Source organism: Eptesicus fuscus, chromosome 16 (assembly GCF_027574615.1).
Source record: "Eptesicus fuscus isolate TK198812 chromosome 16, DD_ASM_mEF_20220401, whole genome shotgun sequence".
NCBI lineage: Eukaryota > Metazoa > Chordata > Mammalia > Chiroptera > Vespertilionidae > Eptesicus > Eptesicus fuscus.
In genome coordinates this window covers 66,266,735-66,410,913 of record NC_072488.1, presented here as the reverse complement: position 1 = coordinate 66,410,913, position 144,179 = coordinate 66,266,735, and the positions used below count along the sequence as shown (strand labels likewise).

The 144,179-nt window shown below is 46.5% G+C and overlaps 2 protein-coding genes and 1 long non-coding RNA gene across 3 annotated transcripts; 2 read left to right on the top strand and 1 right to left on the bottom strand.

Moving 5' to 3' along the window:
• The first annotated feature begins 27,323 nt into the window (after nucleotides 1-27,323).
• On the top strand, nucleotides 27,324-114,423 carry RFX8 (regulatory factor X8). Its single transcript, XM_008153434.3, is given in 12 exon segments — nucleotides 27,324-27,437; nucleotides 83,082-83,121; nucleotides 83,124-83,182; nucleotides 83,809-83,862; nucleotides 87,653-87,766; nucleotides 88,606-88,756; nucleotides 90,865-90,923; nucleotides 92,172-92,310; nucleotides 94,820-94,914; nucleotides 97,722-97,836; nucleotides 109,311-109,624; nucleotides 114,101-114,423. Coding segments are annotated over 12 exon segments (1,392 nt in total). The 5' UTR covers nucleotides 27,324-27,362; the 3' UTR covers nucleotides 114,278-114,423.
• On the bottom strand, nucleotides 81,077-89,340 carry LOC129151850 (uncharacterized). Its single transcript, XR_008558544.1, has 3 exons — nucleotides 89,097-89,340; nucleotides 86,180-86,250; nucleotides 81,077-81,285 (listed from the first exon to the last, which is right to left on the bottom strand). It is a non-coding gene; the product is annotated as an uncharacterized LOC129151850 (long non-coding RNA).
• Nucleotides 114,424-123,302: 8,879 nt separating the features above from the next.
• CREG2 (cellular repressor of E1A stimulated genes 2) lies at nucleotides 123,303-126,430 on the top strand. Its single transcript, XM_028128168.2, is given in 3 exon segments — nucleotides 123,303-123,486; nucleotides 123,489-123,709; nucleotides 126,082-126,430. Coding segments are annotated over 3 exon segments (618 nt in total). The 3' UTR covers nucleotides 126,295-126,430.
• The last annotated feature ends 17,749 nt before the right edge of the window (nucleotides 126,431-144,179 follow it).

Here is a 144,179-nt window from a genome sequence, read left to right as displayed (position 1 = left end):
GCATAAGGGCTGGAAAGAAAAGAAGAATAGAGAAGATAAAGGGGAGGGAAGAGGAGGACTTCTGGATCTGGACACTCTGGGGGCTGCTGACAGGAAATCCTGCCTGAAGGAGGAGGAAGGTGCAAACAGGCCTTTGGCTGGCTGCAGAAGGCGTGGAAGGGGAAGTGCTAATTGTGTGGTGGACAGGTAAGTAAAAAGGTGAGTCTGGCCCTAGCTGGGTTGCTCAGTGGTTAGGGTGTCAGCCTGAGGACTAAAGGGTCTTGGTTTTGATTCCAGTCAAGAGCACATGCATAGGTTGCTGGCTTCATCCCTAGCCCTGGTCGGCCTGTGCAGGAGGCAACCAACCAATCAATGTGTCCTTCTCATGTTGATGTTTTTCTCCCTCTGTCTCTCCCCCTCTCTTCTACTCTCTCTAAAAAAAATCAATGGGAAAAAAATATCCTCAGGTGAGGATAAACAAAAACAAGAGAAGAAGAAGGACAATGACGACAAGGAGGAGGATGAAGAGAAAGAAGAGGAGAAGGAGAAGAAGGAAAAGGAGAAGGAAGAGGAGGAGAAGGAGAAGAAGGAAAAGGAGAAGGAAGAGGAGGAGAAGGAGAAGGAGAAGGAGAAGGAGAAGGAGGAGAAGGAGGAGAAGGAGAAAGAAAGGAAGAAAGAAAAAAGAAAGAAAGGAAGAAAGAAAGAAAGAAAGAAAGAAAGAAAGAAAGAAAGAAAATAAAAGAACAGTCTGTGGCCGTGGATGGATGGCTCAGTTGGTTGGAGCCTTGTCCTGTACACCAAACATTGATGTTTCTCTCTCTCTCTCTCAAATAATATATATATATATATATATATAAATAAAATATATATATATATATATATCTCCTTGGGTGAGAATAAAAGAAAAATTAAGTCTGTGAATTAACATTCTATGACTCTTAGCATATTTCCTTAGTAGTTATGATCACACTCATTTTGTTCTTTAAGAAAACTGCCAGAGCAAAGAAATCCTAAATTGATCAGTCTACTCAATTTTCATAGTGATTTTCTTTTTTTAATTTAATAAATTTTTATTGTTCAGATTATTACAATTGTTCCTCTTTCCGCCCCCCCCCCCCAGCTCCCCTCCACCCGGTTCCCACCCAACCCTCTGCCCTTACCCCCCTCCACTCTCCTCATCCATAGATGTACGATTTTTGTCCAGTCTCTTCCCGCACCCCCCACACCCCTTTCCCCCAGAGAATTGTCAGTCCACTCCCTTTCTATGCCCCTGATTCTATTATATTCACCAGTTTATTTTGTTCATCAGATTTTTTTATTCACTTGATTTTTAGATTCACTTATTGATAGATATGTATTTCTTGTTCATAATTTTTATCTTTACCTTTTTCTTCTTCTTCCTCTTCTTAAAGAATACCTTTCAGCATTTCATATAATACTGGTTTGGTGGTGATGAACTCCTTTAGCTTTTTCTTATCTGTGAAGCTCTTTATCTGCCCTTCAATTCTGAATGATAGCTTTGCTGGGTAGAGTAATCTTGGTTGTAGGTTCTTGCTATTCATCACTTTGAATATTTCTTGCCACTCCTGTCTGGCCTGCATAGTTTCTGTTGAGAAATCAGCTGACAGTCGTATGGGTGCTCCCTTGTAGGTAACTAACTGTTTTTCTCTTGCTGCTTTTAATATTCTCTCTTTGTCTTTTGTTCTTGGCATTTTAATTATGATGTGTCTTGGTGTGGTCCTCTTTGGATTCCTTTTGTTTGGGGTTCTCTGCACTTCTTGGACTTGTAAGTCTATTTCTTTTACCAGGTGGGGGAAGTTTTCAGTCATTATTTCTTCAAATAGGTTTTCAGTATCTTGCTCTCTCTCTTCTTCTGGCACCCCCATAATTCTGATGTCTGTATTCTTGAAGTTGTCCCAGAGGCTCCTTACACTATCTTCATATTTTTGGATTCTTTTTTCTTTATGCTTTTCCGGTTGAGTGTTTTTTTTTGCTTCTTTGTATTTCAAATCTTTGACTTGATTCTTGCGATCCTCTAGTCTGCTGTTAGATCACTGTATAATATTTTTTATTTCAGTCAGTGTATGCTTAATTTCTAGTTGGTCCTATTACATATCCTTGAGTGTCTCGCTAAATTTATCAGCCTTTTCTAGAAAATTCTTGAAAAACCTTATAACCGTGGTTTTGAACTCTATATCCAGTCATTTGCTTTCCTCCATTTCTTTCATGTGTGATCTGTTTCTTTGTCTCCGCATTTTGGCTGCTTCCCTGAGTTGATAGAGTGGCTTTGTGTGCTAGGTGTCCTATAGGGCCCAGTGGCTCAGCCTCCCCAGTTACCTGAGGTGGACACTCTTGGTGCACCCCTTTGTAGGTTGTGTGCACAGTCTTGTTGTAGTTAAGCCTTGATTGTTGTTGGTATCACTGGGAGGAATTGACCTCCAGGCCAATTGGCTGTGAGGATCAGCTGTGTCAACGCTGGGAGATCTTCTGTGCTGGAGACACCCTTATGAGACAAGACTTGCAAAAGCCTCTGTGCTCAGCTTGGATGGGACAGAGTCTCAGGGCAGAGCAGACAGCATTGGTTTCCTGTCAGCCCTGCCCTAATAGGCCCTGGGTCTCAGTGTCCCTTGGTAATCACTGCAAGCACCTCTGAGAGAAAGCCGCCCTCGAGTTCTGCCCGCTGCCAGACAGTCCAGTTTCTCTCTGAATGAGTCTGGGTCCCCAGAGTCTCACCTGGAACTGAGTTCAGTGCAGTCTGGAGCTTTTGTCTCCCTCCCACTTGAGAAAGCCAGCCACGCACTCAGTTGCCAGTCCCCTCCACGTGCGTCTCAGTACCTTTGCCTCCTACAGCTCCTCTGAGTCTCAGTGTGCTTTTCTCTTTCATTCTAGTTGTAGAATTTCCACTCAGCCAGCCTTCCTGTGATTCTGGATGATGTCCGTTTTGTTTTTTAGTTGTAGTTTTGAAATTGTTGTGCGAGGCAGCAGTTTAGGTGTTTACCTATGCCGCCATCTTGGTTTCTCCCCCATAGTGCTTTTCAATGCACAGCAAAACCATGAGTTCAAGAGAAAGATCAGAGAAGATGTATGGCATCCTATCAGAATGCTACATGTATACAACATGACTGCATGCGTCTTTTCTATTTTTTTAAAAAAATTATTTATTTTTAACCCTTTGCACTTGCTTTTTTCTAGATTCCTTTATTCTAATGCTAACCGTGTCAAGTCACACTCGACATCCGAGTGCAAAAGGTTAAATATATTATTATTGATTTTAGAAAGGAAGGGAGAGTGAGATAGAAACATCAATTATGAGAAAGAAACATTGATGGGCTGCCTCCTGCACAGCCCCGCAGAGGATCGAGTGCAACCCAGGCATGTGCCCTGACTGGGAATTGAACTGCGACCTTCTGGCTTCCAGTTCCACGCCCAACCACTGAGGTATGCTAGCTGGGCTGCATGCATTTTTAACTTCACATGCTACCACTCCTTGCAGAGAGCCAAGCACTGACAGAAATCCTGCCCCACCCGAGAAGCCCTAGCTGTGTGCAGCTGTGTGTAGGGGGCGAGCAGGAGCTTCACCCCATCTCCAAGGAACAGAAATGCTTCTGGAGCCTCCTTTCCATGCACAGTCAGGGATGCTCTCCCCTGAAGAGATGAGTGAGATGTGCTCATGAGGCCACCCCTTTCTCTTCTCCAGGATGTGACCATTGGCGGTTGGGGCCATAAGAAAGGAGGGAAGAGAGACATGAACAAAGGACATAGCTTCCTTTCAGTCAAACCCCCAGAACCATTTTGTTTAACAGCAGCTGAAAGTCCCAGGACAGCCCATGAGATCTGATTTATTCTAGGGTGTATATCCTATGCCAGTGTTTCCCAAACTGAGTTCCATGGAACCCAGTATCTTCAAGCTGTTTATCAGTGTTGAGCAATGTTGTGCAAAAATAGACAAAAAGGCAAACAAATGGGAGGGGTGAGATTCTGTAGACAATTAAACTTTGCAACACCAACTTACATGGAGTTCAACAGGCTTTTTTTTTTTTTTTTTTTTACTGCAGGCCCGCTCAGATCCTTTAATATGAGGATATACATGTGACTCATCAAGAGAAAAATCTAGTATTTGAAAGTTTCCAAAATAGAAACCTTTTCTTTTTCAGAACACATAGTTGCAACAGTGTTCTGCAGAACACAGAAACAAGAAAACTAATAATGCCATATTGATAAAACACTAGTCCTAATTACACTGTTAGTATCATACTTTGGGTATTCTACATGTTGAAGAAGGTTTTTAGGCAGATTTGAAACTAGTGTATGTCTATGCTTGTATACGTATCTTTTATGCATCACCCCCAGAATAAAGTTTCAAAAATCACAGACACACACACACACATACACACACACACACACACACACACACACACACACACAGATGCTCTTTATTATGGACAATTTCAAACACATACAAAGATGGGGAGCAGAGTATAATGATTCCGAGACAGACACCCAGCTTGGCGATCCTCAGTACCTGCCAACTTTATTTCGTCTATCCTACTCTCTCTTTCCTCTCCCCCTCCCTACCAACTTTGAAGGAAGCCTCAGACATCTTCTCATTTCATCTGTATATATCTGAGTGTGTGTCTCTAAAGTGGATAAGGATTCTCTAAAAACGTAGCCATAATATTATTATTACTCCAAAGGTTTTGAAATAACTGAAATCATTTTCACTATTTCCTTTCAAGGAAAGTTATAAAACAGACAACAGTCAGAAGCATATTGAGCACTTACTATGTGCCAGGCACTGGGCCAAGAGCTTACTGACTTTTTGTCTCACAGTCTTACTCAGCAGTAGTTGCTTTAGTGCTCCATTTCACAAGCAAGGAAACTGCCACTCAGACGTCTCTGACAGAGTGGTTAAACCTGGGCCCTCTGTGCTCTGTGACTTAACTGGCTGTCTGATTTGGGGACAAGGTCACTTCAAGTCTCTTTAGTCTCCTTTCCCTCCATGTTAATGAGGCAAACAATTCTATTAAACACAAATCCATGTATAAGACCCTGAGTGGTACTACTCTCCTCTGCATTGGCTGGGTACCAGGGAGAAACATTTGAATTTTAGTCTGATCTAGTGGAGTTAGCCCAATGTAATGGTTCAATCAGTCATCTGAGATCATGCCCAGTATTCCTAGGTAAAGGCATTTATCTCTTTCATTTTCCTCCTGTCTTCCCCAAAGACAGCCCCAGGTCATGTGGGGAAGAGGGGTGGCTTACCATGCAGAAGGCCCACAGAAGTCATGGGTTAAACCAGGGTACTCTGAAGAATGGACAGGAGAGCCAGAAACACATGCACAAGGGCAACAGGTATAAACTGGCACTGTTCCAAGCCAACCCCACCTAGATGGATATCTTCTCAGGCCTTGCCCTCTTTCCTGGCCTTGGTACTCAAAGGCAATGTCCTTGTACTCATGGTGCCATTCCTTCTGGTGGTTTAGTCACCCTCCTCGGTGGCTCTGTGGGCCCCTGAGGTCTGGCTGTGTCTCCCCCACCCCATGTTCCCTGCCAAGAGGCCCACCCTGTGGCCCAGAGCTACGTGACTGTTCTGACAAGGTCCCTAGCTAAACCTTCAATCACTATCTAATATGTTCTATTTTACAGAATCTTTTGGGGTATGCCTATTTTCATTCCTATGTCTTTGCTGTGGGTGACAGCAGGAGGGAGGGACAGGTAACATTGCAACGTGTCCTTACTGATGTTTGCCCAACCCTTTGCATGCATATGGCTCATGTAAGTGCTTCCTAAATATTTGTTGAGTGAAGGCTCAAATCCAGCCCTCTCTCTGCTTAGCCATGGATCACCAGTATACTCCTAAACAGTTACTTCTAGGTTGGTGTGGGAACAACCTGCTTCTCCCAGAATCCTCACTGAGAAGATAAATGACAAGTATTAGAAACACATTTATCATAGTAATAAAAGGCTAATACGCAAATGGTCGTCACACCATGATGCTGTAATAACCGATCTGCAGGGACCTGAGGCTGAGTGGTGCCACTGGGGGACCTGAGGCCATGCTCCCTGCCCTGGCGGGGCTTGACAGGGGACCTGAGGCTGCGCCCCCATCCCTGCAAGGCTTGACAAGGGACCTGAGGCCACACCCCTGCCCTGATGCCGGGATGGGAGACCTGAGGCCATGCCACCCACCCCCATAGGGCTTGATGAGGGACCTGAGCCTGCGCCACCTGTCCCTGTGGGGCTTGATGGGGGTGGGGCTGGCCAGGTCTGGGTCTCTCCCAATGGGGGTGATTTCGAGGCACGTGTGGGTGGGCAGGGACTTGACTCTGGGTCCAGCGGTGTGCTCCAGACTCTGACAGAGGGGAGATTTTCATATACATTTTACTAATTTTCTTTCATCTCTGACACTTCTATTATAGAGAAAGGGCAAATAGCAATATTAAAATATTTCCTATAATTAATTACCTTTTAATGTGCACCAATTTCATGCTCCTGGCCACTAGTTTGTTATAAGAAAAGAAAATCTGCTCAAACTAGCTCAAGTGGAAAGGTAGTTTGTTGGAGAACATGGAGGAATCCCACAGAACTCAACTTCTGTAAGTGTGCGGCACTTAGCACGGCCAGGGGTGAACATGATTCACCGCCCCCCTCCCGCCAGGGAGGGGGGACGGTGAAAAATTAAAGAAGACAGACAAGAGAATAAAGCTGGGGCTAGGTGGGATGCTGCTCTTGGATGGAGAGACAGTGCCACAGCCTGCAAGCCAAGTCTTTATTTTATAGCCAGATTCCACGAGACAAAGTAAGGGCGTGGTCAAGATGTTTACAATGTCCTTGTGGGTATCGAATCTACTCAATTACATGCACTTGAACTCTATAAAGCTTTTTTTGGCAGCACATGCTGTACCTCTGCAGCCTATAACACTTAGCCTCCTGGGACCACAGGTTCAGACAATAAGGTCAAGCTTATAACTATAGCCTTTGGCTATAATTGTGCTGGGAGGGCTTTGCCCTCCAAGCTAGGACTTGCACGTGGCTTTGCCATGAGAGGACTGCACCTGTCCAAACGCTGTAGCTGCTCTCCACATGGAGGGACAGCCAAGCCACTTGGGAGCTCAAAGGTGATCAGGCATCTACCCTCTCCAACTCTCCCCACCTGGGCTCCGTGGCCTCTTACCTCAGTTATCTTGGCTTTCCTGCTTCCTCTACAAGGTTCTAAAAAGTGTTGCCACATGGAGTGGTTTGGCCAGGGAACTGAGACAAGTGGAAGAAGTATGAGCTGGACTGCTTAGCTGCACGTAGGTGTGGGTGTGAGGCACTGGGAAGCACCTAGGCTATGCACAGTGATGACATATGAGAATTATATTTGAAAAAGACAACCTGGACAGCTGTTGGCCTTGGACTGGCTCTTTGGGGCTTTAAAATTAGTGGTTTTAACCTAGGAAAAGACATGATTCTTTTCATAAAACATGCTTTACTTTATCTTTAGGCACCTATTAGGATGTATCTACTTTTGTTCTGCCACAGAGCATACAGACAGATGTTCGTTATGAAGCATACAGATAGACATTCGTTGCCTCTCTCTGCCCAGAAATTCCAACTACAAATCAGCATAAAAGGACCCACAATCATCCTTTAGCTGCTGTCAGAAACTGTGTCAAACATGTATTTGGTTTGGGGATGCTTTAGTGAAAATAATTTCATGGTAGGAATGACATCATGAGATAATTTCCTCAGAACAGTGGGGAACATGCATCAGTTTGGGTATGTTTTTACCAAAGAAGAATATGAACTGCGCCAAAAGCTACTATTTAAAAACTGCTTTTGCCTGGCTGGTGTAGCTCAGTGGTTGAGCATTGATCCAGGAACCAAGAGGTCACTGGTTAGATTCCTGGTCAGGGTGCATGCCTAGGTTGCAGGCTTGATCGCCTGTGGTGGTGGTGGTGGTGGGGGGGTGGGGGGGCATGCAGGAGGCAGCCAATCAATGATGTTTCTCTCTCATCGATGTTTCTATCTCTCTATCCATCTCCTTTCCTCTTTCTATAAAAAATCAATAAAAACATTAAAAAACAAAAACCCTGCTTTTAAAAGATGCCTCCACACTCATAAAAACCTTTAAAATGGTATTTAATAAACACAAAGTGATTGCTTTAGTGTGCCTTTGCCCATTCTCCTGAAACATTATTAAATGAATCAGGGTATGATTTATGAATTTGCACACTGGTGTTATTTGGACAAGCGCCTTTAGAGGTTATGTGACAGCTCTAATAAGGTGACATTTAATTCCTACTCTTTCTTTGCAGAAAAGGAGAAATACATTTCATTTTTGTTTTGTTTAGTTTTCTATCACTTCCAGGAAAATCCCACTTTTAATGGAACAAGAGTTCAAACGTGCAACTCTACAAGTGACAATTTACAGACATCCTGAGATGAGTGAATGCTATTCCTTTCCATTCCCCACATTGTCAGAGTTCTTCTGCAGATCATACTGGTTTTTCTTTCATTTGGATTTATATGTTTTTGTGATTTTTTCTAAGTATAACTTCCATTAAAATCAAGTATAAAAGCTGAATTTAAGATCAGGTATTTGAAACATATTCAGTAACAATGTTCACATTATTAATTTTTAATGAAGTAAAAATTGATTTTGTACTGTTTTAATAAATGCTGCTTTAACGTATTTTTAAAAATACTCTTTGTTACACCACACGTGGCAGTCTTTCATGTGACCTGTGCAAAAGAGAAAAGGAAGCCTGTGGGCGTGGGAAGCAACCTCCACAGGAAGGGCATGTCTTCTGAGGCTACAAATCCTGGATTTCAGACCAAGAAATGGCAGAGATGTGCTCTGCATGGAGCCGGGTTTTCCATTCCACACACACCTGCAGATGTGGTGTTCCCACCCATTTCACCTGGAGCAGGAGCCAGACGCTCGGAGGTGAATCTAGACCCAGGAAAACCTTAACACATGACAGCCATTTGGAATCTCTCCAATGAGATTGTTTTGCTCTAGCACAGTTTGAAAGTCTCCATAGCTATTGGTTAAGAGCCCAATGATATTAGGGGCTCTTCCAGACGAAAATGGAACATACAGTTCTATTGTAATGTTTTAAATTGTAAATCTGCCCTCTGTAATGCTCTGTCCAGGCGAATGATAGCTACATTCTACATTCTCAGCTGAATGCATTACACTCATTAGCTTTATTTTAAAACTAGAGGCCCGGTGCATGAAATTTGTGCATTGGGTGGGGGGTGTCCCTCAGCCCAGCCTGCACCCTCTGCAATCTGGGACATCACCCTCACAATCCAGGACCACTGGTTTCTAAACGCTCACTTGTCTGCCTGCCTGATTGCCCCTAACCACTTCTTCCTGCCAGCCTGATTGCCCCCTAACTGCTCCCCTGCAGGCCCGATCACCCCCAAATGGCCTCCCCTGCTGACCTGATCTCCCACAACTGCCCTCCCCTGCCGTTACCCGCCTCCTCCGCTTGAGGCAACAGAGACATCGGGACCCACCTCCTCCACGCTGCATGGAGCCGCGGGACCCCCAGGCCTCACCTCATGGAGCAGCTGCCGGGCTCCACCTCTGCTGTGTGCATGGCCATCTTGTGGTGGCCATCTTGTGATAACGTTGCACGCTAGGGCCACCTAGGCTTTTATTAGTATAGACTAGGGCCGGTGCACGAAATTCGTGCACTGGGTGGGGTCCCTCAGCCCAACCTGCCCCCTCTCACATACTGGGTGCCCTCAGGGGATGTCCTACTGATGGCTTAGGCCCGCTCCCCACTCTCCTTTGTGGGAGGCAACTGGGCTGATCAGGGGAAGGCACCAGCCCCATCACCCCACTGCTGCAGCCACTACCAGTCACCACAGCCACGAAGGTGTTTTCATCAACACAGACTCCAGTCCCTTCACCAAGAAAAAATGACAACTTTCTTTAGGCATTTTCAAGATGTGTCTTTCATAGGATATGCTTTTTTTTTTTTAATCCTCACCTGAGGGTATGTTCCCATTGATTTTTAGAGTGTGGAAGAGAGAGGGAGAGACAGAGAGAAACATCAATGTGAGAGGGACACTTTGATTGGTTGCCTCCTGTATGAGCCCTGACCATGGGCACCAGGCTGGGGGGCATGCAGGGACCCCTGGGCCGCACGCAGTGGTGGCCACCAAGGGTCTCCACACACCCCAGAGGCCAGCAGCCAGCCCCTCATCATGTGCGCCAGGCTGGGGGCGTGGACCCAAACTGCCTCTTGGTGCTGGAGCATTCCCAAGTGGCTGGGGGCACAATGGTGACAGGGGATGTTTCCACCCCGCCCCGCCCCCAGCCCCTTGGCTCCTGCACCTATAGGCTCAAAGTGGCCAGGGGGTGTTCTGGGAACCCTGCCACTCAGGACCTAAGCAAGGGGCCTACAGGCTTGGACTGGCCTGGGTCCTGAGGATGTTGCGGGACCCAGCCCCTTGGCGCCTGCACCCTTAGGCTCCAAGTGGCCAGGGGGCATTCTGGACCTAAGTGGCCAGGGGGCATTCTGGACCCAAGTGGCCAGGGGGCATTCTGGGACCCTGCCGCTCAGGACCTAAGTGCGGGCCTACAGGCTCTGATTCGCCTGGGTCCGGAGGATGTTTATGGGACCCAGGCTGGTCAGGACCTAAGCGCAGGCCTACAGGATCTGAGAGGCTTGGGTCTGAAGGATATTTCCCAGACCCCAGACTGCTGCAAGTGTTTGGGGGCGGGAACATTCCCGTGTCGCTATGGCGACACGGGAATGTTCCTGCCCCGCCAAGGCTCCCAGTGGCCAGGGGGCGTTCTGGGGCCCCTGCCACTCAAGACCTAAGCGCGGGCCTACAGGCTCTGAGCGGCTTTAGGTCCCAGACCCCAGACTGCTGCACGTGTTTGGGGGCGGAAACATTCCCGCGTCGCTATGGCGACACGGGAATGTTCCCACCCACCAAGGCTCCCAGTGGCCAGGGGGAGTTCTGGGGTCCCCGCGGCTCAGGACCTAAGCGCGGGCCTACAGGCTCTGAGTGACTTAGGTCCCAGACCCCAGACTGCTGCACGTGTTTGGGGGCGGGAACATTCCCGTGTTGCTATGGCGACGTGGGAATGTTCCCGCCCACCAAGGCTCCCAGTGGCCAGGGGGCGTTCTGGGGTCCCCGTGGCTCAGGACCTAAGCGATCCCGCCTGGGTCCGGAGGATGTTTATGAGACCCAGGCTGCTCAGGACCTAAGCGCAGGCCTACAGGCTCTGAGCGGCCTGGGTCCGGAGGACGTTTACAGGACTCAGGCTGCTCAGCACCCGCATATGCAAATTAACCGCCATCTTGTTCGTTCTGATTGGCTGTGGGCATAGCGAAGGTGCGGTCAATTTGCATGTTTGGGTATTATTAGGTTAGATATGTCTATTGTCAGAAGGCACCCGGTACACCCAAGGAAAGTGGATAATGGTAAGAATTGAGTAAAATTAAGCACCCCCAACCAGAAATGGTTTTGTACAAGGATACAGCACATCGGTGCCCTTTCAGAAGGCGAAATTAGGCTAATTGAATAATCTCCAGGCCAATTAGGTTGAAGTGGGCAAAGTAAGTCACTGGTCAGTGAAAAGAGATATGTTCTCTGGCAGAGGGAGAAAAATCTTTGTGTGCATCAAATGTGACACAAGGCATTGAAACTCTACTTGGTAAACTAAGATTTCTTTCCCCTTATAATGGTGTAGTGCATCAAAGGGAAGATGCTGGGCCATGCTGGGCCTGAGCTAGGAAGACTGGACTTTTCAGATACAAGAGAGCAAATACACAAAATAATGTTTTTAAATGTCAGTTGTAAACATCCATTGAAAATAAAATGATTTTTATACCTAATTCCACTCAGCAGTCTCTGTGGCTATATGCTCATCCCAAATGAAAGCCTTAACACGTTAAGTGCCATGTCAATCACCAGTGACTGACACTATACTTTCCGTCTGGACCTCGTCAGTCACTGGTGACTGACAGTTTACTTTTCGTTCAGGCCGCGTCAGTCACTGTTGACTGATGATAAACAATTTAAAAAATTATATTCTTCTATTAATAAATTTTAAATAATTTGGAGATCATAAAAGAATGTACCTAAATATTACTTGTTACCAAAAAAAATTGATGAATATTATTAATACACGGTGTACACAAAAATGGTTGTCCTGTGCAGGTTTCACAGAATGTTATAACTTGTTTTGTCAACTTTCTGGCAATATCTCATCCAAATTGTGCTGCATTATCTTCATAGCATTTTTTTTACAATATCTTTGAACTTTAGACACTCTTACAGTTTTTTGTTGCAGTTTGTGATGAGATATTTCAGGTATATTTACAGTACTGTTACTTGGAATTTCTTCATGACAACAATTTGTTAGATGGACAGCTAATTTCTTCCAAAATTCTGTGATACTCATATTCTTCTTGCTTATATTTTTAAATAAAATATGAGCATTGAGAACAGAAGTATTTAGTAGGAGCTCAAAGGCTAGCTTTTTATACCATTTCATGGATTTTCTTAACGGATTATTATAAGCACTCATTTGATCAGATATATCAACTGCTGCTTTTCCTGCATTATAATCCACTACGATGTTTGGTTTCAAGTAGTGACCTGATCTATTTTCAACATTCACCATCTCTGACGTATGTTTTGTTGAAAGAAATAAGATGTCCCGCTTATCTTTCCATTTTAAAATGGTTATTCCTTTTTTGTTCTCTTTTGCTATAATTTCTCCCCGTTTTAATTTCTTTGACGTTACTTCATGAGGATTTTTCCCATTGTTTTGAATGTAATGTTCCTACTAAATGAGTTTTATTATCGAGTAATTTACTCATGTACCAGTTATCTGTGTACAACATGTGTCCCTTATTGAATACATTTCTACAAAGAGACATTACAACATTAGATGGTGTCGCATTTTCTTTTTCTAAACTTTTCCCTGCATGTACACGAAAAGCATATGTGTACCCAGATCTGCAGCACAACTTAAATAATTTAATATCATATTTGTGACATTTTGTTTTAAATATTGCCTAAATATTGTGCGGCCATGAAATGGTATCAAAGATTCATCGATACATATAGCTTCAGATGGATCATAATATTTTTTGAAATTTATTTCCATGTTATCTATTAGTTGTTGTATTTTGCATAAATGTTTGGAAACATCTGTCTCCCTATTGTCTGAGAAATGCAGCATTAGTAATAATATTGTAAATCTATTTCTTGACATTATTTTTTTCAGGAAAGTTTGCATATATGCAGGATCATGGGACCAATATAAGCATAAAGACGGTAGTCTAACTAGTCTCATCCATAGAATCAACCCAAAAAACCTTTTCATTTCATTTTTGTTTGTCACAGTCCACCTACACAAATGCTACGAGTTTTCAACCCCTAGTTTTTGCGACGCATGTAAGTTCATTTGTTTGGCGATATCCTCAAACAATTCATTAGGCACAAACAGTTCATAAGAATTCTCTACTGTTGCACATGACTTTACATTCAAGTCTTCAATCCTAAAGCCAGACGGATAGGTGAAAGGCATAATCCTTGGTTGATTACCTCTCGGATCATGCCATTCTTCAAAATCCTCATCCTCTGATGATGAAAAAAGAACGACTATGATGTTTTTTAGGAAAACTAATTTCCCTTGAACAGCTTTCATATGATTCTTCTACTGACATTATCACTGTTACGGGTAAAGAAAACATTTTAAACTGCACTGGAACACGAACCACAGACAATTTACTGAAGAGAAAACATTTCTAAAAGAATACAGAGTACAGATTGCAATAAGTACATACAAGAAATATACCTGAAGACATACATGCAGTCTTATCACAACCTTACACAGGTCTCCGGCTGCCAGCGTATCAGTGAAATCAGATATCGTGGGCTAAGTGGAAAGGAAGACAAAACAGGCTTGGTGCTTAATGTGTTAATTATCTATGTATATAAAAGCCTAAGCGACCATCTGACTGTTCAACTGTTTGACCGGTAGCTATGAAACACACTGACCACCAGGGAGGGGGCAGATACTCAATAAGCAGGCATGGAAACATGGAACAGACTGATGAATCTCAGAGGGAAGTGGGGAGGGGAGAAGGCGGGAAGAGATTAACCAAAGATCTTATATGCATACTAGAGGCAGTCCGACATACCCTGAGGAGTCCCGGATTGTGAGAGGGCACAGGCAAGGCCAAGGGACCCCACTGGTGCATGAATCCATGCACCAGGTCTCTAGCCTATATATGTAAAAGCCTAAGCAACCGGCTGACAGGCTGAATTGCCAGTAGCTATGATGCGCACTGACCACCAGGGGGCAGATGCTCAACGCAGGCGCTGCCAAGCTGTGGTGACTTGGCAGCTGCAGTTCTTGGGTGACGCACCTGGAACCAGAGAAGAGAGAGCCCCATTCTGGGGTATGTCACCCGAGAACCACCCTCTCACAATTCAGGACCCCTCAGGGGATGTCAGAGAGCTTGTTTCGGCCTGATCCCTGCAGGCCAGGCTGAGGGACCCTACCGGTGCATGAATCCATGCACCAGGCTTCTCGTGCTGCTATAAAAGAGTCACGTGCAGAGCACATTAGTAAGGGAAGCTGCAACGAACCCGAGAGTCACTGCTTTAGCACACACCGACTCCGAGTCTGCATCTATAAGGGGCTGATCAGACTGAGGGCACAAGCTATCACCTGTCACAGATGAAACTAACTGGGCCTTTGGGTGAAGAGTGTGAAATTGACCCCATGGCTTCATTTCCGTAGTCCTCTAGACAAATGGCCTCACCAGCTCTGAGGCCAGGGGAGGTGATGCTTGTGTTTCATAGTATCTTTAGTTCATGCAGTCGACGGCAAGGAGACCACTGGTCAACCAGCAGGCCATGGTTCCCATTGTGTATCCAAGGTTTGTCCCAGTGCCTGGTACTGATGGGCACTCAGTAAATATACAAATATTACATGATCAGCAGTGACATAATAAGATCTCAAGTCAGCTGTAAATAGAAGTAGGTTCTTCTCTTGGTTATTTCCAGTCCCTGCAGAAATGTGTGGGCATCTTGGGAAGTTTCTTGGGTGGCAGGGAGCTGCAGCAGGACCAGCATGAAGACTGAAAGGAGCTATGCTCTCAGCATCCATGAATTATGGAGAATGACCTGCCCCACTGCAGGAGACTCCCATCACGTATCCTATATAATAAAAGAGCAATATGCAAATTGACTGTCACTCCAACACACAAGATGGCTACCCCCATGTGGTCAAAGATAGCTGCCCCCATGTGGACACAATATGGCCACCACAAGATGGCCAGCAGGGAAGGGCAGTTGGGAGGGACCAGGCCTGCAAGGGAGGGCAGTTGGGGGCGATCAAGCCTGCAGGGGAGGGCAGTTAGGGGTGACCAGGCCAGCAGAGGAGGGAAGTTGGGGGCGAATGGGCTTGCAGGGAAGGGCAGTTGGGGGAGACCCAGGCCTGCAGGGGAGGGCAGTTAGGGGTGACCAGGTTTGCAGGGGAGGGAAGTTGGGGGCAACTGGGCCTGCAGGGAAGGGCAGTTGGAGGCGATCAACCCTGCAGGGGAGGGCAGTTAGGTGTGACCAGGCTGGCAGGGGAAGGAAGCTGGGGGCAAACAGGCTGGCAGGGGAACAGTTAGGCATCAATCAGGCTGGCAGGGGAGTGGTTAGGGGGTGATCAGGCTGGAAGGCAGAAGCAGTTAGGGGCAATCAGGAAGGCAGGCAGGCGAGCAGTTGGGAGGCAGCAGTCCTGGATTGTGAGAGGGATGTCCAACTGCCCATTTAGGCCTGATCCCAGTAGGATTGGGCCTAAACAGGCAGTCGGACATCCCTCGAGGGGTCCCAGATTGGAGAGGGTGCAGGCTGGGCTGAGGGACACACACACCCAGTGCACGAATTTCATGCACCGGGCCTCTAGTTCATTTTAAGTCTTTCCCACTTACCCACCCATCCCACCTACTCCACATACCCCAAACACCCTGCCCCAGCTTTAGGATCAGGCTGATCCCTGGCACAGCCCCCCAAAGAAGAGCTAGATGCTCTACAGGGTTGGCTCCCATGACCTGATCAGACTTGGACTCAGGCTCTCCAATGAATATGCTGTGATCTCCCCTCTGCACTGTTCTTGAACCTTATGCCTGCCTGATGCTCTGATGATGGTATCCCTGCTAAAGGTGACACCATTTAAATTTCCTAATTAATAATAGGAAATGAGCAAAGGGGAAGGCCAGACATTACAGGCAGGAAGCTGCAACTTCACACTAACCAGGGAACCACCACCCATTCCCCACAGATTACTGGGGAAAAGGGGTTCAACCAAGGGGAGACAGACACATGCAAAGTGATGTTGGGGTGATATAGGGAAGGTGCTTACTGTCAGTCACTCCGGGGAGCAGAGATCATTGGCCAGAATGGGAGTGGCCACTCAAGCCAGCAAAAATTGGGGAATGCATAATCCCTTAAACCAGTGGTCTGCAAACTCATTAGTCAACAGAGCCAAATATCAACAGTACAACGATTGAAATTTCTTTTGAGAGCCAAATTTTTTAAATTTAAACTTCTTCTAATGCTACTTCTTCAAAATAGACTCGCCCAGGCCGTGATATTTTGTGGAAGAGCCACACTCAAGGGGCCAAAGAGCCTCATGTGGCTCGCGAGCCGCAGTTTGCCGACCACGGCCTTAAACCAAGGAATTCTCTTCTTGCTCTTGTGACTCTTGGCTTGTTGTTCCCTCTTGCTTCCTTGCATTTACCCATATGGCCCATAGCCATGTGGACCTGCCACACAATGGACTAATGGACTGTAATTGGACATGCACACTGAGCTAGCCTGATGCTGGCCTGGGGCGTGCAAATATGGAATGGGAATTCTGGACACTGGCTGTGATGTTAGCACTGCGAAAGGCAAATCAGGACTTCTTCTTTGGCAGGACTGAGCGAAATGAAACCTTGGAAACTTAGGGGTTTGATTCTACAAAAATAAAGCTTTGTATGATATCCCATCCTCCTGTGTGAGTCTCAGAAAATTCCTTTTCTCAGGACATTGCAAGATCCCCTCCCACTACCAACAGGTGGAGATCGGACCTCTCCACACGGGCTATAGGGAGCTGGCTTGGAGACCTTGGCTGGTGCCCCTCAACTCCACTCCAGTGCTGCCCCGTGGGAGGCAGTCAGCTGTTTGCTGAATGAATCTCTGCCCTGCTTTTTATTTTTTTAAAGTGATAAAATACACATAATATAAAAGTGTACAATGCCATCAAATGGCTTTGAGTACATGTGCATTGTGATGCAGCCATCACCACTATAAATCCCCAGGGCTTTTTCATCATCTCAAACTGAGACTCTGCTGTATCCATGAAACAACAGCTCCCCATTACCTGCCCCGGCCCCCGGCAGCCCCCGTTCTTTCTGTCTCTCTGGGTTTGACTCCCCTCGGTACCTTAACTAAAGGAACTCTCCTTTTCCACCTGGCTTCTTTCACTTGGCATCATGTTTTCAAGGTCCATCAGTGTTGTAGCATATATCAGAATTTCTTTCCTTTCTAAGGCTGAACCCGATTCCATTGTCTGTAGCTCACCTTTTGTTTGCTTTTCATCCGTTGCTGGACGCTGAGCTGCCGCCACCCTTTGCTGCTCTGAGTAACTCTGCTGTGTACAAATTACAAATATCAGCTCACGTCTCTGCTTTCAGTCCTGTGAGGTCCAGGCCCCGAGTAGAATTATTGGGTCATATGGTAGTTCTATTTTTAACTTTTTGAGAAAACACTTGTTTTCCATAGCAGCTGCACCTTTTCACATTCCTACCAGCAATGAGCAGGTTCCAATTCTCCAATCCTTGCCAACACTTCTTTTCTTTCTTTTATTTATTAATTTACTTGTTTGTTTTAAAATATGTTTTTATTGATTTCAGAGAGAGGAAGGGAGAGGGAGAGAGATCTAGAAACATCGGTGAGAGAAGCATTGATTGGCTGCCTCCTGCACGGCCCTTACTGGGATTGAGCCCACAACTTGGGCATGTGCCCTGACTGGGAATTGAACCAGTGACCTCTTGGTGCATGTGTCGATGCTCAACCAACTGAGCCACACCAGCTGGTGTTTTTCTTTCTTTTTCAAAATAATAGCAATCCCAGTGAGTATGGAGTGGTATCTCACTGTGGCTTTGATTTACATCCCCCTTATGGGTAACAAGGTTGAGCAGCTTTTCATGTGCCTATTGGCCATTTGTATATGTTCTTTTGGAGAAGATACTCAAGTCTTTTGCCCATTTTTAATTGGGCTGTTTTGTTGTTGTTCAAATGTCAAATGTGTTTCTACTCCAGATGAAGCAACCCGGTTGAGGGACTTTTAAGCAGTCAGCAGTCACAGTAACTGGCCTGACTGCGCTCTTACTCCTGCACCCAGGATTCGCCCTACGGTTATTAGCTCACCTAATGCTCCCAACCACCCGGCACGTCCTGGTAAGGGAAGTGAGGTTGCGAGTGGGCGAGCAGCTCAGGGGCTCCCAACAAGGACATTGATAGGACTAGCTCTTGGGCCAAGGGCGGCCTGGGGTCACTGTGACGCAGCAGGTCCCTCCCAGCTGCCACTGGGGTTGTCCTCTCAAGAGTCCTGATACCTGCCCCGTCCCCAAACTCCCAGGACCAGCGCCAGCACCGCTAAACGCCTGGGGAGCTTGTGAAAGCCGTTTTGCCTAGGCTGCCCCCCTCAATCACATCAGAACCTTGGGGTGGCCTGTGGGCGCCAATATTTTGGAAACCTACCCAAATAATTTCAAAGTGCAGTCAGGGATGGGACCACTGCTAATTAAACACTGCGACCTGGTTTGAAAATGTATATTCATGGTATTTGTTGCTTCCTTGTTTGTTTGATTGGTTGGTAGGAGGATGGAAGGAGTGCCCCTGCATTTCTGTTTCCCAATATTTTGACCCGAGGGGAGGCGACCCTTACCCTCCCTCACCCCACACCAACACTCAACAGGCGCAGGGCTGCTTAGGCGCTCTGCTCCACGCGCAAGCCCCTCGCGCACCCCACTAGCCCGGCCCTCCCACAGCCCCCCGACTCCCCACTCTGCCCCCCGCTGCCCACTCTCCCCGCTGCCCACTCTCCCCGCGGCCCCCTACTCCCCCGCTCTCCCCCCGCTGCCCACTCTCCCCGCTGCCCACTCTCCCCGCTGCCCATTCTCCCCCCGCTGCCCACTCTACCCGCTGCCCACTCTCCCCCCGCTGCCCACTCTCCCCGCTGCCCACTCTCCCCGCTGCCCACTCTCCCCCGCTGCCCACTCTCCCCCCGCTGCCCACTCTCCCCGCTGCCCACTCCCCCCGCTGCCCACTCTCCCCGCTGCCCATTCTCCCCGCTGCCCACTCTCCCCCCGCTGCCCACTCTCCCCGCTGCCCACTCTCCCCGCTGCCCACTCCCCCCGCTGCCCACTCTCCCCGCTGCCCACTCTCCCCGCTGCCCACTCTCCCCCCGCTGCCCATTCTCCCCCCGCTGCCCACTCTCCCCCCGCTGCCCACTCTCCCCGCTGCCCACTCTCCCCCCGCTGCCCCCTCTCCCCGCTGCCCACTCTCCCCCCGCTGCCCACTCTCCCCCCGCTGCCCACTCTCCCCGCTGCCCACTCTCCCCGCTGCCCACTCTCCCCCCGCTGCCCACTCTCCCCGCTGCCCACTCTCCCCCCGCTGCCCACTCTCCCCGCTGCCCACTCTCCCCCCGCTGCCCACTCTCCGCGCTGCCCACTCTCCCCCCGCTGCCCACTCTCCCCCCGCTGCCCACTCTCCCCGCTGCCCATTCTCCCCCCGCTGCCCACTCTCCCGCTGCCCACTCTCCCCCCGCTGCCCACTCTCCGCGCTGCCCATTCTCCCCCCGCTGCCCACTCTCCCCCCGCTGCCCACTCTCCCCGCTGCCCACTCTCTCCCCGCTGCCCACTCTCCCCGCTGCCCACTCTCCCCCCGCTGCCCACTCTCCGCGCTGCCCATTCTCCCCCCGCTGCCCACTCTCCCCGCTGCCCATTCTCCCCCCGCTGCCCACTCTCCCCGCTGCCCACTCTCCCCCCGCTGCCCACTCTCCCCGCTGCCCATTCTCCCCCCGCTGCCCACTCTCCCCGCTGCCCACTCTCCCCGCTGCCCATTCTCCCCCCGCTGCCCACTCTCCCCGCTGCCCACTCTCCCCCCGCTGCCCACTCTCCCCGCTGCCCATTCTCCCCCCGCTGCCCATTCTCCCCCCGCTGCCCACTCTCCCCGCTGCCCACTCTCCCCCCGCTGCCCACTCTCCCCGCTGCCCACTCTCCCCCTCGCTGCCCACTCTCCCCGCTGCCCACTCTCCCCGCTGCCCACTCTCCCCGCTGCCCACTCTCCCCGCTGCCCACTCTCCCCGCTGCCCACTCTCCCCGCTGCCCACTCTCCCCGCTGCCCACTCTCCCCCTCGCTGCCCACTCTCCCCGCTGCCCACTCTCCCCCCGCTGCCCACTCTCCCCCTCGCTGCCCACTCTCCCCGCTGCCCACTCTCCCCGCTGCCCACTCTCCCCCCCGCTGCCCACTCTCCCCGCTGCCCACTCTCCCCGCTGCCCACTCTCCCCCCGCTGCCCACTCTCCCCCTCGCTGCCCACTCTCCCCGCTGCCCACTCTCCCCGCTGCCCACTCTCCCCCCGCTGCCCACTCTCCCCGCTGCCCACTCTCCCCGCTGCCCACTCTCCCCCTCGCTGCCCACTCTCCCCGCTGCCCATTCTCCCCCCGATGCCCACTCTCCCCGCTGCCCACTCTCCCCGCTGCCCACTCTCCCCCCGCTGCCCACTCTCCCCGCTGCCCACTCTCCCCCCGCTGCCCACTCTCCCCGCTGCCCATTCTCCCCCCGCTGCCCATTCTCCCCCCGCTGCCCACTCTCCCCGCTGCCCATTCTCCCCCCGCTGCCCACTCTCCCCGCTGCCCATTCTCCCCGCGGCCCACTCTCCCCGCTGCCCATTCTCCCCCCGCTGCCCATTCTCCCCCCGCGGCCCACTCTCCCCGCTGCCCATTCTCCCCCCGCTGCCCACTCTCCCCGCGGCCCACTCTCCCCCCGCGGCCCACTCTCCCCGCTGCCTACTCTCCCCGCTGCCCACTCTCCCCGCTGCCCATTCTCCCCCCGCTGCCCACTCTCCCCGCTGCCCACTCTCCCCGCTGCCCATTCTCCCCCCGCTGCCCACTCTCCCCGCTGCCCACTCTCCCCGCTGCCCACTCTCCCCGCTGCCCACTCTCCCCGCTGCCCACTCTCCCCGCGGCCCACTCTCCCCGCTGCCCATTCTCCCCCCGCTGCCCACTCTCCCCGCTGCCCACTCTCCCCCCGCTGCCCATTCTCCCCGCGGCCCACTCTCCCCGCTGCCCATTCTCCCCCCGCTGCCCACTCTCCCCGCTGCCCACTCTCCCCGCTGCCCATTCTCCCCCCGCTGCCCACTCTCCCCGCTGCCCACTCTCCCCGCTGCCCACTCTCCCCGCTGCCCACTCTCCCCCCGCTGCCCACTCTCCCCCTCGCTGTCCACTCTCCCCGCTGCCCACTCTCCCCGCTGCCCACTCTCCCCCCCGCCGCCCACTCTCCCCGCTGCCCATTCTCCCCCTCGCTGCCCACTCTCCCCGCTGCCCACTCTCCCCGCTGCCCACTCTCCCCCCCGCTGCCCACTCTCCCCCCGCTGCCCACTCTCCCCCTCGCTGCCCACTCTCCCCGCTGCCCACTCTACCCGCTGCCCACTCTCCCCGCTGCCCATTCTCCCCCCGCTGCCCACTCTCCCCGCGGCCCACTCTCCGCGCAACCCCGCACGCCCCACTCTAAAGTAAACACGGAGGAGCCAGGCGAGGCCTGAGCCATGGCTGAGGGCGCGCCGGCCTCCCCGCCGGGCCGGGCCGTCGTCTGGGGCAGCCACAGCCCGCTCTGGGGCGTCATCCAGTGGTGAGCGGCCAGCGCCTTCCCAACGCGCGACTGGGTTTGAGGTCGGGCTGGGGTAAGGAGCGTCGCTCTGGACCGGAGAATGGAAGAGGTGAGGGAAGAAGGGAGGTAGTGTCGCTCTCACGCTGCCCCAGGACCGCAGGCCAAAGTGTGGACCTGCTCTCTGGGTCGGAGTGAAAGCCTAAAAGGACAGCCATTCCCACACTGGACCAGTGACTTTTGATGCTGGTTCTCTGTGCCACGGACAGATCTGGACACACACACACACACACACACACACACACACACACACACTCAGGAGAGGCCTCCAGGTCGGAGTGTCTGGGGGTGCCCTGTGGGCCACACTTCCCGCAGAAAGGAGCGCAGCCTGCCCACCCGTTGCGGGCAGGTCGGACCTTGTGGGCTGAGCTGGGCTCTGAAAGTACTGCCCAGGGGAGAACAGGTTTTCTTAGTCTGAGATCCAGAATGGGATGAGTCCGAACTTAAAGCAAAGCAATTTTTAGCTTTAACAATGCATTCAACGTTGCTTGTGAAATTCAGCTCAGGCTGTCTGCATAGAGGTGAGAAATACCCGTAGCTCTCGGGACTGATGAAGCTCCTGGGTGTGTAACTCTTCATAAGCAGGAAAAGAATTTAAACCCTTTCTAAAGCCTCGGTTTTACAAGGTGAGTAACTAGTAGAACTCTGATTACTTTTTAAAAAGTGTTAAGGAATATTTCTTGGGAAAGACTTTCTGAAAAAGTTAGGTGAGTAAAATGGAAAAATGAAGGGTGAGTTTGTGATTATAATGACCAAATGGCTACTCCTTTCCTACCAAGGAACATTTTTGATATATTTTATCTTGCATAAGGGAAAACTGAAAAGAATAAATATTATAACATGCTGTTTTCAGAGTGTTACACAGCATCTCAGAGTGTTACACACACTAAAGCCCACGTTCCAGACGTCCGCTGTCCTAGTGAACACTCACCGCCTGCCACAGGCCCGTCTCTGAGATCCGCTGGGAACTCTGGCGAAAGGACCAGAGGCACCTGGTCACAAATGGGGTGAATCTCAGAGCAGCTCACTAACTCCGACCTCAGCAATGGGCACCTGCTCAGAGGGAGGACTCTAGGACGCCTCTGTAACTGTTGCAGGTCACCGTCAGTAAACCAGAGTTTCTGGGGTTTGAAGGAATGATTGAGATTCAGAAAGTACCTGCACACCCTCCTAAGGCTGTGTGTGCGGAGGCGATGCAGGTGCCCTGAGTCACCTGGATGGTGTAGAACATTTCAGCAGTGAGTTGAGCGAATAATTCAAGACCTATTCCACAGATTCCTACCCCTAAGCTCATGCTTGTCAAGAGGAGAGGGTGGGGTCCTGGCCCGCGTGGCGCATTGACTGAGTGTGTTTCCCTGCACCAAAAGGTCACTGGTTCTACTCTAGGTCAAGGCTCATGCCCAGGTTGTGGGTTCAATTGTGGTTGGGGTGCATGCTTTCTCTTCAATAAAAACATTTAAAAAGAAAAGGAAATAAAAAGAGAAGAGGGTGGGAGCAAGGGAGGTGAGGAGGGGCTTAGTTTCCCTTGGAGGACTGCTCTTCAGGCATCCAGTCTAGGAGAATGTGTGACAGATCATGGACTGGTGGCGTTAGCACTGACATTAAAACACAGACCCAACCACTTTACCCCCATTAGGATAGCCATTATTAAACAAACAGAAATAGAAAATAACAAGCATTGGTGAGGATGTGGAGAAATTGGAGCCCTTGTGCACTGTTGGTGGGAATGTAAAATGGTGCAGCCACTATGATAAACATTAAGGAGGCTCCTCAAAAAAATGAAACTAGAACTAGCGTATGACCCACCAGTTCTGCTTCTGGGTATGTGTCCCAGAGAACTGAAAGCAGACTCAAACCGGTGTTTGCATACTCATGTTCATATCATACGGCATTATTCACAACAGCCAAAGGGGAATGCACCTCAAATGCTCATCCACAGATGAGTGGACAGAGGTGACTTACTCAGCCTTAGAAAGGAAGGAACTTCTGATCCATGCGCAACGTGGCTGAGCTTGAAGACATTGTTCTACATGAAATAAGCCAGTGACAAAAGCACACACACTCTATGAATCCACTCATATGAGGTACCTAAAGTCAAATTAACTGAGGCAGAAAGTAGAAAGGAGGTTGCCGGGTCTGGGAGAAGAGGGAATGGGAAGATAGTGTTTAATGGGGACAGAGTTGTAACTGGATAACCAAGGGGTCCAGGCTGCCTGTCACTACTTGAGCCAATTCAGCAGAGACATACACTGAGTGGTCAGATTATTATGATCTCTGAATGCACAATAATCTGGCCACTCAGTGTAATTCCCAGCATTACATTTCTCTTTATGACAAAAAAGTGTACTCAGAAAATGTGAGAACGGCAGGCCTGGTGTGTGCCCTCTAACGTTGGCTATTAACAGATTGTCTGCCCCTGAAAATAAGGAGAACATCATGAATGTTCTCAAGATCTTAGCCATCAACCTCACCAGTCATGCAGCGAAGCAAGGAATTTAGTGCTCTGAGCCACTTCAGACTTGGACAGGCTTTATCATGGTATACCATGCAAAGGCATGATGGTGGCACGGTGTAGAACCCTTGGCCAATCTCACCTGCCAGGAGATCCAACAGCCCTACTGTCTGCTCGTTCCCCATTGAGTGTCTCCTTGGACCCACGTGTAGGCGCCAGGCCAGCTCCCCTGCAGGTGCTTCTGTGCTGCCTCCTGCTAACACGGACGTGTCTCTTGCTTCCATTTGGGAGTTTGGAGGTAGACCTAAAAGTGGTCACATGAGCTTCTGTGTGCCAGCCTGTGTACTAGGCACATCACATGCTTCTTTTCCTATCATAGAAACGATGAGTTGTCTCAGAGTGAGAATTGAAACCTGGGCCTGTGGGCTGCAAAGGCTGGGCAGTAGCCATCATCAGCTCCTCTGTGTGAGACAAAACGGTGAAGACATTGCTGCTCGAGCTGAGATGCTCTAACAGGACACACTAAAGCCCACGTTCCAGACGTCCGCTGTCCTAGTGAACACTCACCGCCTGCCACAGGCCCGTCTCTGAGATCCGCTGGGAACTCTGGCGAAAGGACCAGAGGCACCTGGTCACAATGGGCGAATCTCAGAGCAGCTGGGACCCACACGGCAGCGCAGGCTCCAAACCGGAGGCAGCCCTTCCCTGCTGGTGGCAGGGGCCTGTCCGAGCTTTACTGGTACTTCACCGACAGCAGGTTCACGGGGGCCTTTCGAAGGAAGAGGGTAACCGTTCACAGAGGCCTAGAGCAATAGAATGTCCGTGACAGTTCACAAAAACGTAGAGTCCACTTTAAGGAGCAAACATTTTGTACCTTTCTTTTTTAAGGAGACCATTCCATGACTAAATCAGTAGTTGCTATGAATAAACAAAAGTGAGTTTGAATTTAATGCCTGACACATTCCGCTGCAGCTGCCCAAGTTTAGCTGATGCTTTTCTGGGAAACTTTAGTTTTTCCCATATCAGCAAGTGGTGTCTTATCCAAAGAAATATAAATGTCACCTACAATTTGAATTTGCTACTCCCCACTGCAATAGACATCACCCTGTATTCCACCTTGAGCCAAGTAATTGGTGCTGTAGCAGCGATGTTAAACATTGTGGAGCACCGAGGGTCAGGTTCCCACCATGGTTTATGCAAGAATCTCAGAAAATCCTCCCCACAGGCCTGCACCGCTGGAATAGCGTCCCCCCAAGTGGCATGTCCATCTGGAATTTCAGAATGTGACCTCTTTTGGAAATAGGGTCATTGCAGATGCAACGAGTTAAGATGAAATCCCGCTAGATTAGATGGGCCCTATATCCAATGACTGGTGTCCTTGAGAAGAGGAGTGAGGACACTCAGAAGAAGGCCGGGTGAAGATACAGGCACACGGAGAACCATTCATCTACACGCCAAGGAATGCCAGGGTTTCTGGCCATCACCAGAGCTAGGAGAAAAGCATGGAACAGCTTCTCCCCCAGAGACATTTGATTTTGGACTTTCAGCTTCCACAACTGTGAAAGAACACATCTCTGCTGTTTTAAGCCACCCAGCCTGTGGTAATTTGTTGCCTGAGGAAAGCAGGACAGGGCTAAATATTTCTCCACCCCATGTGTTGTTTTCTTCCTTCGAGGAAGCTGCTGGGGCCAGCCCTTGTGACTGAGGTCTCTAGCTCTCAAGGGAAGCAGTGTAGGCCTCACTGCCTCATCCGGAAGCACAAGCTGTGTGTCCTCCGCCAGAGGGAAGGGGTGCGCTGCCGCAGGCTGCTGAACAGTTCTTCCGTTAGCAGTTATGCTGCTTGCTCTGTGCACTTCTTTAAAAGCACAGGAGAAACCGGACAGTGTGTCCTCAACCAGGAAGGCAAGGCTGTGATTGGAAGTCACTGGACCACTCGGTGACTCCAGTCACTCTTACTGCTTGCCCCCACACACTCACGTTGCTGGAACAGGCGCCACGGGCTGTCCCTGGCTGTAAGCTGCGAGTCACTAGCAAAGCCCCTCGCTCCCAGGGCACCCCCACGTACCCCAGGCCCAGGAACACTTGGGCCGCTGAACAGAGGCCCAGGGCCTGCACATCACGGCTGAGTGCCACTAGCCGTACCCAGCAGGAAACGAAGGAGAGGGACAGTGTACTGCCTCTCTGTCTCTTGGTGCCTTGCATTTTACATCTCATTCTAATTTAAAGAATCAAAATATGGTGGCCTTCCCCGAACCACTTGGGTTTGAAAAGCATGCAAACATCTGCTTCAGAGGTGGGGTTGGGGAGCTATGCTCTCCCACAGGGTACAGCGCACGGGGTCCTGTGAGCCCCACTGGCTCCTGCCGCCACCTGCAGGGATGATAGACTGCGAGGGGGGAGGGTGCTTGGTGTCTTAGAGAGGAAATAATTTTCCACTTTATAGTTACAGAGATCTGACTGCAACCTTTATAAAGGTACATGAAACTGTCTGCTGAGCCCAGTAATTTGGACTTCTTTTCGGTATGCCTACATGCCAAAAATATACAGCAACAACAGCAAAAACCTACCATGTTGATAATCTAGCTGCCCCAAATCAACATGCAGGGTGGGGAAAAAGTAGGTTTACAGTTGTTCGTATGGAAAATAATACAATAATAAATAAATAATAACAATACAAGAATAAACTCTGTTTTGGGCATACTCACAACTGGGAACCTACTTTTGCCCACCCTGTATGAACTCTGCACTGAGAACAGAAGGGTGTATAATACATTAGTGATGCTAATTGTGAGCCATTGCGTTCAATAAATAAACATATTCATTTAGTTGGATCCCACATTTGTGCTGAACGCTGATCCTTATCAAAATGTCCTGTTCTAGCAAAATGGATGCCAATTTCTCCTTCCTCGACTTCTCTCCCCCAGGTGGGCGGACAATTTCTGTATCTGCTCAGGGTGCAGTGTGCCTCACTGCCTCATGTATGAGATTTACATGGAGACCTGTGGGCAAAATGCCCAGAACCAAGTCAACCCATCACATTTCGGAAGGTAAGTTGTAAAGATAAAGAAGAGTATTCACTGAGTTTAAAAGGTACCATGTGAATTGTCAAGGCAATGTTAGAATTTGTTTGTATCTAATGGGTTCTCAGTGGGTATAATTTGGCTTTGCTTGGGGAAGCCAACCAGATGGCCCACACACTACTTTATCTCCATGGAAGAGCCATCTTTTCTTTGTCTGCACTTCATAGTGAGGGCCCAGGAAAGGTAAGGAGGGGGTGACCCCTCAGAGAGTGCAACTCTGGCAGCTCCAAATACTCAGCCAGGTTTGCTGGGCCATTATTCCCTGCATAGCAATGCCCAACCTCAGCCCCACACAAGCTCCAGGAGCCACTCTGTGGTTCCAGACAACTGATGTTTCCCACAATTCGGTTGCACTTAGAGAACTCAGTGGCTCTTCAAGCTTTCCTCTGGAAGTTAAGACCCCTACCGGGAACTTTGTTTAGACCAGTGGTCGGCAAACCGTGGCTCGTGAGCCACATGTGGCTCTTTGGCCCCTTGAGCGTGGCTCTTCCACAAAATACCACGTGCGGGCGCGCACATACAGTGCAATTGAAACTTCGTGGCCCATACGCAGAAGTCAATTTTCGGCTCTCAAAAGAAATTTCAATCGTTGTACTGTTGATATTTGGCTCTGTTGACTGAGTCTGCCGACCACTGGTTTAGACTATAAAATATACTGCAAATGTTAACACGTGGATAGTCTTCTGAGACCCTCCACATTTAACAAATATTTATTGAGCAGCCTCTATGTGCCAGGCACTGTTTTAGATGTGACAATGGAAAAAACGTATTATAGTTGGGAGCGATAGGTAAGAAGATAAAATATAAAGTATATTAGATGGCACAAACACTAAGGCACAATATAGAGCAGAAGGAGCTAGGACCTAAGGGAGAGGGATATCTCATCCAATCCAGTGGCAAGTTTAACTGGGCCTCATAGAAGCTGGTCGTGCTGGCCAACAGAAATTTATTGGGAGCCAAATTTTAAATATTTTAGTATCCTCATTTTTAAAGTTATTTTAGAGGTGAAAATAATGTTTTATAAGTATTAAATTGAATCCAAAATATTACATTTTCACCATGAAATTGATATTAAAAATCACTGAGTTATTTTTTTCATTCTTTTCACCAGCAACAGCCCCTAAATCAAGCATGTCAAACTCGTGGTCGGTGGGCCGCAAGCCTCTTTGACATGCTTGCCCTAAATCCAATGTGTTTTATATGTAAGCCCCTCTCAGTCTGGACTAGCCACATGTTAAGTGCTCATTAGCCACTTGGGGCTGGTGGTTCCCATCTAGGTCAGCAGGTGACTAGATGGTGAGTCACCTCCTCCCTCTCCCTCCAGAGTATCTTGCAGCCACTGGGACTCTGCTTCTCTCCACTGGCCTGCTCCATGCCCTGCAGCCTTCTCCTCATCTACCTGCCTGGCAGACTTGTCACATGGAAGTGGGGTGACTCTAGCTTGGCATGTTTTAGCTCTGTAAAATCCCTACTTCCTTTTCTAAGAAACTAAAGACTGATTTCCAATATCTGTTTTAGATTTTCTTAGAAGTTGTCTTAGTCCCACTGCAGAGTATTCCAAATAAAGAGTTACAAAGAGATTCTAGTGTATGACAATGGGCATTTAATTAGCATTTTCATCTTGATACTCCCTTAGAGTCCATTCACAAGACACCAACTTGCAGCTCTCATTGGGAATTTGCCTGAAGAATGGGCCAGGCCAGCGGAGCTGGATTGAGAAGGGACCCTGTGCTGCCTAATCTGTGACTAAACAGAGAAGGGAAAGGAAGGGGAAAGGATATAGTCCCAAAGCGTGTTTATAAGAGAAACAACAAAATACCCAATTCTCACTTCCTCCCCGTCCCCTGGGAATGGGGCATTCCAGATGCCACAGCAGTTCCTGTGCAGATGTTGAACTGCTGCTTCTCCTTTGGGCAGCCCTGGGCATGTGAAGGGGATCCTCATTCCTGGTACAGTGATAATCTTACATGGACGAGGGGCTTTCCATAACACTGACTTCATTTTAAAAATAACATTTACTCATGTTTTTCTGATTATAAAAGGAATATATTCCCTTTACAGAAAATGTGGGAATTAGAGAAAAGTGTGTAAAAAGAAGAAAATAGATACTGACTATGGCCTCACATCCAGAGATACAGCCCTGTGTGTGGGTCATTTGCATGCTCATGCACACATGCGCACACGTGACCAGCAGGAGCCAGGGGAGAAATCACAGTGACTTTGCATCCGTGTCCCTTTGGACCTGCTCATGGAGTGGTCCTTCCTTCGCCCTGAATAAGCATCTGAGCGAGCAGCATGACCTCTCCAGAAGCCCTTGGGTGACACAAAGCCCTGTTGTCACTCTCATTTACCAGTGTCAGTCTGATGCTTAGAATGTTGTTTCACATTCGGAACTGGGTTTAAGGTGAAACCTTTTCCCATCTCCTCCGGTATGGTTTCTTGCCAGCAGAGAACAAGTAGTGGGCTTCTTTCCCCTCCCTCGCCCTGCTCCCCACCTCCCTGTGGGTTGGTTAGACCCCAGGAGGGGAGGTAAAGTGGCTGGGAAGTTCCTACTGCACAGCTGCATGCCCTGGGTGCCAGGCAGATCTTGCTATCTGTTCCTTTGGTGGCTTCCTCCGAGTAGCCCGGGAATGAGCTCAGGTGCGTCCCTTGCTTTCGTGACTAACTCTTTCTGAAGCCTAACTGCCCATGCGGCCCTTGTTAGGCAGAGGCTGGGCTCTCCCACATGTCAGCTATTTCTCTTTTGTGGCCAACTTATGGTCAGGGAAACTCCAGCCATTCTTAACTTTAGCAGACTATGGGTTCCCTGGCTGAAATCAGGGCAGTAGACACTCTCCTCTGCTTATCCGCCACGGCCACAGCCCGTCTCTCATCGCCAGGGCTCCTGTGCCACAGCCAGACACCACCTGTAAGGCCTCACAACAGGCCTCTAGTGGACCTGTGATCCCCTGCTCTCGGCCAGCCACACCCTCCTCGAAGGGAAGAGGCTGGTCTTGCCGTAAGGAATGCCCTCACACTTCCTCTTCTCTCTTCCTACTTGGGGATGATTTGAGTTGAGGCCTTTTCAGAGTTTTAAAACCAAATATTAGCTAAATGCTTGAGGGTGGGAGCCCCCTCCCATGTGTGTCTCAGTCCACATTGCTGACTGTTGTCTTCATGCCGCGTCCTGTTGTAGGGATACTATGTAGATGAGTGGATTGCAAGGTTGATATATGGAGGGATGTACAGACAAATGGGTGTTCAGAGATAAGTGGGTTGACAGACAGACAGATAGAGTGCAATATGGCACACTTTTTGACACCACTAAGCCTAGAATCAGACTAACCCTGGGCAAGTTAATTAATCTTTTTGTGCCTCAACTTTGTCATCTGTATAATGAGAATATTCATAATGTTAACAGTACCTACATCATGAGATGCTTTTAAGAAATTAATAAGATCAGATAGGAAGATGTGGCTGGCAGGACGGAGGTGAGGGAGAGGAAGTGAGTGAGTGAGGGGATGAAAGGAGGGTGTGTGGATGTGTGTGGTGTGTGTGTGTGAGTGAGGGAGGGAGGGACAGTTAAATCCGGCAGGAGCAGCAGGGGCTGGCAGACCAAGCTCTCTTGGACAGGGAGAGACTATCACCGCTGCAGGCACTCCCCAGACTGCAGGACTCCTGACACAGAGCCCACACCATCTTGAAGGGGAGAACAGTCTTTTTTAGGAACTCATCAGCACCACCAACCAGACAGGTCTTGGAACTGCCCTGAGACCCAGCAGCCACTCCAGCCAAAATCCTGCTGCCCCACCCGCAGACCTGCAGACCCTGGGACCTCCACCTCCAAAGGTGCACTGCTTGGCAGCAGTAAGTGCAAGTTCCCTCTCCCCAGTGGCAGAACCACATTCTTGCATTTCCAGTGCACAGGCAACCAGGGCACACCACTCCATAGACAGAGCCTGGGAGCCACTAGGAGCCCCCGCGGGTGTGATTTTGTACAGACCAGGGCACGCGGCCCTGCAGTAGAAATTCTGAACTCCCTCTTCCTGAACAACTGCCCACGGACAACCCAGCTGTGCAACTTCAGTGCCAGGTCCCCTCAGAGTGCGTCAGAGCTCTACACCGGCAAAGGCACCTCCACATATACACATTTCCAACAGGCAGGCCCCCTGAGCCCATCTATCCACAGTACGCTCTGGGGAACAGTGGTGGGACTCTGCTGGGTGTGATTCTGCACAGACAAGGGTGCGCTGCCCCGCAGTAGAAATTCTGAATTCCCTCTTCCTGAATAACTGCCCACAGCCACCCCAGCTGCTCAACCTCAATGTCAGGGAACCTCAGAATGAGTCAGAGCTCTGCGCCTGCCAGCAAACACACCTCCACAGATGCACATTTCCAACAGGCAGGCACTCTGAGCCCATCTTGGGAGCCACTGTGAGCTCTCCCTGGGTGTGATCTTGGACAAACAGGGGCACACTTCCCACCAGCAGTAGAAATTCTGAATTCACTCATCCTGGATACCTGCCCACAGACACATCAGTTATGCAGCTACACTGCCAGGACCCTTCAGAGTGCTTCAGTGTGCCTCGCTTGCAAATGTACCGTGGGTGCCCTGTGAGCCGCCACTGGGAGCTAGCGCCTATCCACCACAGGTGCAGCAGCAAAAGCTGAGTCTGCCCACCCCACAACTACAGAACTTTGGATACCACAGTCACACCTTTCCAGAGCACAGGCCCCCTGAGCCCCATCACCCCAACAGATGGCTCCTAGTTGCCACTGTGAGTCCCCGTTGGGCACGTGTGATTTCAATCAAGGGTGCAAGACAGCAAAAATTGGGAAACCCCCCTCCACGGCTGCTGACCTCTAGACACCACAGTTGTTCCTCTCCAGCTCACAGGCCTACATCAAGAGAACCCAAATAGCTCAAGTAGGGAGCTACACTAGATTACCAAGCTCAGGAGACCTGAGAGATTACACCAGTAGCACCATCCCCAAAAGAACCTGGGTAGCAAAGCAATTGGATCTGCAATTAAAACATTACAGGAAGACATGGGAAGACAAAAAAGCAATCCCCAAAGGAAAGAAAAAGAGGAAACACCAGAAAGGGAGTTAAATGAAATTGAGGCTAGCAACATACCAGAGAAAGAATTCAGAGTAATGGTTCTAAGGATCCTCAAATGGCTGAATGATAAATACACACAACTCAATGAAAATTATAAGGAGCTGAATGAGAATTTCGCCAACATGAAAAGGAACCAAGAGGAGATGAAGAACGACATAGCTGCAATAAAGAACACAATGGAAAGCTTAAACAGTAGACTAGAAGAGGCTGAGGACCGCATCAGCAAATTAGAAGACAAAGTAAGAAAAAACACACAAACACAGAAGCAACTGGAAAGAACACTTAAAAAGCAAGAAGAGAGCCTAAGGTAGCTTTGGGACAACACAAAACGAAACAACATTTACATAATAGGGGTACCAGAAGGAGAGGAAGAAAAGCAAGGAATAGAAAACCTGTTTAAAGAAATAATGACAGAAAACTTCCCTGATATTGGCAAGAAAAAAACCATGCAAGTTCAAGAAGCACGTAGAGTCCCAAACAAGTTGAACCCTAAAAGACCGACACCAAGACACATCATAATTAAATTGGCAAACACGAACGACAAAGTAAGAATCTTAAAGGCTGTTAGAGAGAGGCAGAAAGTTACCAACAAGGGTTCTTCTATTAGAATATCAATGGATTTCTCAACAGAAACACTCCAGGCCAGAAGGGAATGGAATGAAATTTACAAAGTGATGCAAAGCAAGGGACTGAACCCAAGAATACTATACCCAGCAAGGCTATCATTCAAAATTGAAGGTAGAATCAGGAGCTTCACAGACAAAAAAGGGCTAAGAGAGTTTATCGCTACCAAGCCAGCAATGCAAGAAATGCTAAAGAGACTGCTATAAAAAGTAGAAAGAGAAAGGTAAGAAGAAACACAAACATTAAGGAAAAATATGACAACAAACATGTACTTATCAATAATAACATTAAACATAAGTGGATTAAATGCACCAATCAAAAGACATAGAATAGCTGAATGGATAAGAAAACATGACCCATATACTTGCTGTCTGTAAGAGACCCACCTTAGAACAAAGGATTCACACAGACTGAGAGTGAAGGGATGAAAAAACATTTTTCAGGCAAATGGAAATGAGAAAAAAGCTGGGGTTATGATACTTATATCTGATAAAATAGACCTCAAAGTAAAAGCCATAGCAAGAGATAAAGAAGGCCACTACATAATACTAAAGGGAGAAATTCAACAAGAAGATATAACTCTGGTAAACATATATGCACCCAATACAGGAGCACCCAAATACATAAAACAACTTCTGGAAGATATCAAGGGAGAAATTGATAGCAATACAGTCATACTAGGGGATTTTAATACTCCACTGACACCACTGGATAAATCAACTAAACAAAAAATCAGCAAAGAAACAGCAATCCTAAATGACACACTAGATCAGATGGACTCAATTGACATCTTCAGAAAATTTCACCCCAAAGCTACAGAATATACATTCTTCTCCAGTGCACATGGAACATATTCAAGGATAGACCACATATTAGGACACAGGCAAAGTCTCTTCAAATTCAAGAAGATAGAAATCATATCAAGCATTTTCTCAGATGACAATGGCATAAAACTGGGAATCAACTACATTAAAAACAATCCAAAAAAATCAAACACCTGGAGACTAAATAGCATGCTACTAAGCCATGACTGGGTTACCAGAGAGATCAAAGAAGAAAAAAAAAACCACCATGGCAACAAATGACAATGAAAACACAACAATCCAAAATCTATGGGACACAGCGAAAGCAGTCTTGAGAGGAAAGTTCATAACTCTACAAGCCTACTGCAAAAGACAAGAAACAATGGTAATAAATTACCTCACCCTTCAACTCAAAGACTTAGAAAGAGAAAAACAAGAAAAGCCCAGCATAAGCAGAAAGAAGGAAATAATAAAGATCAGAGCAGAGATAAATGACATAGAGACTAAAAAAACAGTACAAAAGATCAACAAAAACAAGAGCTAGTTTTTTGAAAGGATAAACAAGATTGATGAACCTCTAGCCAGGCCCACCAAGAAGCAAAGAGAGAGGACCCAAATAAAAATCAGAAATGAAAGAGGTGAAGTAACAACCAACCCCACAGACATACAAAGGATTGTCATTCTTCATCTCCTCTATTCCAACAAACTGGACAACCTGGAGAAAATGGGCATATTCCTAGAAAAATACAACCTTCCAAACTGGACAATCTGGAGGAAATGGACATATTCCTAGAAAAATACAACCTTCCAAAACTCAATCAGGAAGAATCTAAAAATCTCAATAGGCCAATAATTATGAAAGAAATTGAAGAAGTCATGAAAAAGCTTCCAGCAAACAAAAGCCCAGGGCCAGACGGCTTCACAGGGAAGTTTTATCAAACATTCAAGAAAGAACTAAAACCTATCCTCCTCAGACTATTCCAAAAAATTCAAGAGGCAGGAACACTTCCAAGCTCCTTCTATGAAGCCAGCATTACCCTAATACCAAAACCAGATAAAGACAACACAATGAAAGAGAATTACAGACCAATATCCCTCATGAACATAGATGCTAAAATCCTCAACAAAATTCTAGTAAATCAGATCATACACCATGACCAAGTAGGATTTATCCCAGGGATGCAAGGATGGTACAATATCCTCAAATCAATAAACGTGATACATCACATAAACAAATTAAGAGACAAAAACCTCATAGTCATATCAATTGATGCAGAAAAAGCATTTGATAAAATCCAACACCCATTTTTGATAAAAACTCTCAGCAAGGTAGGAATAGAAGGATCATACCTCAATATAATAAAAGCTACATATGATAAACCCACAGCTAACATCATACTCAATGGGCAAAAACTAAAACCAATTCCCCTAAGAACAGGAACAAGACAGGGATGCCCACTCTCACCACTCCTGTTTGACATAGTACTGGAAGTATTAGCCATTGCAATTAGACAATAAGAAGAAATAAAAAGCATCCAAATTGGAAAAGAAGAAGTAAAGCTGTCCTTATTTGCAGATGACATGATATTGTACATAAAAAACCCGAAAGACTCCATCAAAAAACTAATAGATTTAATAAATGAATTTGGCAATGTAGCAGGATACAAAATTAATGCCAAGAAATCTATGGCATTTCTATACACCAATAGTGAACTTACAGAAAGAGAGACTAAAAAAGCAATCCCATTTACCATCGCACCAAAAAAATTAAAATACCTAGGAATAAACTTAACTAAGGAGGTAAAAGACCATAGATGGAAAACTACAGGACACTGAAAAAAGAGATAGAGGAAGACATAAACAGATGGAAGAACATACCGTGTTTATGGATTGGTAGAATCAACATCACTAAAATGTCCATACTATCCAAAGCAATCTATAGATTCAATGCACTCCCCATCAAAATACCAATGGCATATTTCACAGACCTTGAAAGAACTCTCCAAAAATGCATCTGGAATTAAAAAAGACCCCGAATAGCAACAGCAATCCTGAGAAAGAAGAACAAAGTAGGTGGGATCTCAATACCAGATTTCAAGCTGTATTACAAAGCCACTGTTCTCAAAACAGCCTGGTACTGGCACAAGAACAGGCATACAGACCAATGGAATAGAATAGAGAACCCAGATATCGACCCAAACCACTATGCTCAATTAATATTTGAAAAAGGAAGCAAGAGCATACAATGGAGTCAAGACAGTCTCTTCAATAAATGGTGTTGGGAAAATTGGACAGATACATGCAAAAAAATGAAACTAGACCACCAACTTACACCATACACAAAAATAAACTCAAAATGGATACAGGACTTAAACATAAGACGGGAAACCATAAAAATACTAGAGAAATCCACAGGCAGCGAAATATGCTGAAGCAATTTCTTCACTGATACCTCTCCTAGGGCAATGGAAACTAAAGAGAAAATAAACAAATGGGACTATATAAAAATAAAAAGCTTTTTCACAGCAAAAGAAACCATCAACAAAACAAGAAATACCACTGTATGGGAGAACATATTTGCAAATGTTATCACTGGTAAAGGTTTACTCTCCAACATTTACAGGGAACTCATACAACTCAACAAAAGGAAGATAAACGACCCAATAAATAAATAGGCAACGGACCTAAATAGATACTTTTCGAAAGAAGACAGAAGGAAGGCCAAGGGACATATGAGAACATGCGCAGTCACTGATTATCTGAGAGATGCAAATCAAAACGACAATGAGGTACCATCTCACACCTGTCAGAATGGCTATCATCAACAAATCAACAAAGGACAAGTGTTGGCCAGGATGCGGAGAAAAAGGAACCCTCGTGCACTGCTGGTGGGAATGCAGACTGGTGCAGCCACTGTGGAGAACAGTATGGAGTTTCCTCAAAAAACTGAAAATGGAACTCCTATTTGACCCAGTAATCCCACTTCTAGGAATATATCCCAAGAAACTGGAAACTCCAATCAGAAAGGATATATGCACCCCTATGTTCATAGCAGCACAATTTACAACAGCTAAGATTTGGAAAGAGCCTAGGTGCCCATCAGCAGATGACTGGATCAGAAAACTGTGGTACATCTACACAATGGAATACTATGCTGCCATAAAAAAGAAGGAATTCTTACCATTTGCAGCAACCTGGATGGAATTGGAGAACATTATGTTAAGTGAAATAAGCCAGTCAGTGAAAGAAAAATACCACATGATCTCACTCATTTATGGGTAATACAGAACATTATAACCTGATGAACAAAGGACAGATACAGAGGCAATAAAGCATCAAACAGACTGTCAAATTACAGCGGGAAGGTTGGGGAGGGAGGGGGGGAGATAAGAGATCAATCAAAGGACTTGTATGCATGCATATAAGCACAACCAATGAACACAAGAACACTGGGGGGTTAGGGCATGTATGGGAGTGAGGTGCGGGGCAATGGGAAGATATGTACACATGTAATACCTTAATCAATAAAAAAGAAAAAAATAGTATAAAAAAAGAAATTAATAAGAAAGCATATTTAAAAATAAAATTGAATAATCTTGGTGCATCCAAGAAATGTTAACTCTTCTAGTTATACTAGAGGCCCAATACACGAAATTCGTGCAAAGGGCTCGACCCCCACAGCCATGGCAGCTACTCTGCCTTGATCCTCTTCCCCCTCCACACCCCTCTTTCCCCCCACCTCCCCCACCCCCACCACTGAGGCTTCTTCTGGAAGGTTGTCTGGTCTAATTAGCATATTACACTTTTATTATTGTAGATGCCCATTTATACCTAGAATATCATAACACTTTCACATTAAAATATTTTTCAATGCATATTGTATAATGGCTAAAAATATTATTTGAATGTTCATCTAGCTATTGCCTTTATTGGAAATTTAGGTTGTTTATAATTATTTCTATTATAAGTAACGTTAATTTCATCTGCATCTGGTCATTGCTCTAGGAGAGACTCTAGACAATTGTAACCAATTCACACCCCTCATAATAGTTCTTGATATTCTTACCCAAATCCATAATATTCTTAACCTAGAACACTTGTTGGTTAAGAACTGTATTTAGCTGTCTCAACTTGCACTTACTGGGTGATTAGGGAAGTTAAGCACTTTCGAGTGTGTTTTGGTCACATGTATATTGTGTGTATACAAACTATCACCAGACCACTTTCTATTGGTGGTTTTCCTATGGATTTATGTGAGTTCTCTCTCTCTAGGTATGTACATTTTTTACTTATTACATTTTTGGAAAATAATCATCTCAGAAGGTTTTAAATTTTTAACTGTGATGTACCTGATCATAAAATGGAATCATAGGGTACTCTGGGGTTGGAATTATTCAATAAAATAAACTGTGCAGGTTATCACACTGCCAGACAACTAGGCAATTTACTTCTGCTTGTCCCTCCAAAAACACCAGATTATTCCCCAGGGCCTTGAATCTAAGCCTGCTACATACTTTATAATAATTCCATTAGATACCTACTATATTAAAACTAGAAATATAGGGAAGGTTTAAGTGATTTTCTTAAGAGGAGATGAAATTTTCAGCATCTGTTGTTGAAAGGAGGAATTTCTGGCATCTAATTCTCCATTTAGACTTCACTGACTTTTTCTTTTCTCTCTTACCATTTATTTTTCTTCGGTACATTTTGGTTCTCCGTCCCTGAAGGAACCTGTCAATTTGGCTCATGACCTTGATGTTTAATTGTGGGAGACTTGCCTTCCCCGTTCCTGCATTTGCCGCCCCTGGCTGGCTCCCTGTGGGAGACGTGGGACCTGAAACAGGCAGGAGGGGTGTTTCATGGCACTGTCAAATCCTGCTGCTCAGAAGCTAAGAAAAACAGGATGCAACGGAAACCAAGCGGAGTGGGGCTGAGTGATTATGGAGGGGACTGTGGGAAAATGGCAGAAACCAGTACTTGACTGTGGGACACTGTGCCTCCCTCCTCTGTATGTTTGCAGTGTCACACGCGCCAGGATTTTCCCTTTCAACAGTCATGCACTTGGACAGCATGCATGCCCTGACCTCTCATCAGTAGGAAAATGGAGCAGACTTCTATTTTTTTAATGTTTATTGACCCTGAACATAATATCAATACTATTTAACAATGTGCATTAAAATGATAACAGGAGATGAGAAGTTGAGTCAGAAGCAGCTACGCTATTCAGCATTATAATAGCCTTTGCTAACAAAACATGTACAAGGAACATATTAGGTAAACAAATGAATAATAAAATGTGAAAATGATGATCACGTTGGAAAAAGAGGAAAACAGTAAAATTATGGGACACTCACATGATGGACTATAATGCAGCTGTTAAATTCCTGTTTTCAGAGAATTCATAATGATGGAGGCAGATGCTTATGGCTCAACGTGCAGGGAAGACAGTGGAAAGCAAGACCGCAGACATGCTAGTTGTATGATGTGAGCTACTCCATGTTCCCCCATAGAAAACGTGCATGGATCGAGACTTTGGTGAAAGACTGGAAGGGACGGCCTTGAAGTTTAAATGGTCGTTTCCTCCAAGTGTTAGTTTTCTTCTTTATAGTTCTCACCTTTATTCAAATTTTATTTACACATATTTTCTTTATCACCGGAAAAGAGAAAATATAATTTAAACAGCGTGAGAGGAGACAGCGGAAGTTTTATTTCTAAGTTTTCAAATTAAGACTTTAATCTGCCTTGTTCTTTCAGATGGTGTGCTTGGTTTTCCTGGTCTTGGCTCCCAGGGGCTGGCACGAGAGGCAGTGCCAGGGAGGGTTACCCATTTTTGTTTTATTTTAAATGTTGAAAACAAACATTTTTTTTGGGGGGAATCACAAAATAAGTTGGCCAAAATAATGTAAAACTAAACAAACTATAAATATCAACTCTTATCAGAGAGTTCCCATAATTCAAATGGAAACCCTAGTGCCTAAAATAACTCAGGTAATGCTAGAACCAAGTATCAATGTCAATTTTTCAGGAATTTTGTTCAGACACAAAAATCACAATATATCTTTGTGTCTTAAACCTTAAATATTTGGATATGTGAATGTCCAATTGTTGAAATATTTAAATAATTACACACATAGAATAACAGAACTGTTTTCATTACTGTTTGAGCTAAATTAGCATATTTGAATTATATTTAGGAAACTAGGTATCCACGCTATATTTTTAACACCACAAGAAATTACAGTGTTACATGGTACATGTTGTTATGATTGTCACTCAATTATTATTATTTTACAGGTTTTTTTATTTAAGAAAAATCAGTAGAGATCAGGAAATCAGTGGGAAGAAATGGAAGCCAAGTTAGGAGAGGAGTGGGAGACAGTGGAAGAGTTTGCCAAACAACACTGAGCAATAGTTCATTTGGAAAACTGCTCCGCTGCTAGGGGCCTGGACGCGCTGCTGCAGGCTCGGGCTCCGCAGAGCAGCCTGGGCTGCAGAGAGAGGCAGCTTCCTCCCGGGCTTGCTGAGAACCCAAGCCCAGCCCCAGAGAGGTGCCTTGTGGGGCTTCATGCACTTTACAGAGGTTAAGGGCCCGCAGCAGCAGGAGGCTTTCCCTGTTGTATCCCTAAGATCAGAGGGCCCTAATCTGGAAAAGCAGAGCAGAACATTCACAAGCCCGCTTCACAGCTCATGGGCTTGAAATGGTATGAAATTGTCTACCTACCAGAGCTCAACAGGCTGAGTGTCTATTAGCTTTCCCTCATAAACCGAGTCAATGATCAAGCATGTCAGTGGTTTGACATAATCTTTAAAGACAACCTTTATTTTTTAGGTATAATTATGATGGAATCTGTATTAAGAAAAGTTCTTTCTTTTATGCCCAGTATTGCTACCTTCTGTATGAAAAAAGGTATCACATGTTAATTTCTATCCTTTAAGTATTTTGTTCATCAGTCACAGCTTTATTAATATTAGAACCATTCATATTTTTGTGGAATCTAACTGGCTTTTTGGTTTTTCTGCCATTCATCCTCTTTCAGGATGGAAAGAAACATATCACATCAACATGCCTTTGACATGGGCAGAAAATCAGTGTCTAGTAATATAATAGGCCAGAGAAATTCATTTCCTTAGATATTTTTCATCTTAATCCTTATCTCAATCACCAAATCCTGGTCTCTTGTCCCTTTCTTCTGGGTCTCCTTGTCTCTCTCTTTCCCATTTAGTGCAGGTGTTTTCCCCAGATCCAACCCTTGACAATCAATGGCTTTTCCTCCTGATTGGCCACAAGACATCTCATCCTTTGTTATCGCTCACCTATTGCTCGCTCCCATGGATGGCTCCTCCTCGAAATGATTCTCCCTGGTCCTGGCCCTCCTGCCCCCTGGGCATTCCTCTCTCGCTATCTATTGGACACTTCCATTCAGATGGCACACCGGCGCCTCGTACTTAGTGTGGAAAAATCTAAATTTATCAGCTCTGCCCAAATCATCTCTGCCTCTTGCTTCCTTATCTCAGCCTATGGTACAGAGTGTTACTCCAAAACTAGGCCAGCTCCCTTGGGTCACAAAGTGCTGTCAATTCTACCTATTCAGTTCTGACTTATTCATTTTGGTTACCAATATTTCCTTTAAATTCCTGAAATCTTTCATTGATATTATTTCCATGGATCCCATGTGGCCTCCCTCTCCTCGGCCTCACCTCTCTCTAAACATAACCATGAGAATAATCACCCTAAAATGCTACATTTTCTTTCTCTTTTCTGCTCAGAAATGCACAGGTGCTAGCCGCTCTGACCTCCTGCTGTAAAGACCACACCCCTCTATACACACAGCTGGTGCTAGTGCTGTTTCTTCCCTCTCCGCTCCCCAGCATGCTGCCTATTTCTTATCAATAGAAGCCATCAGTTTCAGCCCTAAAATCTTTCTCTGACTAGACCAAATGTGGTGCTGTCTGCTTCCATCATCCTATCCTTCCATGATGTCATTCCTTCTTCCCTCTGTCTAATTGGACCTTCCTGAATCCTGTTCCTTCCCTTCAGACATACTTCAGGGACCCCCTGCTCAGTGGAACCACCCCAGCAATTCCAGCTCTAGGAAAGGTGCCCTCCTTCACCCTTTCACGTGTCCATTGGCTGACTCCACTGTAAGCATGGTCACTTAATTCAGAAACCACTCCCTGAACCTTCGTTTGGCACAAATAGACCACACGTGACCCAGCAGACAGGGACATGTTTAGCTTTACTTGCCGCCCAACATAATTATTAAGAGTGCCCCCTTCACTCTCAGAAGGGCTCTAGTTTGGACAATAAATTATAACAAACTACATGGTCACCTTTTGTAGAAGGTGCCTATGTGTGCACAGCTGCTGAGGTGGAACCACCAACATAGATAAGACATGGGCCCTTCTCTCTGGTCGCTTAATAGCAGAGATGGACACACATTGAACTTGATACCAAGTGCAACGTGATGGGTATAGAAGTATACAAAAGGTCCCATGAGAACTCACAGAGCAGCTGTCCTGGGCAGGGGGTCATGAAGGGCCTACGCGAGTCATGCTTTGAGCTAAGCTGTAAAGGGCAGTTTAGAATGTTGACAGGTGGGAGGGTGGAGGGGAGAGAGGGCAGGAATGCAAAGGATGTCCAGGCATAGGGAAGAGTGTGAGCAGGACGAAGGACTGAGGAGGCAGAGGTGTCCTGCCGTGTGGGAATGTGTGGAGGGAGCTGCAGCACAGGCTAAACCTGGAAGGTGAGTTGAGAGGGCCTTGAACACCAGGCGAGGGGCTAGGGGTCTGGAAGCCTTTGAGACTTCCTTTGAGAAATGGGGTGGTATCATCACGGGAACCTCCACAAGGGCAGGAACCACAGAGTTTTACTTGTTCCTATCCCCGATGCTGCCTGGAAGTACAGCATGGGCACTGAAATAGTTGGTGAAGAACTGAGAAGTCTGAGTTCAGGTGTAAGAAGAAGACCAGAGTGAGAAGGAGAAAGTGAGGGCCGGAGAGGCTACCCGGTTATTCAGATGAGCACTGGAACCAAAAGGACGCAGGTCGGAAAGAGCTCTTGACGCAAGGTCTTCAGTTGGTTGAATCTGTGTCAATAGAAGGAAACAGATGACTCAGCCCAGCCTGTCCCACAAACACCTCAACCTCAACCCAAATAGTCACTGTGTTCTGCTTCCAGCCAGTTCTTCCTCTTCCATCTCTTATTCATCCCTCAGTCACAAAGATGGGAAAATTACATAAACCAAAATAGAGAAGTTAGGGAAGTGAGAGATTTATTTCAGTGGCAACTTGTATAATGTATTCTCTTCCTGGTTGACCCATACAGTCCTGGAAGGCTAGGCTAGAAGCAGCTCTTCTGGTTTGTCTCCGAGTACCCATCGGTCAGTGGGCCAGCAGACGGTATAGATAGCCCTGAGTAAAACAATTGACAAGGCTGCTACTCAGCAAGGGGGACAGGCCATTAGCATCCTGAGGCCTCTGGGTTGATGTCACAGAAACGGGCTGGAACTGGCCTTTGTGGGGGCTGGGGTGGGGGGCAATAGTCTTTATCCTTAGAGAGAAAGAGGAGGGCTGACAAAGATAAGGACAAAGGTGACATTGGCTATTTGTGAGATAAGCTCAGCAGCAAACACAAGTACTCTGTGCTCAACATGTATTTGATCATTGATAAAGTCTAAAGTCTTGGCCCATTAAGAAAAAATTTTAAAGTAATAAGATTTAAGGGCAACTTCCTTACCAATTACACATTTTAAGAAATACTAAATATCTATTTTAGAAGGCAGAAACATAATAAGTGGTATTCTATTGTTAATCTATGAACTATACTAATGAAAATGTCTTCTATTTTATTATATACTAGAGGCCCAGTGCATGGATTCATGCAGTGGTGGGATCCCTCGACCTGGCCTGCAGGGATCTGGCTGAAACCGGCTCTCTGACATCCCCCAAGGGGCCCCGGATTGCGAGAGAGTGCAGGCCAGGCTGAGGGACCCCACTGGTGCACAATCGGGGCCAGGGAGGAACTGTAGGAGGGCTCCAGGGTGTGTCTGACCCATCACACCCAGTCCTGATATGCCAGACCCCAGCAGCAAGCTAACCTACCAGTTGGAGCGTCTGCCCCATGGTGGCCAGTGCACATAATAGCCTCTGGTTGAATGGTCAGACACTTAGCATACTAGGCTTTTATTATATAGGACTAGAGGCCCAGTGCATGAAATTCATGCATGTGGGGGGGGGGGTCCCCTCAGCTCAGCCTGCACCCTCTCCAATCCAAGACCCCTTGGAAGATGTCTGACTGCTGGTTTAGGCCTGATCCTGAAGATCGGGCCTAAATCGGCAGTCGGACATCCCTGTCACAATTCTGGACTGCTGATTCCTAATTGCTCACCTGCCTGCCTGCCTGGTCACTCCTTATTGCCCTCCCCCACCAGTCTGGTCACCCCCCACTGTCCCCTTCTGCTGGCCTGGTCACCCCCAACTGCCCCCCTGCTGGCCTAGTTGCCCCTCACTACCCCCCCCACCAGCCTAATCACCCCCAACTGCCCTCCCCTGCCAGCCTGGTTGCCCCCAACTGCCCTTCCTCCCCGCCGGCCTGGTTGCCCCTAACTGCCCCCCTCCACTGGCCTGGTCGTCTCTTACTCCACCCCCCCCCCCCCTGCTGGCCTGTTCACCCCCAACTGCCCCCCCTGATGGCCTAGTTGCCCCTCACTGTCCCCCCTGCCAGCCTAATCGCCCCCAACTGCCCCCCCTGCCAGCCTGGTCACCCCTAACTGCCCCCCCCACCAGCCTGGTTGCCTCTTACTGCCCCCACCTGCCAGCCTGGTCGCCCCACGCAGCCTGCTTGTTCAGTCTTTGGTCATCCCTCACTAACCCCCCTGCCAGCCTGGTCATAGGCAGCCATCTTGTGAGGGTGTGAAGGTCAATTTGCATATCACCTCTTTATTATATAGGATTTTATACAAGGACTTGTGTGACAAATTCCTCTGAAAAATTAGATCTCAAAATACAAACTTTATCTCTAGTTTTCAGATAATGAAAACTATATAACTCATCTACTTATTTATTGGTTCATTCAACAAATATTTGAACTCCTATAATAAATTAGGCCCTGTTCTGGCTACTGGTGATGAAGCAGTAAACCAGATCAACAGGGCCACTCCTCTTGTCAGTTTTAGTGAAGGAAAAGACAATAAAAAAGAAGTGATATGGAGATTGGTCTGAACAAATTAATTGGAGTCCTGGGAAGGCTTCCCTGAGAAGATGCCTTTTGAGCAGAAAAAGTGAAACAAGGAGCTAGTCAAGTGAAGATCTGGGGGAAAAGCATTATAGGCAAAGGAGAGAGCAAGTGCAAGAGCCTGAGGCAGGGGTAAGTTCAAAGAGCAGCAGGCCTGCTGAGGTGGGTGGTGAATGAGTAGGAGGAAAGGAATTTGAAAACACAGGCAGGGAACCTGTAAGTCTGAGGAAGGAGAAGGGATGCCATTCGGAGTGTGATGGGAGCCTTGGAGACGCATGCTGGGGAGTGAGGCCATCTGACTAGCGTCTGAGATGGAGGTCTCCAGGCCAGTCTGCTGGGACAGGGCTGGGAGAGGAGGCAGGCGACCAGCCAGGAGGCTGTGCAACAGCCCTGGCAAAGAGAGCCCATTGAGATTTCTTACTGACAAATATAATTCTCTCAAAAAGGCAGACAAAGTATGAGATACTACACATTAATAAGAACAGAGACTCTGAAACAAACTGCCTGCCTCTACTATCCGGAAGTGGTCTGACTTATTTCACTTAGCATGATGCCTTCAAGGTCCATCCATGTTGTTGCAAATGACAATATCTCATTCTTTTTAATGGCTAAATAATATTTCATGGACTATATGTGTAACCGGACAATCAATGGGTCTGTGTTGCCTGTTACTACTTGAACCAATTCAGCAGAGACAGGGTTGAATCATATATGAGAGTTTATTCCAATCCTGCTGGCAGGATGAGAGAGCAGCAGGTCATCCACCAAAATCTGCTCTGACTTCCCCGTGCCCCCCCCTACCCCATAAGCCAGCTGCTTATACTGGGTAGAAGGACAAAGATGACATGGGGAAGTAGGCAAAAGGGCAAATGTGCAGTCTACAGATATGCAAAAGGGCTATGGTCTTCAAAGGGCTGGCGGCTCTGGTTTTTGGCTCAACAGGTTGCTAATCTTTCCATGATAATAGGCAGCTCCAAATGGGGAGGAAGGGCTGCATCTCCAGCCGAGCTCCCAGGTCCTGTGTATAACTGCCAGCCAGCTCAGAATGTGCCTTCTTTAATCAGAACAAAACAACCACGGTTAACAGAGCATGTTAATATTTCTTACAATTCCAGCTGGGTCCCCAACATTCTATTTCTGCCCCTATCATATGTGCCACAATTTCTTTATCCATTCATCTGCTGCTATACACTTAGGTTACTAGAATGGCTACTGTAAATATTGCTGCAATGAACACAGAGTGCATATACTTTTTAAGTTAGTTTTTTCATTCCTTTTGTGTAAATACCCAGCAGTGGAATTGTTGGATCCTATGGTAGTTCTATTTTTAATTTTTGAGGAAGTTCCAGGCTGTTTTCCATGGTGGCTGCACAAGTTCATATTCCCACCAGCAGTGCAGGAGGGTTCCATTTTCTCCACATCGTTGCCAGCATTTGTTCACTCTTACTGTGTTTTAATAGCCACTCTAACAGGTGTGAAGTGATATCTCACTGTGGTTTAGATTTGCACTTTCCAGATGATGAGTGATGTCGAACATCCTTTCATGTGCTTGTTGCTTATCCATATGTCTTCTTTGAAAAAATCTATTGAGATGTTCTGCCCATTTTATTTATTTATTTTATTATTATTTATTTATTTAGCTATTGAGTTGTATAAGTTCTTTATATATTTTGGGTATTAATCTCTTACATATGAATTGCAACTGTTTTCTCTCATTCAGTAGTTTGCTTTTTTATTATATTGACTAGAGGCCCGGTACACGAAATTCGTGCACGGGGGGGGGGGGGGTGTCCCTTAGCCCAGCCTGCACCCTCTCCAATCTGGGACCCCTCAAAAGATGTCCGACTGCTGGTGGATCAGGCCTAAATGGGCAGTCGGACATCCCTCTCACAATGCTGGCTCCCAACTGCTCGCCTGCCTGCCTTCCTGATTGCCCCTAACCGCTTCTGCCTGCCAGCCTGATCACCCCCTAACCACTCCCCTGCCAGCCTGATTGATGCCTAACTGCTCCCCTGCCAGCCTGTTTGCCCCCAACTTCCCTCCTCTGCCGGCCTGGTCACCCCTAACTGCCCTCCCCTGCAGGGTTGATCGTCTTGAACTGCCCTCCCTTGCAGGCCTGGTGCCTACCAACTTCCCTCCCCTGCTGGCCATCTTGTGGTGGCCATCTTGTGTCCACATGGGGGCAGGATCTTTGACCACATGGGGGCAGCCATATTGTTTGTTGGAGTGATGGTCAATCTGCATATTACTCTTTTATTAGATAGGATAGAGGCCTGGTGCACGGGTGGGGGCCAGCTGGTTTGCCCTGAAGGGTGTCCCGGATCAGGGTGGGGGATCCCTTGGGGCATGGGGTGGCCTGGGAGAGGGACCTGTGGTGGTTTGCAGGCCAGCCACGCCCCCTGGCAACCCAAGCAGATGCCCTGGTATCTGGGATTTATTTACCTTCTACAATCGAAACTTTGTAGCCTGGAGTGGAGCCAAGCCTTCTGCTCGCTCCACAGCAGCAGCCATTTCTGTTTAGGGTTTATTTACCTTCTATAATTGAAACTTTGTAGCCTTGAGTGGAGGCTTAGGCCTGGCAAGGGCAGGCGGAAAACTTGGCTTCCTCTGTTGCCTGGGAAACCGAAGCCTCCCTCCTGCTCTCTGTGGCTGTAGCCATCTTGGTTGGTTTTATTTGTATACTCGCTCTGATTGGCTGGTGGGCGTGGCTGGTGGGCATGGCTGGTGGGTGTAGCGAAGGTAGGTCAATTTGCATATTACTCTTTTATTAGGTAAGATGGTTTCCTTTGCTATGCAGAAACTTTTTAGTTTGATCTTGTTCCACTTATTTATTTTTTATTTTGTTGCCTATGCTTTTGGTGTTAAATCCAAAAAATCATTGTCAAGACCAATATCAAGGAGCTTACTGCCTATGTTTTCTTCTAGCACTTTTATGTTTTCAGGTCTTACATTCAAGTCTTAAAACATGTCGAATTAATTTATGTGGCTGGTGTAAGATAGTGATCCCGTTTCCTCCTTTTGTATGAGGCTATCCAGTTTTTCCTGCAGCACTTACTGAAGAGACTGCCCTTTCCTCGTTGTATATTCTGGGCTCTTTTTGTCATAAATTAATTAAACATGTATACATGGGTTCCAACTGGGTCAAATGGGAGTTCCATTTTTAATTTTCTGAGGAAACCCCATACTGTTTTCCACAGTTGCTGCACCACTCTGCGTTCCCACCAACAGTGTATGAGAGTTCCCTTTTCTCCACATCCTCACCAGCACTTGTTGTTTGTTGATTTACTGATGATAGCCATTCTGACAAGTGTGAGGTGATATTGTAACTGGACAATCAATGGGTGTTGGCTGCCTGTCACTACTTGAGCCAATTAAGTAGAGATAGAGTTGAATCATATATGAACATTTATTCCAATAATGCTGGCAGTATGGGAGAGCAGCAGGTAATCCACAAAAATCTCCCCCCCCCACCATATGCCAGCTGCTTATATTGGGTAGAAGGACAAAGATTATATGGGGAAGTAAGCAAAAGGGATAAGAATGGGTATGCAAAGTGGGAAGTTTACAGGCAATTCGGGCTGGCAGTTTGCAAAGATCTGGGGGTATGCAAAGGGCTGGGGGTATACAAAGGCCTGGGGGTATGCAAAGGCCTGGGGATATGCAAAGGGCTGGCACCTCTGGCTTCTGCAACAAAGTTGTTAATCTTTCCATGATAATAGGCAGCTCATGGGCTGAATTTCCATGTGAAGTCCAGGTCGCATGCAACTCCCAGACAGGTTAGAATGTGCTTTCTTTAATCATAGCAAAACAATCATAATTAACAGAGCATGATTAATATTTCTTATAATTATATCTGGTCACCAATATTCTATTTCTGCCCCTAACAATATCTCATTGTGGTTTTAATTTGGATCTCTCTGATGACTAGCGATGTTGAGCATCTTTTCCTTTATCTATTGGCCATCTGTATGTCCTCTTTGGAGAAGTGTCTGTTCAGGTATTTTTCCCATTTTTAAATTTGATTGTCTTTTGGTATTGAGTTTTATAAGTTCTTTATAAATTTTGTATATTAACCCCTTATCAGATGTATCATTGGTGAATATGTTTTCGCATTCAGTGGGTTGTTTTTTAATTTTGTTGATGGTTTCCTTTGCTGAACAAAAACTTTTTAGTTTGATGTAGTCCCATCTGTTTATTTTTTCTTTTGTTTCCTTTGACATAAGAGATATATCAGGAAAAAAATATGTCTACGAGAAATGTCCGAGATTTTACTGCCTATGTTTTCTTCTAGAATTTTTATGGTTCTGAGTCTAACATTTACTAGTAAGTCTTTAATCCATTTTGAGCTTATTCTTGTGTATGGTATAAGTTGATGGTCTAGTTTCTTTCTTTTTTGCATGTATCTCTCCATTTTTCCTAACACCATTTATTGAATACTGGAGGCCCGGTGCACAAAATTCGTGCATGGGGGTCCCTCAGCCCAACCTGCACCCTCTACAATCCAGGAGCTCTCAGAGGATATCCTACTGATGGCTTAGGCCCACTCCCATGGTTCTCTGTTCTCTGCGGGGCCTGGAGGTTTCCCTGCAGCCATGGAGATGAAACCCCCATGCCCTGCTGTCGCTCTCTGCCTGCTGCCGCCATGTGCCATGTGAAGGAAGCCCCAATGCCCTGCAGTGTGCTCTGTCTTCCCAGCCTAGGGGCTTCCCAGACATGGACACACTAAGGAAGCCCCCATGCCCTGTTGTCCAGGCTCTGTCTGCGGGGTCTGGGGGTGTTCCCACTGCCACTGCGCTAAGGAAGCCCCCAAGCCCTGCTGTCTGGGATCTGTCTGCCATGTCTGGGGACTTCCCTGCCACTGCCCCACTAAGGAAGCTGCCATGCCTGGCTTTGCAGGGCCTGGCGGCTTCCCAGCTGCTGAGATCAGGAAGCCGCCATGCCCTGCTCTGCTGGCACTGGAGTCTTCCCGATCGCCTCAGTGACCATCGGGAAGACTCCATGCCCTGCTCCTCCACCAGCTCCGTGTGCGCAGGGCCTGGCAGCTTCCCGATCGTTGTGGTGACAGGCCCTGCTCCTCCGCTGGCTCCATGGGCACAGGGCCTGGCGGCTTCCCCATCACCGTGGCGACAGGCCCTGCTCCTCCGCCGGCTCCTGGGCTTCCTGATCGCCACGCGACAGGCCCTGCTCCTCCGCAGGCTCCTGGCGGCTTCCCGATCGCCGCAGCGACAGGCCCTGCTCCTCCACTGGCTCCATGTGTGCAGGGCCTGGCGGTTTCCCGCTGCCGCAGCACTAAGGAAGCAACCATGCCCTGCTCTCAGTGCTCTGTTTGCTGGTGGGACAGGCCAGACACTCCAGCAGCGGGGCTGAGGGGACTAGGCGCCGCCATCTTGTGGGTATGGGGGCCGCCATTTTTGTCACGGAGTGACGCCTAATTTGCATATTACTCTATTATTAGATAGGATACTATCTTTAGTCCATTGTATGTTTGTGCCTCTTTTGTCAAATATTAATGACTATAAAGGTGTAGGTTTATTTCTGGGCTCTCTACACTCTTCTATTAATCTATACGTCTGTTTTGGTGGGATTTTTTGGTTAATCCTCACCCGAGGATAATTTTCCATTGATTTTTAGAGATAGTGAAAGGGATGGGGAGAGCAGAGAGACAGAAACATCAATGTAAGAGAGATACATGGATTGGTTGGTTGTCTCCTGCATGGGCCCTGACTGAGACCAGGGATTGAGCCTACAACTGAGGTACATGCCCCTGAACAGAATTGAACCTAAGACCATCAGTCCTTGGGCCGATGCTCTAACCATTGAGCAGAACAGGCCAGGGCTATATGTCTGCTTTTATGCCAGTACCATACTGTTATTATTACTATGGCCTTATAGTATAATCTGATATCAGGTAGTGTGATTTCTCCAATTTTGTTCTTCTTTTTCAAGATCACTATTGCTATTTGGGGTCTTTTGTGGTTTCAATACATTTTTGAAACATTTGTTCTAGTTCTGTGAAATACACCATTGGTATCTTCATAGGAATTTCATTGAATCTGTAGATTGCTTTGGTTAGTATGGATATTTTAATTATGTAAACTCTTCCTATTCATGAACATGGTATTTGTATCTTCCTCAATTTCTTTCTTCAGTATCTTATAATTTTCTGAATACAGATCTCTTATATCTTTGGTTAAATTTATTCCTAGATATTTTATCCTTTATGAAGCAATTGTGAAATATATATATGTTTTCTTTCCTGATAGTTCATTATTGGTGTCTAAAAGTGCAACTGATTTCTAGATATTTATCTTGTATCTTGCTACTTTACTGAATTCATTTATCAGGTCTAGTAGTTTTTTTGGTGGAATCATTAGGGTTCTCTCTATACAATATCATGTCATCTGCAAATAATGACAATTTTCCTTCTTCCTTTCCAATTTGGATGCCTTTTATTTCTTCTTGTTGTCTGATTGCTGTGACTAGGACTTTCAGTACTATGTTGAAATAAGAGTGGTGAAAGCAGACATCCCTGTCTTGCGTCCAGTCTTCAGGGGAACTCTTGTAGTTTTTGACCATTGAGTATGATGTTGGCTGTGGGTTTGTCATACATAGCCTTTAATACATTAAGATATGTTTCCTCTATCGCACTTTGCTGAGAGTTTTTATCATGAATGGGAGCTGGATTTTTTCAAATGCTTTTTCTGCACCTATTGATATTATCATGTGGTTTTTATCCTTCAATTTGTTTATGCGGTGCAACATGTTTATTGTTTTATTGATATTGTACCAACATTGAAGCCTGGAATAATCCCTCCTGATCATGGTGTATGATCTTTTTAATGCATTGCTGAATTTGGATTGCTAATATTTTGTTGAAGATTTTAGTATCTGGGAACCAAGATAGCAGCGTAGACAAATTCTGGTAAATGCCACCGCCCATAACCACATCAAAATTACAACCAAAATATAGAACAACCATCATTCTGAAGCGCCTGAAAGCCAGCTGAATGAAAGACCTACAACTCAAAAAGTAAAGAAGAAAGCACATTGAGACTGGTAGGAGGGGAGGAGGCGTGGACCAGGCTGGTCTGACACCCACATGTGCCCTTTTTTAAATCGGGGAGGGGGTGTGGCGGGGGGAGATCGTCTCTGCGGAGGCTGCCAGTGAGAAGCAGGGAGTCCCAGCCCCACACCAAACTCCCAGCCCAGGGTTCCAGAGCTGGGAAGAGAAGTCCCTATAACTTTGGGCTATAAAAACCAGCGGGGATTGTGGCTGAGTGACACAGAGGCTGCTGGAGAACCAGGGTTCCTTTTTAAAGGGCCAGTGCACGAAATTATTCAGGCTCAATCCCTCTGAGATCTAGCACCAGGCAGACTTGGGAGACCCAGACACATATGGGGAGGAACTGGATTGTCTGGCATTGGGGCAGGAACTAGGGGCTGCTTTCTCCCAGTGGAGGTGCTCACAGGGGTCATTATTCCTGTGCTAGAAACCCCCTGTCACAGGGCTGACTGGCAGCCATTTTTTAGTCCCATCAGCCTGGATCACACTGTTTGCTCCACTCTGGTGATTTCCTGAGATCCACACCCCATACAATTTGAAGACCCACAGAAGCTATTTGTAGCTGCTTTTACATATGAATGGTTCAGGCTTTAGACTTTGCTAAAATATCTCAAACAAGCTGCAGCTAGAGTGAACATACCTATCAATAAGAGGCCCAATACCAGGCACCAGCATCAGCCTGTCTTGTTTAATAGCTGGGTCTCACCTGGGCACTTCCTTGCTCAGTATAAATAGCAACCATCCATGGATCTCTCTGTAGCTCCTGTCAGGTAGCCCTAGGCAGTGGCTGACTTTGCACCTCCTTGGAGGCCCTAGAGCCAGTGCACCAGGTGGGCAGCTTCATATCCTAGCAGATTACAACTCTACACATCCACAAGGGGCAGACTCAATGAGCGCCAAAGCCCCAATGAAACAAGTCTACTCCATAGGGTGTCTCCTGCACAGCAGCTCTCCCACTGTAGTTGCAGCTGGTCTTCACAGCCATTTGGCCTGAAGGTCAACTCCTTCCAGCGATGCAAACAGCAATCAAGGCTCAACTGCATAAGACTGTGCACACAGGCCACACTGGGGCGCACCTAGAGTGCCCAGCTCAGGTGACAGGGGAGACTGAGCCACTGGGAACTACAGGAAACCTATTACACAAGGCCACTCTGCCAATTCCAGAGACATAGCAGCTCTACATAATACATAGAAACAAACACAGGGAAGCAACCAAAATGTGGAAACAAGCAAACATGTTACAAATGAAAGAAATGGAAGCAAGCAAACTACTGGATACAGAGTTCAAAACAATGGTTATAAGGTTACTCAAGGATTTTAAAAGAAATCTTTATTGTTGAAAGTATTACATATGTCCCCTTTTTACTAATAGGATCTTAATGAGAGCTTCAAGGGACTTAGTGAGACTTTCAAGGATCTTAGTAAGAATGTCAAAGACATAAAAAAATATCAATCAGAAATTAAGCATACAATAATTGAAATAAAGAATAATTTACAGGGATTCAACAATAGGGGAAGGGATTCTGATAATCAAATCAATAATTTGGAATATGAGGAAGCAAAAACACCCAATTAGAAGAGCAAAAAGAATCCCAAAATATGAAGAAAGTGTAAGAAGCCTCTGGGACAACTTCAAGTGTACCAACATTCACATTATGGGGGTGCCAGAAGGAGAAGAGAGAGACCAAGATATTGAAAACCTATTTGAAGTAATAATGACAGAAAACTTCCCCTACCTGATGAAAGAAATAGACTTACAAGTCCAGGAAGTGCAGAGAGTCTCAAACAAGATGAATCCAAAGAAGCCCACACCAAGACACATTATAATTAAAATGCCAAGGGTTGAAGACAAAGAGAGAATCTTAAAAGCAGCAAGAGAAAAGCAGTCAGTTATCTATAAGGGAGCACCCCATGATTTTCTCAACAGAAACTATGCAGGCCATAGAAGGGAGTGGCAAGAAATATTCAAGGTGATGAAAGTCAAGGATCTACAACTAAGATTACTCTACCCAGCAAAGCTATCATTTAGAATTGAAGGTCAGATAAAGAGCTTCACAGGCAAGAAAAAGCTAAAGGAGTTCACCACCACCAAACCAGTATTCCATGAAATGTTGAAAGGTATTCTTTAATAAGAGGAAGAAGAAGAAGGAGAAGGAGAAGGAGAAGGAGAAGGAGAAGGGAAGGAGAAGGAGAAGGAGAAGGAGGAGATATGAACAATAAAATGGTAATAAATACATATCTATCAACAATTGAATCTAAAAATCAAAATAAATGAACAAGAAATCTAATGAAGAAAATAAACTGGTGAATAAAATAGAATCTGAGGCATGGAAATGGAACATACTGACAAGTCATAGAGGGAAGGGGGTAGAGGGTGTGGGAAGAGTTTAACCAAAGATCTTACCTATGGACACAGACAAAATGGTGGTGAAGGCCTGGGGTGGGCAGGTTGGGAACCAGGTGTGGGGTGGGCTACGGGGGAGGAAAAAGGGGACATCTGTAATACTCTCAACAACAAAGATTTTTAAAACCAGAGAATAAATCTCATTTTGGTACATGAGCATACAGCTGATGAATAAAAAGAAAGATTTTAGCATTTATGTTCATCAGGGATATTGGCCTATATTTTTCTTTCTTTGTCATGTCTTTATCTGGTTTGGGAATTAGGATAATGCTGGACTCATAAAATGAGCTTGGGAGTTTCCCTTCCTCTTGAAATTTTTAGAATAGTTAGAGAAGGATAGGTGTTATTTCTTCTTGAATATATGGTAAAATTTACCTATAAAGCCATTCAGTCCAGAGCTTTGGTTTGTTGGGAGTTTTGTTTTATTTTTCTTCTACTTCAATTTCACTAGTTGTAATCAGTCTATTCAGATTCTCTCAGTCTTCCTGATTTAGTTTTGGGAGATGTATGTTTCTAGGAATTTATCCATTTTTTCCAGATTGCCCAATTTGTTGCTATATAGTTGTTCATAATATTTTCTTTTAATCCTTTGTATTTTTTTTTTGGTGTCTTTCATATCTGATTTTATTTATTTGGGTCCTCTCTTTTTTTCTTCATGAGTCTGGTTAAAAGTTTGTCAATCTTGTTTATCTTTTCAAAGAACCAGCTCTTGGTGTCATTAATTTGTTGTACTATTAATTAATTAATTAATTAATTAATTAATTTCTATTTCAGAGAGGAAGGGAGAGAGAGAAAGATAGAAACATCAATGATGAGAGAGAATCATTGATCAGCTGCTTCCTACATGCCCCCTACTGAGGACTGAGCCCACAACCAAGGCATGTGCCCTTGACTAGAAACTAACCCAGGACCCTTCAGTCCACAGGCTATTGCTCTATCCACTGAGGTGAACCAGCCAGGGCATTTTTTTTTCATTTTTTAATCTTTATTGTTGAGAGTATTATAATTGTCCCTCTTTTTCCCCCAAGAACCCCCCTACAGCCAATTCCCACCCCACCCCAGGCCTTGGCCACCCTGTTGTCTGTGTCCATAGGTAATGCATTTATGCACATAAGATCTTTCTTTAACCTCTTCTCGTCCCCCCTCCACCCTCCTTCCTTCTGAGAATTGTCAGTCTGTTCCATTTCCATGCCTCCCATTCTATTTTATTCACCAGTTTATTCTGCTCATTAGATTTATTATTAATTTTGATTTTTTAAATTCAATTGTTGATAGATATGTATTTATTGCCTTTTTATTGTTTACTGGAGACCCAATGCACAAAATTTATGCAAGGGGACTTGATCCCCTCCGTGGTGATGGCTGCCTCGGCCCCCGCTGCCATAGTGGCAGCCTCTGCCTTGTCTCCCACCCGCTGTGGCAGCTGGGGGCTTCTGCTGCCTCTGCCTTGGCCCCTGCCACTGCGGCTTTGTTTGGAAGGTCATCCGGAAGGACGTCTGGTCTAATTATCACATTATGCTTTTATTATTATAGATAATTTTTTATCTTTTTCTTCTTCTTCTTCCTCTTCTCAAAGAATACCCTTCAACATTTCATGGAATACTGGTTTGGTGGTGATGAACTCCTTCAAATAGGTTATTGATCCCTTGCTCTCTCTCTTTTCTTTCTGGTACCCCTATGACACGGATGTTGCTATGCTTCATGTTCCAGAGTTCCCTTAAACTAGACTCATTTTTTTGTCTTTCTTTATTTTGTTGCTCTAATTGGGTGTTTTTTTCCATGTTGTCTTCCAAATCACTGATTTGATACTCTACTTCATAGAGCCTGTTGTTTGTTCCTTCTAGTGTATCATTTTAAAAATTCTTTATTGTTTAAAGTATTACATATGTCTCCTTTTCCCCCACTGACATCTCCTCACACACTCCCACTCCCCAGCATAGGCCCTCACCCCCTACTTTCTGTGTCCATTGGTCATGCTTATATGCATACATACAAATCCTTCAGTTGATCTCTTACCACCCCTCTCCCATCCTTTCCTGCTATCCCTCTAAGGTTTGACGGTCTGTTCGATGCTTCTATGTCACTGGACCTATTTTTGTTCATCAGTTTATGCTGTTCATTATATTCCACAAATGAGTGAGATCATGTGATATTTATCTTTCACTGACTGGCTTATTTCACTTAGCATAATGCTTTCCAGTTCCATCCATGCTGTTGCAGATGGTAAGAGTTCCTTCTTTTTTACAACAGCGTAGTATTCCATTGTGTAGATATACCATAGTTTTTTAATATACTCAACTGCTGATGGGCACCTAGGCGCTTTCCACATTTTAGTTTTTGTAAATTGTGCTGCTATGAACATAGGGGTGCATATATCCTTTCTGATTGGTGTTTCTGATTTCTTGGGATATATTCCTAGAAGTGAGATTACTGAGTCAAATGGGAGCTCCATTTTTAATTTTTTGAGGAAATTCCATACTGTTCTCCACAGTGGCTGCACCAGTCTGCATTCCCATCAGCAGTACACAAGCACAGACATACGTGGGAGAGAAGAAGAAAACCCAGGAACTCACCACATTGTCACTCTAGTTCTGTGTTCTCTGATCAGTTCCCTTCTTGTTTCCAGCATTCAGAGCCCTTTTATCATGGTCTCCTGAGGCACTTATTTGTATTAGAGGGCAGGAGCAAGGAAAAGTGCGTCTACACCATTTGTTCCCTGTACTTAATTCAAACTACCTCAGAAACTTTTGAAATCAGATCATACATATATTATAAATCAGTGTTACCAGTGAGTGGAATGCTTCATTATATGATGGTGTCTAATAAATTTAAATATGATGAATTAAACTAAGATGGTGGTGACTTTTGTTTGTGACATGATGACATAGACCCACTTCTTTCTGCTCCTCCTTGCTACGCGCAACTGTAAACCCTGAAAATAATACAAAAGACAACCAAAGGAAAACTCTGAAAGGTTGTACAAGGAAACGGAGCTGTTTGGCACAGGATGGCACAACCAACACTGGCATCCTGCAGCCACCCACCTGCCCAGACCCAGTGTCTCCCATCCCTGACGCAGCAGGAGAAGGCATCGCAGGTAGATTCATTCTTCCTTCAGCATGCTCAGCGACGGAATCAGTGGGGACTTGGTCAAAAATAAACATCAGGAGAAGCACTCTTCTTCCTTGCTGGGTCTGAGATACTCCTTTTCCCCAGAGATCCTGAGTGTCAGCTATCAGTCAAGTGAGACCCAGCTACAGTGAGTAACCTGGTCCAAGGAGCTTCGTTGTGTCCCCACCCCAGCCAAAGGCAGCAGAGGGGCACCAGCAGAGGGGCCCTCCCTGACAGAGTGCACAGTCCTCTAGTCCTCGAGGCAGCATCAGGAAGGAGCACCAGATAAACCAGGCAGACCAAAATAATAGCTGCAGACCCACGACTAACATTTCCCAACGAGATGTGTAAGGGGACACGATTGGATCATAAGGGGAGAAAACACAGAGCCTAGAAGAATCTGCGTGCAGGCTTCCCATGCCCTCCACCTTCATCGAGGGCCACACAGCACCACCAGCCCCGGCAGCAGCAGTGCAGCAGCAGGAGTGTGAGGTCTCTGCCCAGGGAAGCCCATTAGAGACTCCACTTTCACATAAACCCTAGCATGCGCCAAAACTATAGATTCCCCCAAGAAAGCAGGCTATTCAGCACCAACGACTACACTGTTTGCACAAACACTCTAACAGGGGTCCTCAAACTTTTTAAACAGGGGGCCAGTTCACTGTCCCTCAGACCGTTGGAGGGCCAGACTATAGTTTAAAAAAAAAAACTATGAACAAATTCCTATGCACACTGCACATATCTTATTTTGAAGTAAAAAAACAAAATGGCAAAAACACCCGCATGTGGCCCGTGGGCTGTAGTTTGAGGACGCCTGCTGTAGGAGCAGTGAACCTCTCTTACTAGGGAACATTGTGGGAACTGAGTTCCCAGAGGCCAGCCAAGGCCTGTCTGCTCACAGCCATCTCAGCACTGCTCCGTCATCTCTTCTCTGCATAGTTGCACAAACCCTGCGAATACACTAAGAAAACATTGAATTGCACTCTTTAAATGGGTGAATTGTGTGGTATGTGAATTGTCTTCCAATTATGTTTAAAAAAAATCTCAACAAGGTGTTGTTTTTTGTTGTTTTTTTAGACATAGGTAAGTTTATTATAAAAGTTACGTGGAAAGGCAAGGCCCTAAATAGCTCAAACAATCTTGACAAAGAGGAATTAAGTGGGAAGAAACTCTATCTGACAGGAAGTCTCACTATGTAGCTACAGTAATCGAGGCAATGTGGTTTTGTGGAGGATAGACACATACATTAATGGAGCAGAGTAGAGAATCCAGGAATATACCCACTCAAATATGCTCAACTGATTTTTCACAAAGATTCCAAAGTAGTTCAATGAAAGGAGACTAGCTTTTCAACAAAATGGTGCTGGAACAACTAGTTATCCTCAAGTAAAAAAATTTAACCTCACAATTGAACTTAAATTTAGAAAACAAACATATGGGGAAATCTTTGGTACACAGGGAAAGACACAAAGTTCTGAGACTTGATACCAAAATTACAATTCATAAAAGGAAAAACTAATAAGCTAGGCCTGTTAATGTAAAAATATATTCAAACCTGTAAGTAATTTTTGGGAGTTTATTTGAGCCAACAATTGCCGGGAAGCAAAATCTCCATGTATTGGGGTAATGCTCCCAAGAATGGCAGTTTTTCACTTTGTTTTATACATCGCAATCACAGAAGGAGCCGTAAGGCGGTTCCATGAAATCCATTGGTGATAAATTAAGGAGGCGGGAGAAAGCTCTGGGACCTATACAAAGTAAGATGATAGACACATGCTTCCTTTACGTAGGTGGGTGCAGGATAGTAACAGTCAGCAGTTAACAGGATGACAAGGCAATGAAGGAACTTGTGGTTTGCTCCCTGGCTCCATTTGCTGTACCCTGAGGGGTCCTGAAAAAGGGAAGTTACAAGTTGCCCTGACCTTCCACAGGTATGTTATCTAGATGTAGAAAGGCAATAAGCTCAATAAAGATCGAAGCTGATCTTTGTCAAGGAAGATACTGGGCTAGGACATGACTACCCACCATAACTGCTCTTTAACTAAATTTAAAGGATGGTTTAATTTCAGAACATCCTTTGGGGTCACTTTAGGTCTCTTGAGTTTGCAAGACCGCTATGCAGGCCTTCCCTGAGTTAGTCAGGTTAGCATGTGGCCCCTTTTGTCCACAGACCTCATCAAAATTAAACCTTGTGTTCTGTGAAAGAGGGGCTACAGATTGGGAGAAAGTGTTTGCAAGCCACATATATGACAAAAAAACTAGTATCTAGAATATATGAAGAACTCTCAAAACTCAACAGTAAAAAAAATCCAATTAGAAAATAGGCAAAAGACAAAACATAACCTCACTGAAGAGGATACACAGATGACAAATAAGCTCATGAAATGATGTTCCGAATCATTCATCATTATGGAGATGAAATTAACACCACAATGAGATACAACTACACATCTATCAGACTGACTAAATAAAAAAGTCACCAAGAAACTGGATCACTTATCCATTGCTGGTGGGAATACAAAATGGTCCAACCGCTCTGGAAGATAGTTTAGCAGCTTCTTACAAAACCAAACATACATTGCCATCTAAATCAGCAGCTGCACTCTTGGACATTTATCCAAGAGAAATGACCTTATGTCCATACAAAAACCTGTTCACACATGTTCTTCCAGCTTTCTTTGTAAGAGCCACAAAGTGGAGTCAGCCCTGATTCATTGGGTGAAATGTTAAACAAACTGTTGTACATACATGCCATGGCTACTACACAGCATTAAAGAGGAACACATTATTTGTTCAACAGCTTGGATGAATCTCCAAGGAATTAAATTGAGTGAAAACAGTTCTAGCCCAGCTGGAATGGCTCAGTGGTTGAGTGTTGACCTATGAACCAGGAGGTCACAGTTCAATTCCTGGTCAGGGCATATGCCCAGATTGTGGGCTCGATCCATAGTGTGAGCATACAGGAGGCAGCCAATCAATGATTCTCTCTCATCATTGATGTTTCTATCTCTCTATCCCTCTCCCTTCCTCTCTGAAATCAATAAAAATATATTTTTTAAAAAGTTTTATCTCACAAGGTTTCATGCTGAATGATTCCACTTATAAAACATTTCGAAATGACAAAGTTTTTAAATGGATGACAGGCTAGTGGTTGCCAGGGATTTTGAGAGGGGAGCAAGGGATGGGGGTGGTTATAGAGGGACAACAAGGAGGGATCCTTGTGATAATGAAATGTTCTGTATCTTGTCTGTGCTGGTGGATATACAAATCTCTATCTCTATATATAAAAAGCCAGTGACTGTAATGGCCATAATGACCTTAAAGACCAGTTGCTATGATGCCAACTGTGGCCAGTCAACTGGCCCAATCAGGGGGTGGGGCTGGCTGGCCAATCTTGTGGCCCCTCTCCCCTGCCTGCCTGCCCCTGATAAGACTATCCCACCCTGATCAAGAGCAGGCCTACTATGGCCAAATGCCCCCTCCCTTCCCCTGGGCCAGCCCCATCCCCTATCAGCCTGCCCCATCATAATAGGCCTGCAGCCAATCCCCCTGGCTGTCCCACCCCTGATCGCACCCCCCACCCCAAAAAGGGGCGGGGCTGGCTGGCCAACCTCCTGCAGCCCCTCCCCTCGGCTGGACACACCCCCAGTGGGTCACTACCACCCTGATCGGCCCACAGCCCCTCCCCGAAGCCAGCCCCCTATGGTCACCCCCCCAATAGGGGGTGGGACCGGCCCACCAAATTCCTGCAACCCCTCCCCCTGCCTGGCTCCACCCCATATTGGCCTCCCTACCCCATCAGGGGCAGGGCCAGCCAACCAACCACTCATGGCCTCTCCCCCAGGCTGCTGGCCCCCTGATTGGCAGCCCTTACCCCGTTCGGGGGCAGGGCCAACTGACCCACCACCCACAGCCCCTCCTCATAGCTGGCCCCACCCCCAGTCAGCCCCCCAACCCCAATTGGGGGCGGGGCCTGCCAGCCAATTGCTCATGGCCCCTTCCCCCAGCCGGCCCAGCCCTGATTGGGCCCCTATCAAGGTGAGCCGGCTGGACCCCACCCGTGCACGAATTCGTGCACTGGGACTCTAGTAGGTGATAAAATTATATAGAACTGCCGAAACCGGTTTGGCTCAGTGGATAGAGCATCGGCCTGGGGACTGAAAGGTCCCAGGTTCGATTCCAGTCAAGGGCATGTACATTGGTTGCAGGTACATCCCCGGTGGGGGGTGTGCAGGAGGCAGCTGGTCGATGTTTCTCTCTCATCGATGTTTATAGCTCTCTATCCCTCTCCCTTCCTCTCTGTAAAAAATCAATAAAATATATTTAAAAAAAATTATATAGAACTAAACACACACACACACACACACACACACACACACACAGGTGAGTTTAAGTAACACTTGGGCAATTTGAGTAAGATCAGTGAATTGTGTCATGTCAATATCCAGGTTGTGATATTGTACTATAGTGCTGCAACAATGTTACCATTGGGGGAAATTGGGCAGAGTATGTAAAAGGGAGCTCTCTGAATTATTTCTTACAACTGCATGTAAATAAAAATTATTCAATAAAAATTCCAATTAGAACAAATTACAACAAGGCTAATCCAGGAAAACCACAGTGACAGGTCCCGTGACCCACCTCCCCACCTCCCCACCTCCCCACCTCCTTACCTCCCCACCTTCCCACTCCCCAACTCTCCACCTCCCCACCTCCCCACTCCCTACCTCCCCACCTCCCCACCGTGACTCAGGGCTGCGTCTCCAGAGCCTTGTTCCTTCTGCTCAGACCCATTCCCTTTGCTCACAGTCAGAGTTCTCTCCTTTAGTTCTGAGCACTGTCCTCCACTCTTAACTGTCCGAAATGGAAATGGCAGCACATTGTTCTTTCTTTGGAAACGCATGCATTGTCCACACTGCCCTGACCCAGCCAAGCTCCTCAGTGCCAAGAGGGCCCGCTGCCCCACGTCCCGGCCAGACTGTGGGCAGCTGTGTCTGCTGAGGGAACATTCTCACCATTGCCTAAGAACACATCTCTCCAGTGTCAAACACCCAGAGGGGAGCCCCTCGCAAAGCACAGATGAGTCTTTCCGTGGTTTCCCGAAGTTGAATGGCCCAGGGAAGGAGGAATTTCTCTGCCTATGCAGCAATGGAGGCCTAATTTACAAAAAAGTGTTTCTACTGATACTTGCCTAAGGGAAGAATAGGAATCAGAGCTTTCTGTGGTTGGTGGTGTGGTTTTTTGTTTTTAATAGTGTGCCTTGTTAGGGGCATCCTGAAGTGGACTATACACACTTGCCAACAGCAGCCCCAGTCACCGAGCCGTGCTCAGCTGTTCAAGGACGTCTTGTTTGTCCTTTTGTTTCTTTGAAATTACAGTTTACATTTGACATTTGTATTAGTTTCAGGTGTACTGCACGGTGGTTAGACAATCATATACTTCAAAAGTGCTCTTAATGCTAGTTCTGGACCCAGCAGGCACCATACATAGTTATTACAATGTTGTTAACTGCATCCCCTGTGCTGTACTTTACATCCCCATGACTGTTTTGTAACTACCAGTTTGTACTTCTCAATCCCTTCACCTGTTTCAACAAGACCCCCAGCCCCCTTCCCTCTGGCAACCATTAGTCTGTTCTCTGTATCTATAAGTTGGTTTTGTTTCTTTTTTTATATTGTTCTTTACATTCCATATAAGTGAAATCATGTGATATTTGTCTTTCTCTAAATGATTTATTTCACTTAGAATAATACCCTTTAGGTGCATCCATGCTGTTGCAAAATGTTAGATTTTGTTCTTTTCTTATGGGCGAGTAGTATCCCATTGTGTAAATGTCGCACCACTTTTCTATCCACTCATCTATTGGTGCTTTCCACAGGGGCTGCACTAGTCTCCGTTCCAACAGCAGTGCACAAGGGTTCCGTTTTCTCTACAACCTCCCATGATTTATTGATGATAGCCATTCTGGCAGGTGTGAAGTAGCATTTCATTGTAGTTTTAATTTGTGTCTCTGATGATTAGTGATGTTGAAGATCTTTTCCTATATCTATTGGCCATCTGTATGTCCTCCTTGGAGAAGTGTATGTTCAGGTCCTTTGCCCATTTTTAAATTGAATTGTTTGTTCTTTAGTGTTGAGTTGCAGGAGTTCTTTATAAATTTTGCCTTATCAGATATATCATTGGTGAATATGTTCTCTCATTCAAGGTTGTTTTTTTCATTTTGCTGATGGTTTTCTTTGCTTCACAAAAACTTTTTAGGTTAATGTAGTCCCATTTGTTTATTTCGACTTTTGTTTCCATTGCCCAAGGAGATATATTAGAAAATATATTGCAATAAGAAATGTGTGAGATTTTACTGCCTATCTTTTCTTCTAGGATTTTTATGGTATCAAGTCTTACATTTAAGTCTATAATCCATTTTAAATTTATTCTTCTTCATGGTATAAGAAGGTGTTTCATTTTCTTTTTATATTTTTTGCATGTATCTGTCCAATTTTCCCAACACCACTGATTGAATAGACTGTCTTACCACATTGTATGTTCTTGACTCCTTTATCAGATGTTAATTGGCCATATAGATGTAGGTTTATTTCTAGGCTCTCTATTCTGTTTCATACTCTATATGTCTGTTTTTATGCCAGTACCATGCTGTTTTGATTACTATGGCTTTGTAGTATACTTTGATATCAGGTAGCATGATTCCTCCAAATTTGTTCTTCTTTCTCAAGATTGCTTTGGATATTTGGGGTCTTTTTGGTTTCATATAAATTTTTGGATTATGTGTTCTAGTTTGTGAAATATGCCACTGGTATTTTGACAGGAATTGTGTTGAATCTATAGATTGCTTTGTGTAGTATGGACATTTTAACAATGTTAATTCATTTTATCCATGAGCATGGTATATGGTTCTACTTATTTGTATCTTCTTGTTTCTTTTTTTTAGTATCTTATAATTTTCTGAGCACAGGTCTTTTACATCCTTGGTTAAATTTATTCTTAGGTGTGTTTTTTTAATGCAATAGTAAATAAGATTGTTTTTTAGTTTCCCTTTCTGATGGTTCATTATTGGTGCATAAAAATGCAAATGATTTTGGGATATTTATTTTGTATCCTGCTACTTTACTGAAATTACTTATTGGTTCTAGTTATTTTTTGGTGGAATCCTTAGGGTTCTCTATATACAGTATCATGCCATCTGCAAATAATGACAATTTTACTTCCTCCTTTCCAATGTGGATGCCTTTTATTTCTTTTTCTTGTCTGATTGCTGTGGCTAGGACTTCCAGTGCTATGTTGAATGAGAGTGGTGAAAGTGGACATCCCTATCTTGATCCTGATGTTAAGGGAAATGTTTTTACTTTTTCCCATTGAGTATGATGTTAGCTTGGGTTTGTCATATATGGCCTTCATTATGTTCCCTATGAAAATTTTTATCATAAATGAGTGCTGGATTTTGTCAAAAGCTTTTTCTGCATCTATTGATACGATCATATCATTTTTATTCTTCATTTTATTTATGCAGTGTACCACATTAATTGATTTCCAAGTAGTGTACCAACCATGCACCCCAGGAATAAATCCCACTTAATCATGGTATGTGATATTTTTAATGTATTGCTGAATTCAGTTTGCTAATATTTTTGTTGTTATTGTTAATCCTCACCTGAGGATATTTTTTTTCCATTAATTTTTAGAGAGAGTGGAAGTGAAGGGGAGATGGACGGAGAGAGAGAAACATCAATGTGAGAGAGACACAGTGATTGGTTGCTTCTCTGACCAGGGCCAGGGATCTAGCCTGCAATTAAGGTATGTGCCCTTAACCGGAATCGAACCTGTGATCCTTCAGTCTGCAGGCCAACACTCTAACCACTGAGTCAAAACAGCTAGGACCAGTTTGCTAATATTTTGTTGATAATTTCTGCATCTATATTCATCGGGGATATATAATTGGCCTATATATTTTTTTCTTTCTAGTGTCTTTATCTGATTTTGAAATCAGGATAATGTTGGCCTCATAAAATGAGCTTGGAAATCTTCCCTCCTCTTGAATTTCTTGGAATAGTTTGAGAAGGATAGTTGTTATTTCTCCTTTGAATGTTTGGTAAAATTCATCTGTGAAGCCATCCTGTCCAGGACTTTGGTTTGTTGGAAGTTTTTAAATTACTGCTTCAATTTTATTAGTTGTAATTTGTCTGCTTAGATTTTCTGCTTTTTCTTGATTCAGTTTTGGAAGATTGTATATTTCTAGGAATTAATAAATTTATTCCATAGTGTCCAATTTGTTGGCATACAGATGTTCATAATATTTTCTTATAATCCGTTGTATTTCTGCAGTATCAGTTGTTACTTCCCTCTTGTAACTGAGTCCTGATTGCTATTGGCCCATTCGTGTATGGGGTCAACCCTCAGGCTGGCTGACTGTGAAGCTCAACCCTGACCACAGTGTATTAGCTGCTGTGCAAGTGCTGAACACAAAGTGGAATTTGCCTCCTCAGGGTTTGGAACCTGCTAAGATCTCCCTTTGTATGTGCCACTTGTGGAGCTAATTGGATCTTGCTCTGATGTCTGAAGCTCACCACTGGGAGTGTCTGTTGCAGGGCCTAGCGAGAGACTCTGGTGCAAGTCAATGTCAAATGCTGCCTGTGACCGGCCTGTTTGGAGCTACCAAGCGAACCACAGTTTGTGTCTGCCTCTGCTGGGCCTGGGTGTGCCTGGGTAGGACCTAACTGTGCGGCAAGGCTGGCTCCCACCAGCACAGCCCAGGGGGCAGGTCAGCACAGGCCAAGGCACCCTGATCAGCCTTCACCTGCTGGCTGATGTTTGTTTAAGTCACTGGAAGAGCCTCTGGCAGTACTGGAGTGGTAAGAGGCAGGTTCCAGTGAGTCACCAGGTGGGGGTGGATGGTGCTTACCTAACTAATACAGGTTCAAACTCCGTGACAGTGCTGGGTCTGAAGCCACTCAGCAAAAGTTCCAGGATACACCAAGCCTAGCTGCCACCCACCAGGTATCCGCAGACCCTGGTGGTGGTGGTGGTGGGAGAAGGGGGTGTCAGAGAATTGTCAGGGTGAGGCCAACAGAGGTTATCAGGCCCAAACAGGCCAAGATGGGGCCCTGTGAAAGGAGGGCTCCACACCAGTTGGGATGCGAGGAAACGGCTGCTCTCCTAGGGCCACACCACTGAATCTACCTGGATTCTGCTGGGCCTCCTAGAGAGCCTGAGCTCGGCAGGGCGAGGCCACCGAGAATCTGGAGGCTGGGGCTGGTGGGTCTCCCCTAATGGGGAGGTGCCCGTCAGGCTCAGCCACACAACTTACTCTGTCCCCGATTCTGCCTGGCACTCCTGGAGAACCTGAGCTTGGCAGGGGGGCTGCCAAGAGTCAGGAGGGTGGGGCTGCTGGGAGCTGGAGGGTAGGGATAGTTGATCTCCCAGGAAGGGGAGGCACCGGTCAGGCTCATGGGAAGGTGGAGGGAATGGCTTCCACCCCCAAGTCACACAACTCGGTCAACTGGCACCCCCTGAGTCTTCCCAGATCTCTACACCCCAGGCCCAGGCAGCTGACTCCTTCACGAGGCATGAGTGCCCAAGTGGGGAACAGGGAGTCCATTGGGTGGGGCTGTTGCAGTAGCCCAGGCTGTGCTCCATACAAGAAAGGTGGCATCTGCAGGGTGGGAGAGGGACTCAGCACAGGGATCCTAGAGACTATCCCTTCAGCTCTCTCTCAGGAGCCACAAACCCCAGGCGCTTTTCACATGACTTTAGTCAGCTCCCTTCTCCCTCCACCAGAGCTCAAGCGAGTGGCTACAAATGAATTCTTGTGTGCTTTGCTGTGTCCCTAGGAGTCTGCTAGAAGACAGAAACCCCACTGATTTTCATAGCCAGATGTTATATGGGCACCTTTTCCCAGCTCAGGTGCTCTGGGCTGGGGAGCCCGGTGTGGGGTTCAGACCCCACAGACCTTTGCAGTTAAGACATCTCTCTGGATTCTCAAGCACAACACACAGGGGTGGGGCAGCCCATTTGGCCTCTCTGCCCTTCCTACCTGTCTCCATGTGGCTTCTTCTGTAAATCCTGGGTTATAAGACTTCTGTTCAGCTGGTCTCCAGTTGGTTATTCAGGTTGATTGTTCTATATTTTAGTTGTAATTCCAGTTTGGTCCTGGGAGGAGGTGAGTATAACTTCCACCTATTCTGCTGCCATCTTGTTTGTGTGTTTTTTCCCCCCTCTGGACTTTGTGTTAAGGAAAGAAATGGAAACACCACTAAGAACATAGAGAGACCTGGTCTGGAACCAGGGTTGGTAGCAAAGGGGTGAATTTGGAGGATATTTGGAGGCTTTGCTTCCTTACATCCACTAGCTTATATTCTAACTAAAATAAATTTAGTCTCAAGCTAAGCCCCTACCTCTCCCTTACCTCCCCCATATTGCCCCTCCTCTGCCCCATTAGTATAGAATTTCTGTGCCTAGGTCTCTAACACCATCTACACCACCACCCTATCTCATGCCAGCAACAGCAGCAGGAACCAAGGTACTAATGATCTCCTTAAACTGGACACCTGCATAGGTGGCCATGGAGACGATTGGGAGTCCTGCTGTCGACCGCTTCACTTTCACTGGGATGGGGTGGAGCTTGTGGTGAATCTCACTAAAAAGTGCTGAGGCAGTACCTGTCCTAAACCAAGGAGAAACCAAGGCTTGATTTTTAAAACAAATGTAAAGCTCAAGGTGTAAAAAAAAAAAAAAAGAAAAGAACTCTATGCAGTGTGCTCCAAATGAAAAGGGCTCCTTCACGAAATCTAGAACATTCTGCCTCCCTGCTCCCCTCTCCAGGTAACATCGCTTCACGGAAACAAACCTCCCCAGATTCCAGTCTTGCTTAACCGGCAGCCAGATTGAGGTTTGGACCCTGGTATAACTGCTGACCTAGAAACTTACTGAGGAATTGAGGCCAAAGTAGAGAGTGCTTTATTATTGTCTGGGGAGAAGGGGAAATGGAGTGCGTGTGTGTGTGTGTGTGTGTGTGTATGTGGCGGGGGGGGGGGGGGTGTCACATCTAGAGTAGTTCTGCTCACTTTCATTTTCTACCTTTTAGGCAAAATCCCTGGTTAATATGTTTCAAAGAAAACTAGTTTATCATTTTCCAAATAGATGAATCCCCAGTATATCTAATGTAAATTTTTATATCAATTGTACAGTCTCATTTTTCTCTCAGAATACAAGGAAAGTTAACCCTTGCCTTCATTCCTACCCCCCTCAACCCACACACACACACACACACACACACACACACACACACACACACACACACACACACGCGCGCACACACACAGCTTTATCAACTTAGCATATTAAAGGCCTTCAAAAGCTTCTAAAATTGTGCCTTGAACATTCCATGCTTTGTTCTTCTGCTCCTTTGCTCTTTTGCCAGCTCATGAGCTCAGGGGGATTCCTGGGCCCCTGGGGTGTGGGGATCTGGGGCTGCAAGTCCAGCTGGCTGGTTGTGCCAACAGAAAGGCACAGGGTTCACCTGCTGGCCGCCCCGGGGGTGAGAGGGAGGCCACAGGGAGTGTCAGCTGGCCGTGTGGCCACCCAGGTCTCCTGATGTCAGGAGAGCACCAGCGGTTCCTTCAGAGGCGCTTTCCCACCCCAGGGTGAGTGGCTACAAACGAGTTCCCGGCGGGGGAAGTTAGGAAAGAACTGCTTTTTCTTCTGTTTGTGCAGCCACGGCACCTGCTCCTTCTTGGGTCTCAGACCCCTGCCAAGGCCCAGATGAACCCCAGGGGTCTAACTCTCAGGTATTAGTCAGATGTTCAAGTTGCAACCCACTTTTTGGATGTCCACCCTATGGTTCTCAAGGCTTGTTAAAACTTGTTTAGGTTAAAAAATATGCATTACTTGGTTGTTTTCTAGCAGCTCAAAAAGCATGTGTGGAGAATTACCCCCTGCACTGCTCCCTTGCTTGGGAAAGGTTTAAAAAGCTGGTAACGCGCCTAAGCTCCCTAACACAGGTGACCACTGCATTTGTTTAAGGCATCCCTCCCTTGCCCGTCACCCGCCCAGAGACGTCCACTGCGATGCACGTGCTGTTTGCGGTCTGCTGGTGAGCCCTGACTCCCAGCTGCTGAGTTTTGCCTCAAGAAGGTGAATGTGAATGAGTTTGAATTTCAACATTGCCAAAGGTGTCCCCGTAGTTGTCATTTTGCAGTTAAGTTGTTCATAAAATTGAAAGGGTTAGGATAGAATTAAACAGTATGAAAGCACCCACCACAATGCAGAAAATGACTAATCCTCAATTCCTACAAACCAGATTTAAAAATAAATTTGCTTTTTTCTATTTTAAGATTAAAAACTGTCTTCCTTTGCCCTTCTTGTATACATTACCTTTTATCACATGCGTGTATTTCACAGGACAAATTAGAGCGGATACTAGTGATCCAGCCATGGAGTCAGGACTGGGTTTCCAGATCCACAGATTCTGGTGTTCTTTCCTTATAGTGAAACTAGTGGTCTGGTTCACGGATTAATGCACATTGAAAGGAAATTAACTAGAAGGAATATTTTAATATTGCTACTCCCCCTTTCTCTATAATAGAAGTGTCAGAGATGAAAGAAAATTAGTAAAATGTATATGAAAATAATATATAAATTGATTAATAAATAAACAATAACAACATGATAGAACAACAACAAAGACATGATATAAAAACAACATTGTTAAAGACAATGACTGATAAATTGATTAAACTTATTCTAATATCTCCCTGTATAGCACAATGACAGATCGAAACACACACGTGCAATTGGTGCCATCAAGAGCTTTACATGTATTGCGCATGGGCAAGTCAACATTTATTTTTAAATCGCCAGTGCACGTCGGATGTACTGCTGGTCACTTAGTCTTTTATATATATGGATAGACTAGTGGCCCGGTACATGAAACTCGTGCCCAGCTTGGACCCTTTCCAATCGGGGACCCCTTGGGGGATGTCTGACTGTCCAATTGGGCCTAAACCGTCAGTCGGACATCCCTCTTGCAATCTGGGACTGCTGGCTCCTAACTGCTCACTTGCCTGCCTGCCTGATCGCCCCTAACTGTCTCTGCCTGCCTGTCTGATTGCCCCTAACCCCTCTGACTGACTGCCTGATAGCCTCTAACCTCTCTGCCTGCCTGATCGCCCCTAACTGCCTCTGCCTGCCTGTCTGATTGCCCCTAACCCCTCTGACTGACTGCTTGATACCCTCTAACCTCTCTGCCTGCCTGATCGCCCCTAACTGCCTCTGCCTGCTTGCCTGATCACCCCTAACTGCCCTCCTCTGCGGCCTGATCTCACCCCCAACTGCCCTCCCCTGCCAGCCTGATCTCGCCCCCAACTGCCTTTCCTGATGACCTGGTTGCCCCCAACTGACCTCCCCTGCCAGCCTGATCTCTCTCCCAACTGCCCTCCCCTGCTGGCCAATTTGGTTCTGATTGGTCAGTTTCTATGCCAGTCAGCATCAAAAGCTCTGCCTCCTAGGCAGCCATTTGCTCCTATGATTGGTTGGTTTCTATGCCAGTTAGCATCTCTGGGCCTATCTCTGGGCCTGATCAGAGAGGCAGGGCTGATCTGCAGCCCCTGTGGAGGCCTGGAGAGAAACAGGCGTGGCTGCTGGTGAAGCCTAGAGAGAAAGATAGAGGCAATGGCTGATCAACAGCTGCCACAGAGGCTGCGGATCAGACCCTGCCTCTATCTTCGGGCCTCTCTCTGGGCCTGATCCACAGCCCCCTTGGCAGTCAGTGCTGGGTCACTGTGCCAACACCGGTGGCAGTCAGTGCTGGGTCACCTCGGCAACCCAGCACTGACTGCAAGACTGACTTCCGGTGTTAGGTCAAGCCTTTGGTCAGTCGTTATGGACCCGGGGTTTTTATATATTAGGATAGGGGTCCCGGAGTGCAAGAGGGCACTCTGCAAAATTGCTGTTGTACAGGGTGTGGAATGCAAACACAAGTGTGCAGTAAACCAGATTCAGGGCTGACAGTGCCCCAGAAACAACATAACCCACAGCTGAAGGTGGAATCGTGCAGCCCTGAGAGGAATCAGGCTCCTGCCTCTCTGATCTGGGGTGTGTCACTTGAGAACCACTGTTGCCAAGTCACCACAGCTCAGCAGCTCCAGTGTTGAGTGTCTTCCCCCTGGTGGTCAGTGTGTGTCATATGTACCGGATGGTTGGATGGTTGGATGGTCACTTAGCCTTTTATATATATACTAGAGGCCTGGTGCACGAAATTCATGCACAGCAGGGGGGATGTCCCTCAGCCCAGCCCGCACCCTCTCCAATCTAGGACCCCTCGAGGGATGTCCAACTGCCCATTTAGACCGATCCTTTCACAATCCAGGGCTGCAGGCTCCCAACTGCTCGGCTGCCTGCCTTCCTGATTCCCCCTAACCACTCCTGCCTGCCAGCCTGATCACCCCCTAACCACTCCCCTGCCAGCTTGATTGATGCCTAACTGCTCCCCTGCCAGCCCGATTGCCCCAAACTGCTCTCCCCTGCAGGCCTGGTCATCCCTTACTGCCCTCCCCTGCCAGCCTGGTCACCCCAAACTGCCCTCCCTGCCAGCCTGGTCCCTCCCAACAGCCCTCCCCTGCCAGCCTCATCGCCCCTAACTGCTCTCCCCTGCTGATCTGCCCCCCACCAACTGCCCTCCCCTGCAGGCCTGGTCCCTCCCAACTGCCCTCCTCTGTAGGCCTGGTACCCCCCAACTGCTCTCCCCTGCAGGCCTGGGTCCCCCCCAACTGCCCTCCCCTGCTGGCCATCTTGTGGCAGCCATCTTGTGTCCACATGGGGGCAGCCATCTTTGACCACATGGAGGCAGCCATCTTTGACCACATGGAGGCAGCCATCTTGTGTGTTGGAGTGACAGTCAATTTGCATATTACTCTTTTATTAGATAGGACTAGAGGCCCAATGCACGAAATTCATGCAAGAGTAGGCCTTCCTTCCCCCAGCTTCCCTCTGGCACCCAGGATCCGGGCTTCCCTCCGGCCACTGGCAGGTACCCAAAACCCGAGCTTCCCTCAGGCCCCGGCTTCATCTGGAAGGATGTCTGGTCTAATTAGCATATTACCCTTTTATTATTATAGATAGATGGGGATAATAGCGAATTACTACCTACCTACTTAATGGGTTATTGTGAGAACTAAGGTAATGCAAGTAAAACACAGCAATGAGTTAGTGTTCAATATATTTTAGTGATTAGTACTAGTAAAATCAAGATGATATTAAATACAGTGTTTTGCAATCACAACAACACGGGTCCTTATATGAATACATACGTATATTTACTATTTTAACTTCAGTTATAAAAATATTCATTAAATTAAGGATATCTTCTCCTATTCAAAACCAAAATAATTAGTGTGGTTTGAGTAAATATTAAAATGAGATTCTTTAATGATTAGAAGATGAAGCACCTTTGTCCTGCAGTCTGACACTTTAAACAAGCCTGGTCCATGAACTAGGTTTTATTACATTTTTATCCTCTTACCTTTATAATTGCTTCAAGTTGTTTCACTGTTGTTAGATTTGAGAGGGCAAGTTGCAATGCCAAAATGATGTAAATGAAAGTCTGGATTAATGACAAATGATGTCAAAACCTGAGAATGTGAATGCAAATTGTAGTTAGACTAAAACAAAGTTAAATGCCAAAAAGCATATCAAGCTAACACTACATTTAAAAGATTTTATGGGGCCTGGCTGGCGTGGCTCAGTGGTTGAGCGTCAAACTATGAACCAGAAGGTCAGGGTGGATTCCCGGTCAGGGCACATGCCCCGGTTGCAAGCTTGATCCCGATCATGGGGTGTGCAGGAGGCAGCCGATCAATTATTCTCTCTCATCATTGATGTTTCTAGCTCTTCTCCCTCAGCATTCCTCTCTGAAATCAATAAAAAAATAAAATAAAAAAGATTTTATTGGGTGAAAAGATGAGTTGTGTGCCATAAAGTCATTTCTCAATTCTCTTTACACTGCATCTTTTTAGCCCAATTGATCATAACACTAATTAAAGTGAGATGTGGCTGTCAGGCTGTCAGGCTGTCAGCACTGCGCAGAGTGAAGGACCATTTGCAAGACTCCAGTAGGAAGGTCTCTGCACCCGCCCTGTGCAAAGCCGAGAAAGCATCTTTCAACCATCATTTAAGCCCTGCAGGGCACTGGAGGCCACCTGTTCTCAGGTGACAGGCTCTGCAAGTTAGAAAGGGTCTCAGGAGTCCTTAAATTCCATTCCCTCCCTTTAGAGCAGTGGTTCTCAACCTTCCTAATGCCGCGACCCTTTAATACAGTTCCTCATGTTGTGGTGACCCCCAACCATAAAATTATTTTTGTTGCTATTTCATAACTGTAATTTTGCTCCTGTTAATGAATCGTAGTGTAAATATCTGTGTTTTCCGATGGTCTTAGGCTCTACAGCAGCGGTTCTCAACCTGTAGCAGGGTCACCTAAGACCATCGGAAAACACAGATATTTACTTTACGATTCATAACAGTAGCAAAATTACAGTTATGAAGTAGCAACAAAAATAATTTTATGGTTGGGGGTCACCACAACATGAGGAACTGTATTAAAGAGTCGAGGCATTAGGAAGGTTGAGAACCACTGCTTTAGAGGGATGGAAAACTGGGGTTCTCAAAGCCCAGGCAATGCGTGTAAGGCTACATAGCAAGGTAGTGGGATAGCTGGACAAGGAAGCCTGCTCTATGCTGGGCCTTCCTTCTCCCCTGGGGCTACTCTGTCTCTGCCTTCTCCCCCTCCATTCCCCTGGCCCTCTCTGGAACCTCTGAGCCCTTTCCCTTCCTCCCGTAGTTGAATCTTAACATCCTGCGCCTGCCTGGCTTGGGCTCTGTGCAGATGCTGAGGGGACAGCTCACAAGACACCCAAGGGACCTTCCGTGCTGATCTGCCTCAGATTGCTCACCCCCTGCCCTGGGCCTTTTCTCTGTCATTATGATTCGGCACCTTAAAGCATCCCAGGCCCTCAGAGGACCATGGAGGAAGACTGCTCTTTGGACTGCAAGTCCTTTGTTCATAGCAAGGCCAACTCTGGATGTTTGCTGTGGTTTTATTAAAGCCATATTTTAGTAATGACTGTTTTTGATCGTAACTGAATAAATGTTCCATAGGACTGAATCAGAACCACATACGGAAATGACACAGAGGCAGTGACCCCAGAACATGAGGCCACCCTGGCTGGTACCCTGAGAGCTGAAACTGTCATCTCCAATACTGCTTTGGCCTCCTCACTCTCATTGACCCTCCTCTTGGGGGGTAGTCCCCAGCATGCAGAAGGGGGCACACTGTCTGCATAGTCTCACTTTCTCACCCAGCCACGCCTTGCCTGCAAGATTAAAGCACAGCTGTTGCCTGAAGTATTCATTCGAACCAGTTGGCCAGAACCTCTAAGAGCTGATGCCTTTAACTTGGCCTTTCACGATCACCCTCTGGCCGGAGCTGGTCTCCAGCACTGAGTCACTGATTCTCTGCTCATCTGCTTTGTAGCTATTCTCTAATATTGCCTCTCACTCACCTTTTAATCATGCGTATCTTCATGGATCTTTGCTTGCATATGTTCTGTAAGACCAGATAATTTTTAAAATAAATAAATAGGCTATCACCAAACCTATATGTTGACCCATGTGATAATCCATTCATTTTAATTAGGGCATTCCAGATGTCATGGCCGGGGCAAGTAGTGATGGGGACCATTTTACAGGTCTCAACTCTCCATGGGGTTGATAACTATTCTTTTTCCCATTATAGTTGTTTCAATGCATAAAATCCCTATGTAGCATTGAAACAACAATTATTGAAACTACAAAAATGACATAGCTCCCCAGTGACTATATTAGGATGGTGCCCCCTTGTCTGCCACACATAGGCCTAATTGCTCTCTCAGTTTTCCTTATAACAGTGAAAGGTTGACACCACTCTCCTTTCAATGGCTATTGAGTTACACTCATTCTGCATTGAACACATGACAGAAAAGTGGGAGTTTCATTTAAAAACTCAAAATACATGATAGCATCATTCATGCGATTGGCCTCCAAAGCTACCAGGGTCAGGGTAGGGAGGGAGAGGGAAGTGATAGGTAAGGTCTTCCCATGTCATTTATTTAATAAAAAACTAGACCTTCTAGCTTTCAGATTCCTGTTTCTGGGTACAAAGGCATGTCTCATGAAGATTATTGTCATTAGGGAAAGAGTTTAATAAGTGCTGCCCAAAGATGGTGTTGTATAATGTGCCAACCAAAGCACACTAATTAATCACAAGTGAAGCTCTCTTGAGCTTATCTAGCTGCTAGTTTACAGGGATGTAAACTGTCGAACTAACAAGAGAATAGGATGGTCCCTGAACATGTGTTGCCCAAAAACCTATATTTCATCTGTCAAAACCTTCCCTCAATCTCTTTGAAATTATTTGTGTAACATCTTCCCTCCTCTTAGGCTATAACTTCTGTGAGAACAGACCTTATCTGCCACAGCTATATCCACTAGGGCCTAGATTCTAGGCCCTAGAACAATGCCTACCACAGAGTAGGCATGCAATAACCATTTGATGAATGAATAAGAAATGGACAGTTGGATGGACAGTTAGATGGATGGGTGGGTGGATGGATGCAATAGAATATATTCATTTTCCAAAGAAAACATATTAGATATAACATGTTGACATGTGGAATGATAGAGAAACTGCCCTACCTCCAATTTAGTTGAAGAAAATCTCAAGTGATTTTTAAGACGTCTCTTAAAGGTTGATGACTGCCCTTTATTCAGTGAACTTACATTTCTGACATTTCTTCTGTCTTCTTTCATTCCAGAGTTTATTAATTGTTTTATTGTTTGCTGTTCTTGTTGATATAATGTCCTAGAATCTGTGTGGCAATGGGCTGTTTATAAATTTTACCTAGAGAAACTCCACCATTGTCCATACTTACCCAAGAGGATACCATTGAGACACGACAAGTAGAATTCTAAAACATTTTAAATTTTTAACCTTTGGCTCTCCTTGCATCATCCTATGTGTAGATATATAATTGATTCAAGATACATGGGTTTCAACTGTGTGGATTCATTTATATGTAGATTTTTCAATTGACCTGCTCAGTTCAATTGACCCACTCAATTAAATTTAAACAGTTCAATTGACCTGAGCAATTCAAGCCCAGTTGTTTAAGAGCCAACTGGTGGTTTGGAAAGTCATGTATTCAAAGGGCCAGCTTAAGTTATATACAGATTTTCAAATTCACAGGTGTTGGACAATCAACCCCCACCCCACCCCAAATATATATTCCTTCCAGTTTGAACAATGTCCTGAAACTTTCTTGCCATTGAGCAGTCCAAAGATCAATTCCTGTTGTGATAACAACTCTTATTAACTGATAAAAAGGGAGTGACTTTTTAGTGGATTTGCTTCCAGAACCTGAATCTATCTGCCCTATTTTAAATAGAGTGTTACATGGCAACATTGACCAGATGGGTGTCAAGTATTCAGCCCAGTTTTCCATGAGTTGAGTTGGAGAATGAGCTAACACAAATCTTCAGGAGAGAGCTCCTGGGGCTTTGGAGAGACTGGGAGGGTATGTAGGACTTTTATATGTGAGATAAAAGCTGTTTCCTTTCACCTCCTCTCTGATTCCCACACCCCTCCCAGGCCATCTCTACCTTGAAGACATTGCTTCCAAAAGTAGTGTTAGTCTGGTGGCTTCCTCTTCTCTTTGTGTGTTTAGGTAAAGTCAGAACAATCAAGTGGGAGGAAATGTGCTGGAGTGGACAGAGCTGCCACAGCTCTGAAGATAGTGAGGAAACTATCTTCTGGCATCTGAAGAATGCACATTCCCTGTGAAAAGTTGGGGTTCCTGTGTTCCCAGTTTCTCAAATGCCCACTATTAAAGGGAAAATGTACCACACCACATGGGTAAAACTGAGTTTGTTCTCCATGACATATACATGTCTCCAGTATAATATATGAATCCAAGAGGCATGGTGAAATGGAACTTACAGTCTCATTTTCCTTGTTCTGTGAAGGCATTCTGCTATATCCATCAATTCAGAGGATATCATTGTTTCCGAATTGATCATTTTAAACACCATGTCAGAAAGAATAAGACTTCATGTCTGTAATAATTTTTCTTTTCTCACAGGAGCAAGCTCTACCCATAATGACATATTATCCTCCTTCTGTAGTGAATAAACCTTTAATATTAATATGTAGTTGTCCCAGTTATAGAAATGGATTATTTTTTTATAACTGCAATCAGGAGATAATCACCAGTTTTGGATATAAACTTCAAGAATGGTTTTGAAATAAAAGTTATTCCCCATACAAATTACCTCACTGCAAAAGAAACTTTATTCCTATGCTCAGAAATAAGTGTCTTACTAAAATTATTACTCTGTTATCTGTTCTGTCACAGTGGAGACGTCATTGCCTTTGAAAAATCTACTAATTATGGCAGCATTATCCAACAAGACGGAACAGTGAGTGCTGAATTTACTATAATAGATCCAGAAATATTCAGTAATATCTTAATTAGATACAACTATTTTCCCGTGTGTAATGTTCTTATGTGTAGTCCTAACCACTCAGCAATTCGATCGGATTGTTGAGTGTCCACTGTGTGGCACACATTATATGGGGACAGATTAGGTCCTGTCTTCAAGGGCCATACTGTGTGGCTGCCCATCAGCTGTTTAATATGTTTCTTTCACTATAATTAAAAAGGTGGTAATTTTGTGAATGATAAATCTGTATTGAAGTGTTTCTATATTACAATGATAGCTCTTTAAATTGGGACACCAGAGCTATTAATAGCTATGACATCACGAGTTGAATTTTACTTTAGTTGTCCAAAACAACATGATAGCTCTCTGATGCTATCTTGTTGACAATTGTCATTGAATGGACAACCTTTTGAAAACATATTCTGTGACTAGCACTCTTGAAGGCTGATTGAGATATGAAAGAAAACAAAAAAACACAAATAAAAAAAACTATACCTTCTATATTTGAATAAAATACAGTTTTGGATACTTCTGGTCAAGATGGCAGCATAGGTAAATGTGGTACTCAAATTCTCCCACAGCCATATCAAAATTACAACTAATTTATAAAACAAACACCATTCAGAACCACCTGAAATCTAGCTGAATGGAAGTTCTACAACTTGGGATTTAAAGAAGAAGCCACATTGAGACTGCATTGACTTCTACATGGAAGCTCCTCTGCTGTAGTCTCAGCCAGTCCTCACAGCCAATTGGCCTGAGAGTCAATCCCTTTCAGTGACACCAACAGCAATCAACTACAATAAGACAGTGCATACAGTCCACACAGGAGCACACCTTCAGTGCCCAGCTCCCGTGACTGGGGAGGCTGTAGCACTGGGCCCTACAGGACACCGGTTACACAAGAAGTCAGGGAGATGTAGCAGCTTTACCTACACAGGGAAGAAATAAACACAGGGAAGCAGCCAAAGTGCAGAGACAAAGAAACTAGTTCCAAAGGAAAGAACAGGAGAAATCTTCAGAAAAAGAACTAAATGAAATGGAGGCAAGCAAACTACGAGATAGAGTTCACAAGAATAGTTATAAGGATGTTCAAAGAACTTAGTGAGAAATTCAACAGCATGAAAAAGAACATAGAAACCATAAAAAAGAACCAGTCAGAAAAGAAGGATAACTAACAGAAATGAAGAATAATTTATAGGGAATCAAAAGCAGATTCAAATCAAATCAGTGATTTGGAATATAAAAAAACAAAGAAGAACCAAGATGGCGGCATAGGTAAACGCCTGTACTCACTGCCTCCCCGAAGCAAATAAAAATTACAACTATAATACAGAACAACCAGCATTAAGAACTGCCTGAAACCTGGCTGAATGGAATTCTACAACTAAAGAAGTAAAGAAGAAAGCACATTGAGACTGGTAGAAGGGAAGGAGTCACTGAACAGGCTGGTCTAGCACCCACATGCATTGTTGGTTTTAATCGGGAAGGATATCTCCAAGGCCTCCCATGAGAAGCAGAGAGTCCCAGCCTCACACCAGACCCTCAGCTCAGGGTTCCAGAGCTGAGAAGTCCCCACAATTTTTGAGCTGTCAAAACCAGCAAGGATTGTGGCTGAGTGATGCAGAGACTGCTGGAGTCCCAGATGTTCCTCTTAAAGAGCCCACACATGAACTTACACAGTCTTGCTTCCTCTGAGCTCCAGTGCTGGGCAGTGGCTTTGGGGGAATCCATGGACATTTGAGGAGGAGCTGTACTCCCTGGAACTGGGGCAGAAATTCAGGGGCAGCTTTGTCCCAGACAGGGTTGCTCTGGGGGTCATTGTTCCTGTACTGGGACCACCTCCACTGTAGAGCTGACTGGCAGCCATATCTGAGTTTCCATCAGAGTGGCCCACACTGTTCACTCCACCCTGTTAATTTCCTGAGATCTTGCCCCATCCAATTTGCAGCCCCACCCAAGCTGTTGGCAGCTGCTTTTTCATATGAATGGCATGTCCTGGCTCAGGCTTCATAGTTTGCTAAAATCTCTCAAACAAGCTGCAGCTGGTGACAGCATGCCCCAAACCAATCAATAAAAGGCCCAAGATCCAGCACTAGCACCAGCCTGCCTTGCTTCACAGCTGGGCCTGACCTTGGTGCTTCCTAGCCCAATAGAAGTATCAACTATTTACAGATTTCTCTGTAGCTTCTGCCAGGTGGCCCCAGTTAGTGGCTGACTTTGTACCTCCTGGGAGGAGGCCCTAGAGCTAGTGCACCCAGTGAACAGCTTCAGACCATATTGGTTTAAAACTCTATGCATCCACAAATGACACTCTAGGGGAAGACTCAGTGAGCACCAAAGCCCTACTGAAGCAAGTCCTTCTCCATAGGGGTGTCTCCTGCATAGCAGCTCTCCCACTATAGTCGCAGCTGGTCCTCACAGCCAGTTGGCCTGGAGGTCAATTCCTCCCAGATACGCCATTAGCAATCAAGGCTCAACAAAAGACTGCACACAGCCCACACAGATTTATAGTTGGAGAGCTGAGATAGACATGAAACAACTGTGTTCAATAGGCAGTGCAAGCCATCAGTGGGGTGGGAACTCCAAAGTGGGAGGGAGGAAAAAAGATTATGGTGAGCTTTCCTGTAAAAGGTAGCCTGTGTTCATTTCCTATTGTTGCTGTAATAAATTAGCACAAATTTGGTGGCTTAAAACAACACAAATTTATTATCTTGCAGTTCTACAGGTCACAAGTCCAACACAGTTTCTCCTCTTGTTTAAGCTAAGATCAAAGGGTTCACAGGGCTGTGTTCATTCTGGGGGACTTAGGAGAGAACCCATTTCTTGACTTTTCCAGCTTCTAGAGGCTGTTCTATTCCTTGGCTTGTGGCTCTTCTTAAGTCTTGAAAGCCAGCAAAGGCAGGCTGAGTCCTCCATGCTGCCCTCTCTATGATTCTCTGCACCTGGGAAAGGTTATTTGCTTTTAAGGACCCTTTTGATTATATTAGGAGTCATCTGGATGATCCAGGATAAGCTCCCTATCTCAAGGTCCTTGCCTTAATCACAATTACAAATTCCCTTTTGCCAGGTAGGGTTCCAGGGATTAGGATATAGACATCTTTTGGGGGCTATTCTGCTTGCCACACTGCCCTAGAGCTGGTTCTGGAAGGGTCACAAGGATCCTTCTTTAGGAGACAGTTATCTTGAGGGTATAACTTGCATTTGTGCTGAGATATATGTGGGCAGTGAAGAGCCAGAGGTGAGAATGTTGGGGAGCAGGAGACTCTGGGTGAGGTCCAGATGGTGGACGGCTTGTCAATGCCAGGCTGAGGAATTTGGATTTCGCCCAAGAGACTGTAAGAAACCAGTGAGGCATCTTCAGAAGGTGAGTGACAGGATGCATTTACTTTGGGAGTGATAATTCTGTAAGTAGTGTCTTCAAGGATGCCAGAAGAATAAAGTCATTGAGGAGAATCAATGGAGTAACTCAGGGGAGGCAGATGGTGCCGAGAGGAATGGGCCATGACAGGAAGGAAGGCTCCCCCATTGTATCTCTAAGGGTTGCCACATGGTATGTGTGCACTGAAGGCTGGTGGAATAAGTGAATGACTAATTCTAATAATATTTCTTGGATCTGTTGAAAATCTCAAATTGCATTTAATATACCTATGAAATCTAAATAGAATTTCTCACTTTTTTCTTTGTTTTTATGTTGAATGACCTCCAGAATGAGAATCCCTCTGGTTCTTTCCTGAATGCCTTCTCCTGCAGAATTCAAAATTGAGTTCTGTACCATACCTTTTTAGATTTCTGATTGTTTATATTGTGAAGAATAGCTTTCAGCTCATGATTTAAACATTTTTTTCCTGTAATATCAGTTCTTTTCACAGGAAAAGGACTGAGGGAATTGACTTCAGAAACACATAAATTTACTTTTATTATTTTATTTTGTAATAGCTTACTCTTATATTATCCTTGTAATAATTTCTTAAATTACTACAATACTGTATTTTCAAATAAGTTCTTCTGACCAGGTGAAACTATGATGCATTTTCCATGTTCCAATGTAGAGATTTATGCAGAGTTGGAAAAAGAACAGTCTGCCTAGAGCTGATATTCTCAACTTGAGTGTACATGTGGCTCACTGGGAAATCTAGTTACAATGACAGATTTCTGGCCTCAGCCAAAGTCTCCCAGGGCTTCTTATTGGTCTCAGGATCACACTCAAGAAATATTGGCTTTGATCATTAATGGTTACCTTTTTTTCTTCTTGATAGAAAATTTACCTTTCTGTAAATTGCTCTTCTAAAGAAAAGTCCACAACCCTCCTTTTCCTTGTTATTTAGGGCCCAAGATTTCTGATACAACTAGCCATTTTTATAATACATATACGGTGACTCAAGGAGAAACAATTAGGTGGACAAGGGTTGTAAAAATGTATTTGTGGCATTAAATTATGTATAGATAATATTTTTATTGTACATTACTATATAGCACTTGTAATACATGTCCACATGAGTGATACATTTGGGTAATATATTAAGTTCTAACTCTTTCTTGATGACCATAATTCATAGAATTATAAAGTAAGGTTAGTATCTTTTGAAATGAAATGAGGGGTAAAGTTGCTGGGGTCAGTAATGTGTGGAGAGGTATGGATAAAAGATTACATAGAAGCGATGTGATTATTATATGGCTTATATGCAAGAAAACGCATTTTATTTTAAAGAAATAATACAGTGTGTAAATGGTATTCTAGTGTGAAAACCATTCACTAATAACAGACCCAATTGGATCACCTTTGAGTTCAGGAGATTTCCATTCTGGGAGCAAGAACTGGCAAGGAAGTACTTGCATGCCGTGGGGAGACTAACTTTTTACACCTTTGATACCTCAGGCAGTGCATGTCTTATTTGCCTGTTAATATTGTTGTACCGGATGTAGTAATATTTGCCTTCTCCCAGACCCATGAGGACCAACATTTCCTCCTGTACTTGGGTGATCAGAATATTTAGGTCTTCCTCTCTTGCCCTATAAAAAGGCTGCACCTGGGACCACTCTGTCATCTTTTAACCTTTTGCACTCGGATGTCGAGTGTGACTCGACACGGTTAGCATTGGAATAAAGGAATCGAGAAAAAAGCAAGCGAGTGCAAAGGGCTAGAGTGAGGGCCTCCTATGACTAAGAAGGGAACAGATATGTGGATTTTCTAGAACCTGGGACTAGGCAATATGGAGGGGGAAAATTGAGGTTTAGGGAGAAAGATGTCAATGGTCGATGACCTTTATAAAGGTTGGTAGAGACATCAAAATTGAAGCTATATTAATTTTAGGCCAATAAAGTATGCATTACTCCACAGAAGGAAGCACTCAGCTTCTGTCAGATCAGAAGTGTAACTGCCTCCAAGGACCTCAGAAAGGCCTTTGAGGAGAAGTTAATTCTTAAAGTAGCCTGCAAAATGAAATAATTTTCCATCTCCTTCCTAGATGGCCTTTCTTGCTGATGAATACTACAACTATTGTCAAGACATTCTACAAAGTGTGAGGAACCAAGAACTTGAGCGGGTAGGATTTTATCTATAAAACTAGTGGCCTGGTGCATGAAATTGGTGCACATTAAAAGGGAATTAATTAGAGGAAATATTTTAATATTGCTATTTGCCCTTTCTCTATAGTAGAAGTGTCAGAGATGAAAAAAAATTAGTAAAATGTATATGAAAATCTCCCTCCTGTCAGAGTCTGGGGCATGCCCTAGGACCTAGATTCAAGTCCCTGCCCACCACCCTCACATGCTTCAAAAACATAGGAGACCCAGACCCGGCTGGCTCCACCCCCATTGGGTGAGACCCAGACCTTGCCGGCCCCACCTCTGTCAAGTCCCTCTGAGTGGGGGGTGCAGCCTCAGGTCCCCCGGCCCAGCACCAGGGCAGGGGGTGTGGCCTGAGGTCCCCTGTCAAGCCCTGCTGGGTGGTGGGTGCAGCCTGAGGTCCCCCATCAAGCCCTGTGGGGCGGAGGGCATGGCCTGAGGTCCCCTGTCAAGCCCTGCCAGGCAGGGGCATGGCCTGAGGTACCCGGCCTGACGCTGGGGTGGGGGCATGGCCTGAGGTCCCCAGTCAAGCTCTGCCAGGGTGGAAGGAGCGGCCTGAGGTGTCCCAGCCCCACGCTGGGGCAGGGGGCACAGCCTGAGGTCCCCCATCAAGCCCCACTGGGGGGGCACAGCCTGAGGTCCCCTGTCAAGCCCTGTGGGATGGGGGATGTGGCCTGAAGTTCCTAGCCCCGGCCAGGCACCATGCAGCCTCAGGTTCCTGCTGTCTGGTCGTGACAGTATGGCATCTGGGCTAATTTGCATATTCCTCTATTATATCGATAGATACAAGAATTTATGACTTGCTGTTCAACATTTTACTTGAAAAGACCCCTTAAGGGACATCTAGTGGTAATTCACTGCACTAAAGGGTTTAGAATTCAGCTATTTTATAATGAGTGAGTTATTGAGGGTGATATTTTTATTGTTTAATCATCTGAGGATTTTCCACAGTGCTAATATAATTATCTTTATGCTTTATATATAATTCATTGCCTGGCCAGGTAGTTCAGCTGGTTAGAGTGTCATTCTGATACACCAAGATTGTGGTTTCAATACTTGGTCAGGGGCACATACAAGAAGCAACCAATCAATGCATGGATAAGTAGAACAGCAAATCAATGTTTCTCTCACTCACCCCTACCCTCCCTCCCTCTCACTCTAAAATCAATTTAAAAAGATATAAGTAAATAAATAAATAAATAAATAAATAAATATACTTCAGCTATGTTTAGACTCTAATTTCAGCTGATTTTGAATAAAGTGTTGATAATATTATTCATCTTGAAGTTTTAATAATGCTAAAGAATCATTTTATTGATACATGCCAACTGAAAAAGAAGCAAGACTTTGAAGCAGGGTGATTTGACATGGATATTGTAATGACTGGATTGTGGAAAACATGAATAAATCTTTTAACCGTTCTGAGTTTTATCTTTTGCAATGGAAAAATGGAAATCTAGGGAAACAAGTACACATTTAAATAAAAGCTTTTCTGATGCTTTAGTGTTCTAAGTACTTCAACTTTAGGTGATAATATTCATTCAGCATAAGTACATTTAGTACTTAGTATAAAGCATGATAGCAGGATAGAGACCATGATATCTTCAGAATGGCCCCTGTTTTATCAATGTAATGTTTATTAATAGACTAGAGGCCTGGTGCATGAATTTGTGCATGGGTGGGGTCCCTCTGGGTGCCCTATTGGGATCGGGCCAAAACCCACAGTCCAACGCCACCTGCAGCTCCTACCTGCTGCTCAATCAGTCCTGATCTGGAGAGGCTCGCACCTCTGCATCAGCACTCACCAGCTGCCGTGAGCCCTGTGTCTGGCGCCCTCCTGAGGGGAGTGGCTTGTGGGATCAGGCTGAAACCAGCTCTCTGACATCCCCCGAGGGGTCCTGGATTGTGAGAGGGTGCAGGCCAGGCTGAGGGATCCCACAAGTGCATGATCTGGGTTGGGGAGGGACCTTGGGAGGGCTCCAGGACATGTCTGGCCCATCTTGCTCAGTCCTGATTAGCCAGACCCCAGCAGCAAGCTAACCTACTGGTCGGAGTGTCTGTCTGCCCTCTGGTGGTCAGTACATGTCATAGCAAGCAGTTGAGTGGCCTTAGCATATCATTAGTATATTACACTTTGATTGGTTGAACAGTTGAGTGGTCTCTGGACGACCAGACACTTAGCATAGTAGGCTTTTATTATATAGGATATCCACATTAGATGTCTATTTCTCCTTTTCTTTATTCACTCATTAATATTAACTTAATTCTTACCTTGTGACCAGTATCATTTCTGGAACTAGGAAGGTATTCTCTATAAGACTTGATAGGCTGATATTCTGGTACTGAAAGGAGCAATATAAGCCAATAAATATGATATAATATGGCAAGTCCTAGACTAGCAGTATGATTAGACTGTTGTGGGTGCCCAGAGGAAGAGTTAACAAAGATAACTAGAGAGTGCTCCCAAGAGGAGGCCATGTAGCTGGACTCTAGTGGAAAAGCAGAGGTTCAACAGACAAAATGGAGTAGGAAAGGTATTCCAGGTAGAACAGTGGGTGCAGGCAAAGGCAGCAGGATGTTCACAAGGCATGTGACAAAAGGTCGCTCTGGCTAGATTTCATTGTCATTAAAGGAGAGAAGCCAGAGGGGAGGTGGGAACACAGGCTGGTGTGAGAGAGGGCCTTGCATGCCCTGTGACGAATTCTGACTCATGGAGAAGGCTGTGGGAGCAGTGACACAGACTGCCCTAGTGGAGTAGAGAGGGTGGTGAGGAGGTTTTGTCCTAGTCAGGTAAGAAGTGAGGAAGGTGATCAGATCTGGAGCAGTGACAATGACGTCAGAGAGAGATGTGTCTGAAGCCGTGCAGCAGTTCTTGATGACTTTGGACATGGGTGGTAAGAGAATTAGCAGAGATGAGACCATGGCTGTTGTCTCATTCAAACCCACTAACTCCGAAAGGTCATGCTTCAAACTTACCCACCTGAGAAGAAAAGGATTAATATATCCCGCTCATCCCATTACTGTATTTTTTGTTGACTGTCTATGAGTCTCTATGGAGATGTCTTCTCTAGAATTCATGCACCCTACAGCAGGGGTTCCTGATCAGGCGGCTCAGAAGTTGGCCCTAACTTCCTTGACTGAGGCCACGGGTAGGTCTGTGTCAGGGCTGGGGTGCCCTAGCACACTTGAGCCTGCAGAAATCACTAGTAGTCAAGAGTATTAACTGGCAGCTCAGACTGGCCAATCATGGGATCTGAAAAGTCAACATGGGGGAAACTAAAGAAAAGGGAGAAAGCGGCCATTTCCTCCGTAAAGAAGGCTCCTGTGTAGACAGACTCTGCCTCTTTTGCCTGGACAATCCTTAGATGAATTGTAACTCGGTGTCAAGGAGGACGCCTCTCTGGTTACGTACTATCACCCTCTTTCAGAGCTGAGACACAACTGAGGGCCGATCATCAATGAACATTTATTCTAAACTCTGGTTTGTGCCCTCTGGCCATTCCCTCATCCTATTGTAATCAACAGGGGCCCCCTGGTGGTTAAAACATCTTTCCTTCCAGAAAACTTCCATGAAAGTATGTTCCACGTTACTCCATCCACCTAGAAAAGCTGATGGGTTAAGCTTTACATTAGTTGGAATGAAATTCATCCCGGTATCACTTGGGGCTGGTTAAGTATATATGGGGGTTAGTCTCGCCAGGCACAAAGTGAGATTTTGGAGATCTGTTCCATTCCTTACTTCAGGTGGAGGACTTGCTCACTTCCTTCTGGAAAGCTCTGCCACAGGATACAGTCGTGCTTATGGCATTGCCGGAAGTGTGCCAGCTCTTTAAATGCTACGACGTACAGATGTACAAGGTAGGAAGACGCTGGGCTCGTGGCTGTCCAGAGCCTGCGGTAGAGCCACAGCCTCCTCTCTGCAGGTCCCTGGCTTCAGGCCTCTGAGGAGCGAACAGTGGGGCGGATGGATCACAAGCTGTAATCTTTCCCTGAAACTCAGCTTTTCTTTTGAATTCAGTGAGAGTCTGAGTTACCTCATGTAAAGAAAAAGCCAGTGTACATGGTAACCTATGGTTTCAGTGACCAGGGAGCTCCAAACTGAGTCAAAGTGTTTTTTATCTCTGGACTGATTATTGTAATTTGGAGGTCAGTTATATTTTCACTAGTTTCTGTGGTGAAAATATGTTGTTGTTTTTTAATCTTCACCTGAGATATGTTTTTATTAATTTTTAGAGAGAGAGAGAACATCAATGTGAGAGAGAAACATTGATCGGTTGCCTCCCCAGCTGGGGATCGAACCCACAACCTTTTGGTGTATGGGACAATGCTCCAACCAACTGAACCACCTGGCTGGGGCTATTTTTATTTTCTGGGAAACAGTTTTGTGCTTCTAAGTTTTTTACACAAAGGATGGAAGCCAGCACCTGGATTCAGCCATGAAAATACTTCGGTCTGACCCACCTAGTATGGCCTGTGTAGTGTTTCTTAAAATTTTGGTTCAATTATCGGTATTTTAAGCTCTTTGAAAAAATTCAAATTCTGCTCCTGCACAGTGAGCTGTGGCAAGGGCTGCCTGGTGGCGGCCCCTCGGATCAGGGGGGTCTCCTCTCTGAGTCTGTGGCCTAGGCGGCCTCGGCCCACTTGTGACTAGAGGACACCTGCACTGGCCGCACGCTGTCTCCACACTTCTGTTGCAGGGAATCGAGGATGTCCTCCTTAATGATTTTCTGGAAGATGTTTCTATTCAGCACCTGAAATCTGTCCGGCTATTTAGTAAGAAATTTAAGCTGTGGCTACTTAATGCTTTGGACGGTTTTCCAGCCCTCTTACAGATCTCCAAACTCAAAGGTAGGTTTCAGTGGAAAAAGTAAATTCTGTGAGAGTAGATTCAGAGTCTTTGAGATGGGGCAGGACTCTCAGCTGTGTAATGCTCCTCCCCCTCCACCCCCCCGGCCCCCCCCCCCCCCCCGCCATCATGCAGGCATACAACCCTGTTCAGACCTTCCGGCTTGCATTTAGTGCCAGTGGTGTATTCCTGTGCTGATCCACCCACACCCTTTTACCAGTTCCCTAATGAATAATACCTTGGAATTTGGACAGGTCAAGGGGCTAGAGGTGTGGAAAAGCTGCCTGACTGTCACAAAGGTGGGGAGAACCTGGCTGCTGCCTCCAGGCAGCCGCTGCTCACCTTTCCTGTGCCAGCACCTTGGGGCAGCCCGCAGTCCTCACTGCTGGTCCCTTGAGCAGGGCTGGCTGGGGCTCAGGCCCCAACATCCTCCCACCTCTTTGTGTGCTCTGTGGCCTCTCGGAGAGGCTTCTAAGAGCATAGATTCTCCTTAGAGCACCCCCATATCCCTAAGTTTCTCACACGGTGGGCCACCAAGGCATTCACAGCTTTGTAGTCTCCTCTCCCTGCTGACTTTCTAGAATACTTTTTCTTTCTGTCTGGCTGCCAGGTTATGGTCTCTGATACACCTGTCACCAGGCTACCTGTCTGTTCAAGGCCAGCCACAGCTTCCTGTAAACACTAGCACACGCCTGCTGTGTGGGTGCCATGTTTATGGTCCTGGAAACAGCCATGTCCCCCTCCTGCCTTTGTGACGTTTTTCCATCGTTGCCTAGAGTTCTCTCCAGTGGCCCGCCCCACCCAGTCCTATTGTTCCTGGGCCACCTCGGGCCACGCCATCACCATGCCCTCCCAGTTATCGCACTCCTCTTTTCTAACTCTTTGCACGTTGTTTGCTGGCTTCTCAGAGGGCCACAGAATAGGACCATGTCTAATTGTTACCCACCACCCCTGCACCTGGCTGTGTTCAGTACTCATACTGGCAATCTTAATCCCAGTTTGACCCACTTGGAAACTTTCAGCTGGCCAAGCTGGTGCCAGCCAAAAAGGCAGCAGGGTGGGGCACTGCGGAGAGAAAGTGCAGTCTTGCTGTGAAAGGCAGAAGAAGCCTGCTCCTTTCCCTGGGGCCACGTGACCAATGCCTAACTCCCCTCAGAGCCGCTCCTTCCTCCTCTCGCCTACTCAGAGCTTCCCAGTGAATTCACCATCCTGCCTCCAACCTCAGTCACCTCCCCTCTAGACCCAATGATTGTTCTAAAACAGTGATTTGATCAATGAAATGCCTTTCATAGGCCCCACCCCCTGAAGGGTCCATTCTTCTGTATTCACTGTGCAAAGTCATTCACTGCTTGGCCTCTGGTCCCCATTCCCAGAGTGCTCTCCAGCAACACAAGACTGGCCATCCCCAGCAAGGCCTTTCCTGCCACTCTTCCTGCCAAGACTGCCTCTCGTACCCCCATTCCCAGGGTAGCTCCACCTTACCTGTTCAAGCCCTCCTTGAGTGTCACCTTCTAAGTGAATTAGTCTCTGATACCATCCTCAGACAAGGCCATCCCTCCACTGAGCCCCTCACCATCTTCCTCTCTGCCCACAGAGTGCCAGGGAGCAAGTCATTGCATATCTGGGAACCCATTTTCAGAGGCTGAGCCCCTTGAAGGTGGAAGCTGCCCTCCTCTCATCCAACAATTCAGCTAACAGCTGGCCAACATCTCGGGGCAAACACTGAATACGTTCAAGAGGGGAGCATGCTCCTCTCTGTGTGTTTCTCTTTTTATCCTTTGCTTTCCTTTGGCTGTTTTCTGAGGTGGGCCCTGTAGAAATGAGAAAGTTTGGGGACTCGGGGTTTCCAGGCAAAAATCCTAAACTCCTTTAAGCAGGCGTGACCGATGCTTGGGATTACATAATTTTTCTGGGATGGATGGGGAGCATTTTAGTCAAGTCGCCCCTGCCAAGACCTCCCAGCCATTTGGGAAAGAGCCCAGGCGCAGTGGAAAGGCCAGGCTGTGTGGAGGCCTCTCTGGGTGGGAGGCAGGCCCTGTATTCCCCGCCATCCTATGTAAGGACATGGCGCTACAGTATCAGTAATGGTCGTGTGTATTGTTCTTAACAGAAGTTACTGTGTTTGTCAAAAGACTAAGAAGAAAGACATACCTTTCCAACATGGCAAAGGTAGGTTCCTGCCAACCAGACAGGAGGGCACAAAGCAGTTTTCTGCAGTGAAAGCTGCAAGTCTGTCCTCAGAGCAAGGTGGGTGCTCCCTCCGCCCAGAGGGCAGACAGGAGGGCCTTTCTGGCCACTGACTGGCAGGCCTGCTGGGCCACAGAAGCCCAGCCTCGCCTCGCCTCCTCAGAAGGGCCCCAGTCACCAGCTCTCTGCTCGGACAGAAGCAGGGGGCACAGGCCACCATTCTCAAGTTTCCCAGGGAGACCTGGGGAGGGGTCAGCCAGGCAGCGGTCTGGGAGTGATGGGCCCTGTAGCAGAGCCTGGGACAGGCGGACGCAGCCCTTCCTCCTGCACGTGGCCCTGTGGGCATGGTGTGTCCTGGCTGCCAGGCGCCTCGACTCCAACCTTCTCTCCTTGATTGATTATCCCACTTGGTGTTAGAGGGATGAGAGAAGAAGGGTATAGATGCTGGAAGTGGGCCACTCAGGAATCTGCTTGGAAATCCTGTGGGTGCCATCAGGACAGAGTCAAGGATTGTCACTTGGTCCCAATCAGTCTCAGCTCAGGGGTGCTCAACTGGGCCTCCGGATTACTGTCTCCATTCCTGACTCGGGTCCGTCTTTATACTGCCTGTCACTTGGGGAGATTTACTTCATGCCCGCAAGCACCCTTGCTTTTCTCCTCTGCAAGATGAGGGGACTCTAGGGATGTGAGGACAACCTACAGACACTAAAATATAGGGGACTGGATTGTTCCCATTGGACAGCTGAGGAAACCAGCTCCCAGGATCTAAATGCATTGAGAGTGGAGAGGAGAGCAGGGAGAGGAGAGGAGAGCAGGGAGAGGAGAGGAGAACAGGGAGAGGAGAGGAGAGCAGGGAGAGGAGAGGAGAGCAGCGAGAGGAGAGGAGAGCAGGGAGAGGAGAGGAGAGCAGCGAGAGGAGAGGAGAACAGGGAGAGGAGAGGAGAGTAGGAAGAGTAGAGGAGAGCAGGGAGAGTAAGAGCTTCAGAGTCCTCAGAGCCTTAATCATGTCTGCTATGAGGGGAAGCATTCTAAGTGCTGTTTTTCAGAAAAGCGGCTCTAGGTTGTGTGAATTGGAACCTTTTTGCTGTCACTGAGGATTTTATTTTAGTGGTTAATACCCAAATCCACCTTTTTTTTCTTCTCAATAACAATACATCTTGCTAATTTGGATGGGGGATTAGGGAAGTAAAATGACAAGATTCAATGAAGTGTGCTTCCCGTTCTGCTTAGACAATGAGAATGGTATTGGAGAATAACAGGCGAGTCAGCCTCCTGAAGTCGGACCTGCAGGGCATCATGGAGGTTTCTACAAAAGCCCTGGCAAGTCACCGGAGCAGCACAGATGGCCTGGAGAGCATGGAGGTGAAATGTGAGCGTCCTTCTTCCTCTTTATGGACTGTGTGGCATATGGGGGCCGCAGAGCCTGCACTAATTTAGGAGTTTCTTAGGAGAGGTAGAACACAGGTCACTCATTGCTGTTGTAATTTATCTCCCCTGCAGGGGGCAAGGAATGCCCCGAGAATGCTCTTCCAGGGGGTCCCCAGTGTCCATCAGCAGTCAGTGCTGGCACGTGTTTGTTGAGTGAATAAATGAGCAGATGAGTGGTGCTGCTTGACAATGATTGTTTCTGGAAATCACCCTGGAGCGTCACTTTGGGGGAAAGGTCGCATCAGGCTGGTACCGCTCAGCACCTCTGCTCTCCTGTCTGAATGGGATTGCATCAGCTCTGCCCAGCGGATTCTGCTGGCACAACTGTTAGGATCACTTAACAATGTGAACCATGTGCTTTTACTGTATTTCACTACTTTGCAAACCAGTGATATGACGCAGGTGGATATTCTTGCCCCTTTAATATCTGATAATTGTAATTATTTTTCAACAAAAAATATTTCTTCCACAAAGAGCTCTGCGAGCTGCTGACAGTCCTCCTGGGAGGAGCCTGGACCAGAGAAGGTGCTCTCCCCACTGCCACCCGGGGAGCTGAGGGGGGCGGGGGGGCTCTGAGAGCTGCTTCAGGAGGGAGCTGCAGAGCACTGGCGCCCCTCCCCCAGCCTCCAGGCCCGTCTCTAGGCCTTTGTCAGAGGGTGCTGCCTGGTGGCTGTGGGGACTACGCTCCCTTTTCTGCCCTTTGCAGATATGCCTGCCCGATGCCCCGGAAGGTCTAGCAGCTTCTTCCTAGTGGGCGGAACCTCACCCCGGTGCACTCAGCCCTGCATAAGCTGCCTCCCTGTACCGTACCTGCGCGCTCCTTCAGGGGTCAGTGCTGTCTTTCATCTTTGTCCACCCAACACATGGGAGCTCTTCAGTATTTCATGAGCTGATGGACACGGATTCAGCAAGGCATGCAAAGCACAGCTTATCCTGTCCTCTTTCTTTGACCTTGAAATAGGGCTGACTTTGGTAGGTTGTACCAGTTAGTGAAATACTGAAATAGATCCATCCCTGTTGGTAAGCAGCCTCTGCTCATGCGCCCCAGCCTCCGCTCCCTTGATGATCTCCCCTGCTCTGTCACTATCCCAAATCCTAGCTCCTCCCCTAGGTATTCCCCTATGGACCAAACCAGTAACTAAATGGTGAACACCTGCCATAGCCTGTTTCACTCAGTGGTTAGAGCATCAGCCCATGGACTGAGGGGTCACAGGTTCGATTCTGGTCAAGGGCACGTGCCTTGGTTGTAGGTTTGATCCCAAGCCCTGGTTAAGGCGTGTGTGGGAGGTAACCAATAGATGTGTCTTTCTCACATTGATGTTTTTCTCTGTCTCTCCCTTTCCCATTCACTCTCTCTCTCTAAAAAAAAGTGAACACCTAAGCCAGCAAGTTGTAAAGCTGTGGAGAGCAATGCTGATTATAGGAACTCAAAGGGTCCCCTCCTGGGCTACTGGCTCCCCCAGAAATCTCAGGTGGTTGCTCAAACCCTGTTCTTGCCCCCAGGGAGGCCCAGGAAGACATGAGGCCTCTCTCCTCGGTGTCTGCCGAGATGCCTTCGGCCTCCCCAGGGCTCCTGTACGCCTGTTGGCATCCTTGGGGGTCCTTCCACGAGGACACAGAGCCAGCAGGGAGCCTGGCATGCTGGGAGCCACTGGCAGGCAAATGCTCGAGATATGCCTGGAAGATCTGTCAGGTGAATCCTGACCAAGCCTCAGCCAGGGCCAAGGCAACCGAGTGGGTTTTCTATACTCTGCTTGGCACCCAACAGCACCCAGGAGGCGGGAGAGCAAAGGCTGGCTCATCGCACTCAGTGCTGCCCATGCAGCTGATGGACTCCAGTCCCCACGTCACACATGCTCAGGCTCCACCCCTCATGTCCGCACTGAGCCTGCAGCCCAGCAAGGCACTGAACATCCCTCAGTGAAGGACATGAGTAGACTACTACTTTAATGAAAATGACATGGATAGGCGAGGTCATGTCTGCATCATGCAATGAGCTCATCTGGAGCCAGGTCTGTGGAATTAATTACAAGGTGTAGTTATTATTTCGAAATATTTATTTCCAATTCAACAAGTGGCAGCGGCTTCCTAGGAGGCAAGACCATAGAACTCTGAACTGTATGACCACAGATGTGACAAATCTGGACTTAGAATGTATCCTTTGTGTTCAAATTGGGTGCGAAGCCGCAGGGGGTGCTTTTGAACTATTGCTCAGATGGTGTCCCATTTGTTACCCAGCCTACAAATACCTACAGCAAAATTCTGTTGCGTTGCTAGCAATCTTTTTTATTTTTTTAAATTTTACAACAGTATGAACGGCCTTTATTGGTGGCAATGGGAAGTGAAAAAGGAGGGGATGCAATAGCTGGGGCTCCTGGGGTGGCGTCACAGACTCTGTGGCTGCCCTTCGGAAGGCTAGCAATCTTTCTGTTTGTTCTGTGTCTTTACAGGTTTAAGCAGTTTAATTTCTTTGCTGGGAACATCGACAGACCTCCATGTATTCCTGAATTGTCTGTCTTCAAATCTCCAAACATTTGTCTTCCAGGTACAAAACCATATTTTTTTAGGGGAAGAAGTATGTGTTGATCATTCTAGTTACATAATAGCACCAAGTGCCCATGACCCAGTGGAATGAAAAAGATGTTTCTCTGGCCATAGTGTGTCAAGGCTGGTGTGGGTGCCGAGGACAGAAAAGCAGTGTCTCACTCCTGCGGCAGGCAGGGATTAGAAGCTGGTATGTCAGGCAGGTGTGTGTGCAGGTGCGCACATGTGCTGGCTCAGGTGTGTACTGTATGTGTGCAATGGGCCTGTATGTGCAGGTGAGGTAAATGAGCGTGTGTGCAGTGGCCATGGGTGAGTGTGAGTGCACCAAGCGAGAGTGTATAGGAGGCGTGCTTTTCTCTGTTAGGGGAGAACAGTACTTGTCTGTGTATTTTGCAGAAATATCCCAGTAAAGCATCAGGCTTGATTTTACAGGATCAGAGAAGAATTGGTGTTGAATGTGGGTGAATTGGGTCCTTCTGGATGACCAAATTGAGAGTTACTTCAACAGGGTCCTTGTTGGGCTCAATCATCAGCACCAGCTGCATCAGCAATCACACTTGCAGAGTTGAAAGTGCATTAGAGAAAGCCACAGCACCCTTGGCCCAGTGGGCGCATGGGGGAGGGGGGGGGGGCGGGCCTGGGGCTGTGCATTAGATTGGAGACCAAAACAAGGTAGCCAGGGCCTCCCACCTGAGGCATTGCCCTCTGCAGGCTGAGCAGTTATGAAGGGCCTTGATGAAGGAGGTGGTTTAAATTGGGACAAGAAGGACAGATGGGGTGAAAATAACATAACAAGACGCCATTCCCTAGAGAAGGCCATGCGCCTGGGCACAGTGAGCGTGCGGAGCGTGGAGGGCCTATGTAGGGAAGAAGAGGACATCCGGGAGCAGACCAACACTGGAGGCGAGGCCCTGGGAGCTGGGCTTGCGGAGCTCCCTCTTTTAAGCCTCAGTCACATTTCTTTCTCTCCTCTTCCCTCCCCACCTGGCCTTGCCCGTATCCCTGTCCTCCTAGTCCATGAGAAAGGGCAGAGGTAATAACTGGGCTCATTCATAAAGACTGCAGGGGGCACTGGGGTTGAAAACCTCATTGAGATGAACCAGAATGCTCTACGGGAAAGCTGGCTCCCACTCTGGGCAGGTGTCTGTGTCTACTTTGCTTCTTGGAAACCATCATGCAGATTCTGAGTGGTATGCATGGTCCTTGGTGATCTCTGGCAGAGCTTCTTGGTAGCAGTGGAAATGTGTCTGGAGCTGCATTGCCACCAAGACGTTCACTCATTGGCTAGGTTGTCACTGGTCAAACCTTCCATTCCTCTTGCTCAGCCTCTAACTCACTGAGCTGAGCCCCTGAGCCCCTTAAGAGCAACCCTACCTCCAAGCAACCCCGGGCTCGGGCTCCATCTAAACCATGTAACACCGCGTGTCTCCCAAGTCATCATCACGTATTCAGCTTCACAAATGAGGCATGTTAGCAAGATGGTATTTTGTACCTGCTTGCCTTTGAATAGCTTGTTCTTGTAAAACAGCTTGGCTGATAAAACAAAGCAAAACACTACTGCCAATAAAATACTCAAACGGCTGAAATGTAAATCTTTGGGCTTGGCAGAGGTGACTAATGGCTCCAGCCCTTCCCATCTGGCAGCCTGCTAGAGGGGAGTTCAATTGTGTCACGTGTTCCATCCTCCTGGATCTCACACGGTCGGGCCCAAGAGAATTTCTAAATGTAGGACCCTGAGGTGCCACACTGGTGTGGGCAGAGGAGTGCTCAATGCAGAGCGTGCCAACCACCAGAGCTCCTTCTCGCGGTGCTTTTTAAAGTGTCCTTGTGTTTGCTGAACCCACGGTTCCTTCCAGGAGCCCTGTACCAGGTGATCAGAAACTCCAGCCCAGGTGGTCAGAGTCATGTGGGGAGGATGCTGCTACCCAAAGCCCAGGAAACCCTTCATTCAGTACATGGTGGGGGGTTCCGTGGGGGCTGATGGGAAGATGAGAAAGGGGGTGTCCTCATGTCTAACCAGCCTCTCTATTCCTTCTTCAGAGACTTGGGTTGAGCCAGTGGGTGGTTCACATTCATATGATGAGACTCAGGGGGCCTTCAGGGCCATTCATCCCAACACGTGCCTGTGAGATTAATATGACTCCATTGCTTGTAATGCATTTAAAGTGTGGCCCAAGGCGACTCTCCATCTACATGAAGAGTCTCTTTGTCTGCATGCAGAAGCATCTCACTGTTGCCAGTTTAGTGCCACTCGAGCTGTCAGATGCCCTCGGCTCCACCAGACACACCGGTGGGACCTGCCAGTCCTCAGATAATTCACATAGTGCAGTGGTCAGTTCTGCGCTTCCCAATGTCAGCACCACTGCTGCTCATTGTTATGGGCCTCGGCCACTTTTTCACAATAGCAGACTTGGCAAGGACAAAATGTCCACCGACCCTCTGGATAGCAACTAACTGCCAAGTGGATTTGGTGAGGCTGTCCCTGAAGGATTTCTTTGACACGATTCACAAGTGAACTCATTTTAAAACTTGTGTATAATTTTTTAAGAAAGAAAAAGAAGCCAGTTTTCCACCTCCTTTCTTCTCTCCACCAGCATCAGGGGTTCTGCCCTGGAACCATTTCTGAGGAGATGGATCAAAATAAGAAAAAGGTTGGTGGGTCACTGCTCCCTTCTTGCCTTATTTCTTCTTTCTCTTCTCATCGGACCACATGAACGTCAGTACCTGGCAAATGTGTGCATTTCAAAATGTGTTCTCCTTCATTTTGTCATAAAATCTTGATTTTTTTTTCTTGCAAAAATGTAATAGCCAAGCAGAAGCAAAGAGGAGTTCATCAGATTGGCTGCCAGCTTCCAGCTGCGCTGGAATTTCGTTCTCACCACGGTGAGCAAAGCCATGACTCTCCGCCACAGAGACAGTTTCGGTGAGTCAGAGAATGCAAAACATTGTTCTACCTTGCGGGGGCCTGATGTGGCGGGGGCCAGACATGGCGGGGATCTCCCTTTTCTGCGACCCACGCAGAAAGAGAGATGAACGAACCGGTTCTAAGTGGAGGCGGCCAGGGATTGAGAAATATTAGAAATAAAGAGAGGAGAGATAGATTTGAAAGCTGGGGCTGGGTGGATCTTTCTGTGCCTGACTGAGGCCACAGAACAGATCCAGACTGCAAAGCTGAGGCTTTATTTATCATCAGGGACAAACAAGGCAATTAACAATGTTCTTGTAAGTTTCACTTGTTTTGGCAGCACTTGCTGCCCCTCCCACAGTCCACAAGCTACCCAGGAAGGATCTAGGGATCAGTTACAGGATCAGGCTTAATTATGCTGGGAGGGTTCTGCCCTCCAAACGAACTTGTTTGTGACCCTGCCACAGGTCAGTCCGAGGCTGAACCCTATAACCGCTTCCTACACTACCTTTAAGAATGTTTCATATTGCCATGTACAATTTATGTAAAATACAACATAGACACAGAAAACTGTACAAAACTATAGCAGCTTTTGAAAATAGCAACATGAGAATAGTTCCCACCAAACAGCCTGGCCACACTTTGCTTCCCATTCCTCGTTGTTGGACGGTAGGAAGCACCCCCTTGCTTTTGAGTAGTGTGCTTTGGGACATTTTGAGAAAAGCACCAAGGCAGGTAAGTAGGATGGAGAAAAAATTAGTGATTGGGGCACCCATGTTTAACTTTAAGGAGTAACAATTGGTAAAGTCACTGATGTTTGCAGATGGCAGAAAGAGTGAAGTAGTATCTATTTTGCAAACTTTCTGGTCAAATAGATGACCGTTCTTTTTCGGAGCTCACATCTGTCACCTCAATGGCTCGGATGCAGAGCAGCAGAGTTGTAGGAAGAAAACCTCACCACAGAGCCCTCCAGCCCCATGGAAAGTGTTAACGTAAAAGCATTCAAAGCTGTAAAGAATTTTTGTGAGTTTATTTGAGCCAAACTGTCAACAACTGCCCAGAAGCAGAATCTCAATGGATTGGATTGGGATAATGCTCAGGAGAATGGTGGTTGTTCACCTTATTTTATACTTTACATCAAGGGAGGAGACGTAAGTGGGTTACATGAAATCCACTGGTGGTAGATTAGGGAGGCGGGAGAAAGCAAAGTGGTGGTGGTGGGGGGTGCGCTCTGGGATTGGGTAAGAAGTAAAATGATAGACACATTACTTAAGTGGATACAGGATAGTTAACAGTCAACAATTAACATGATAACAATAACAATGAAGAAATTTATGATCTCCCTTCTGGTGCCCAGGCTCATTTGGTTGTGCCCCAGGGGTTGGGGCGGGGGAAGGGAAATTACAAGTTACTCTGACATTTCATAGGTATGTTATCATACATGCAAAAAAACAATAGGCTCAGGTAAGGTAAAAATTAACCTTGTCAGGCAAAAACCGGCCTAGGATATGACTACCTACCTTTAATGTTTAATTTCAGACCATCCTTTGTGGTTACTGTAGGTCTTCAAGTTTGTGAGACTGCCATGCAGGCCTCCCCTGAGCTTGTCAGGGTAGCATGTGGCCTTTGGTCCACAAAAGGATCATTCATCTCAATAGATACTTATTGTGTCCCCAACAAGTCCCAGGCACCTTGCTGGGCACTGGGCAGAGAGCAGTGGAAGACAGGTGGTCTTCGCCCTGTGAGCTCGCACACTCATCAGGGAGGAGCCTGCTCCACAGGCTGCCCATGCCCTCCCAGTGGCAGGAAGACCAGACCAGCACCACTTTGGGTCAGTCTTGCAAACATTCTGGAGCTCTGTCCAGGGTGGCGCTGTAAGCTGCCATGTAGGTGACAACCGTTTGCGTGAGGCCCTTCCTTTCAATGGTGCCCAACAGGACTCTGCTTTATGCCAATGCTCCTCAGCACTAAAATGACAGCGATTCCTGTGCAGTCATGGGAAGAAACCCAGTGTGTGTTTGTTGCTTTGCCCTCACTACCTTCTCTGGACCTCCTCATGAAGTAAAGTATTAGCACCAGCGGCTTTTCCTCATCACATGGACCGTGGTTCCAAGTTAAACAGGTTAGTCAGGTTCATTCCAGACCAGGTCATGCCATCCCACCAAGCCAGTATCTTCACGACAGGGCCATCCAGGAGTAATATGCAGTAAAGCAGCGGTCGCCAACCTTTCAGACCTCACGGACCACCAGTGATCCTCGGACCACCGGTTGGCAACCACTGCAGTAAAGGGCTTTGAAATGAGCAAAAAGGTTTAGCACCCCTTCTGAGTGTCCCCACCTTTCATTGTCTTAATTATTTTACAACCCTGTATCAACTGATAACATTAGAAAGCTCATCAGCAGTGTCACAGGAATGAGACAAACACTCAAAACTGGGTCAGCAAGGCAAATTTACTTCTGGAGAAGGGTGCAGTTGCCGGCTGAAAATCATGGGCAAAGCACACCAAACGGGAAGTCCATGCAGGTTTTATTCCCTGACGTGGTCTGCCCTGCCCCTCATTCTGACCCTGATTTGATTGGTCAGAGCTCAGAGCTCTGATTCACATTATTGTTCGATTGGCTAATTCAGAGGAAGGGGAAGGTAGTTCCCTGAGAGTCTGAAGGTCATAATCAAAATGGCAGAACCTAAGATGGTAGCCTCCTGAGAGTCTGAAGGTCATATCAAAATGGCGGGACCTGAGATGGCGGTGGGCTCCTTTCTTTGACAGAAAAGATCACTGGTTCACTCTCAAAATCCCCTGCCCCTTTTTGTTATTTGACTCCTTTCTTCAAATTCGGCTAGCAGTCTTGACCTTCATGTTCTGCAGGATCTAGAAGAAGGAGATTATTCTGCTGGTTTGTGACTGGGGTTTGTTTGGTTACTGCAGTCTCAATTAACCTTTGGATAAGGCCTCTCATACATGGAGTAATGCAACATCCTATTACTGCCATGACCCCAATGACACAATAAGAGAGGTCAAGACTAAAGCCATTGTTCCTTTCCATTTCCCAACCCACTGCTCCATTAGACTAGCAAAGGGGCCTCTCTCCCCGAGTTCTCTGCTAATTCATGGGCAAGGTTTGTTAAACTTGGAGGGTTTTGGTTATGGTGCCATCAGACCCCGTATTACTAAGGATACAGCACCGACCTCCTATTGTGACACATACTCCGCCCTTTTCTGCTAAAATCATATCCAAGGCAGATTGGTTTTTCCCAGGTCATTCTGCTGATTGCATCTAATTGCTCAGCTGTTCCCTTGATAGCATTTCTAGTGTAATTGACAAACTCTGCTGATTATAATAAACTAGAGGCCCAGTGCATGAAATTCGTGCACTGAGGGGGGTGTCCCTCAGCCCAGCCTGCACCCTTTCCAATCTGGGACCCCTCGAGGGATGTCCAACTGCCGGTGGATCAGGCCTAAATGGGCAGTCGGACATCCCTCTCACAATCCAGGACTGCTGCCTCCCAACTGCTCGCCTGCTGGCCTTCCTGATTGCCCCTAACTGCTTCTGCCTGCCATCCTGATAACCCCCTAACCACTCCCCTGCCAGCCTGATTGATGCCTAACTGCTCTCCTGCCAGCCTGTTTGCCCCTAACTGCCCTCCCCTGCAGGCCTGGTCACCCCTAACTGCCCTCCCCTGCAGGCCTGGTCCCCCCCAATTGCTCTCCCCTGCAGGCCTGGGTCCTCCTCAACTTCCCTACTCTGCAGGCCCGGTCACCCCCAACTTTCCTCCTCTGCCAGCCTTGTCACCCCTAACTGCCCTCCCCTGCAGGCTTGATCGCCTCCAACTGCCCTCCCTTTCAGGCCTGGTCCCTTCCAACTGCCCTCCCCTGCTGGCCATTTTGTGGTGGCCATCTTGTGTCCACATGGGGGGCAGGATCTTTGACCACATGGGGGCAGCCATCTTGTGTGTTGGAGTGATGGTCAATCTACATATTACTCTTTTATTAGATAGGATAGAGGCCTGGTGCATGGGTGGAGGCCAGCTGGTTTGCCCTTAAGGGTGTCCCGGATCAGGGTGGGGGTTCCCTTGGGGTGTGGGGCGGCCTGGGCGAGGGGCCTGTGGTGGTTTTCAGGCTGGCCATGCCCCCCGGCGACCCAAGCCGAGGCCCTGGTATCTGGGATTTATTTATCTTCTACAATTGAAACTTTGTAGCCTGGAGCAGAGCCAAGCCTTCTGCTCTCTCCGTGGTGGCAGCCATTTCTGTTGGGATTTATTTATCTTCTATAATTGAAACTTTGTACCCTGGAGTGGAGGCCTAGGCTGGCCAGGGCTGCAGAAGCTTGGCTTCCTCCATTGCCGGGGGCAACCCTAGCCTCCTGCTCTCTCCAACTCTGTGGCTGCCGACATTTTTGTTAGGATTTATTTATCTTCTATCATTGAAACTTTGTAGCATTGAGTGGAGGCCTAGGCCAGCAAGGGCAGGCAGAAAGCTTGGCTTCCTCCATTGCCAGGGAAACCCAAGCCTCTCTCCTGTTCTCCATGGCTGCAGCCATCTTGGTTGAGTTTATTTTCATATTCACTCCTGATTGGCTGGTGGGCGTGGCTTGTGGGTGTAGCAGAGGTATGGTCAATTTGCATATTACTCTTTTATTAGATAGGATACTAGTGGCCCTGTGCACAAAATTTGTGCACATTAAAAAGGAATTAGAGGAAATATTTTAATATTGCTATTTGCCCTTTCTCTATAATAGAAATGTCAGAGATGAAAGAAAATTAGTAAAATATATATGAAAATCTCCCTCCTGTCAGAGTCTGGGGCATGCTGTGGAACCCAGAGTCAAGTTCCCGCTCATCCATGTGCACCTCAAAATCACACGAGACCCAGACCTGGCCTGCTCCACCCCTGTCAAGCCCCTCTGGGTGGAGGGCGCAGCCTCAGGTCTCCCGTCAAGCCCTGCTGGGTGCGAGGCACAGCCTCAGGTCCTCCATCAAGCCCCACTGGATGAGGGGCTCTACCTCAGGTCCCCTGGCCCTAGGGCTAGGGCTTGATGACCATTTGCATATTAGCTCTTTATTATATAGGACTAGTGGCCTGGTGCATGAAATTCATGCATCGGGGGGGGGGCCTTCCCTCAGCCCAGCCTGCACCCCCTCCAATCAGGGACATCCCTCTCGCAATCTGGGACCACTGGCTCCTAACTGCTCACCTACCTGCTCTGCCAGCCTGGCTGATTGCCCCTAACCTCTCTGCCTACCTGCCTGATCCCCCCTAACTGCCTCTTCCTGCCTTCCTGATCACCCCCAACTGCCCTTCCCTGCCAGCCTGATCTCACCCCCAACTGCCCTCCCCTGCTGGCCTGATCGCCCCTAACCTCCTCTGCCTCGCCCCCCACCACCATGGCTTTGTCCAGAAGGAAGTCGGACATCCAAAAGATGGCCAGTCAACCCGGTCTAATTAGCATATCACCCTTTTATTAGTATAGATAGTTTATCCAATCTACATTCTTATTAATAGTTGGCCACCAGAAAAATACAGACTCAAATCCTGCTTCTATCTGATTCCTAGCTTTAAATTCTTTAAGGACGACTCTTGGAACCCCAATGGGATCCATATAAATCTGGGGATCAAAGGAGCCCCCTGGACTCTCTCTCCTCTTCCTAGTCTGTCTGTCCATTGAAAAAGGTTTACGATATGCCAAAGTGAAAGGGATAGCTGATTGTATCAGCGGGCAAGTTCTACTCCATTTGCTGGGCAAGGCCAGAAGTCAGGGTTCCCATAACACCACCAGACATCAGCACAGGGTATCGGCAGTACAGCATGATGGGCTTCTGAGGATACTCGGCCATTTACACATCCAGATAAATTTCTCATAAACTCTGAGTACTGTTCCCCCTCTACCTTGAGAGGCAGGAGGTATAGTTTACTAGTACATTGGAGGATGGGGGCTGGATAGTTTTGGGGGGGTCCTAGCTCTTTACCTCTGTAGTATGGGAACAACAGGGCAAGAGTTTTACCGGAAGCATTTCCCCAGGCGGTTTTCTCCAGGTACAGGACAAGCACACATTCCATCCTGTTACTGTCAGAGGTCCATTTGACAGTATGGATCTCTAGCCTTCCTGCCGCACAAGCATAACAGTCACTTTTATTTAAGGTGTATACAGAATACCTAATCCATTCCACCAGGCATTCGCATGGTGGGGGCAGTGGCCTAGGGGATCTTGTCCTGTGACATCTACTCCTAAATCTAGTCCTAGCCAATCTTTTGGCCTAAAGGCTGAAATATCCAAGTCATTCAAGTTATCTATAATCAATAACTTATCTGGGTAAGCATGATCCAGATTGTACACATTTCTCCAGCCCATATTGTAAGTCCCTGCAATTTGCCAGATCCCTAAAGCAAATAGAGCCCAGTACATAATGGTTATTAAGACAGCTCAGTTTTTAGCATCAATTTCAAGGGGATATGTCCTGGTATGGCTGTCCAAGTTGAGGCATGTCCACCCTTAACCCGTGTGTGATGGGTCCAACCTCACTCTGCAGTACGAACAGCAGTCTCTGTGGTAAGCAAGACAGGTAGGGTCCTTCCCAGGAGGGTTCTAACTTGCTTCCCTCCCAAGTCTTTATTAGAATAGACATAGTCTACTGGTTGATGGCGATGAACCAGAACCTCAACAGGAGGGCTTTGAGCCAGGAGGCCTTCTAACCTGAGAGAGATTAAAGTAGAAGAGATACCCAGTACATAGTTCTTAAGTAATTGTCCTCTAGTTTCCATTGTAGGGAGGTCTGGGGGCATTCCAGGGCCTATTGGAATCATTGAAAGCTGATTTTAGGTCAAGAAAAAAAATTTAACTCCATTTATCCTTGGGTGTGGTCAGCAAATGACACTAATTGGATATTTCTAAAATTTTTATGGGCAAAGGACCTAAATAGATTCTTTTCAAAAGAGGAGATACAGAACGCCAAGAGACATATGAAAACATGCTCCATTTAGTTCATTTCCTTTTCTGGTGATTCTGCCTTTTCTTTCATATGGGGTTCTTTGTCTCCCCATTTTTTCTGTTCCTTTGTGATTGTTTCTATGTATTAGATCAAACTGCAATGCCACCCAGATTTTTTGAGTTATCTTATATAGATGTGTTTTGGGACCAAGTGGTGCAATCTCTCTGGTCTTCTGGTCTGGGTATTCGTGATATTCCCTATTTCTTGGTATGGTTAGGTCTTGACTGTTATTGTCCCATTTGTAGATGGAGTCTCCTATCAGGGTGTCTAGTTATGTGGCTCACTCTCTACCACATTGACTGAACAGCACAAAATACAACTTGACAAGACACGACACAAAGGGAACAAAACACGAATGTACTCATGACACTGATCACCCCAATAAAAGTGTCCACCAGAGAAAGGAGTAGTAGAGATAAAAGAGGGAAAAATGATATCAAGAAAAGAAAAATGGTGAGAGAGAAAAGAAAAAGAATAAAAAATATAAATGGGAAGAAAATACCACAAAACAAACAGATAAACCAAAAGATGCAAAAAACAAACACCCAAAAAATGGGGGCAGGACATGAAGAGGCAGAGCTTATATACAGAAAGTAAGGTTAAGGAATTGAACGAATAGGGGAAGGACCATGGTTCACTATAGAGGAGGTAGAAAGAGAATGAGTGGGTAAGAAGAAAATAAAAATAAATAAATAAAACAAAAAAATAAGATTTTAAAATTTATTCATCCATTTTTTGAAAAGGTGAATAGAGGAGAGAGCAGGTAGGCTTGAGTTTGTGAGTGAAACTAATTAAGCAATTAGGAGAAGAGAGGAAGAGAGGAGAGGAAAAACAAGCATCAAAAAATTTATTAGCAAAGAAAGAGAAAGGAGAAGGTGCATAGACTTGGAGCAGGGGAGAGGAAATTAGATATATGAGTAAGCCAATAGAGACTACAATAATAACATCAATAAAACAGATAAAAACATCAATTTTTTAAAAAATATATATTTTTATTGATTTCAGAGAGGAAGGAAGAGGGAGAGAGAGATAGAAACATTAATGATGACAGTGAATCATTGATCGGCTGCATCCTGCAGGCCCCCCACTGGGGATCAAGCCTGCTACCCAGGGATGTACCCTTGACTGGACTCAAACCTGAGACCCTTCAGTCCTCAGGCCAATGCTCTATCCACCGAGCCAAACCAGCTAGGGCAAAACATCAATTTTTAACAAGGGTTAAAAAGAAAGGAAAGAGAAATATTAAAGTGGGGATAGGAGAAGAGAAAAACAGGATGAAAGAGGGAGAAGAGAGGAAGAAAGGGGTGGGGGAAAAAGAAAAAAAGATAAAATAAAATAATAAAAAAACAAAATAGAATATAGAAAAATAATACAAAAAATTAAAAAAGAAAATGAAGAAAATTTTTTTGTTTTAATATAAAAGATAAAAATATTAAAAAGTGAAGTGTTGTTTGCTTCAGCTGTTTTAATGTTCCATGGGAGCTGGTTTAAGACCCCATTCTTGTGTTCTGTCTGCCACTTCTCAGTTTCCTGTTAGGTAGTCAGCACTGTGTTGAAGTTCCAAACAATTCACTGCTCCTCTGTTTGTGTCTGTCTCCACAGCCTTGGCTGAACCCAGGTGGGACCAACCTGCCTCCTTTGCCTATCTGCCTGCTGTCAATCTTAATCTCTCAAGTGTCTGTTTCTGACAGGGCTTTAGGTGGGGGTGGTGCTGTATCACTTTCTGGGACTGAATGACCTCTCTTCAACCCAGTCCCTGAGGGCTCTTCGAGGCTATTCAGAATTTTTGTGTCCTTTGTACCACTCAGGGTGTAGGCTAGTTGTGGCTGTATTTGCTGCCTTGAGGCTGCTGGGAGGGGCTGGCTCTTCAGGAGAAAAATGTCTGCTTAGGTCTGGAGGGTCAGGAATGTCTCAGTGCCAGATTTCTGGTAATTTCTCCCCAACCTGCTCTCCTCTATAGCCTCTCCCCAAACTCCAGAAGTCTGCACCTCCACCTGCACCTCAGTTATGGGTCAGTGTTTGTATTTGAAGGGTCCTATGAACTGGGTTTAGTGAGTAAAAGCAAACACCAAACAGAGGCAAAACAACCACTCGACTGTGAGTTTCTCTCCCCCTGGCACTGTGCGGCTCAGGCAGTTCTTCAGGCCACTTTTCTGGGCGCAGCCTCTCACAGCTGTGGACTTAGATCTAGAATCCCCAGCCGCCAGCAGCCCTGTGGATTTCCTTTCCACAGTCGGGTATTATACCTGTCCCCAAGGGATGTGGACTTGGTGCCGTGCAGCTTCCTTCTGACCTTTTTGGCTTAGTGGTCATGCTTCTCTTTCCAGCCCAGATCCCCAATCCTACCATTCTCTGGGCATCCCCTGCCCTTACTGGCTGTGAATTGTCTCACCAGCTGTGTCTACTTTGCCAATTTTGGGTAGATGTCATACCATTTAGTTCCTCCTTCTATCTATTCTGGGATAAGGCTCAGGACACGTCTGCCTATTTGGCTGCCATTTTTCTCTCCTCCCTCAGCAGAAACACTCTCATATACAATATTTACAGGCACACAGACACCACAGAATGCCCTGCATTAACAAAACCACCAAAGCAGAGTAATGTCTTCTGTCCCTGGTTTGGGGACTGCCCCTTCCCAGAACCTCAGCATTTTCCCAATGGACTATTTTGGGGGAATGTATTCCCTAGGCCTAAAATTTTGTTTCCCATCCCCAGAAAGTTCCTTGTGTCTGTTCATGCTCAACTCCCATATTGGAGATTTCTTGCACCCTCCGAGATCCACTTCCTCCCTCTCTTGCCACTTCCCTTGAGGGAGAATGGAACTAGGGCATTGGAACAGATCAGAGCTCCACACTTGCTTCCCATCTGGGATGCATCTCATTCACACACACAACCTCAGGGATGTCCCGACCACCAAGTTCCTACTTACTTCCTTCCAAAGATTTTCTGTACTTTGGTCTATGCGTAGAGTCTCCTGGTCTCCCAGTTTCCTTTCTTGTGCCCTTCCCCCCTGCATTGCCAACTGAACTTCCCTCCAGAGTCTGTCACCATTTTGGAGTATTGTAGGTTTCCCTCTCCCAGAGGCCACCATGATGAGATGGTGGGGTGCACCCCTCCTAGGGAGGGGATCCAAACCAATCTCTCAAGTGGCAAAATCTCAGACCAGTCCCCAAATGGTTAGCAATGCTTGTCAACGGTGTTACAAGAATGAGACAAACACTCAAAACTGGATCGGCAAGGCAAATTTACTTCTGAAGAAAGGTGCAGTTGCCCGCTGAAAATCATGGGCAAAGCACACCAAACGGGAAGTCTGATCGGGTGTTACTCCATGACACGGTCTACCCTGCCCCTCACTCTGACTCTGACTTGATTGGTCAGAGCTCAGAGCTCTGATTCACATTATTGTGCGATTGGCTAATTCAGAGGAAGGGGAGGAGCAAGGCAGAGCCTAAGATGGTAGCCCCCTAAGAATCTGAAGGTCATATCAAAATGGCAGAAGCTAAGATGGCAGCAAGCTCCTTTCTTTGACAGAAAAGATTGCTGGTTCACTCTCAAAATTATAATGCAAATACTGGTGGTAGTCTGCCCCAGAATTGCAAGCTGGTGCCAGTGGCTGCCACTAATGGCCACCCCGGGGACAGAACCCTTTGCGTGTCTCTGTAACTCTCTGCTGTCCACCTCTGCTTGGTACTTTGACTTCTCCTTTGAACCAGTTGCAACAACTTATCAGTTCCTTCATCCACTCATGAGTTACATAAAATATTTGACACAAGTTCACTTCATATCTGTATAAGATTTGTGCTTTTACATGAATTAAAAAATTAACTTTAAGAAATTTCAATAGGCCAGATCTCCCCTCTGCTTCTCAGCTGGACATTACTTACTCTTGTCTCCTGGATGACCAAATGCCTTCGGGTTGAGAGCAGTCGGCGGAGTCAGTGCACCTGTCTCTCTGGCCAGTCTCCATGACAGTCCCTACAGGCCTCCGAGGGAGAATGTCTCTCCATGCGGAGCACCTGCCGCCATCCCTCACCCACAGCCTGGCAGGAGATGCAGCCATGCAGACTGCAATGGGCATGGGCTGCATGTTGATCCCCACAGATGGCAGCAGGGCCCCTCTGCACGCTGCCCGCACCTTCCCTTCCACCCTCTCCCTTGCTTCCCTCTGTGCGAACTACAGGAAGCTGAGGGGCGCTTCCTCCTGCTCTGAGAATGGCACCCCTTTCTCTATAGGAATTGCTTTCCCCCTTTCATAGCAGATGGGGCTTAACTTCCCTTTCATGGCTCAGGCTAGTGAACTCTCTGTGCTTCTTGTCAGAGGTCACCTTGCTGGGGTTCTCTTGACCTGGAAGGCCACATGGGTGGTAGGCCCACCCAGGACCCTCAGGATCAGTGGTAGGGGAGGCTCCAGGGCACATGAGTGAAAAGCCCCAGAAAAGTTGTTAGTTTCACAGCGAATGTCATTTGTCTATTGAGTTATTCACTTTGGTTGTTATTTATATGTAGGATCCTGGCACCTGTTTCACTTGCTGCTTTTGGAATATGTGACTCATATCCTGCAGTCATGCTTAGAAGAGGAAGTGGACGACGATGGGGGAAATCTCAAGGAGATGCCACCAGATGACCAGTCTCTTATCCAGCCAGACCAGGCACCTTGCCAGCCTCCAGATTCTCCACTATCTCAGGAGGATGAAAGCCCCCATGGGGCTCCCCGCTGGGTGATGCTGAAACACGTGAGCCAGAGCCAGTGTCCCGTGGGAGTGAGCAGCGTGGTTCTCAGGGTCCTGGGCTTCCTGGTGGACACTGCCACAGGCAATAAGGTACCGAGGCCGGGCACCAACTCCTGGTCAGTTTTTTCAAGGGCAGTAAGAACCACCAGGTGGTTAGGAAACCCATAAAGACCCCATTGCCCATCAAACAATGACATAGACTCTAGAGTGATCTTTGCTTTGGGTTACTTTGCCAGGAGTGATTATAATAGCTTATCTGTTGGTCACTGTTTGGCTCAGTTTGGGGTGCATTAATATGAGCCTGGCACGATTATGGTGCAGAATATGTGGATGGCCTGGGTCTTGCCTTCCAGGAGTTTCCCTGACATGGTCAGGCTAACTGAAAAATAGATCACCACTGGCCGCTGCACTGAGTGGTATGCACTGAAAATGCCTCTGGCGTTAAGGAAGGAAAAACTGGGTGGTCTAAACAGAAAGGATTTGAAAAGATGGAATTGAAAGACATAAAATTAAGGATTGCTATTTATCCAACACTTACTGTACATCCTTTATATACATTATCTTGAAGCCATACAATACTACAGAGTGTCTATTCTGATCACTTCCATGTCATGGATGAGAAAACTGAGGCTCAGAGAAGCTAGGTAGGTGACTTGCACAAAGTCATACAGTAAGCAAATTGAGACACAGAGTTTGGAGTCCTGGCCTGCCTGATCTCAAGTCCATTCTTCTCCCACAACACTAGGAGCATGATTCATGCCCTGAGAAGTGTAGAACACAGGTTACCGAGGTCAGAGATCTGGCCTGGAAACCAAAATGAGGAGCCTTACTGATGTAGGAAGCCATTGAAACACTTCCGCTGATTGAGGGGAGTGGCTAGTTTACAAAATCTTGACAACAATTGTCTTGGTACTAATTTCTAAAACTTCTATCTATACCTATGTTTGGAAACTTAGCCAGTTTACATAGTATCTCTTCTGCACCCATGAGTTCCTCTTTTGAGTAGATGAGAGGGCTTAGTAGGAGACCATTAAAGGCAGGGCATTGTCCTTGACCTGGGTTAACTGTGGTCCTGGCTAAGGGATGAGTCACAGCCTGAAAGTGTTCATGCCCTACAGTCCTCAAAATAACTGGAGCCTTCCAGAGCCTTCTCCTTCCAGCACAAAGCCTCTTCACAAGTTCTCCAGAGTGCAAATAACCTGTACAAGCTGCTATGGAGCGCTGCTCGAAAAGGACTCTGTGCTGGACAAAAACACTATGACTGGAGAGAAGAAAATGCATCTCTCGGTTTTATTAATTCTCTGTCTGTATTTGGTCTTCTTTCCCAATGGCTAATTCATGTATCCAGCTCTCTGCAATGACCTTGGTACAGTAGATTCAGACATGTGTCTGTAAATAAGAAACTCACCTCTTTTGTGAGTGTGTGTGTAAAGCAGACATACTAATGAGGCTTGACATAGTGAAATACTGGTCATGGAACCAGTGGCAAAAGGATGGGGATGGGAGTAACTGGGCCTCCTTAGAAGAGGAACAGCTGGAGCAGGCAGGTAAGGCACCACTCATCAGTTGGTGTTTCAGGGCTCTTGGCAGAGAAAAGGCCCAGTCAAATCTTAAGAAGGGACTAGTTGGCTGTACTGTGCCCAGGAGAATGTCTTTCCCTGCTCCCTGACCCTATGGAGAATGTATCCCATCCTGGCAAAGGGCCCTGCAAGGCTGGCCAGTGGGAAGCTCAACTAAATACACTGAAACATTCTGTACAGCCCTAACAAGACAAGCATTGTGCTGGGCATTCAGCTCCAACAGCGCTGATCTCTCTCATCACTGGCTGAAGCAAGAGCTCGGATGGTAGACAATTTAGTCACTAAGGTAACTGGGAATAAACTTTCACCTCTGGGGCATAGTTGGAAGTGGCTGGAGAGCAGAAACTGCCGGGCTCCCTGTATTGGGCATTTCAATGCAACCCAACAAGATGTTGTTATCATTGCTTCCATTTCTCAGATAGCAAAACTGAAGCCCCTAAGGGGATGAGTAATGCTCTCAAGGTTACTTCGCCAATAGGCAGAGCAGGGATTCAAACCCCCATAAAAGACTATCCTTTTCTAGCAACTTCTCTCTCTTAAAGGGTATGACCATGTGCTTTCATTCCAAAATCAGTGAGTTGGGAGTAAATGAAAAATATCTTCAAGTCTGATGACTTGGGGAAATAAGTAGGCATTTCTGGTACATAACTTGCTGTGTTTAAACTCTACATCCTCCACTGAGAATCTTGGAAAAGTCGCCTCATCTATCTGAGCCTCAGTCTCCTCACCTACAAAACAGTAATAATAATTTCTAAGTCCATGGGGCCAGTATGAGGTTTAAATAAGTTAATCATCATTCTTAGAACATGAAACTCCTAGATCATAGTAAGTAATCATGGTTATTATTTCTCCAACAAAACCTCCTAACACTCTCTACCCAACCCAATAGCAATTCTGAAATTCATTGTATTGGGGTTTGACCTACAGTCATGTGCCACATAACATTTTGGTCAACAATGTACCATATGTACAATAGTGGTCCTATAAGATTAGAATGGAGTGGAAAAACTACTATCACCTAGTAACATCATAGCACAACATATGCATTACTCACGTGTTTGTGGTGATGCTGATGTAAACAAACCTACTGCACCTCCAGTTGTAGAAAAGCATAGCATATGCATTATGTATAGTATATTGCTATTGGTTTATGTATTTACCATACTATATCTTTTATCATTACTTTAGAGTGTATTCTTTCTACTTATAAAAGAACATTTGCTATAAAACAGCATGCCATGTCACGCTGGCTACAGTCTCAGACAGAGTCTCCATTGCATCATTTTCTCTTGTATTTGATTTAATCTCATGTTGTTTTGTACATTAACATGTTGTACAGCTCTGTAGCCTAGGAGCAACAGGCTAACCCATACAACCTAGTTGGGTAGTAGGCTATACCATCTAGGTGCACTTTATGAAGTTCACACAATGATGAAATTGCCCAATGACAAATTTCTCAGAATGTATCCCTATAGTTAAGAGGTGCATGACTATATATTTAATTGGCGGAAACAATAGAGAAGGTATTAAAGCATTAAAAGCAGATGAATGTCACATAATCCAAGGTAATATGCATTAGAAATTAATTAAACCTGCTTCTCTTGGTGAATGCTCACTGAATTAGCGATAGTGACTTAAGTTAATGCCAAAAAGTTATGCTCATTTAATTTTCATTGCATTTATTATTCAGCATTGCACTCATCATCAACAAAGTGCCCCATTTGCACTCATCTGCCATGACTAACACCCAATTCAGTTGCACATCTGTGTCAGCTGCATCCATTGAACAATTAGCATTGCCCTGCACCTGCGGTGAGAATCCAGGTCAGCACTCAGATTGCCATCGCCATCTGTCACTCTTCTACCTTCTAGCGATGTTCAAAACAATAAGACACCAAGGTGTTTTAAGAATACTGTAAAAAATTACACTGATATTAGGTGGTATTCAGAATATCCTTTTGAAAGTTCTTACAGTTTTTACTGTAGGTCGTGTGACTCAAGGATTAAAGCATAGCAAAAGTATTAAAAATAATAAATGACACTTCAGCTATAGGGTAAAGGTGAAGACAATGTTTTTTTAGAAAAAGAAAACATCTTTGCATTGGGTGATGATGGTTATTATCAAATTTACAGAGGAAGGGTGAGAAATATACTTTCATGAACCTTGCATTTGAAGTTATCTTGTACACATCTTTCTCAAAATATAGTAACTTGTTGGGGGCTTATTAATGGAATCAAACCAAGAAAATATATCACTGTAGGTTTCTAAAGTAATCATGTGCAGGATTTGTCTGTCCTCCCTCTGAGCTAAGGGAAGGATGGCATTTTATCCTTGTCCTTCTGATGGGAAGACCCGCTCAGGCAAGTCAGATGGCTTATGTGAGAGCTGGCACTTCAGTTCATATCAGAGTCTATGAACTTCTCAAATCTATTACTGCACCATTGAGTGCCAGTTTACTCAATGGTTGTTTTCACAGATCTTTTCCTCCTTATCTACTGGTATATTTGATGGGTGGTGGAGGGAGAGTCTATGTGAGAACTTGACCCAACTATGTTAGCCCAGAACTGACAAGAATGCAGGATTGGTACCCATCTGGAAGGCAGGCAAAATGATGTGTGCTACAGCCACAGGGAAGCCCATGGGTATTTCACAGCTTCCTCTTGAGTCTCCCTCTCCCACATCTTTAATGGGAGGGTGTTGTTTTTTAACCAGTGTCTCACAAACAATGGCAGGCAGCCCCGTTCCTTTTCCTAAAGAGAGCTCACCTGCTCCCACTCCCCTGGCCTCTCTGGCAGCATCCGGGGTGGAGATTCCTTCCATGCAGTCCTCACCAGACCCTGAGCATTCCCCTGGGAAATTAGGATCTCCTGTAGCAGAAATAAATCCACAAGCTTCCCAACATGGGGGCGAGGGTGTGGTAGAAGAATTCAAATGGTGGGCCCTGCATTGTTTTATCTTTTGCTTTTAAACACTTCCCTCTTGCAGCTCGTCCAGGTATTGTTGGAAGACACAGCCACCAAAAGCACCGTCAAACTCAGCCTCCCTGTGGGACAAGAGGCCCTCATCACCCTAAACGATGGACAAAAGTTTATGATTCACATATCAGATGTACCCCAAAGCTCTGAAAATATTCATTTCAGGGAAAGCAGTGCTAATAAGTAAGATTATTTATTTGAATAGGAAAGGAAAAAAACATAGATTTTCATTCTTAAAAATATATGAAATGCTAAAACCTTTGTATTGATAAGAAAAAAGATTTTATGTACATAATAGAGTGTAGTATTGTCTATTTTATGTTTATGTGTATTTCAAGGAGTTGGTTTTGATGAAACGTATAAACTGATTTGGAGAATAATATTGGTAGCTGTTTGCTTCTCCTTCGGGCTTTCCAAGCATTTCTATTTGGGAACTTCACAGAAGAGAAATCTTGTTGGGAGTACAGAAATTGATATATTGTGGGCCATTGGAAGGGCACCAGGTGTTAGATTGATGGGGTCAGACTGGACCTGGGTTCAGCAACCTCGGTATTTAGGTTCTGTCTAGGAAAGAATTCAGAGCCAAGACTCAAACTATAAGAGAACTTTTATTTAGAAAATCACAGAGGTGGAAGAAACAATTCTTAGAAAAAATGGGCTGAAGAAACAAGCCATAGAGGCAAAGGAAGGGCCCTAGAAGCTTGGGAGTGAACTCACCTATGGAGAGAGGGGAGGGGAAGGTGCCAGTGTGCTCCTGGGAGGGAGGGGAAAAGGCAGGGTCCTGTTCCCTGGAGGGAGGCGCTGGGTCCTCCGTCCTAAGCGCTCTAAGGGTGCAGACTTCAGGGGAGTCCCAGGGAAGATCTCAGTAGGACAGTCAGCAGCTTTCCTGGTGTGTCCTTTCAGGGTCATGGTCTCCACCACGGTCAGCCCCAGGGCAGGGGTCAGCACCAGTGCAGCTGGGCCTGACGGCAGCCGTGGGGTCACTTGTCTGGTTTTGCTGCTCTTCTGGGCCTGGAGCTGAACTACAACTGAGGCCCAGATGTTACCTCTGGGGAGGAAAGGTCAGGGGTCCAAACTGTAAGACCAGCGACCTGCTGGGGAGGAAAGCCCACCCTGGGGATGAGGTCCCACCCTACAGTTGTCTGCTAGGCACCCGGGGCTGTCCACCTGGTGACCTTCTGTACCTGGCCCAGCATCCTTGCTCTGCTCATGTCTGTCTAATGCCCACCACAGATACATTTCCAGAGAAAGGTCAAGTTTGAAGAATGCAAACTGGTACAAGCAGTAATTGGCCAATGGTAATATTATTTTCCTTCACCTTGGTAGTGCCCCAATTGAAACAGAATTTGTAGAAAGAACTCCTCAGGCAGTGAAGAATAAAACAAAATTTGATAGCACTGTTAGACTTACTCTCTGGTCCATTAACCCATCCCAACTTTCTTTGGTTCACCATCACAGCTTCCTTAAAGAGATACAATTTTGAATCTAATAACATCTGCAACAAATGAGGATGTCCTGCTTTGAATCACTTTTTATTCCTCTCTTTGTAACAAAATCCTAAAAATGTTGATACTAAGAACAGACCATTATTAAACCAGATCCATTTTTATGTAACTGGTTATAATATTTAAAAGAAATTTAACAATTCATTCTAAACATGATTATTGGTATAATAAAAATAAGGAGAAAATATTTTACTGATCTCATATTCCATAACAAATTAAATTTCCCTAAATGCCTAGAAATTCTAAAGAAATATAAGAACTATATGTCACTAGATTCATTAAGAATAATTTGTCTTTATGGTTTAAAAAGTAGTATTTTAGGCCTTTCACCACTACATTTAATATGCTATTTCATTTCTTAAGCTCTCTGGGAGTAGTTATTTGTCAAAGAATAACTCAGAGTTATTCCTTTGCTCACTGTTCTGTGTCTTTGCATTATCCCTGGTTGCTCACATGTAAGTAGACAGGTGGTAGACTGAGGCAAAGAACAAAGACAACAACAAGAACTATCAATCTGGGAACAGTGAAATATTTTTTGGCATATTTTGGGGTGAACTGATTACCTGAGAGCTAGCAGAGGGCACTCTACCCTTGAAAGGCCAACCAGGTTTATCAAAGAAAATTTAATAGTTTATCTGTGGGGTTAGAAGTTAGGAGAGGAGATGAGGCTGCATAGTAACAGGAGAAGGTGGGCTTCTGGGACCCTCACGGTGTTCCAGCTCTTATCTGGGGGTGGTCAGACAGTGTGTTTGTCTTGTGAAAATGTGTCACAAAGCTTACAATATAATTTGATTGCCTTTCTGCATATGTTATGTATTTAAGATGTATTTTTTAAAGTAAAAAGCATTGCACACATCATGGGGGTTGTATTGGAGGCTGCTGGTGGGAGAAGGGCTAGAAAGCACACAGATTCCAAGAGAAAGTGAGCTGGGTTGATAGGCTGCCAGGGCCAACAAGCATTGGTGTGAGACTGGCACTGCCACCTGTGTTTTGTTTTCCCTCCTACCTCATGATTGGAGGCAGGAGGCCTAGCAAACACAGGTCTCAAGCCCTGGCACACTTTCCACCCAGGAGAAGAGAGAAGAATTCATCTTTAATAAAGTTTGACATTTTTATTATTACACTGGGCTGGAGATTCTAATTACTAACAGAGACAGCTTTTATGATTGAAAGTAGCTGGTAGTCTTCTATTATTTAAAAGTGAACATTAATGTGAATAGGAACTTCCTCTAGCCCCTCCCCCAAATTTGGATTTTTAGCCAAGAGCCATAAATAACACACAGAGCAGGTGCAAGGATTGTGTTCTGTTTGTACCATCTATCAGTTCACGGCTGTGGCATTACAAATTCATCTTTAATGACTTAAAACAGCCACAATTTACTTATTATTTCTTACCAGCCCACAGGTTGCTTGGACAGTTCTGGTGATCTGGACTGGACTTGGTTAACCTCGTCTGGGTTTGCTCAACCATCTGCTGCTCCTGACAAGCTTGGGCCTCCAGTAAAATGACCTGGCTCTTCCCTGTGTGACCCCACATCCCTCCAGCAGGCTAGTCCGTGCATGTTCCCATGGCAGAGGTGGGACCCAAGAGAGTGAAAGTGGAAACACACAGCACGTTTTCATGCTTCTGCTTGTGACAGTGTGTTCCTGTCCCATTGGCCAAAGCAAAGCAGAGAGGGTGTGGACATAGTAAATGGCGTGGCCACAAGGAGGTGTCAAACAACTGCAGTCACTGATTTCAATCCAACTAATCAAGTTTAACTCAATATAACGTTCCAAAATTATTTGTCATGTATTTATTCATTTATTGAATAGTCTTAAAGCACTAAGGATCACCAATGAACGATTGGGCAAATCCATGCCCTTTGGCAGTTTATATTCCAAGTGGAAGGCTGACACTGAACCAATTGACAAATAAAAGCCTAATATCTTAGGTGGTAATTACTGTAATAGTAAAAAAATAATAATAATAACACTATGAGGGAGATAGAAAGTGAGGGTGATGCTGGCTTTAAAGCAAGGTGTCTCTCACAAGGCACAATTTGAAAAGAGATCTGAAAAAAATGAGAAGGTTGGAGAACAAATTAGAGAAGTGAGCAGCACTACCCGGCAGCCCCATGACCACTTGACGTTAATAGCCATGACTTTTAAATGATTAAGGGACTTAAAATCCCTGGTTTTCAGGAATGTGGCAAGCTCATTTATTTGAACCAATTCATCAGGTGAAAACAATTATACATCTTGAAAAAATATATATAAAATGTCTTATTAAAAGCTGAAAAGATAGAAAAATCTCCAGGTCAAAATCTAATATAGCCAGCTAAACTAAGCACCAAGGCTACCTTTTTGATCCACACAATTTTGAGCTTTGAGCTTGATGACTTTTCTTAATGTTAGGGCAAAAGTCAAATATTGGACCCATCTAGGGTGGGGTGTCTAATGGCAGACTTCATAAATTGGAACACCCAAAGGGCTGAACATTTCAGGTAAGGGTGAGTCAGAAGTAAGGTGTTCCTGCCCTCCTCACCCCCCAGGAATAACGAAGTTGCTGAGCACATCGGAGTAGGAGAACTGTCACTGTCTCAGCTCCTTTTCTCCCAGCCCCTGGCATCCACTTCTGTTACTGACAAATGATATTCTATTTTATGGGTATACCACTTTTTATTTATTCATTCATCATTTGATGGGCCATTAGGTTGTTTTCACATAATGGGGAAAATGACTATTGTCATTTCCACTTGAGTGTTGTCTATATAAACATTTGTGACAAGGTTTTGTGTGGATGTATGTTTTCAGTTCTCTAGGATATATACACCTAGGAGTGAAGTTGACGGTTCATATGGTAACTCTATGTTTAACCTTTACAAAAATTGCCAAACTGTTTTCCAAAGTGGCTGCACCATTTTATATTTCCATCAGGGAAAAAACCTCTTGATGGACTTTAAGGGAGAGACTGACAGCAATACAGTCATAGTAGGAGACTTTAACACCCCACTGACATCACTGGATAGATCTTCCAGACAAAAGATTAACAAGGAAACAGCAGCCTTAAATACACTACATCAGATGGATCTAACCTATATTTATAGAACATTTCACCCCAAAGCAACAAAATATACATTTCTCTCAACTGCACATGGAACATTCTCAAAGATAGACTACATGTTAGGGCACAAAACACGTCTATATAAATTCAAGAAGAGTGATATAATACCAAGCATCTTCTCAGATCACAATAGCATGAAGTTAGAAATAAACTACAATAAAAAACTCAAAAACACTCAAATACATGGAGGCTAAATAGCATGTTATTAAACAATGAATGGGTTACCAATGAGATCAAACAAGAAATTAAAAACTTCCTGGAAACAAATGAAAATGAACACACAACTACACAAAACCTATGGGATACCATGAAAGCAGTCCTGAGAGGGAAGTTCATAGCACTACAGGCCTACATCAAGAAACAAGAAAAAGGGCTAATCAACCATCTAACCCCAACACTAAATGAACTAGAAAGAGAACAGCAAAATCCCAGAGGAAGTAGAAGGAAGGAAATAATAATGATCAGAGTTGAAATAAATGACGCAAAGACTAAAAAACAGTACAAAAATCAATAAATCCAAGAGCTGGTTCTTTGAAAAGATAAGTAAGATCGATGAACCCCTAGCCAGACTCATCAAGAAACAAACAGAGGGGACCCAAATAAATAAAATTAGAAATGAAAGATGCGATATATCAATGGACACCACAGAAATACAAATGATTGTAAGCAAATACTATGAAAAACTGTATGCCAACAAACTGGACAACCTGGATGAAATGGACAAATTCCTAGAAACATACAATCTTCCAAAATTCAATCAGGAAGAATCAGAAAACCTGAGTAGGCCAATAACAACTGATGAAATTGAAGTAGTAATTTAAAAACTTCCAGCAAACAAAAGATTTATAGGTAAATTTTACCAAACATTCAAAGAGGAACTAACACATATCCTCAACAAACTATTCCAAAAAATTCAAGAGGATGGAACACTTCCGAGTTCTTTTTATGAACTCAGATTATCCTAATTACAAAACCAGATACAGATACTACAAAGAAAGAAAATTACAGGCCAACAACCCTGATGAACACAGATGCTAAAATCCTCAACAAAATATTAGCAAATCAGATCCAGCAATATATTTAAAAGATAATAAACCATGATCAAGTGGAATTTATGCCAGGGATACAAGGCTGGTACAAGATTTGCAAATCAATAAATGTGATCTATCACATAAGTAATTTGAAAGATAAAAACCACACAATCATATCAATATATACAGAAATAGTATTTGACAAAATCAGGCATCCTTTTTTGATAAAAACTCTCAGTAAAGTGGGACTAGAGGGATCATATATCAACATAATAAAGGCCATATATGACAAAAATACAGCCAATATAGTAGTCAATGGACAAAAACTATAAGCGTTTCTTTTAAGAACAGGAACAAGACAATGATGTCCGCTTTCACCACTCTTATTCAACATAGTACTGGAAGTCCTATCCACATCAATCAGACAAGAAGAAGAGATAAAAGGCATCCAAATTGGAAAGAAAGAAGTAAAACTGTCATTATTTGCAGATGACATGATATTGTACATAGAAATCCCTAAAGACTACACCAGGAAACCACTAGACTTAATAAATGAATTCAGCAAGGTAGCAGGTTACAAAATCAACATCCGTAAATTGAGGGCATTTTTATATACCAATAATTGACTCTCAGAAAGAGAAACTAAAAAAGCAATCCCATTTATTGTTGCAACAAAAAGGTAAGATACTAAGGAATAAACTTAACCAAGGAGGTAAAAGACCTGTACTTGGAAAACTATAGGACATTTAAAAAAAAAAAAAGAAAGAAAGAAAGAGAGGAAGACACAAATAAATGGAAGTGTATACCATGTTCATGGATTGGAAGAATTAACCTCATTAAAATGTCTTTTCTACCCAAAGCAATCTACAAATTCAATGCAATCCCTATTAAAATACCAGTGGCATACTTCACAGAGCTAGAACAAATACTCCAAAATTTATATGGAACTATAAAAGACCCCGAATAACTGCAGCAATCTTGAGAAAGAAGAATTAAGTAGGAGGGATCACAATACCAAATATCAATCTATACTACAAAGCCATTGTAACCAAAACAGCCTGGTACTGGCACAAGAACAGGCATATAGACCAATGGATCAGAACAGAGAACCCAGATATTAATCCACACCATTATGGTCAATTAATATTTGACATGGGAGGCAAGAACATACAATGGAGTAAAGATGGTCTCTTCAACAAATGGTGCTTGGAAAGCTGTCAGGCGCATGAAAAAGATTAAATGAGACCACCACCTTACACTATATACAAGGATAAACTCAAGGTGGCTAAAAGACTTAAATGTGAGGCATGAAATCATAAAAATCTTAGAGGAGAACATGGGCAGTAAAATCTCAGACATTTCACATAACAATATGTTTACATATACATCTCCTAGGGCAAAGAAACTAAGGAGAAAATAAACAAATGGAACTACATAAAAATAAAAAGCTTCTGCACAGCAGAAGAAACCACCATCAAAATGAAAAGGGAACCCACTGAGTAGGAGAACATACTTGCTAATGATACATCTGATAAGGGGTTAATATCCAAAATATATAAAGTACTCATACAACTCAACAAAAGAAAGACAATCCAATTAAAAATGAGCAGAAGGCCTGAATGGTCATTTCTCCAAAAAGGACATACAGATGCCCAAGAGACACATGAAAAAATGCTCAAAGTCACCAATCATCATAGAGATGCAAATGAAAACCACAATGAGATAACACCTCACACCTGTTAGAATGTATATCATTTTAAAAAATCCACAAATAAGTGCTGGTGAGGATGTGGAGATAAGGGAACACTAGTTCACTGCTGGTGGGAATGCAGACTGGTGCAGCCACTGTGGGAAACAGTATGGAGTTTCCTCAAAAAATTAAAAATGGAACTCCCATTTGACCCAGCGATCCCACTTCTGGGAATATATCCCAAAAAAACAGAAACACCAATCAGAAAGGATATATGCATCCCTATTTTCCTAGCAGCACAATTTACAAAGGCTAAGATTTAGAAACAGCCCAAGTGCCCATCAGTAGATGAGTGGATAAAAAAGCTGTGGGACATTTACACCATGGAATACTATCTAGCTGTAAAAAAAGAGGGATCTATTACCCTTTGGGACAGCATGGATGGACCTGGAGACTATTATGCTAAGTGAAATAAGCCAAACTGAGAAAGACAAATATCATGTGATCTCACTTATTTGTGGAACCTAATGAACAAAATGAATTGACCAACAAAATAAGACCTGAAGCAGGGAGGTATGGAACAGACTGACCTACCTCGATGTGTGGTTGGGAGGACAAGAAGAGAGCAATAAAAAAACTTGTACATTTATTAGAGGCCTGGTGCATGAAATTTGTGCAGGGGGGGCGGTGGTCCCTCAGCCCGGCCTGCACCCTCTCCAATCCGGGACCCCTTGGGGGATGTCTGACTGCCTCTCACAATCCAGGACCACTGGCTCCTAACCGCTTGCCTGTCTGCCTGCCTGATTGCCCCTAACCACCTCTGCCTGCCTGCCTGATCGCCCCTAACTGCTCTCCTGCCTTCGGGGGCTGAAGGCACTGGCTCCTGTGACCGCCAGGCGGGCGGCTTGTCCCCATCCCGGGCTGCAGCCTGCCTGGTCCCCATTCCTCTCTCCCCAGTGTTGAGTGTCTGAGCCGTTTTGGCTGAAGGTGTGAGGGCATGAGGACCATTTGCATATTAGCTCTTTATTATATAGGACAAGCAGAGGTTTAAAGCATAAATAATTTAAAATTATTTTGATATCTATAAAACTTTACTATTGGAAACAGCCTCAATTTTCATCAATAGGAGACTTTTAAAATTGTGGTGCATTTTCACAGTTCTCTGCCCACTTGGTCCCAGTCACATTCTCTCTGGCTCTGGGTTGCCTTTATTTCAGTTTGCATGCGAAAAAAGTGGTTTTGCTTTTAGACGACCTCGCGGCAATGCGTCTGTCCTAGCAAAGTGTGAGCTGGTCCTTGTCCTTACCGAGCAAGAGAATGAGCTTTGGCACCAGACGGACTTGGTGCTAATTTATAGTCACCATGTACTCAGTTTCCTCCTCTATAAAATAATAATAATCTCTACCTTTGTCCTGTCAAAATACAATGCTCGCACCATGCCACCGCTGGTGTAAGCCTCTCCAAATATTAACTCCTTTAACCCTCTGAGTTAAATTCTGTATTTCTCCGAGTCCCAGTGACGTTAGGTGACTCGGCAGGGTCACACAGCTGGAAGGAGAGTGGAGGGGTGAGTGAGTCGGGACTTGTCTGGCTGCCGACCCTGAGCCCCACAGCGGGACCTGAACCCATTCCAGACCTGGCGCGCAATGCGGCTCTGCCCGCGGCCAGGGCAGTGCCTGCAGCTTTGGGGCGCAATCCAGTCTTCCAGGATCCTCGACTTCTCCAGGTGGCTGTGGCTTCTAGGGAGGCGTCCCCGCGGCGGAGCGACTCCTGCGGGGAGGCTACGCGAGCTCCAGCTCCCGCATCCGCCACCCGGGGCGCCGCAGCCCTGGCCAGCGCTGGAGCGCGGCTCGGTCCGCGGTTGGGGCCCCGCCTGCGAGATGTCGGTGCGCCCAGGCCAGCGGTCCGCGCGGCCCGGGCCCAGCCTCGCCTGGTTGCTGTGCCGCGGCGCCCTGCTGGCGCCGGCCGCGGGCGACGTGATCGTGAGCTCCGTGTCCAGGGCCACCGCCAACTAGATGGGTGAGGAGCTGGACCGCGCCTTCACCGAGGAGGCGACGCCCGCGCTGTGGAGGACTCGGGCAATTTCTGGCAGCGGAGTTTCCCGACCTCGGCGCACAAGGAAGACCCGCACCTGCCGCTCCCCGTGGGCACCGCCGCCTCCGCCGCCTTCCACGCCCCTAGGATGCTCTCCTACAAGAGCGGCTCTCGGCTGTGCCCGGGCACCGCCCGCTTCCTGGCCCACGCCAGCGCCTGGGGCTGTCTGGCCTCCGTGCAGGCGCAGGAGAAGGTAAGCCGCCTCTCCGGAAGCCGGTGGCGGGTGCCTGCCTCTCAGTGGCCTGGCACGCCGGCGACGCACCCAGGGGACAGGGAGACGCTAGCAACCACTCAGTCCTGGGATCCAGGTTTAACAGATGTGCCCAGTGGGCGGGATTGGCCTGTAGGAACCGAATTTGCTTCCGTTCGCCTGGCAAAGGGGCAGGCGGGAAGGGGGCGGACAGCCTGGCTTCCTGCCGGGCGGATGAGGATTGAAGCGCAGCCGTGAGATGCGCATAGAGAGGGACAGTTAACCAGCGCCTGACCAGAGACCTGAAACCACGGGATGGTCTGTGGCCTCACAGAGTAGTGGCGGTCAGCCCCGGCCAGCTCATTGCGCCGGCCAATACGCCTGACCTTCCCTGGCACTTACTAACACAGAACCCAATTGGGGGCTGGGACAAAGACATCTCCTGGGCCTTGGCGGCAATTTACATTAAAAAAGAAAAGAAAAGAAAAAACAAACAAAGGAAAATGGGACTCAAGAATTTTTCCTGAAAGGAGGCTTAATGTGCAAAATGTGTAGATGCTGGAATGAGCTGTTATCCACTGCAGATTTTATTGTTCAGTTCACAAATGTTTTACTCACCTGTTGGGCCCGATTCCACCTGAAGCTGAAATGCCATGGATAACTGATGAGGTTCTGACCATCCACAGGAGGGCTGACCATCCACAGGGATACATCCTCCAGAAATGGCTGTTATGGCTGTTAAGATAGATGGAAGGGGTTTTCTACAGGATAGTAATGTGAACTATTACTTCATGACAAAACAATTATTGTGTGAATGTCCAGGTCCTTGTCCAGGGAGCAGGTTCTTGCCCCAGGCATGGGTCTCACCTCCTTGTCTAGGAATTCACATGGCTGACTGGGTAGCTTGAAGGCCCTGTTTAGCTTAAAAATGTTAGCTCATGGCAGCCTCGTTCTGATTATGGCAATGATCCCACCCTCTCTCCCAGCACCCAGGCCGTGTTTGACTGGTGCCCGGCTCCGAAGACACACCTTAAGAAGAAGACAGGAGGCTTCAATATGAAGCTGATCTTGCTTTGAAACACAGATGGTTTCAAGCAGTTGAGTCTGGTATTAATGTACTAAAGATATTTTGACTTTTGACATCCCTTTTCTTAGCTCCCTTAGTAGTTCCCCTTCCCATATTGACATTTAATCCAAACTCAGTGAATTAAGAGAACACTTACCGAGTGTCTGCCATATGTGCGAGCACACTCCAGGCAGTTTGTAACTAGCTGAAAAACAGAATCTGTGAATGAACTGACATTGCTGTTTTGAAGGACTCTAACATTTTGTTTTCTTAAAGATTCAAGCCATCCCTTATCACAATCCTGCACAATGTTGTCATGCAGCACTTCAGAGGCAAAGTCGGCCCCTGAGTTCTGAGCTCAGTTACACTGAGGAACACTGTGCAGGGAGAAGCTCCGGGGATGCTGGGTCCAGCGGGGCTTGAGAGGACCTGAGGAATGCTGATGTGTGTCTGAGCTTTCACCCTCTCTCCTAGATGATCGTGAACAACAGCTGGCACATTTTGGTCCAGCATCTACACATTTTGCACATTAAGCCTCCTTTAAGCTAAAAGGATGAAAAACCAATTTCCCATAAGTTGTTGAATTGTATAATGACATTTTAAAACTTGATTTGAGAGAGAGAGAAACATCTATTTGTTGTTTGACTTATTCATGCATTCATTGGTTGCTTCTTGTATGTGCCCTGACTGGGGATTGAACCTGAAACCTTGGCGTATCAGGACGATGTTTAACCAACTGAGCAACCTGACAAGGGCAATGAAATGTTATTCATTAAAATTAAAATATGACTAATCCAAGAGAAAGTGGTGTGGCCCTTAAAAGAAAGAATAATAGAAAGTGCCTGGAGTCCAAAGACTAGGTAAGATGGCAAAGTTAAAACTTAAATCCTATCCCCAAAGTTGCTTAAAACTTGGGGACGCAATGAAGCCAGTGGGATTCCAGGGGGGCTGTGGGAGAGGTGTTAATAGCCCTCCATAAATTTCATTTCCCTCCCCAAATACTAGTAACTTCAGATTTGATAAAGTGAGTGCATTTGCTATGTACTTACAGCTTTAAGACTAAGTTCCTAACCATCTCTCCCAAACAAATGGTCACTGCTAAGGTCCTCTATGGAAATGTGGAGGCATCACTGAGTAAATGGGCAGAATGGGGACCACTGTGCCTTAATTACCCCCTGTCAGAGCCTGGTGACGCCATGGTCTTCATATTCCCAGCACTGCAGTTCCTGGTCAGAGACGTGAGCTAAGCTCCCAGCTCAGGGCAGTCCACAAGCCTGCATTGACAAAGCCTTTTTTCTGCGTTTGTTAGGTGCCAGGACTGCCGTGTGGGAACTGCTTGCCCTTCAGTGGCGGCCCCTTGAACAGCAGCACTGGGATTCCCTTCTTCTACATGACACCTAAGGACGCCGCAGTGGCCGATCTGATGGAGAACCCCATGCCGTCGCTCCTGCTGCAGGAATCCGAGGGAGAGTTCTGTAGGCAGACAGGGGTTTGGCCTCCCCCACACAGGTCCTCTGCATAAAGCAGAGAGGCTGGGCGGGGAAGTGTGTGTGTGGGGGGGTGTTCTCTGGGTGGAGTGACTTGAGATCCTGAGATGCAAAGTGGTGTCTTCACCAACGCGAAGTGGGAAGCACAGGTGCCCTTGGAGTCAAATCAGTAAATCCACCGGTCCCTGTGACTTGTTTTTCTTTGTTTTCTTACCTGGAAAATGAGAATAGTTTCTACCTCATAGGGTTATTGGGAGTTTTAACCTAAAAATAAAAAGGACTTTCAAAGTGAGAGGCAAAAAGCACTTATTGAGATTAAGAAGAGCCGTTCAGATGCGCTGATTCATTCCAAATAGTGTGCTGATGAAGAGACAAGGCGTGCATTCCCGAGAAGTGGAGGGGCGGAGCTGCATCAGTAGAGGGAAGACACTCCTATTGGTGCAGGTAACGAGTGATACTGATTCTCAGCAGTGTCTGCAACTGTCAGTCCCGGTCACCGTGCCGCAGGCGCACTGTCTGCCTTCTTGTTACCTTCGCACACAGTTCTCTGGGACGCAGTGTGCTTTACACGGGTCCACCAAAGGTGTGCTTCCTCTGGTTAACATCCCAAAGACTGGAGACGGAGACGTTCAAGCCATTTCCTCTGGAATGGCAGCTCCATCTCCATGTTAAAGAGGCTTGTTTATTATTATCATTGTTCTAATGAGAGTTGGAAATATTTACAGAGTGTCTGGGACAATACCAGGGGGATAATTGGCAGCTCTTATTAGAAAAGGGGGGCTGGGATGCGGGGAGGTTGGGGAAGGGAGAGTCATGGTAGTTTTCCCAAGGCACATGTAGCATAGAGTCTATTTATTGTTTTTTGAATTAATGTCTACCCCCCCCCCTCTCCAAGAGAGCCGTGTGCAATAAAGACCTGGACTCCTTTAATACACTTTCTCAAAAACTGTCTAAAAGAAAAGACACTTAAGCTCAAATGGAACATTGATCCAACACCTTCATCTGAATTTAAAATATAGAGCTTGAAATTAAATCCTGCCAGGGAGGCGTCTACTCCAAGCTGGTTTGGCGGCTGCAAATGTCTCCCCCTCCCTCCCCCCACTCCCCTTCCTTCCCGTTTCCCCCCCCCCCCCACACACACACACAGGAGCAGCAAATGCAGCAGGTAGCCTCAGGTGAGTCCCTTGATCCGAAGGCCTCAGTTGCCTCACCTATAAAAGGATGTGATGCTTTAGAAAATTGGATAATATTTATCCCAGCTTCAAAATTCTGCTATTTTTTAAGCAAAGCATGAAAACCATGTTAAGCAAACACACCTATTAGTTCTCTGAGAAGGAAGAGGTAGTAATCAAAGCGACAATGCGCTGTGGGACGCAGTGTGGGTCAGAGGCTGTCACTTACCCTTGGGACACTGACAATGAGACTCCATTGGGCTGGAGATAGTTCAACTGACCCCGCTCCCTATGGGAATGGTAAGAAGTGGAGAAAAGGAATGTTTCATGTTTCATGGGCTGTTTTCCCTGTTCTTGGCCAGTCGAACTTGCCGTGACTAGAAGGATATTCCCAGGACACCTCCCTAAACATCTGAGGTATTCGTACCCCAGGCATCCTGGAAGCAGCCGTCATGCTGGGCCTGTGCATCCAGAGCCCAGAGCGCACCTGCTCGTGGAGCCGTGAAGCCATGTGTGCAGACTGTCTTTGTGGCCACACACAGAAACAACAGACATCTGTGCTGCATGCAGGGCAGCCGGATGAGGCAGCTCCTGCCCCACGTGACCTGCATGGGCGGGGCAGCAGTGTCTCAGAACACTTGTCACTCGGGCCTGGAAGAGGAGGGATGAGCCACCACCCACTGGTACCCCAATGTGTAGCTCCTCCTGTGAAACTCTACTTCTCAGAACTGCCAAGCCCTTGCACTGTTTAAGCTTCTGAAGCGTTAAAACATAACTTAAATATCTACGCAATTAAGTGTAACCTCAGTAAGCATCAAAGCACAGGTTCCCAGGCCATGGGGCTTGTGATCACCCCACAGCCCACCAGTTTCCACGAGCTGCTGAAGCCCGTGTGGATTCACCTGTGTGAGGTTCACATCCCAAGTTCATCATTACATGTAGTGTTTCATCTCCAGAATCCTGAGAATGTTGAGCACAGAGACTTAACCAGTCAAAGATGGGCCAACGCCAGTGCCCTGAACAAACAAGCCAAGCAGGAGCTGCTCTGGCCGGAGCGTGAAGGCATCAGGGAGAACGCCATGGCTGGGCCTGCACTGACCAGCACCTGCATGAGGACACAGTCCAGGAGAAGGAAGCCCTCCCACAAACCACGGCCAAGCACCATCCAGGCCCAAGGGGCGAGGAATGCAAGTCCGAGTCGACTGCAAGAGTGGATGGACTGGCCTCTGCATTTTCCGAGCTTCATTTGGCATTCAAGACAGTTACATATGTAATGTATATTGTTTAATAAGCAGGCAGGTAGATGAATAGATAGATAGATAGATAGATAATAGATAGATAGATAGATGGAAAATAGATGATAAATAGATAGATGTGTGTATGTGTTTTTACATATTCAACTATTATTTATCTGAGAACACACACTACAGTTGCCCCAACTGATCTTCATAATCTATTTATCACCTTGAATTTATCCTCAATCCAGTAGCTGAAGTAATCTTTCAAAACCCAAATCAGATCCTGGGATTCACTGACTTAAACTTTTTCATTAGGAAAAATAAAAGCTTTAATATGGCCTAGGAGGGCCTGCACTACAGGGTGCCTGTCTCCCTCTCAAAATAGAAAATAGTGTTTGGTCCTTTGCTGATTGACTTAATATTTTATTTGTACCCTGGTTTTATTAAATTGAGAGCTTTAACTGGAAAACTTGTTGTAGTCAAAGCTGATGTATGTGCTTTGCATGTAGCTAAGATATGTTTTTTTTACTGTGACCTAATTATTTATTGACATAGAACTATATGTAAATTTAAGGTGTTGATTTGATTCATTTATATAATGCATTAATATGGCTACCACTGTGGCATCAGCTAACACCTCTATCGTGTCACATGATCATACTTAATTTTTTTTTTGTTGAGAACATTTCAGATTGAGTCTCTTAGTGCAAGGGCGACTTCTTCCCCGGGGTTCCTGTCCAGACGGATTCGAAGAATGAAGCCGTGGACAAAAGGTGGTAGGTGAGAAGTACAGAAGCTTTATTGCAAGCAGATACTGCCTCTGAAACTTCTAATTAAGTTTCTAATCCTAAGACTCTTTCTCTCCTGGCACGGAGAGACAGAGGGGCTGCCTAAGGAAGGTGGCCACTGCTCGCTTTGTCTGAGGTATTACACATCCTGGAAACTACCCTTTGCCTTATTGTGTCTTTCCCACTGTGGGACCTTAGCCTTGTAATCAGTTCCTATCTCCCCCACATTCGAACTTCTCCTGCTTTTGATCATCTTATCTGTTCAGATTGGCATTGCTTTTGATGGCTTGCTCCTATTTGTCCTGGCCGAAGATGTTTCATTATCCCATATGGCTATCTCCCAGCTGCGCATGTCAGGGCCGCTTTTGATCTAACTTATGGTCACTGTAATTGCTCAGGCCAAAGATACCTCAGTCCTTGGTTTATGGCTGTTTTAATTGCTCAGGCCAGAGATGTCTCTACCCTCTCTGGACCCGCCGCCCGTTCCTGTCTGCCTAATTAAAGTAGCTAACTAGTCCTTATGAGTCCCCACTCTGATTAGGAAACCCCTCTGCCATTAGGGACAGGGGGCATCGATCATCTGGCTACGTCCTGCTGGACAGGGACAGTGATTGGGGCAGCAGCCAGGGTTCCATTGGAGATGGGCGATCTAGGGGTCCACAGAAGAAAGAATCCATGGCCTCCATCTGCGGTTCCATTTGCAGGACCATTTGTAGCTTCAGGGTTTCTAAGTTGGAGGATAGGAAACATACCAAAAGGTCAGACAGGCAAGGGCCAACAATGGGTAATAAGAATAGTATACACAGAGGGCCAAGGAAAGGGGCCAACCAGCTTCTTAGGGATGGCATCATTCCCCTAATCTGCTCCCAACCCCCTGGGGAGAGATGGTGAGGCCCTTTCTTTTAGCCAGGCTGCCTGTTGGAGGAATCAAGCAGTTTGCTCCTCTACCTCCTTAGAAGTGTTTCTATACATGGATCATGGCACAGACTCCTCCTTGTTCAGCTAACAGATGATCTGGGGCCTCTCTGTGAGTAAGGACCATATGAGCTAGGGAACCTATAGACTTTTAAATGTCCCTAAAGTTTTGGCCAGAGTCCTCAAGACGTGAGAAACAGCTCTGGTCAGGTTGGTGGTAGTGATAGCATTATAGGTGACTCCTACAGTTAACTCTGCAATACCCATAACTAAGAAGATAAGAGTAATTGGCTCCCGTTTGTATCAAGTAAGGGCCTTTGGGCTGTGGAGAGAGAAATTCACTACAAGATTTCCACCACAGTCCTCTGTTGTACAGGGGATACAGAAAAGGGTTATAAGCAGGAGCATTTTAAGGTGTTTCTGTGTCCCAATAAGGGAAGAAAAGGTCTCCTCCAGGTACTAGCCTAGAGTTTTGCTGATACTCATAAAAAAATACAGAATAAGTACTATTAGGAAGATGAAAACAATGAGTATCCAGAAATACCAGAGCATGTTACTTATCTGGCACTTGTCGACTCTCCAGGATCCTTTCGAAAGAGAAGTTTCAGGTCCTCGAAAGGTTCACACGAGTAGGAGTCCAGTGAGTCAGATGGTGGCAACATTCTCCTCCTGTGCTGGCATCCAGGGCTTTCGTCGGGACAGATGGATCCAGGCGTCGACTCCACTGATTTGATCGCAGTGGGGGTGGATAAAATTATGGGATAGGAACCCTCCCATCGTGGTCTCATAGTGGCAGAGAGGGTAGGTAGAGCCTTAATGAGTATTAGATTCCCAGGTGTTAGAGACGGAACCTGGGGATCCCTGGGCTTGGCTTCAGAGAGTTGTTGTAAAGTTTGCTGAAATTGGGCCAGTGCTGTAATATCTTGTACTAATGAGTGGTTTCCTTGTCTACGAGGAAGTCATTGGTAAGGAAAGGATGGCCATATAACATTTCACAGGGGCTAAGCCTGAATTTTGGGGAGAATTTCTAATTCTTAGCGGGGCTATAGGCAACACTATAGGTGAGCCTCCTGGACAAGCTCGTGAAGGTCTTTTTAGGCTGTCATTTTTCTACTTTCCGGAGGACTGAGGTCTCCAGGCACAATGGAGGCGGTATTTTATTCCTAGGGCCCTGAGACCCCTTGAGTGACCTAGGCCCGGAATGAGGGGCCCTTATCGCTCTGAAGAGAGTGTGGCAATCCAAAGTGGGGAATAAGTTCTGAATTTAGAGCTCTGACTATGTCTTGTGCCTTCTCAGCCTTACAGGGGAAGGCCTCCACCCAGTTAGTGAAGGTGTCTACCCACAGGAGGAGGCATAGAAATCCTTTAGCTTTAGAATGAGGGTAAAGTCTATCTGCCAGTCTTCCCCTGGCTACCCTCCGGTTCTTTGAAGACCGGGTAATACCGATTCCTGGCTGCTGGGACCGTTCCTTTGGCAGACCTCACAAGATCTGACTACTTGTTGGGTGGTCTTCATGAGACCCTTTCCTGTAAATAATTGCTGGATCATTCAATAGGTCTTTTCTCCCCTAGATGAAATGCGTGGTGCAGCGCCCTAATAACCTTCCACTGATTGGCTTTAGGAAGGGGGGTATACCCTCGGGAGTCAGCCCATTCCTTTTCCTTCTGGGCGTAGTAGGGCTTAATATCCCACAGGGAGTCTTCCCAGACGAGAGGGGCTTCTATTGTTTTCCAGGCTCTCGGCCAGCAGCCTTGGCTGCCACATCTGCTGGATGATTTCCTGCTGTTATTTCATCTGTTCCTTTTTGATGCCCCTTGAATGTATGACTGCGACCTCCGCTGGCTGAAAAATAGCCGATAGGAGGCGGTTAATTTCCTTACCCATTAGCAGTTCCTCCTTCCAGATGGCTAATAACTCCTCTCCTTCCAGATGGCTGCATGGGCATGGAGCACAAGGCAGGCATATTTGGAATCAGTAGAGATGGTAACTCGTTTTCCCTGGCTTAACTCTAGGGCTCTGGTGAGAGCAACTGATTCTACCAGTTGTGCCTAGTCCCTGGGGGAAGCGGCTGGCTCTCAACAGTGTCATTTAAAGAAACGACTGCATATCCAGCTTTTCTGACTCCTTGCTCAACAGAAGAGCTGCCCTCAGTGCACAGAACCAGGTCAGGATCATTTAGAGGCGCCTCCTGCAAGTCTTCCCTGGCCGCAAAGTTTGTGAAATAATCTGTTCACAATCATGCAGAGGCTCCCCACTCTCCTCAGCGAGAAACGAGGCAGGGTTCAAGGCAGGGCAAGTCCTGATCTGAACAGCCAGGCCCTCAAGCAGGAGGGCCTGGTATCTTCACAGTCGGTTACCTAAAAGCCATAGGCTTCCCCTGGTGTTCAAAAGAGGGGAGTATATACTGCTAAGTCGTGTTCCAAAGTTAGCTAACTGCCTCGGGGATCAGGAGAGCAACAGCTGCCAATGCTCACGGGCCAGCCCTTAGCCACAACATCAGCTTCCTTACTCAGATATCCTACTGGCTGTGGGGTCTGTCCTCTAGGTTGGGTCAGGACTCCCAAGGCTACCCCCTTTCTATTACATATAGCTTGAATTCCTGGCCTGTTGGGAGGCTTAAAGCCGGTGCCTGTAAAAGGGCCTTTCTGAGTTGTTTAAAGGCCTGCTCGGCCTCAGGCTCCCAGACTAATATGGAGAGGCCGTCCTTCTGTGCTTCTTTACCTAGCTGGTAAAGTGGGTGTGCCGATTCTCCATAGCCGGGATCCAGAGCCTGCGGGATCCAGTGATGCCCAAGGAGCCTCTCAGTTGCTTTGGGGTCCAGGGCTGAGGGAAGCTGGGAATAGGGCCTATCTAGTGAAAGATGAGACAGAGGGCCGAAAACCAGGACTACAAGCTTTATTAGAGGAGAAGGACCCCTGCCGGCCTGCTCCGCAAGGGGGAGTAGCACACGTGCAGGGATGAACACACTTTTTGAGGGGAGGAATGGGAAGGGATGGGGCTTAGGGTACTCGGCACATGCTGATTGGTGGTTTCATATAAGGCACATGATTAGGTACTTAGGAATTGGGGGCTTAGGGTATTTGGTAGGTGCTGATTGGTGGTTCAATGTATAGTCCATAGAAGGTGCCTGGTTAGGTGCTCAGGAATGTCCAGGCCACAGGTGCAGATTACATCATACTCCATCCATCAGTTGGGGGAAGGGAGGATCTATCATTCCAGGCTTTTGGTAATATTAAAAAAAACTGAGAGTCCGGGCAAAGTCAGGGGGTGAAGGTCCGTCTTCCATAGCTACTTCCTGCTTAGAGTGGGTGTCATTAGGGGCGTCTACCCGGAGTCTCAAGGATTCTGGTGACATAGGTGTCTCTAGGTTCTGAATTCAAGGCCAGATAGATCTCTCCCACCTACTGGTTGGTGAATGCCTGCATTCTGTTCTGCAAGGAACTAGTGAAACAGTGCATGAGACAGGGGCCAAAGAGGAGTGGGAGGAGCCATGGGGTAAGTGAGCAAAAAACAGGTAGTGTTTTCTGTGCTGGACAAGGGGTGCAGCAGCATGATTTCCCCAAGAGACTGGTTGGTGAAGTCTCGAGAGCGATCCTGTTGAGTCACTTGGGAGGTAAAAGCTGGTCCTGAGGCTGCCACAGCGTCACTTGTCTGGTTTTGCTGCTTTTCTGGGCCTGGAACTGAAATACAACTGAGACCTAGATGTTATTTTTAGGGGGGAAAAGAGTAGGGGTCTCAGTTGCCTGACTAGTGATACGAAAGGGGAGAATATGTTACCCTGGGGGTGAGGTTCTTGTTTTCCCAGTTTTGCTCCTTGCTGGGCATCCACATGTTTCTTGTAGGTCCTGAGACAGGGTTTCAAAGTATGGGTAGAGCAGTGGTTAAGCTCCCTGTGGCAGTTCCAACTCCTGCTGTGATGCCGAGGGTTAGGAGGAGAGGGATTATCTGGACTCCTCTTTTGTGTCAGATATGATGGGTTACGGGGACAGGTAAAGACTGATCATTGGGGGCTACATCTACATTGGGTGAGAGATAGATGAGAGTACAGTTTCCTGTCCAGCTGATGGGGAGACAGATGTGTTTTCCCCAGAGGAAGAAAAATCCCTGATCATGGAGACAAGCTGAAAAGTGTAAGTAGAAGAGGTGGACTAAAGGGTATGAGATTCCTTTTTCTAGTTCCAAGCTGAGAGGGTAGTAACCATGGTGCTACCAATAAGGGGTGACAGATGAGTGATTGAGATTGTATTGCAGTGAAAGTGGGAGGGAATGGGAAGGAAAGGAGTAGTGGAAGATGAGGCTGGAGAAAAGGCAGGGGGAGGAGAGGTCCGGAAGCCTGTTTCCAGGCCTGTTTCCAGGCCTCTAGCTGCTTGAATCCCAAACCACCGCATTTTTCCTAGAGATAATGATCATGGAGGTGATAAGGAGATAAGCATTTACAGTCCCAGGAATGGCTCAACCTTGTGGGTCAAGAGAGTGAAACTGAGGTAGGTGACTGTGGTTTGGGACAACTGGGCTTTATGAGGGGATGCATGGTAGCCCTGGCCGGGCACCAAGGTAGAATGAGAAAAGAGTGAATGGGGGAATTTAGTAAGATGCAGTGTAGATGTGAGGTGGCTAATGGCTGTGAGACTGATCTGTCAACCCCCATAATAGAGACTGAGGAGGGGACAAGGGTCCCAGCGAATTCGGAGAGGGCAGAATAAGTGGCCCCAGTGTCAGTTAAAAAGGAGATCGGCTTACCTGCCACCACAGTCATTACCCGAGGCTCTGTCCTGGTGATGTAAGTCTGTGGGGCCCTGTCGGGGCCTGGGCAGCTTCTTCGGTGGCCAGTCCCAGGAGGTCTGGGAGCTTCAAACTGGATCCAGAGGGCGGCCATGCTGGACTGACTGAGGCCCTACTGGGAAGGGTCAGACTACAGTCTGATTTCCAGTGGCCTTCCCTTCTGCACCTTGGGCAGGTGGGGGTCTCGGGTTTGAGCAGGACTTGGCTCAGTGTCCTTCCTTGCTGCATTTGAAGCATGGGCCCGGAGGAGGCTTGGCCCCTGACTTACCCACGGTTGGAGGACTGGCACTTCGTTTGGGGTTTGAAAGCGGTGGCTAGGAGCTGGAAGGCCTACTACTGGGCCTCAGCCTTGGCCTGATCTCGCCTTTGATTTTGGATTTGGGTCTCCTTGTCTCTATTATTAAAGACCTTAAAGGTTAGATTAATGAGGTCTTTTGAGGGGTTTGTGGACCTGAAGTTGCGGCATATGTCGGGGAGTAATGGTGGTCAGGTCAGTGGAAAAAGAAACCTGAGATGCCTCTCAATCTGTGAGGCTGGGCATAGATAATGGGACGTGGAATCAGACTATGCCCTCAGTTCCTGCTGCCTCCCTCAGGGGTAGAGTGGACCCAGGAATAGAAGCTGTTGCGAAGGCAGTCTTTGGGTGGCCTGAGAATGAGTGTTAGATGGGAAAGGCTGTCCTGGAGCTCACGTTCTCAGGATTGGGGCTCTCAGGAAGATCAGAAAGTGAGAAGGGAATGGGCAGCCACCTGTGAATTCGGTTGCTGGCAGTCACGGGGCAGAGATTAGGCGGAGAGCACAGGGGAAGGCGGGCGGTTAAAATTCTCAGAGGTAGAGCGTGGGGTGCGGATTTTGCAGCAGGGTTGTAAGGGGGTGGCGGGAGTGAGACACGTGGAGAGGAATGATCTACTGGGTCAAAAGAGCAGTCAGAAGACAAGAGAAAGGGGCAAAGAGGACTTCGTGAGGAGGATCTGATGGGTGGAACATGAGGAGTAAAGCAAGGGGTGAGAGTGGGAAGCGGGGGAAGCCTGTTTGTAGGGATCTCAAATGCTTTCCCTGTCCGGTGGCAAAAATTATCTAGGTCTTGCAGGATATTGGAATTGAAAGTGCCGTTTTCAGACCACAGAGAGACATTGTCAAGTTTATATTGTGGCCAGGTAGAGCTTCTTTGGTTTGATGTAGCCAGAAAGACCAAGGGTCAAGAGATTGGCGAGGAGACACCCTAGGGTGTGTAGAGGGGGTTTGGATGGAGAGGTCCCCATGACTGGAGGGAAGGGCCACCGAGAAGTTGGGGAGGAAAGAAGGAGCGTCCTCCTTTTCCCTCAGCCAACCTGTAGAGAGAGACAGACGAGAGAAGGTTCCAAAGTCGTCACCCTGAGACCTTTCCCGTGGAGTAGAGCAGTGTTTCCCCAGCTTTCATAGAACGTAGAACGTGTAGCTGAGTAGACAGGAAAACTCTGAACTCTGAGGCCCTTCCAGGTCAAGGGAACGATGCGGGGGGGGGGGGGGGGGGGGGGGGTTAGGGAGAGAGTCGGGAAAGTCGCCAATCAACTCAGAACCATGCCACCGAGCAGAGCCAGATCAGAAGTCAGAAGCTCGGGCCTAGGTTTGAGGATTGTCCACGCTCCCGTGCACCTCTCCCAGACTTTGGCACCAAATGAAAGATGAGACAGAGGGCAAAAACCAGGACTACAGGCTTTATTAGAGAAGAAGGACCCTGCTGGACCCTCCCCACAAGGGGGAGTAGCAACACGTGCAGAGGTGAACACGCCTTTTGAGGGGAGGAATGGGAAGGGATGGGGCTTAGGGTACTCGGCACGTGCAGATTGGTTGTTTCATATAAGGCACATGATTAGGCATTTAGGTACTTAGGAATTGGGGGCTTAGGGTATTTGGCAGGTGCTGATTGGTGGTTCAATGTATAGTCCATATAAGGTGCCTGGTTAGGTGCTCAGGAATGTCCAGGCCACAGGTGCAGATTATGTCATACTCCATCCATCAGTTGGGGGAAGGGAGGATCTATCATCTAGTCCCTCATATAGCTTATGCTCCCTTTGATAGATTAAGGACTAGGTATTTAATGGGAATAGGAATGGGAACACAACTGGGCCTTAACTTTGGAGACCTTATAGCCTTTTCCGCCAGGAAATTTGGTAAAGCCTTAGTCCCTTCCTCGGAGATTTCTTCCGATGGGGCACAAAGTAAAAGGTCACCTACATACTGGAGGCCCTTCGTCCTGGGGAAAGGAAACTGCCCGAGGCCTTTCGATAAGGCCTGCCTGAATAAAGGCGGGCTATCGTAAAAACCTGCCCCGGTTATTGGGATCTTCAAAGGCACATAGGCACTGTGAACCAGGATGCAGGGGCATACAGAAAGAGGCATCCTTGAGGTCTAGTATAGTAAACCACTCTGTGTCCTCCAGAATCTGAGTAAGCAAAGTGTAAGGGCTAGGGGCAACTGGGTGAATGGGCATCACTGCTTCATTTACTACTTGTAAATCCTGAACTAGCCTCCATTCACCATTAGCTTTTCCCACTCCTAATATGGGAGTATTTTTTAACAGGCCTTGCTTCCTTAGATTGTCTATTATAACCCCCAAGCCTCAGGCTTAGGGGATATTGCCTCTGATGTGGGTATGAGGCTGAGTCCTCGAGACGCACCTGACCTGGGGAGGCTGTGATGGATCCACCTCTCCTGCCCTGCGCGGCCCAAATGTCGGGGTTGATCCAGCCTCCACTAGGGAGAGGCATAGGACCTGCTCTGGAAACATGTGGACAGTAGATCCCAGACGAGCTAGGAGGAGCATGTCCAACTCAAAGGCTCCCACGGGCCAAATAAACAGGTTGAAGTGTATGTGGCCACAAAAAAACAAAAGCCTCAATTTTCATAGAAACGTACGTTTATTCCGATAGAGACATGCTGAAGACAAAGGGCTGAAATAAATGAGTCATCTTTAACATAAAATAGAACATTTTAATAAAAATTAATATTTTTTCTTAAACATTAACTTACCAGACACTGAATAACTGCACAAATTAATAAGCATAACACAAATAAACGTATTTTTCTTGTTCTCCGAAAGCGAAACATTTCCTGTTGCGCACACCAAACAAGTCAGTACAAGACTAATGATGTGGCCATCGGCTGCTGAAATATTCACTACAGGTATTAGTGGAGAGAAATGGTGCGCCTGCGCGTAAGGGAAATGAAGGCAACACGATTATAGTAATCAGTCATTAGCGAACATTGTGGTTCGTTATTAATACTTGTATATAACAGGATCTTGTAAAAATTAAGTTATGAAATTTTTATTAAAACGTTTCTTACATACCATTACATTGGCTGGGCCACAAAAATATTTGTTGTGGACCCCATGCAGCCCATGGGCCGTGAGTTTGACATGCTTGGTGTACAGGACAGAGATGGCCTATGTAAACCATTGACTTCCAACAAGATACCTATGTTTCTTCCTTTTACATTACAGGGTGTTTGGGGAACTTCATTATGGAGATCCCAGGTTCAGCAAAGGGGCAAATGCCTAAAGACTCCAGACTGGAGAAAGCTGACCACCTGGCAGGAATCTGAGCAGAGGACTTGGGAAGGAGCAAATCATGTAGTGGGTGAGAGTGACAGGTGACTCTAAGTCCCCGTGAGGCAATTGGCAATGAAGGAACACTGTCACTACCTTGGACAACCTGACATCGGACGGGTGAAAATTTCAATAAGTGAGAAATCCCCAGCCAGGCAGAGAGCAAGCACCTCTTTTGTTTTGAGCCTGGTGATGGAGTCAGGAGAGATGACTGTGGAGAGGGGTGGGGACAGCAGGGCGGGTCTGTGGTGGGTCGAGACTGTAGGGGACAAGACAGCCCCGCCTCCCCTCTGGTTCTACGAGGCCAGGGGCCCCATCCACTGTCCTCTTTGTGTGCCACCCTGGTCATTATAAGGAGGTGTGCCTTATAATGAGATGCAGAGAATACCTTGATGGCATCAGATCTAATGGAAGGTGGACAGGACCTGCGAATGATGGACAGCGTGACTGCCTGACTCACTGACTAGAACTGAGGCCCAGGATCTGTGTCTGCTTTATTCACTGAGTCAGGCTAAGTGTCTCCAAAAATGCCTGCTGGTAGTAGGTGCTCCATACACATTGTTGAGTAAATTGCTCCAACCAGAACCAGCCCAAGTGTCAGTGGGCCTGGGGCACCCTGCTACCCCCAGAGATCCCTAATGTGGCAACACCAAAAACAAGAACAAGGACCAGTTAAATGGATTAAAAAACTCCTTGACTGGTTGTTTTCCATGTACTTTTCCAAACTCACAAATGCCACAGACTGTTGATGGTGTAGCAGGTGACTTTTCATTGGGGACAGATTGATATAATTACTGCCAACAACCACAGCATGTCCAGCAGTGCTTTCGGCAAAGCCAGGTACCAGGTAAGACCTGCCATGGCTTGTCCCCACAGTAGTCCCTACAACAACCCTATTGCCAGGGTTCTTGTTCCAGCATTACAAAGGGTTCAGCAATCTGGAGAAAGGCTGTGCGTAGATTAAGTAAGAGTCCAAAGATGAAAGATAATTTTGAAAGGCATTGGGGGTCAGAGGAGCTTCAGCTAAAGGAGTTTAAGTTCTAAGTTCTCTCAGGACCCTTGCTTCCAAAGCTGACCTGGGCTCTACGCACAGTTAATCTTACCACCATCGCTGGTGTTGTTTCTGCTCAGGCGAATCCTTCTTTCTCCAAATTGTCCATATTTTGGGCTACATTAATGTTGGTGTTTCCAGGGTTCAGGAAGCCCCAGTTCAGGAGCCATTAATGCTGGGGTTCTTATTCCAGCATTACAAAGGGTTCAGCAATCTGGAGAATGGCTGTGTGTAGATTAAGTAAGAGTCCAAAGATGAAAGATAATTTTGAAAGGCATTGGGGATCAGAGGAGCTTTAGCCAAGGAGCTAAAGTCCTAAGTTCTCTCAGGACCCTTGCTTTTTATTAACACAATTTGTCCTAAGGCAAGGTGGAGATAATACACTTCAAAGGGTAGAGTACAGAAGCATTGTCAGATTGGGGAATAGCCTACGGCTGTTCAGGTGTTTGGCCAACAGGTGGCAATAACATGTAGATTGAGATGCCCTGAGTTGTCTGGCAACAAACTATCATCCTATTCAGGTTTGTGAGATGTGCCATTCAGCCATTCCAACAGGTGATTACATATGTGACTCAGCCCTTGTTGAGTTCCCAAGTTTCATCAACCTTTTGATGAAACTCTTGTAATTATGACATGCTGGAATTGGCTTCCGGCACCCTATGAGGTTTATTCTCTACTACCCCACTTTTTAGAAGTGCAAACTGAGGCTCAAAGAGATGTGGTGACATTTTCAAGACACACAGCTAGCAGTGGGCAGAATCACCACTGTGCCAAGGAGGGGGTCTCACCTAGCTAACAGCTCGACCAGGAACCAATGGGCTCTGGAGAAGGTCCCATGGATGGGCATGAAGATGGACATGTGGGAAAGCTGGTACCATGGACACTGCTACCTTCTCCAAGGTGCCTTCCTGGAGGGCCCGCATCCTGCAGAACTCATGTAGTTTCAGAATTAACTCAACTGCACACTGGGTGGGACAAGGAGGGACATTCAGTCAGTGGCATCACCGTGAATCCCAGGAGGATTGAGGTATGGAGCTCACGCAGGAGTTCCCAGCCCCTCAGGGACATGTGCAAGAGGAGGGACAGGAGTGTCCAGCCTGAACTAGGTTCTAGGTTTCAAAAGTACCATTTAAGGCCCTGCTGGGTAACGCCGTTGCTTATCCTGAAATGCCAAGGTTGCAGGTTCTATCTCTAGTCAGGGCACAAATAAGAATCAACCAACGAATGCATAAATAAGTGGAGTAACAAATCTCTCTCTCTCTCTCTCTCTCTCTCTCTCTCTCTCTCTCTCTCTCTATTTCGTTAATAAATAAAAAATTTTAACAAATAAAATAAAAGTATCATTTAAGTTTCATGGGTGAGGAAGTATCTATAATAATAAAAGCATAATATGCTAATTAGACCAGACAGCCAAATGACCTTCCAGAGGTCATTCTGGATGTCCTTCTGGATGAAGCCGCAGAGGTGGGGGCCAAGGCAGAGGCGGTTAGGGGCAATCAGGCAGGCAGGCGAGTAGGTAGGGGTGATCAGGCAGGTAGCCAGAGTGGTTAGAGGTGATCAGGCAGGCAGTTGAGTGGTTAGGGGTGATCAGGCAGGTAGCCAGAGTGGTTAGAGGTGATCAGGCAGGCAGTTGAGTGGTTAGGGGCGATCAGGCAGGCAGGTAGAGGGTTAGGGGTGATCAGACAGGCAGGCAAGCAGTTAGGGGTGATCAAGCAGGCAGGTGAGTGGTTAAGGGCTATCAGGCAGGCAGGCGAGTGGTTAGGGGCGATCAGGCAGGCAGGCAGGTGAGTGGTTAGGAGCCAGCAGTCCCGGATTGCTAGAGGGTGCAGGCCGGGCTGAGGGATCCCCCCATGCACTAATTTCATGCACTGGGCCTCTAGTCCTATATAATAAACCCTAATATGCAAATAGACCCAATGGCAGAATGACCAGTTGTTATGATGTGCACTGACCACCAGGGGGCAGACGCTCAATGCAGATGCTGCCCCTGGTGGTCAGTGTGCTCTCAGAGGGGGAGCACCGCTCAGCCAGAAGCCAGGCTTATGGCTGGTGAGCAAAGCGGTGGTGGCAAGAGCCTCTCCCACCTCCACTGCAGGGGAGCGGTAAGGAGTGAGGGGTCCCGGACTGTGAGTCTGTGAGAGGGCACAGGCTGGGCTGAGGGACCCCTCACCCCACCAGTGCACACAATTTTGTGCACTGGGCCCCTAGTGTTTATATAATTGTTACCCTCTAGGCATGTTTTTTTTTTTTTAGCTGAGGAGCAACAGATATCCCTGTATTAATAGTCTTTATCTGCAGTAGGAAATCATTTTTCTGCCAAGGGCCATTTGGATATTTAAAACATTGAAATTATCAACTTAAAAATTAGCCTGCTATATTTGGTCATACATTTACCTCACCCCTAATGCCTGGCAGGGCCAGACCAAATGATTTTGTAGACCTTATATGGCCTTCCCCACCCCTGGTCTATATGAAGAGCATTGTCCTGTGAATCCTCAAAAACATCCCATTATAGAGATGAGAATACAGAGGCTTAGGAATGTCAAATGGCTGCTCAAGGTCCTGTAGGTCAGAACGGAGAACTGCCCAAAGCTAGGACTACATGGCATTCCCTCTTGGCTGCCTGGGACTTCTCTGCCCCTGGCATGACACGAAGGGTCCGGGAACCTTGCCCCTCCCCACTTTGGGGAATGTGTACAGGACAGACATGGCCTATGAAAACCATGGACTTCCAAAAAAACACCTACGTTTCTGCCTTTCACACTAAAGGGCATTCTGACACCCGCATTATGGAGATCCCAGATTCTGCAACGGGGCAAATGCCTAGAGACTGCAGACTGGAGAAAGGTTGCCACCAGGCAGGGACCCGAGCAGATGTTTCGGGAAGGAGCAAATCCACGTGGTGGGTGAAAAGAGACAGGTGACTCCAAGTCCCTGTGAGGCAATTGCCAATGAAGGAACACTGATTGCCTTGGACAGCTTGACGTCAAGCAGGTGAAAATTTCAATGAGTGAGAAATCCCAGCCAGGCTGGGGGCCAGGCTGGAGTGAGGCAGCAGCCAACATCAGAAACTGCTGTTGGCAACATCAGCCCTACAGCCGTTTGGATTTGAAATCTGCCTGCAGATCTTAAAATTTTACATGTGTACCCTGGCTGGTGCGGATCAGTGGTTGGAGAATTGGCCAACCAGGGGTCCGGGTTTGATTCCCGGTCAAGGGCACATACCTAGGTTGCAGGTTCAATCCCTGGCTTTGGTTGGGATGTGTGTGGGAGACAACCAATCAATGTCTCTCTCACATTAATGTTTCTCTCTTTCTCTGTCCCTCCCTCTCTCTCTAAAAATCAATGGAAAAAATAGCCTCAGGTGAGGATTAATAAAAAAAATGTTACAAGTACATGTCCTTCCATCAGCAGTGGGCATCCGTCTCCAGTGGGGGAGAGTATATATTGGGGTCTGAATTGTGTCCCCCTAATTCCATGGCTTTGGGATTCCTAGAACTTCAGAATGTGTCTGTATTTGAGATTTAGTCTTTAGCAAGCAATTAGGGTTAAGTGAAGTCAGTGGTGTGGGTCTCAATCTAATATGACTAGTGTCCTTAGAAGAGGAGGGGAGGACACATGCTGTACAGAGGGGCGTCCATGGGACACACGGAGAGAAGCGGGCCCTCTACAAGCTGAGGAGAGACCCCTCAGGAGACACCAGCCATGCTGACACCCTGCTCTCACTCCTAGCCTCCGGAATAGTGAGAAAATGAATGTCTGCTGCGGACACCACCCAGTGTGGTCCTGTGTTTTGGCAGCCAGAGCAGCCTAACACAGCCCATTCCCACACACTTCAGTGCTCCGGGCAGCCCTGCTGGCATGGCAGCTGCCCTGAATCAGGCCCATGTCCAGCAGCACTGAAGGCTGCATCGCTGGGGAGAGCGACCTCTGTTATCAGCCAGGTCTGCCAGGCAGTGGAGCTGACTGCTCCTCAGGATACCTGGGGCAGCCAGTGGACCATCAAAACAAGCAGAATGCAAGGACAGCGAGAATATTCCTCTACTACTCCCACAAGTACGAGAAGTCTGCTTTCTACCCTCCAGGAGCCTGGTCAGGAGGATTGAGGTATAGATTTCTTCGGGAGTGGGCCTGTGAAAACATTGAGACCCCAGATTTGGCCCACCGAGTTACCTCGGCTCAGGGGTGTGGGCCAGCTCTCACCTCAGACCAGCGCTGGACGGTTCTCCTGGCCTGGAGCATTTGTTCTTTGTCCCCATTGAGGGCATAAGTGAACCCATCAGCCAGCTCCCCTATGGTGTCCTCATCGGAGCTCTGCAAAGACAGCCGGGTCCGGGCCAGGAGGCGTCAGGGCCCTGCCTGGGCAGTGCCAGGGGGCGATGCC